A 141,154-nucleotide genomic window follows, 5' to 3' on the forward strand; every position below is an offset into this window, starting at 1 on the left:
GAGTTCAAGCCCCGCGTCGGGCTCTAGGCTGATGGCCCGGAGCCTGGAGCCTGTTTCCGATTCTGTGTCTCCCTCTCTCTCTGCCCCTCCCCCGTTCATGCTCTGTCTCTCTCTGTCCCAAAAATAAATAAACGTTGAAAAAAAAAAAATTAAAAAAAAAAAATAAATAAAAAGGGCACCATGACCACAGTCTGGAGAATTGATTATAAAGAAGGCATAAGAGTTAGAAGCAGGAAAACCAGCAGGTGAGAAGTGATAGTGGTGTGGACTAAGTTAATGGTAGAATTGGAGAATAGATGGCTCCAAGGGCATACATTTGAAGCTGGAAAGACTTGATGGTGGATTGAGTGAGTGGGAGTGAAGATCTGAGGTCAGGGTGAAATCATTGCCACAGGGCATGTTGGGAGTGTTGGTGTTGCATGAATACCAAAGGGACTTAGCCCCTTCTGCCTGCATGTTTTTTTTTACTGAAGTCTTTTTGTGCATTTGAAGCTTATTTACTGCCTCTGATTCTACAAGGTCTCTAAAGGTGAGTCGGTTAAGTGAGGAATAGGATTGAAATGATTGATGGCATTCTTTTTTTTTTTTTTTTTTTTTGAATGTTTATTTTTGAGACAGAGACAGAGACAGAGCATGAGCAGGGACGGGGCAGAGAGAGAGGGAGACAAAGAATCCAAAGCAGGCTCCAGGCTCTGAGCTGTCAGCACAGAGCCCGACACCGCCTGGTGCTGGAACTCACAAACTGCAAGATCCTGACCTGAGCCAATGTTGGATATTAGCGGACTGAGCCACCCAGGCACCCCTGATTGATACATTCTTATCTCAGCCCCGCTCCCATTGTCCTTAGCACGACTTTACTGAAATCTGACATTCCCATCTAGTTTCAAGAAGATTAACAGAAAACATGTTCCCTTCTTGAGTAACAGTGGTCATAGGAAAAAACAAAAACAAAAAACTTTAAGCTTCCCATGTTGTCCCTGTTGTCCTTCGACCCTAGCCAGCCCTTATCTCAGCCTCTAGGTTCTTGTTTCTCAACTGGTGCTGACAGCAGCTGCTTTTCAGTTAAAGTCAGGACCAGGCCTTGTGTTTTGTTGGACAATGAGGTTTTGCTTAGAATCAGGTTTAAACAGCATTTCTCCCCTAAAAATCAGAGACCTCCCCCTGCATGGTGTGTTGATGGGCCCCAGAGAAAGTGCTGTTGAACTTTATCTGCCAGGCTCCCGTGTTTGCCTTCTTCCTCTTATTCCCCTTTAAGCCAGGGTTGGCAAATTCCCTGGCAGGTTAGAGCAGAGTATGCTGGGTGACTAGTTCATATTAAGGTGGCTACCAGTGGCTACACTGAAAAGACTTATAGACTGGGAAGGCCCTTCTTTAAGGCATGTGATCTCAGTTCTTGCACCTTAGTGATGGATCCCCAGTCAAGCCTGCTTCAGGTAATGGAGCAATGAGTGAGTTTTACTTCATTGGCTGGAATCATTCACTGGTAAAATTCTTTCCTGCCAGTCTAATTTCAAACAAAAATTGAAGTTGATTGTGCGCTGCCTACCTCTTGGTCTGAGGACAACCAAGCTTCCCTTTAAGTAGTAATAACCTTTTTTTTTTTTTTTAAGTTTATTTATTTTGAGAGACAGAGAAAGAGAGAGAGAGAGAGAGAGAGTGTGTGTGTGTGTGTGTGTGTGTGTGCGTGTGTGCAAGCAGGGGCAGAGAGAAAGGGAGAGAGAGAATCCTAAGCAAGCTCCGTGCTCTCAGCTTGGAGTCTGATGTGTGATGTGGGGTTTGAACTCACCGTGAGATCATGACCTGAGCTGAAATCAAGAGTCAGACACTAGGGGCGCCTGGGTGGCTCAGTCGGTTGAGCGTCCGACTTCGGCTCAGGTCATGATCTCACAGTTCGTGGCTTCAAGCCCCGCATTTGGCTCTGTGCTGACAGCTCAGAGCCTGGAGCCTGTTTCAGATTCTGTGTCTCCCTCTCTCTCTCCGCCCCTCCCCCACTCGTGCTCTGTCTCTGTCTCAAAAATAAATAAACATTAAAAAAATTAAAAAAAAGAGCCAGACACTCAACCAATTGAGCTACCCAGGTGCCCCCGGATGTTTTGCCTATTTTTAAAATTGCCTATTTAAAAAATTTTAAATTGGGTTCGTTTTCATCCTTTTTTTTATTATTTATTTTGAGAGAGAGGAAGGAAGAGTGCATATGCACACACGCATGAGCGAGCAAAGGAGGGCAGAGGGAGAGGGAGAATCCCAAACAGGTTCCAACCTGTCAGCTCAGAGCCCCACTCAGGACTTTATCCTATAAACTGTGAGATCATGATCTGAGCTGAAATCAAGAGTCGGAAGCTTAACCAACTGAGCGACCCAGGTGCCCTTCATCTTGTGAGAATTCTTAGTATATTCTGAATACAAGTCCTTTATAGTTGCAGCTATTTCCTCCCCGTTTGTAGATTTTTATTTTTCATTCTCAGTAGTGTTTTTCTAAGTTCTTTTTTTATATATGTGTGTGTAGCTTTTTTTTTTTTTTAACTTTATATGTTTATTTTGAGAGAGAGTGTGGGTGACCGAGAAAGGGAGAGAGGGAATCCCAGGCAGGCTCTGTGCTGTCAGCACACAGCCCAGCACGGGGCTCGATCTCACAAATTGTGAGATCATGACCTGAGTCAAAACCAAGAATTGGACACTTAACTGAGCCACCCAGGTGCCCCTTTCTAAGTTCTTAATTATGATATAATCCAGCTAACAGCTGGACTGTTAACCATACTTTCCTTTAAAATTTTTCAGTCACGATTTTTGTATCCTATCTAATAAATCTTTGGCTTGCCCAAGGTCATAAACATTTTCTCCTGGTTTTTTACCGAAGTGTTATAGTTTTGGTTCTCACATTTAGCTCTATGATCCATTTTGAGTCAATTATGGTCTAAAGTAAGAGTCTGAGTTCATGTTTTGTACATGGATACCCACTGTTCCAAAGTCATTTGTTAAAGATTATCCTTTTCCTCATTAAGTTGCATAGGCAACCTTATTGAAAATTAATTGACCGTAAATGTAAGGGTTTATTTCTGGACTCTGGTTCCATTCATCTGTATGTTTATTATGCCAATACTTACATTGCCTTGATTACTGTAATTTTATACTAAGTTTCTAAATCAGGTAGTGTAAGTTCAACTTTTTTTTTTTCCCCTCTTTTGATTGTTTTTGGCTGTTCTGGGTCTTTTTCATTTCTGTATAAATTTTAGGATCAGCTTGTCAGTTTCTCCAGGAAAGCCTGCTGGGATTTTGATAGGAATTGCGTTTACTCCATAGATCAGTTTGGGAAGAATCGCCATCTTAACAATGCTGAGTCTTCCCGTTTATGAACATGTTATATGTCTCCATTTATTTAATTTTAAATATCTCTTGGCAGTGTTTTGTAGTTTTCAATGTACTTCTTTTGTTAAGTTTATTTAAAAAAAAATTTTTTTTAATGTTTATTTTTGAGAGGGAGAGAGACACCATGAGCAGGAGAGGGGCAGAGAAAGAGGGAGACAAAGAATCCGAAACAGGCTCAGGCTCTGAGCTGTCAGCACAGAGTCCGACATGGGCCAGAACTCATGAACTGTGAGCTTAAGACCTGAGCTGAAGTCAGACATTTAACTGACTGAGCCACCCAGGTGTCCTAAGTTTATTATTATATTTTTTAATATTCATTTATGTTGAGAGAGAGCACACACATGTGCATGCACAAGTTGGGGAGGGGCAGAGAGAGAGGGAGAGTGAATACCAAGCATGCTCCACGTTCAGCACAGAGCACAATGTGGGGCTGGATCTCATGACTGAGATCGTGACCTGAACCGAAATCAAGAGCTGGATGCTTAACTGAGTGAGCCACCCAGGCACCTGTTGTTAAGTTTATTCTTAAGGATTTTATTTTTTCTAATGCTATTGTGAATGGATGTGTTTCTTTTATTTCATTTTTTACTTGTTAGTATATAGAAGTAAATCAATTGTTGTATTTGATCTTGTATCCTATTATCTTACTAAATTTGCTTATTTAGAAGTTTTTTTTGTAGATTTCTTAGCATTTTCAATGTACAAGATTATGTTCCCTGCAAATAAGTATAGTTTTATTTCTTCCTTTGCAATCTACATATGCTTAATTTTTTTTTCTTGCCTTATTGCACTGGTTAGAATTTCCAATGCAGTGTTGACTAGAAATGAGGAAAGTAGGCATCCTTGTCTTATTCTCAATCTTAGTGGGAAAGCATCTAGTGTTTTACTATTAAGTGTGATATGAGCTGTTTCTGTGATCTTACGATGCCTCTATCAAATTTTGAATGTTTCCTTAGTTTTTGCAGCATAAGAGATAGTCTGGGCTCATCTGATGCTTTTCCTGTCCCAACTATTTTCCAAGGAGCTCTAGTTCCTTTGTTCTTTTTATTGACAAATGGTATGTAGTGATCAGGGTCTGGGCACTAAGTGAGTAACAATCACTTTTTAACTCTTCACCCAGTGTTTTCAGAAATCCCAACCATCTAGTTATATAAAAACTGCAAGGGTATATCCCAAAGCACTTTTTTTTTTTTTAAAGCTTATTTATTTTGAGAGAGAGGAGAGAGAGAATCCTAAGCAGGCTCCACACTGAGTGTGGAGTCCAACACGGGTCAAACTCACAAACTATGAGATCATGACGAGAGACAAAATTGAGAGTCAGAAGCTTAACTGGCTGAGCCACCCAGGCACCGCCCTCCCCCCACAAAAGCACTTTTCAATTGTTTTTTAGTGCCAAGTCACACCTGCAGGTGAAGAACCTAGTTACCAGTAATATAATAAATTGCACAGAAGTTTCCCAAATGACCAGACTACTATGTCTTTTTATAAAAGAACATTATTTGTACTAGCTGAAATTTTGCAGCGGAATACTTGCTGTGCTGCCTTCTCCATGTGTGTTTCCCCCTTCCGACCCCTCCCCCCTCCTTCATTGATACTTGAGAAAAGAGCTGAGGGAAGAAGGTTTGACCATACGGTGCCAGTAATGAGTATGATAACTGCCACCCACCCCTTGAATGTTTAGTGTGGACTGTGCTTTATGTGAATTTTCCAATTTGATCTCACTGCTACCCAGTGGGGGTTATGATACTTCTTCTCTTGTCTTTTCTCAAACATTCCAGCTGTGTGGTTTCAGCATTGAATGAATTCACTATTCATCAGGGCTCTGTTTGATGTGAGTTATGAAGGGATGGTAACTGCTGATCCAGCATGTCTGTGAGGGATCATAGTGCCCTGGAGACTCTTGGAATACTTCCCACAAGTAACATGTGGTTGCTTGGTGGTGTTTTGAAGGATTAGACAATACAGATGCCCATGAAGTAAACTGGAAAAATGTCCCCCTCCCTTCCCCTCCCTTGCCACATCCTTCATTCCACTCTTCTCCCCAAGATACTTACCATGATAGTTTAGTGTATATTCTTCCAGCCCTTTGTTTTTGCTTAAACACATTCAAATGTCCTGAGAGCTATTTCAAAGGGGCTTTTATTCCCAAGAACACGCTCCTCAGCTGATCTGCCCTAAACTAACCTTTCTTTTCAGCTGGGCATGTTCCTGTTTGGACCTTGACTGAGGAACTTAATCAGAAACAGGCTTGTTTGCTTCTAAACTTGAACGCTTCTGGCAATAGCATAGTGTTTGTATCCCCTGTTCACCCCTTGAGTTCTCCTATTCCCCAGGGATAATCTGTAGGAGCAAGAAAGGTGTAAGATTAGTAGCTCTGTGAAATGTGTTAGATTGTTCAAAATCTAACAGATGAGGTCAGTTTATTGGTTCCTAAAGTAAGTTCCTCACAAGCTCTTGGTTGGAGGGTCAACTAATGGCGGACCCTTGAGAGAGAGTAAGTATGAGTGCCTTTACTTGTCTTTAAGTAGTGGATATATATGTGGCTAAAAAAATTATGTAAATTGAATGAAAATAATGGGACTTGTGAATCCTTTTAATTTATATAATCACCAATTACTCTAAGTTTAGACTTGCTTGGGTTGGGTGTTCTTGTGTTTTGTTGTTATAGAAACAGACTCTCTTTCTTTTAATGTTTGTTTATTCTGAGAGAGAGCACACATATGAGAGCACACGAGGGACAGAGAGAGAGGGAGAGAGAATCCCAAGCAGGCTCTGATGCTGGGGGTGGGGGGTAGGGGGGGTAGTTTCATCTCAGGAACTGTGAGATCATGACCTGAGCCGAAAGCAAGAGTCGGATGCTTAGCCGACTGAGCCACCCAGGCGCCACCAGTTGGGCCTTTTTGAAACAAGGCTTTCATCAGTAGCCTTTGTGAGGCTTCCTACATATATAAATACCTTTTCTTCTTATTCTTGCCTTCGATGTCTCATCCTATAATGTTTCCTGGGAGATGGGCAGCGTGTTTCTGAGATTCTAAAGACACACATAGACACACCAGTGTGTATCATCACAGTGTGCTTAGGAATCTGAGGGAGTTGGGGCGGGGTGGGTGGTGTACATTGTGTCAGGAGCCCAGGGTATACTACAAGGGACAGGTTTTATGACCTCGTGGGAAAATGGCCTTCTGAGTATATGCTTTCTCTGGGGTCTGGGTACCAAGACATTATTTGTCCATCTAGGCTTTGACTTTATGGCAGAAACCACTATTGCAATGTGTTAGATTTTGAAACTATTTTCTCACTTCCTCTACTTTTTTTTTTTTTTAATGTTTTTATTTATTTTTGAGAGAGAGGGAGAGAGAGAACAAGCAGGGGAGGGGCAGAGAGAGAGAGGGAGACACAGAATCCGAAGCAGGCTCCAGGCTCCGAGCTGTCAGCACAGAGCCCGACGCGGGGCTTGAACTCACGAGCCACAAGATCCATGACCTGAGCCGAAGTTGGACGCTCAACTGACTGAGCCACCCAGGAGCCCCTCACTTCCTCTACTTCTTATATTTAGGCCTTCAAAGGCGTTTTTCTGTTTTTTGTTTTTTTTATGTTTATTTTGAGAGACAGAGTGGAGAAGGGGCAGAGAGAGAGGGAGACACAGAATCTGAAGCAGGCTCCAGGAGCTGTCAGCACAGAGCCTAATGCGGGGCTTAAACTCACAAACTGCGATATCATGACCTGAGCCAAAGTTGGCCATTTAACTGACTGAACTACCCTGGAGCCCCTGGAAGGTTTTTTAAAGTTTGTCGCTTCGCATTCCTATAGTCAGATAAAGTCATTCTTTGGTACTAGAGTGGCAGTGCTATTGAGGGTAGCATATGGAAAAGGTGACCCATGGCCAGGAGTCAGAGGTCCCTGGGACCCAGGTTGCCTGAATTTTCTAGCTAGGTCTCTACTTCCCCATCACATGGGGTTTTGATTTCATTAATGATCTCTGTAAAGAGAAAGAAGAAGGTTGCTTTTAGCAACCATTATTTCCTGGTCTAAACCAGACACTACTTCTGAACCAAAAACTATGATACCAGGTCAGAACATTTGTACGTGGTACTGTTATGAGTGATACTGTTTACTTCATGTTCTTGAAGCTACTCTGTGTAGGTTATCTGACATGCCAGATCGGTTTTGCTTGGCAGTTCCTGACACCGTCATCTTCGCCAACCCTGGTTATCTCTTACTAGCTCTGGAGCTGTTTCCCAGAAAGGGATGTACAGAACCATCTTCTCATCTGTTTGACCCCTGTGTCCAGATAATGTGTCCTTACAAAGACAGGTGGCTCGTTTCTGAGCTGCCATCCTACACATCATGGGGACTACGAGAGGAAACAAGGAGTGGGAAACAGCCATTGCAAAGACATAGGAGATCTGGAATCCTGTTAGAGGAGAACCCACTTTACTCTGGCGCTTGCCCAGCTGGCCTGCTTCACACTGTGCCTGGGAGCAGGCCACCCGCAGCCTCTGAAGAGGGCAGAAGTATATTCTTTGCTCCTTCTTCCTCATTCGGATTAGAAGTCAAGTCAGCCAGATGCCAGGCCACTTGGTTCAGTATTCCTGGCACTGAGGATTCATGTGACACGATGCAGAGAGGCAGACATTGCGTGGTGTGTGCAGAAGGGAGGAAGAAGGGTTCTCTTCACCCAGCCCTGAGGCAGCAGGCAGTGGGCCTCCATGGCTACAGGGGGAAAGTGGGATTGGCCATGGTTCTGAGACGAGCACATGCTTTTACAAGCTTCGTCCACGAAGGGGCTCAATATAAATGGTGGGAGAGTGTTTCCAACCTGGGTTTTCTCTTGAACCTGAAGCTTAAGGATAATTGAGGGGACAGGGAATGAGTGTGTGTTTCATTCCTGTTTAAGAGGCATTTAGAGTCAGACAAACTCTAGTTTTAATGTAGGCACCACTCATTATCGGTTGTTTAATTATAGAAGAGTTACTTAGCTTTTCTGATTTTCAGATTCATCACCAGTAAATTGAATATAAGGTTTTTGTGAGGATTAAATAAGATAATAGAGGTAAAATGCCTAGCACACTACCTGGCATTTGTTAGATGCCCAAATTAGTCTTCATCACTGCTAGCGTGTTCCCCTTCATTTACTGAACTTTTCCAGTGTATTCATTCATTCAGCAGAATATTGAGCACTTAACTATGTTCCAGACACAACTGAGGACATGGGCTAAAGGAAAACATGCTTGTCGCTTCTGGTCAGATGAGTGGTCCAGTAGACCGTCATTAAAGTTCAGCATAATAGAAACAGTGACGGTGGCATGCACACAGATAAGGCATCCTTTGCAAAGTGGAGAGTCCAGGAAGGCTCCCAGGAGAAGGGGATATTCAAGCTGATTACTTTTCAGTCTGGTGAAAAGAAGGAAAAGGCTCCAGGGAGTGGCACTTGCAAAGCCATGAAGGTCTAAGATAGTGCAGTGCCCATGAGGAGCCACAAGTGGGGCATTTTTCAGGCATACCAGTGACATTTCCTTAGCCCTTTTCTCCAGTCACTTTGGTGTGTCTGTCGGGTCGCATTGGTAGGGCAAGACGTGAGGATTATGTGAGTTGGGACTGTGAATCTGTTGAGTGTACACAACGCACACGTGTGTGGTCTTGTAAAGTCCACGGCAGGCTTTGATATTCCCTCGTGTCTACTTCTCTACCATAAGTGCACACTGTGTGATTGGCCCCGGCAGTATTTCCATAGTTTGGACTTGGTGGAGGTCCATTTTCTGTCTCCTTAATATGAGGCTGCTGGCATCAAAATCTAGTTTTAGAACTTAGGCTGTTTTTAGCCCACTGCCATTTTGAATGTTGGCAGTAATGAGTTGTGGTTTTTGTACTCTCTCTCCTTGAGAAAGAATTAACATAGGTCAGCCTTTGCAGGAAAAAAGGGCGATGTCATGTGGCTTCTGCAGGCTTTCTGTTGTTAGACAACACCAACAGTTCCTATAGATGTAGATAGGAATAGTGGGTCTTCCTTGGCCATTAGTCTCTTATCAAAATACAAGGATCTCTCCCCGTTGAAGTTTGTGTTTTAGAAGTAACTTGAGCCAAAAAATTCTCTGCTAATTCTTTCCCTCTTGCCATTGCAAAAACACTTCCTTGGTAAGGATGCCAGGATTCCATTCAGAATTATCCCAGATGAATGACTTCTTATAGAAGGGTCTTATTTTTTTCCCCTTTGGATGCTGTCATTTGTGAAAATTGGAGATTATTTTGTGACTTTGATTTAGAAAGTAAGTGACCATGCTTAACAGACTGTTTGGAACTGAGAGTTACTGGCTGGTTCAGAGGTTTTGCCTTAGAGGAAACATTGAATGAGGGAACGTCTGAGACAGGCCCTCCCTCCCTGAGATCCAATCCCCAACTGATACCTGGGGTTTGATGTAAGGAAAGCTCTCCTACTTCTTCCTCTATATTCTGCCCCCTGAACTCTCCTGTCCCACTGTGGCTGCTGGAAATGAGGTCACTTGAAGTAAAAATACCGTTGGTGTCCAGTTCCATTTTGTTTCTACTTTTTCCCACCAACAGCTGGCATGGGATTTAAGTCTATATAGTTGGCAAGACGCTTGAAGAGATGAAATCACTGTCTCAGCTTCTGAGCGAACTGCAGAGGTCAGCCCGGGAATTCTCTGCTTATATCTCAACTTGTCACATTTAACTATAAAATGCAGGCCATGCCAGGGGTGACTGAACGTTGGTCAGGGACTCCTAGATGTAAAATCTGTTTCTCAAGTGACCTTTGATCTTTCAGAATTGGTTGGTGAAGAGGAAGATATTGGCTGGTTTCTCTGCCACCCCCAGACTTGCCTTATTCCTTGCCACACTGGGGGTTAGGCGAGGGAAGGAAGCCACTCAGTGAAGTGGATGGTGACACAGAGAGATGTATTTTGCTTTGGAGAGAGAGGAAAGATGTCCCTGAGGGTGTGGGAACACGTGAGCAGACTCACTGGTGGAGTCTTAAAGTCCGTGTCCTTGATGAAGCCGGCTTTGATTGCATGAGGGTAGCAGGAAGACCACTGGAAGCACCCTAGGACTCTCGTGCTCTTCTCTCAGGGTTCTAAATGACAGCCACGGCCGGGTGCCCAGGAAGAACCGAAGGGGGGCTCTGTTGCCTGGTGTCTGTCCTTCTGGGACTGTGACGTTCCCTATGGCTTCTCTCCCCTTCAGGCTGACGGACTTCAAGGATGCAGCCGCTACTACTGGAGGTGTGTGGCACCTTTTCCGAGTTGGGCCATGAGGCCACATGGCCATGATGTGGGCCCCTCATGGCCTCAGCAGGAACAGAGCACTACAGCATTGGCCTCCGCCAGAGAAACGGCTTCAAGCAGAGTGGCCCCTCAGGCACAGTGCCCGCCCCGCCACCGGAGAAACCCTCCGAGGGCAAAGCCTGGGCTCAGGCCCATCAGCAGGTGAAGCCAATCTGGAAACTGGAGAGGAAGCACGTGGGGACACTTACAGCAGGGTTGGGCCCAGGTCTCTTGGGGGTCCCACCCCCGCCAGCATACTTCTTTTGCCCCAGCACTTTATGTAGCTCAGGGCGCACGGCCGTCATCGCAGGCCACAGCACCTCCTGTTACCTGCACACCCTCCCAGACCTGTTCGGCGGCACCCTCCTGTACCGCCGCTCCGGCTGCAGGCACAAACCGTACCAGCAACTGGAGTCTTTCTGCTTGCGCTCGAGCCTGCCCGGAAAAACACCTTTTTCTCTCCCTCAGAAGAGCCTCCCTGTCAGACTCACTGCCAACAAGGCCCCTTCTTACACAGTCTCCCCCATGGCTCAACCCATGGCATCCTCATCTACAGATCCATACCTCTCACTGGGAGCGGCTGGGGAAAATCCTTCGGGGAAGAGCCTGGCCTCTGCCATCTCAGGGAAGATCCCCTCTCCATTCTCCCCCTCCTCCCCCTCCTCCCCCTCCTCCCCCTCCTCCCCCTCCAAGCCCACGCTGAATAACAACTCCTTCATGCGGCCAAATAGCACTAAAGTGCCTTTATCGCAGGCCACAGAGGGCCTGAAGCCAGTATCCTCACCCAAGATCCATCTTGTCTCCTGGCATCATTCGGGGGGTACTGGAGACTGTGCAGTGCAGCCTATTGAACACAAGGTCCCCAAGAGTACCGGCACTGTCCTAGATGATGCCCCTGCCTCTAGCACCCTGTCTGCCCCCAGCTCCTTAGACATGTCCACCACCAGTGTTGCCTCTCCCCAGTATAACCGGAGTAACTTAACCACAAGAGCAGAGCCACATCCCTGTGGCCTGGATGGCGACTTTGTTTCTCAGGCTCTGACTAAGGAGGTTCGGTTCACTGAGGCCGTGAGGAAGTTGACTGCAAGAGGCTTTGAGAAGAAGCCAAGGCAAGGCTGCCAGTTTGAACAGTCTTGTTTCATGAACTCCAGCTTGCAGTGCGATCTCCTCAACAAGAACAGGCTGTGGAAACCTCCCTCAGTAGGCCAGCAGTTCCCTCAGGAGGATGCTGGAGCAAACAGCAGGATCCTCCCTAGAGCCCGGGACACATTGGAGTTGGACAGCACAGTCTTCTGTACCAAACGCATCAGCATTCACCTCCTTGCCTCACATGCCAATGCACTCAGCCACAGCCCTGCCTGTGGGTCTACGATCGACTCCCCACCACTGGGAGAAGACAAAACTCCCATTCTGCCTTCTCCCTCTCAGCCCCTTGGCGTAGCTGATGTGGCCACCCGTCTCTCTTCCATCCATCTGGGCCAGCTTGGGACGGAGGGGCCTAAGGAAGCCAGGGAGCTGGACTCACCTGCTAGGGACATCGGGTAAGTTGGGGGACGTTTTTGATTGATTTAGAGCAGGAGAATGTATACACCATAATTTAATGACACTGACCTTATGTCTTTGAAGGTGGTTTTATTTTTTGGCTGCCCTAGAATTTTGGTTTTCACTTTAGGGCAGAGGTTGGCAAACTAGACCAGTAGGTGGGCCAAATCTTGCCCACTGTCTGCTTTTATAAATAAAGCTTTATTGAAACACAGCCTTCCCCATTCATTAACTGCTGTGTATGGCTGCTTTCCTGTTACAATGGTAGGTTTGAGTAGTTGCAACAAACTGTATGGCCCACAAAACTGAAAAGATTTACTCTCTGGTCCTTTAGAGGAAGCGTTTGTTTTAGATTAAAACCAGGGAGAGTAATACCAAACATCTTGTGTTGGGGCCTATGACTTTTCTACTTAATTCCAAACCAGATCAGGCTCTTTGCCATTCCTGGTATGATAGCCATTAAAAAAAATTTTTTTTTAATGTTTGTTTATTTCTGAGACAGAGAGAGACAGAGCATGAGTGGGGGAGGGATAGAGAGAGAGGGAGACACAGAATCAGAAACAGGCTCCAGGCTCTGAGCTGTCAGCACATAGCCTGATGTGGGGCTCGAACTCACAAACCGTGAGATCATGACCTGAGCTGAAATCAGACGCTCAACCAACTGAGCCACCCACGCGCCCCAATGCAGCCATTTTAGAGTTAGGGTATACACATGCTTGGCTTCTTCTCTTGTGCTTTGTTACCTCTCTGGAATCTTGGTCTACCAAGTCCTTGTTCTGAATTCCCAGAAGTCTAGCGACCTTTGAAGTCAGTCACCAGGCATTCGTTGATGGTGTTTTTGTATGCAGAATTGTGTACTTACAGGGACTTCAGAGAAGATAGGAGACAGGGTAGCTCTCTACACCATAGGGGCTGTGGGCTTGAGGAACTGTGGCTAGACCTAAGCTCTGAGGGCAAGAGAAATGAGCAAGAGACAGCAGGTTGGTGAGTGGAGAGAAACACTGGGACATGATCAAGGAATGAGAATCTAACTGTGACCTGTTTTACTGACTGGGCTGGGGCATGATTCTTTCTTACAGTTCAGCTACACACCTCCAGGTAGACCTGGGTGAGGCTGAAGATCTAGAAGAAGAGCTGGTAGATGGTTTGGAAGACTGCTGCAGCCATGATGAGAATGAAGAAGAGGAGGGTAAAGGACCTTCTTACCTCCCACTGGGAAGTGGTCACCACCTGCAAGGGAAGGGGGCTGACAGCTGTATGCTGGCTCCTTGACTCCGTTTATCACCTACAGTAATCATTTGCTTCGTGGGTCTAAGGGTGGTAGTGGCTTCTGGGGAATGGGTTTCCTAGCCCTCCCATCCCACCAGTCTTGCTTTCTCTGTGCTGCTGCCCAGCTCACAAAAGGCCGTGCAAGGCAGGAGGGTGGTGTTCGTGGCTCTGCGGGAAGGCTGAGCCAACATGTCCAAGGAAGAGCTGCCTAGGCTTGGTGAGTTTGTATAGCAGCCTCTCCTAGTGGAACTTCTCTCTTTGCCCCCCCCAGGAGACTCAGAGTGCTCCTCATTCAGTGCTGTCTCCACCAGCGAGTCGGTAGCAGTGATCTCTAGGTGAGTATTATGTTGATCATTGGCAGAGGCTCATTTGCTGTCTCTTTAAGATTATAAGGAGAGGGGCGCCTGGGTGGCGCAGTCGGTTAAGCGTCCGACTTCAGCCAGGTCACGATCTCGCACTCCGTGAGTTCCAGCCCCGCGTCAGGCTCTGGGCTGATGGCTCAGAGCCTGGAGCCTGTTTCCGATTCTGTGTCTCCCTCTCTCTCTGCGCCTCCCCCATTCATGCTCTGTCTCTGTCCCAAAAATAAATAAATGTTGAAAAAAAAAATTAAAAAAAAAAAAGATTATAAGGAGATTAATTACCTACGTCATTAATGGCCCCGTTAACTGTAACTCATTTTTACCAGAGTTTTACATTTGCGATTTTAGTTTTCAAACAAGGACCAGAAGCATATTGTATCATTTAGGCTTAAAAATAGTACCATGTTTCTTAGCCTACAGTTTGGTCTTAATTTCCAAGAAATTGTTCAAGTAAAAAAATGATTTCAAGAAGTGCTTAGAAAATTGGGCCACCTGGGTGTCTTAGTCAAGTGTCTGACTCTTGATTTCAGCTCAGGTCATGATCTGATGGTCGTGGGATCAAGCCCCAAGTTTGGCTCATGGAGCCTGCTTAAGATTCTCTTTCTCCTGCCCCTCCCCCACTTGCACATGCGCATGCTCTCTTTCCCCCCCAAAAGGAAAAAAATCTTCTAGCTTAAATCTAGGTTATTTTATTGACTACCCTTGGTAGAGTCTGAGAAATATCCATGTCTAACCAGGGAACCAAAAAGTCAGTCTCTTCATGTAGGCTCTTCTTTTACAAAACAGGTTGTTGGAGGATGCTGCGTAACTGAGATGGGGAACCCAGGGGAAGGAAGGAACGCAGGACTGTGAGGAAGTTATTATAAATGAGGGCAGTCATTCTGCTGAAGGTCTTTCAAGGACTTGCTGGAGGGTCACATATGCTGCCTTTCTGGGTAGAAAGTTAACACCTTCAACATAACCTTACTTGTTCCCCTCACCACTTTCAACTTTGCCTTATTACATTGTTTTATTAAATATTATTTAAAAAATATTATAAAGAACCCCCCTGCCCCAAAGTACTAATTTCTTTTTTTTTTTTTTAATATTTATTTTTGAGAGAGACAGAGTGTGAGAGGGGGAGGGGCAGAGAAAGAGGGAAACACAATCCAAAGCAGGCTCTAGGCTCTGTCAACACAGAGCCCAGTGCAGGGCTCGAACTCACGAAATGGAAGATTGTGACCTTAGCCAAAGTCGGACACTTAACTGATCGAGCCACCCAGGCGCCCCTAGAGTGTTTTTCTTTTTAAAAATAACTTCTGGGGCGCCTGGGTGGCTCAGTTGGTTAAGCGTCTGACTTCGCCTTGGGTCGTGATCTTGCAGTTCAGGAGTTCGAGTTCCGCATCCGGCTCTGCGCTGACAGTTCAGAGCCTGGAGCCTGCTCCGGATTCTATGTCTTCCGCTCTCTCTGCCCCTCCCCTGCTCATGCACTCTCTCTCTGTCTCCCAAAAATAAACAAACATTAAAAAATTTTTTTTAGAAAAATAACTTCTACTGAAAATGTAAAAGGAACAAAATACAAGTATTGACAGTTGGTGTTTTGTTTTTCGTGTAAAATTTCTCTGCTAATTTTAATGAAAATCAAGCCACGTGTCAAGGCTAACATATACCTACCGTACAGAGCGCCCACACTCAGCTTGCTTTTGTCTGTGTCAGCTGTGCCTCAAATGAAGCAAAGAGGACAAGGAGCCTTCCATGCCTTGGTTGGTGCAGACCAGGCAGGCTGCAGCTCTGTGAGTGGGATGGTGGCAACGCCAGCACCAGTTTTGAAGCCCCAAACTAGCAAGGGGAGAGAACTGTTTGGAAAGAGAAGACACAGAACTAGAACTTTCTGTGAAAGTGGATAGAAATCCTGTCCTAGGTAACCCTGAGTCTAGTGTTACTCAAAGCCTAACTGGTCCTCCTTCCAGAAAAATAAAGCCACATCTGGATGTTGACTTGAGGACCTCTGCTCTCCATAAGAGGAGGATAATTGACTTGGAGTCCCACCTTTTCCGTACGTAAGGGTGACCTGGGTTTGTCTTCAGGCCTACTTTGAGACAGCTGCACAGCCTTTTACTTAAACTTTCTGAATCATATAGTATAAAATTCACAAAAACAGTTTGCTCATAATTTGTTCACTGGTTAATTTAACTTCTACAAGATGTACAGACCTTATCTATACAGGCTTAAAACATAGATTTTCAAACACATGGAGGTTGATGAATTCCAAACCACTTTGCATTTTAAGGATGACTAAAATCAGAAATACTTTGGGACTAGCTAAAATCATTTTTTCTGAATTGTGAGAGATTTATATATTTTATCTTATAGAAAAGTTGACAGTCATAGAAAGGTCATTGAAGACCCTGTCTCTGTTTCTCTACCTAGCAATAGTTAGTTTATTGCCTTTTCTGTTTCATATTCTTTTTTGAAGAATCACTTAATTTAATATTTTTTTAATGTCCATTTATTTATTTTGAGAGCAAGAGAGCGTGAGTGGGGGGAAGAGCAGAGAGAGGAGAAAGCGAGAATCCCAAGCAGGCTTTGCACTCTCAGTGTAGAGCCCAACATGGGGCCCAATCCCACAAACTACAAGACCATGACCTGAGCTGTAATCAAGAGACAGACACCCAACTGACTGAGCCACTCAGGTGCCACAAGAATCACTTAATTAAAAAAAAAAAAAAAATTGGGGGCGCCCAGGTGGCTCAGTCAGTTAAGTATCCAAGTTCAGCTCAGGTCATGGTCCATAGCTAGTGAGTTTGAACCCCACGTCAGGCTCTGTGCTGAGAGCTCACTTGCTAGCTCTCTCTCTCTTTCAAAAAAATGAATACATGTTAAAAAAATTTTTTTAATTTGTTTTTTAACGTGTATTTATTTTTGAGAGAGAGAGGCAGACTGCAAATGGGGGAGGAGCAGAGAGGGAAAGACACAATCGGAAGCAGGCTTCAGGCTCTGAGCTGTCAGCACAGAGCCTGATGTGGGGCTCGAGCCCACAAACTGCAAGATCATGACCTGAGCCGAAGACGGATGCTTAACTGATTGAGCCACCCAGGCTCTCCAAGAATCACTTAATTTTAGAGCTGGAGGTCATTAAGAGTCCAGTGTCTGTCTGTCTGTCTCTCTCTCTCTCTTTTTAATGTTTATTTATTTTTGAGAGAGGGAGAGACAGTAGAAGCAGGAGAGGAGCAGAAAGGGGGAGACACAGAATCTGAAGCAGGCTCCAGGCTCTGAGTTGTCAGCACAGAGCCCGACATGGGGCTCGAACCTGCAAAGTGTGAGATCATAACCTGAGCCGAAGTCGGATGCTTAACCTACTGAACCCCTCCAGTTTTTTTTTTTCAGATGTGAATATTGAGGACCAGAGAAGTAACTGTTGCAGCGGCATAGTTTACTGCTAGCTCAGAAGCCAGCCCTCTTGAGGAGGCAGCTAACAAAGATTTTCTACTTTTTTTTTTTTTTAATTCAACTTTTGATTTGGGGACAATTATAGATGCACATGCAGTTGTAAGAAATAATACAGAGAGATCCCCTGAACTCTTTACTTAGTTTTCCCCAGTGGTAATATTTGGCAAAGCTAGTACCATAGAGTACAATCAAGATATTAACCTTAGTGAAGATACAAGTATTTCCATCACTGCAGAAATCCCTCTTGTTGCCCTAATAGCCAAACCTCCCTCCCTTCTGTGCCTGTTTCCTCCTTAATGCTTGGCAACCACTAATTTGTTCTATAACTTTTTCACAAGTTGATTTCATCTTGATTTCATTAAGAGTATCATAAAAATAAGATGATTGCCATATGTAACTTTTTGGGATGGGCTTTTTTTTTTTTTTAACTCCGCATATTCTCTGCAGATTTATCCAGGTTGTTGCATGCATCAAGGTTGTTCATTCCTTTTTATTGCTGAGTAGTGTTCCATGGTGAGGATATGCCACAGTACATTTACCTGTTGAAGGATATTTATACTTGGGTCATTTCCAGTTTGGGCTGTTGGGAATAAAGCTGCTGTAAACCATCACATACATATATTTTTTAAATTATTTATTTTAAAAACGTTTATTTGTTGGGGCACCTGGGTTTTCAACAATCCTAAATTCTGATACTCAGTAAATTCAAAGCCTTTCAAGTAGACTGTTTTGGAAATGGGGAATTAAGAGTTGAGTTCAGTGACATTATTTCCTTGAGAATTAGTATTTAACGTGACCCAATAACATTCTTTAAAAATTCTTGATTTAAAACACTGAAGTGTTTTACATATAGTGCCGATTTCTGGTGTGCTGTAAAATAACAGGTAGAATGGCTGTTTAGAATCTAAAGATTAATCTTAAATAGTAATGTTTGTGGATCATACCAACTCAGCAGAGAGAGTAATAACTATTTTTTCCACTCCCAATGCTATTTAAAGAAATGGTCTGCGTGTGTCAGCTTGTACCCAATACATAGTTGAGGTGTTCATTTATTTGAGATCCCTTGAGATAGCCTTGGCTATCTTGGCTAGCCACTGTTGGAACAACAGTAGGGACTCAATAGCCCACTGCCCCAGATTCCCAGACCTGTGTTACCATACTGTTACATAAAAATCTGATACCACAAATCATTTCCAAAATGCAGAAGAGCATTAATTATCTGTGTATCTTCAGATTTAACCTACATATAAAATGTGCTAGAGGTATCACTCTTTTCTTTCTTTCACTTTTTTTTTCCTTTTTCTTTTTAAAACTCTGTTCCTCTTAGGTCTTTTCTGCTCTTCCTCCTTTTTAATTATTCTTATCAATTTTTTTCTCTCTTCTTTGTCTCTGTGTAGCATATTCCTCTTGCACGCACCCAGACCCATTACCTACTTGCAGAGCCACTCTTTTCAGGGGCTTCCCCTGCCTGTGACCTGTCACTAGAAATTTTGGAGCTGAATCACAGAAGGAAGTATTGGAAAATTTGGTCTTTAGGTGACATTTAATAGTGTAGCTTATGGGTTAGCCCTAGCGCTTTATGGATTACTATTTGCAAAATAATTACTGAGCACTTGTCTTTGTAGAATCACAATTTAAAAGACAGCGTCCCCAGGGCTCCTGGGTGGCTCAGTTGGTTAAGCATCTGACTCTTGATTTTGGCTCAGGTCATGATCTCACAGTTGGTGAGATCGAGACCTGCATTGGGCTGCATGCCTCAAGCACAGAGTCTGCTTGGGATTCTCTCTCTCTCTCTCTCTCTCTCTCTCTCTCTGCCCCTCTGCGTGTGCACTCTCTCACCTTCTCAAAATTAATAAACTTAAGAACAGCACCCCGAAAGAAAGTATATGTCATAGTAACAGCACTCCACGGTTGTGGACTTCCTTTTCTCTACCATATGTCTGTTTTTCATCCTAGGAGCTGTGCAGAGATTCTGACCAAACCCCTTTCCAATGAGAAAGTTGTCCGACCAGCTCTCATCTACAGTCTCTTTCCCAATGTGCCCCCTACCATCTATTTTGGAACCCGGGATGAGAGAGGTAAACATGGCCAAGTGGCTAAGTCCATAAGTACCCCCAGGAGAAGGATACTAGCAAAGTTAGGAGGAGGTGGCAATAAGGTAGCAAGGGTTTTCCAGAGTGGCTTTTTTTGGCGCTCGGTACCTCACCTGGTTCACCAGTCTGAAATGGGGAACTTTTCCTTGTCTGTCCTGAGCTGACCCTTGTCAGCCCCATAATCTCATGCCCCATTCTTGCCCTCTAGCCTTGTTTCTTCTCCCTTGCAACCTCCCTCCTTTCTGTGTTCCTCAACCCTGTGCAGCCCCCCTTACTCCACAAAGGACTTCTCCTTTGAAACTTTGGCCTGGAACAATACTTAGTGGCTTGTCTACCTAGGTGAAGTTGAGCAACAGTGCCACCTTTTTCCTCTTCTCATCCTGACTTGTGCTCTTCTTCACCCCCATCCCTTTTCCCCAGTGGAGAAACTTCCCTGGGAACAGAGGAAGCTGCTCCGGTGGAAGATGAGCACAGTGACCCCCAACATTGTCAAGCAGACCATTGGACGGTCCCACTTCAAAATCAGCAAAAGTGAGTCACCTGCCTTAATGCAAGCCTGTTCTTTGCTCCAACAGATGGTCTTAGGTAGGAGGAGAGCCCTAGTTACCCCCTGATATGTGGGGACCCTGTCCTGAAGTTTCCAACTTCAGAGGAAGACCTAGCTCTGAACTCCTTCTGGGCTGGAGCCTGTTCCTCAAAATTAGAAGACAAGGAGCCGTTGTTCTATTCCTGACCCCAGAGCCTCGTGTGGGACAGCTCCATGGCGACTCTCAGAAAACTGGGTCTGGGAGCTGTGCCCAGGCCCAGTGGTATTTCTGGGGCCTCTGAGCCTCTCCATCCCAAGGACTGAGCTGCTAACAGAACTGACTCCCTGATGTGCCCTCTGTAGGAAACGATGACTGGCTGGGCTGCTGGGGTCATCACATGAAGTCTCCTAGTTTCCGATCCATTCGGGAGCATCAGAAGGTAGGGGTCCTTTCTGGGGAACAGGCGGGAGGAGGTCAGTGTTGGGAACAAGGAAAGAGGGGGGTGGCCGTGGAGAAGCCAGGAAGGTGTCTAGAGGAGCAGAGGCAGTGCTGGAGGAGGGTGCGGTGGGACCCTCGCAGACCGCGCACCGCTAGCGGTGCAGGGGAGGTGTCCCAGGCAGTTGCAGACTGCCCGAGACACTTTTCCCTCTAATGTGTCTGGAGGTGCAGCACCTGTTTCCATTGATCATGTTTCTCCTGTAACTGCTGCGCGTCACCTCCACTCCCCCAAGCTGAATATGCATAAAGAGGGTGCTGGTCTAATGTTGAAACAAAGGAGTCCCTTGTGCCCAGACTTAATGAAGGCCATGTGCTTTCCTGTCTTTGTCCTACAGGCTGTCATGGCAAAAGACTTAAAACACCTTTTTCTTTGCACTTATCTGACTTAATCACTATTGTACGGTTGTTCGTGAACTATCCACTCCTTGAGAGCACTACATTTTGGTGTGTTTTGTGTGTGCTTTCGTCATCTTTTGGTACTTATGTAACTGAGTACTTACCATTAGATGGTGATGGTAAGATGGATCAAGGGCTCACGCTGTCATTTAAGGAAATTGGAACGGTACCATGAGTCTTGCTCTCTTCCTCGTGGCCTCACCAGGGCCATCCCCCTGCTCTCACCCTTTGTCCCTTCTGTAGCTAAACCACTTCCCAGGTTCATTCCAGATTGGGCGAAAGGACCGACTGTGGCGGAACCTGTCTCGCATGCAGAGCCGCTTTGGCAAGAAGGAGTTCAGCTTCTTCCCCCAGTCCTTCATCCTGCCTCAGGATGCCAAGCTCCTGCGCAAAGCTTGGGAGAGCAGCAGCCGCCAAAAGTGGATTGTTAAGCCGGTGAGTGGATCACAGTGGGTGGTAGGAAAAAATGGGGAACAGTGGTGTATTGGGCCAGGAGCACATCTCGTCTCCTTTCCACTTGATTTCTAGCCAGCGTCAGCTCGAGGCATCGGCATCCAGGTCATTCACAAGTGGAGTCAGCTCCCCAAGCGAAGGCCTCTCCTGGTGCAGAGGTGAGCCTGTCTCTAGCTCACATCTGGCTCCCCATTCTCCCATCTCCTCAACCTGGAGATTCCCTGTTTATAGTGTTCTTCTCTCCTGTGTCCTCCCAGCCAAAGACCTCCTTCACCAAATGTTTTAAGGTCTTTATCCCAGGGACTGTTCGCTGGCTTTTGCCATTTCATCCTGCGCCCTGTCTCATTGGTCATGTCCCTGAAGCTGGCCTTTCCTCGTGTAGGTATCTACACAAACCCTACCTCATCAGCGGCAGCAAGTTTGATCTGCGAATCTATGTTTACGTCACCTCCTACGATCCTCTGCGGATTTACCTCTTTTCAGATGGACTCGTCCGCTTCGCCAGTTGCAAGTATGTGGTAGTGGTGAGGCTGCATCCTGACTCCTCTGGGGGGTTTGTTTTCCTGAAAGAGAGGAAAAACTGGAGGATGCTGAGCAGGAAAAACACACTTTGGTAGTTTGGGTTAACAAGAGAGAAGGAGGAGGGTATTTGGAAAACCCAGTCTTCTTTTCCTTCCTTGTGTCTCCTTTTACATGGAACGCTTCATTTCTTTTTTTTCTTTTTTCTTTTTTTTTTTTTAATTTTAATGTTTTATTTTCAAGAGAGGGAGAGAGAGAGACAGAGCATGAGCAGGGGAGGGGCAGGCAGAGAGAGGGGATACAGAATCTGAAGCAGGCTCCAGGCTCCGAGCGGTCAGCACAGAGCCCAACGTGGGGCTTGCACTCACAAACTGAGATCATGACCTGAGCTGAAGTCAGATGCTTTACCGACGGAGCCACCCAGGCTCCCCATGGAATGCTTCATTTCTGACACTTCTGGTCATGAAATGCATTGGGGCTTTTTCTAAATCACATGAGGCAGTTCTCTGAGACACTGGCTGGGTACCTGCAATTTAACTCTTGCCACTGTCCAGCCCCCAGAGCATCCAGTCCCTAGAGCATCCAGTCCTCCAGGTTGGGGCTCATTCTCACAAGGTTGCCTCTTCCTCCTACTTCAGACGCCAGTTATAAGTCCATGTGCCACCTATGCATCTGACAACCGGTCTGCTATTAGTCAGAGGTTCCTGGGACCCCCTTCTCAGGTTCCATTAATTTGCCAGAGAAGCTTACCATAAAAGGAGATGGTAAAGTTTGATTATAGATTAATATCCAGACAAAGCAAGGTGCCAGAGGAGACAAGACACAGAGCTTCCCTGCCTCTCTGGATACCAATCTCCCAGCACGCCCCACGTGCTTACCCACCCAGAACCTGAACCCCTTACTTTTAGAATTTTTATGGAGGCTTCATCACATACACATCAGTTCTGTTTTTAGCCTTTCAGATCATCAGTTCTGTTTTTAGCCTTTCTCCCTCTTAAGAGAATGGGGGGCGGGGTCGAAGATTTCAAGCTTTGGTCTGTCTGGTGATCAGACCCTATCCAGGAACCCACCCAAAGTCGCCTCATTAGAACAAAAGACCCTTTTGTCGCCTAGGAAATTACAAGGGTTTCAGGAGCTATGTGTCAGGAGCTGGGGTCAAAGACCATATATGAGAACAAAAGATGCTTCTAGTGCTCTTATTACTGAGGAATTCTTAAGGGTTTTGGTAGCTCTGTGCCAGGAACCAGGGGCAGGGACACAGAGGTCAGTTTCTTATAAATCGTACTGTCACTTGGGGACTAGGAAATGAGAAAGTTCTCTACCTCATTGAATGTGGGTTGGGTCTTTCTGCAGGACCAAGGTGGGGATGAAGGAGAGGAGTCCCACATCCCTTGCCCTATACTTCTCTTCCACTTGGCTGTTCATCTGTATCCCTTGTCATCTCCTTTTATAAGAAACTAGTCAACATAAGTAAAAGTTTTCCTGAGTTTTGTGAGCTGCTCATGGTAAAAGAGCTGTGGTATTTTAGAAACCTTACTGGCAGATATACTTCTCAGACTCTTGTGCATCTGAAAAGATCTGTCCACTTGTCCTTTACCTCCTCAGGATTTGGGAAATGTTTGGACCTTTGTCTGCTTGCCATCTCTCTATCTTACCTCTGCCTTTTTCCTCACTCCCAGGTATTCCCCTTCCATGAAGAGCCTTGGCAACAAGTTCATGCACCTGACCAACTACAGTGTCAATAAGAAGAATGCCGAGTACCAGGCCAATGCAGATGAAACGGCCTGCCAGGGCCACAAATGGTACCCAGGCTGGGCCCCCATGAAGTGGAGGCCTAGAGGGGCACAAGGTTCTAGCCTTTGGGGAGGTTCAAGGGGATGGTGAGCGGAGTATTGATGTAAAGCCCAAAGGTTACTTAAACACTGGGCAGTTCAGAATTGGTCTGTTTGCATTTACGCTCCTTTCTTTCTTAATTGAAAACCTCAAAAGAAGAGATGTGGAGAAAACACCTTTGGACCTCTTACTCCTTTTTCTTTCTCTTTCCTTGATTACTCATTCATCGAATATAAACCCAAATACTACCCCCGTCCCACCCTTGCAGGGCACTAAAGGCCTTATGGAACTACCTGAGCCAGAAGGGAATCAATAGCGATGCCATCTGGGAGAAGATAAAGGATGTTGTTGTCAAAACCATCATCTCGTGAGTCACACTGCCACCCTGGGTGAAAGGCCTACCACTGGATCCCCTTTTCTTATGGGCCTCCACGCTGCTGTGTCCTAGACATTGACCACGCTGTGTGTCAGTTTCTGAGGACGGGCAGTAGGAGTGAGTGGATAGAGTTCTGCTCTTCTACTGAACTTCCTCTCCAGAAGCTGGCTCTGGATCAGAGGCGTCTCTTGGGAGCTGCTTTTCCTGGGTTACTTCTGTTCTCCCATCTCTGGGCAACTCCCCTGGCAGGGCGGCCTGTGTAGGGCCCTCTGGGAAGAGCTGGGCTGAATACTTGGTCTTCCCTGTGACCAGGTCAGAACCCTATGTGACCAGCCTGCTGAAGATGTACGTGCGGCGGCCCTATAGCTGCCACGAGCTCTTTGGTTTTGACATCATGCTGGATGAGAACCTCAAGCCCTGGGTCCTAGAGGTCAACATTTCCCCAAGGTAAGTGGGATTCTCAGGGCCCTGAGTAGAACTCTTCCTGTAGCTCCATGATCCTCTACCCCTTTGCCCCCCATGCCTTGCTGACTTTGGGAAGACCTCTCCTTCACTAGAATTTGTGTTTTCCCTTCATGGTCTGTTTTTCTCATTCACTCATTCTTTGCCATTATCTCAAGAGTCTTTGAGGATGGAGAGAGATTGTTAAAAGTTACTCTTTTCAACTTGATCCCTACTGCATGCTTTTGCCCTAGCGGATGAAGGTCATGGCCAGGAACCCCCCCTGAGTGAGGTTATTCACTATCTGTGGGGCAAGAAGTCCCCCATGATGATGCACATGAGTTGGGGAGGCAGTGAGTAAATGGGGCTAGCCCTAACTTGGGTGCATAACCAGAAACAGTTTTACTGCTCTTTGTACCCTTTCCCAAAGCCTCCACTCCAACTCTCCATTGGACATCAGCATCAAAGGCCAGATGATCCGTGACCTTCTGAACCTGGCAGGCTTTGTTCTGCCCAACACAGAGGATATGGTTTCCAGCTCCAGCAGCTCTAGCAGCTCCAGCACCAGGTCAGCCTCCCTGCTTGGCTGTGGCTTGCCTGGCAGCATGAACAGCCCCATGGTGACTGTGGGAAGGGATGATGTCTGGGCGCCCCCTCCTGATGGTCTCCTTTGCGACTCAGTCTGCCCCCACAGTCTATCCACACACCTTTCCCACGTCAGTGCCCCTCAAAAGCATGTCTGGTTATCTTGTTCCCAGCTCAGGAATCTCCAACAGGGTGTGGGGAATCAGCTTTGAACTCCTCACAGGCACATTGGAGGCCACAGCCTCCTTTTCCCAGGTGCCCCTCCCTCTACTCCTCCCCCTGGCTCCTGTGCTCTGACAAATCAATCAGTCATAGGACCTCAAAGTTGGAAGGATCCTTAAGGATCAGTGAATTGAGTCTCCCCCCTGCAATGTATATGGCTTCTCTCTGTCCTCCCATAGTATCCCCTCCTCCGCTCATTGGGATTCTTCCTCCTGAAGTTCCCCTCAGTCAGACCTCCCTGTTGTGACCTCACCCATCCATGAGAGCCTAGCTGAAGACAGAATCTTCATGAAGCCAGCCCTACATGGGCTTTCTCCACCATAGCCCCACACCACTTGGAACCACTCTTGAGGAAAGGGAGCTAGTATTTAGTTGGTACCTGCTGTGTGTAAGGAGAATCCTGTAACTTATCTCCACAACAACCCCATGAGGTTGATATTAAGTATCCTCAGTTTACAGATGAGGAAACTGAAAATCACTGGGGTTAAGTAGCCCACCCATGGTTATTCAGCTACAAAGTGGTAGAGCTGGGATTCCAATCCTGATTGGCTAGGAACAAAACTTGCTTTCCCCACCATGCCTTGCAGACTCCTGTTTGGCTCTGTGCTGTGGTTGTCATTTGACACCTGCCGTCTTGTGAGTATTTTGGAGGCTATCTTTGTGTCTCTCAGCAGTAATCATAGCAATGTGGATGAGGAAACTGTGGTTCAGGGAGGTCATGTGATTTGCCCAGGATAACACAGCCAGTAGGGCTGAGCTGGGTACTTAGGAAGTGTCCACCAAATGAAACTGAAGTATCCAACAATTATTTGGGGGGGGTGGTCCTCTTTTTTTTTTTTTTTAACTACTGAAATGCAACCTAATGAGGTACCTTATACTCTTTCAGTTTTCCATGGTAATTGATCTTTGGACGCCCAGACAGGGCATTGTGGTGTGATCTATTCAAGTAACAAATATTCCTCTAAACTTCTTTGTCTTCTCTTGAGAAGGGTGTGACTCCATCCAACAAACCACTTAACCTTGGTGCCCTAGTGAGTCCCCTGACCCTGACCAAGAGTATCTTCCTTCTCCAGTTAAGCTAAGGGTCCTGGGATGGACCCTCTCTCCTCATGTCTTCAGGATGTGAAGCTGCTGACCTTACCGTTTGCTTCTTTTCCATCCATTGCCTTAGCCTGCCCAGCTCCCCCAGGGACAAATGTCGAATGACCCCAGAACATTTCACTGCACAGAAGATGAAGAAAGCCTATTATCTGACCCAGAAAATTCCTGATCAGGTAGGAGATTACACACACACACACACACACACGCACACACACACACACACACACACACACACACACACCCCGAGTGCCAACAGAAACTTTCCTCAGTCAAATATTTGGGACCCTAAGGCGACCGGTTTTCCCTTTCCCTAGGACAGGGTTTCCTAACCCTGGTCCATGATCCCTTGGTGTGCAGAGATCTGCTGGTGTATGTGTCGTTCCAGGAGAGAGTTGATGGCCTCTATCACATGGTCAAGAACCACTGCTCTTAGCAAAATGCTATACTAGCCATCCCTTGTTGTCAGAGCCATAGATCCTTTGGGTTTCTTTCCTTGAGGTGCGTTGAGCCCCTAGGAGGGTTGATATCTTCTCAGCAGATGAGGGAGCCAAATATGACAGTAGCAGACAAAAGGCTGCTACCAAATCAGAGTTGTTGGATTCTGCTCCTGACTCCAGCCAGCAAACCTCTTAAAGAGGCTCCCCTACCTGGACCAATGGTGTCTTCCCCAGACAGCAAAGCTCAGTAGGCTTGGGAATAGACGAGTTCCAGAGATGACCCACTAGTCGGCCTTGGTGCTGCCTTGGGAGTCCTGGAGCCTAGGACCTCAGAACTGTGCTCACTGTCCCCAGCTTCTGGATTCTCTGCCTCCAGCTCACACTCTCTGTCACGCCCTCTTCCTCTCTGTTCTTTGGGCCTTAGGACTTTTATGCGTCTGTGCTGGATGTCCTGACACCAGATGATGTTCGGATTCTGGTTGAGATGGAAGATGAGTTTTCTCGCCGCGGTCAATTTGAACGAATTTTTCCTTCTCGAATCTCCTCTCGCTATCTCCGCTTTTTTGAGCAGCCACGATATTTCAACATTCTCACCACCCAGTGGGAACAGAAGTACCATGGCAACAAGCTCAAAGGTGATGTGTCCTCCCTACCCACAGGAGGCCATGTTTAGTGAGTGATTAAATCTCAGTAGACCAAGAAATGGGCCTCCCTGGCAAGAATTGACCAGTTGAATCCACCCTCTTAAGTCCCACCCCTGCTAATCTTGTCCTAGGAGTAGATCTGCTTCGGAGTTGGTGCTACAAAGGGTTCCACACAGGAGTTGTCTCTGATTCTGCTCCAATGGTGAGTGACACCGTTGCGGGGGAGGGGACAAATTCAGTCAGTCCCTCACTCCACCTGAAGAGTGCAGCGAGAGTTGGATGGAGATCCAGACCTTCTCACTTCTCCCCTAGGCCTTGTCTCTGTGTCTCATGACTCTTCCCTTCCAAGGGAGTAATGGCCTCCGGGACTCCCTGGATGCCTTTCTTTCAAGGGCCAAGAGTGCTTTGTAGCGTCAACTTCTTGCCTGAATCTGGAAAGAACAGAGATTTTTGTCCCAGATGGGCCCGTGCTTGAATGGTAGGGAAGAGGAGAGCCCCATGGTCACTCAGTGCTCCATAGAGCTGGGAAAGAGTCCCAAGACCCCAAACACTCCCTCCTGACTTCTGCCTAGCCCTTTTGACCTCACTGCTTCCTTTGCTTTTAGTGGTCTCTCCCAACATCACTTCTGACTGTCCCAAAGGGTGATGTGGCGCTCAGTGCTTTCAACAAATCAGAGACTGGCAAGCTGGGGTGAGTGCTGTCTGAGCAAGGGAATGGTGTTGGATGTGAGTTCAAGGAGTTTTCTTCTTCCTCCCTTCCCAGATTATGAGAAGATCAGCATTCTCCAACTGGGGGTTGGTGGGATATGCAGCCACATATGGGATATGCGTATCACAATGGGCAGCCAGTGTCCTCTGCCTGGTGACTCCCCTTCTGCCCAGCAAAGCTGAGCTGGAGCATGGGGTTACCTGCAGACACAGCCCCTCTTAGCCGTGCTCACTAGCTGTGGGCTCCTTGAGCCTTCCTTCTCTCACACATTCGTGTCTGCACCAAGCTCTCTAGCCTTCAGATAAAGAAGGTGTATTTTACGGTTACTTATATCTTCGTATAATCATGGTCTGTAGCGCCATAGTGTTGTGAATGTCTGGTCCAGACTCTAAAGACAAATCGTAGGCTGAAGTCTCAGCCACATAGCCATCTCTTTCTTTTCCCACCTGCTTCTTCAGAAAACACAGCTTCTCTGAGGGAAGCATACCACTCTCTGAAGATGGGACCATGCCCAAGCCCAAGAAGACCCAAGCTGGCCATTCTTCTCTTTCCAGAAAACCCAGTTCTTCCAGGGACAGTGAGGATACCAGCAAAGAGCCCAGCCTCTCCACCCAGATGTTGCCTCTGATCAAGTACTCTGGGCAGACTTTGAGACTCTCTGCTTCCCCCACCTCCCAGTCAACCGGTGACTCACTCCTGGCTGCTGTGAGCCCATGACTGGCCTCTCTCCATTAGTCCCTGCCTAGGAGCACCGGTGTTAGCTACCTCATGGGAATTGGCTGGCTGGCCAGCCAGCCTGAGCCCCGGCCCCTTCCTCAAAGTATTTTTTTGAAGTGGTTGAATTGCAGAGATGGGTATCTGAAGGGCTGGAGGGGTGGTGGGAATGGGGAGAAGGTGAGGAAGGTTCACTGGCTGGTACCTCATATCCCAGCAGAGAAGCCACTGATGGCCACTCAGCCTTATAAAGCAGGGTTTGGTTTCTAACTTCAGAGAGCCACGTGTGGTTTGTGTGAGGCCTTGGTGCTGTGAATGAGTTACAGCTCTGGAGGAAAAAACACATCGAACATATTTGGGCCTGAAGTCCTTTGCCTGTAATTGAGGAGGTCCCTCCGAAGGTCCTTATCTCTTCAGGTCTCCCCACCACCCTCTTCCCCACACTGTGCCCCGAGGAGCCACTTTGAGAAACCTTCTGACCTCCTCAGTAGACAAGCAGGGAGAGGCCATACGTGATGAACCCATTTCCTGTCATCCTAGTCTTTAGGGGCTTCATATTTCCTTTCATATACCCACCAGCCAATAGCCCTGAGTCTGTTCTGACTTCACATCACTACCTGTTCAACCTTCTAGACTTCTTTCTCATGAATGTTAGCTCTTCGCTGTGAGGTGAGAGGTCTTGAGCTTTGTGAATTTCCTGTGGCCCCAGTGAAGGAGCCCAGGTAATCCCAGTTGCTGTTGTCTGTGTCTACACATCAAAAGACACAACCCAGGGGCAGGGCGGAAGGAGCTGCGATTTCCCCACAACACACAGGAAGTTGTGGGTTCTTACCTCCTTCACTGATTAGCGGGGTCTAGCTCACAGGCCACCAGGGGAGCAGAGTCTGGGGGCATGGCCGGTGGGTTGCAGGAGCAGTCACCATTGTAAAATGGCCTTCTAGTCAGACCGCTGATGAAACTCTTGTACTCTTCACTGAATCTACCTCCCTCCCCAAGACTCCGTAAACAGCGAGTGTTCAATAAACGTTGACTGAGCGAACTGTGAGTACAAAGAACACAGACACCTGAACCAGAAGTTCTCCTCTCTGTGCTGGGGCCCAGTGATGCCCAGGGGAAGCACCCGGTGGGATAGTGGATCAGAAAGGTGGTTTTCACTTGAACTATGGTTTCTCCTCAACTCAACCCAGCACTTGCTGGTAGCTGCTCACTCCTTCCTGGGCCCTATGGTCTCTTCACTTCAGTTGTCTAGCAGCTGTGCCCAACATGAATCCACCTGGCCCCAGGCTCTTTGCCTTTATTCTCTCTGAATTTCATAAAGATGATTACCCTGCTTCGTGGCTTCTGGAGTTCTAAGTGGTGAGTTGGGATGGAGCCATGGAAAAGTCACTGAGAGGCCTGACTGGGTTCAAGGCCATGCAGTAGATGGCTGCGCTGGTCAGTCTGAAGGCCATGTTGACAATTGTGAAGAAAGCTTTGTGACAAAGTCCTGAGATATTACCTGCTGCTCAGTAGCAAGGACTTCAAAGTCAGGCCCAGCAGGAGAGGCCCTGGCGGTCCTTAAATCTGTTCTGATAGAATTGAAGCCAGCTCTGTCCTGTGCCACCTTAGTGTGGTACTCCACTGCATTGTCAAAACCTTGTGATGAGGGCAGTCAGCAGCCTTCCTAAGAAAACTGGCCACCTGCGTAAGTACTTTTGTGGTGGCTGGTCTGGTGCAAGGGCTTGGCTGTGGAGGCATGGCTGAGCTGGTTTATTCTTTGGAAACTAGCTTCAGTTCTGTGGCCTGCCAGCTGAGAATCCCCAGAAGGCATAACCAGTGCACTGACATCCCTGTAACTGGAGAGGGGACCAGCATTGCAGCATCATGGGATAAGGAGTGGGAGGGGAGCTTACTAAGTTAAATAGGTAATGAAAATAAGTGTCCGTAATAGTTTAAAACGTGTTTATGCATACATTATTTTTTTTTAATGTTTTTACTTTTGAGGGAGAGAGAGAAAGCATGAGTGGGGGAGAGGCCAAGAGAGAGGGAGACACAGAATCTGAAGCCAGCTCCCGGCTCTGAGCTGTCAGCACGGAGCCCAATGCAGAGCTCCAACTCATGAACAGTAAGATCATGACCGAACCAAAGTCGGATGCTTAACTGACTGAGCCACACAGGGACCCTTATACATACATTATTTTTAGTTTCCATCCTATTACAATCTCTGAAGGTGTGGTGTTTTGCCACATGGGACAAAGGAATGGGGATTATAATCCCCCTTCACCCTTGAGAGAAAAAAATCTTGCTTAAGCATTCAGCATACATGTTTAGCAATGAACACCTGTGTTAAGGCATTCAGCTCAATAAGGACTTGGGGAGAAGTAAGGTTTGTTGAAAGCTTAAATCTGGAGGTGTAGGATAAATGTCAGAACATGTCCGCTGTTTTTTTTAAATTGATAACAGTCCCTGTTTGGAGACGGAATGGAATGTTCCGGAGTCAAGAAATGAAGTACAAGATATTTCTGGATCAGTGGAGTAGGGATTTGGGGTGGGGGCATAGAAGGTAGTCACTATTCCTGTTTACTTCAGATTCACTCAGGATTGATCAGAAACTGATTTAGAATGAATACCAATGAAGAATAGTGGTGTTGTGATAGGAAGAGAGCATGCACCTTGTAATCTGACCTTGGGTTCTTTTTTTTTTTTTTTTTTTCTTTATTTTTGAGAGGGAGCACGAGCAGGGGAGGGGCAGAGAGAGAATACCAAGCAGGCTATGCACTGTCAGCACGAGCCCATTGCAGGGCTCAAACTCATGAACTGTGAGATCATGACCTGAGCTGAAATTGAGTTGGACACTTAACCGACTGAGCTATCCAGGCGCCCCTGACATTGGGTTCTAATTTCAGTTCTGCTGTGTGACCTTGGGCATGTCATCTAACTTTTTAAAGTCAGGGTTTTTTTAATAATTTTTTTAATGTTTTTTTTTTTACATTTATTTTTGAGAGAGGGAGCACAAGTGGGGGAGGGGCAGAGAGGGAGACAGAATCCTAAGCAGGCTCCAGGCTCTGATCTGTCAGCACAGAGCCCAATGCGGGGCTCGAACCCACAAACCGTGAGATTATGACCTGAGCCGAAGCCAGATGCTTCACTTCAGCCCGCTTCAGATTCTGTGTCTCCCTCTCTCTGCCCCTCCCCACTCACGTACTGTCTCTCAAAAATAAACATTAGAAAATAAATAATATGAAAATAATACCTACATTAAGCATTACAAATATGTGAAGTTTTCAGTCCTATCCCAAGAGAAACTAATTAAAAAGGGACAGCAAAGGGTGCCTGGGTGGCTCAGTTGGTTAAGCGTCCATCTCTTGATCTCAGCTCAGGTCTTGATCTCAGCATCATGAGTTCAAAGCCCCACGTTGGCCTTTGCCCTGGGCATGAAGCCTATTTTTAGAAAGAGCAAGGGAGCAATGGGGACCTGGTGGGTGGAAAGGGGGAGGAGCAGGGTACAGAGAGTAGGAGACCTTGAACTGGAGCCAAAGAGCAGGTGCACCAACCCAACAGCTGTGCCAAGAGACTGTTGTTACAGGTGCATTCTTCTGCTTTTATGCTATTTACTTGTTGATGGTGATTGTCCCTGTCATGATAGCCTAACAACACACTCAGTTGCCCTCTGGGGCCATCCAGCACTGGGCCAGTGGAGGCAGGGGATAATCTGGCACATGGTATTGCCATGCCCCTCTCAGCTGAATTAGTTGTACAACAAAGGTGGTCACCACAGACAACTGGGGGACCTCCCCTCCTTGTTTCCTTTAGAATTGTCCTTTAAGAGTTTTAAGATTTAGCTGTGTACTTACTGGGTGAATCCCCCAACTGCTTTGAGCCTTAGAAACATTGGCAGTTTCAGAGATGTATAGCTGAGGGACCTCCATTTCATGCCACTTGTGATTCTGATCCAGCCTCTCAAGCCTTGGCCTTTTAGACAACCCTCTCCACCATAGAGTTTGCACCTTCATTAATGTCCAGGGATCAACAGATGCTCTTTTTAAAAATTTTTTTTAATGTTCTTATTTACTTTTGAAGGAGAGAGAGAGCATGAGTGGGGGAGGAGCAGAGAGAGAGGGAGACACAGAATTCGAAGCAGTCTCCAGGCTCTAAGCTGTCAGCACAGAGTCCGATGGGGGGCTTGAACCCACAAACTGTGAGATCACGACCTGAGCCGAAGCCAGACGCTCAACCGTCTGAGCCACCCAAGCACCCCGATAGATGCTCTTTTGACATGACCTTTCATCAGTTTTGGAGCAATGAAAGCTGCAAGCGATCTTACATTGCTCTTGACAGATTTCTCACGTAAATGAAAGAATACAAGAAGGATCAATAGTTGTTTTCTAAACCCATTTGTGCCTTTATTATAATGGACTAGGACACAATGCTAGGGACTAATTTTGAAAAGATACAAGTTTCAATCAGTGAAGTGAGGAGACCAAAGCATACCTCATATAGTAGTTACGAGGTTTAAATGAGGGGAAAATGTATGTAAAACACTTGGCAAAGTGATAACATATATAGTGCAGATTTCAAATGGATTCTAGGGGCACCTGGGTAGCTCAGTTGAGTGTCTGACTTTGGCTCAGGTCATGATCTTGCTATTCATGAGTTCGGGCCCCACATCAGGCTTGCTGCTCTCAGTGGAGAGCCTGGATCTCTGTCCCTTCCCTGCTTGCACTTTCTCTCTCAAATATAAACATTAAAAAATAATAAAATGGATTCTAAAATAACACCACCAAAAAAATTCCTTCCATAAAGTAATAGTAATCTAGCATGTTACTATTTTAATATTTTACAATACTATTACAATAGTGTGTGTCTGTTACAAAACTGATTAAAATATACTTTTGATTCTATCCATGGGATACCAAACCTGATTATTTAATCAAGATAATTAGCTTGGAAAGATTGGACCCCCTAACATTAGTTGTCAGGGAAGTACATTTAAAACTGGAATGATGGAGATTCAGATTTGTGTATATGCTTGAATGAGGGCGAAGCTACCATCTGTAGATTATGACTGAATCTCAAAGCAGAATTCTGTCAAGGCCAAATGATAGAGCAGTGTGTGGCTGGGCCTCCATTCACCCATTCTCCCAGGTGCCTGCTACAGGGGCACACTGGGCGGCATCCTGAGTGAGAGCCGCTCCTCCTGAGACACGGATGCATCTGGAAAGGGAGCCGAGTCCTAGCACGCAAGACACATTTGTGGAGAACCTGGTGTTAAGCTGTTTGTAGAGCACTTCCTTCTGGGTCTGGGTTGCTACGTAACAGAGCAGTTCCCTCACTGGGGTCTAAGGGGTTGGGGCGGGGGGGAGGGGGCAAAACAAAAGAAAACCAAAAGAAGAGACAAACTATAAGGATGCCCAATTTCAAAGCAGGATGGCTCAAAGGAAAAAGCTTGCAAATCCCACGTGTCAGTGAGGATGTGCAGCAAGTGGAACATGCATTGTTGGTGGGAGTGCAGAATGGTCCATTAGAAACCAGCTTGGTAGTTTCTTGTAAAATGAAACGTACCCCTAACATATCACCCAGCAATTCACTCCTGCATGCAAATGTTCATAGCAGCTTTATTCATAATAGCAAACACTTGGAAACAACCCAAATATCCAACAACTACTGAAAGAACAAACTGTGATGTATCTACTCAATACGACTTAGGGATAAACTGATACATGCACCAATGTGGATGAATCACGAGAGCCTTGTACTCAAGCCAAAAACAAAGGACTTGGTACTTTGTGATTCCACTTACATAACATTCTAGAAAACATTCTAGAAAAGGCAAATAAATTGCAGTAACAGCGTATCAGTGGTTGCCAGAGACTGTAGATGAGGGAGGGGATTGACTGTTTAGGGGCACGTTGGAAATATTCTGTGTCTTGATTGTGGTAGTGGTTACATGACTGTACATTTGTTGAAAGTAGTCAAATTCTACACTTCAGATAGGTGAGCTGTGTAGTATGTAAGTAAATAAAGCTAACTTTTTAAAAAGAACAAGGCAGGGGCGCCTGGGTGGCGCAGTCGGTTAAGCGTCCGACTTCAGCCAGGTCACGATCTCGCGGTCCGTGAGTTGGAGCCCCGCGTCGGGCTCTGGGCTGATGGCTCAGAGCCTGGAGCCTGCTTCCGATTCTGTGTCTCCCTCTCTCTCTGCCCCTCCCCCGTTCGTGCTCTGTCTCTCTCTGTCCCAAATAAATAAATAAACGTTGAAAAAAAAATTTTTTTTAAAGAACAAGGCAAAGATACCATTTCCTGATGCATATGCAAATTAAAGGGACAATGAGATAAAACTAGAATAATTAAAATTTAAAAGGCAATCAAGGGGCACCTGGGTGGCTTAGTTAAGGTTCTGACTTTGGCTTAGGTCAAGATCTCATGGTTCATGGGTTCAAGCCCCACCTCAGGCTCTGTGCTGACAACTCAGAGTCTGGAGCCTGCTTCCGGTTCTGTGTCTCCCTCTCTCTCTGCCCCTCCTCCACTAGTGTTCTCTCTCTGTCTTTCAAAAATAAATGTTAAAAAAATTAAAAGGCTGGCACAAAAACAGACCCATAGACCAATGGAATAGAATAGAAACCCCAGAACTAGACCCACAAACGTATGGCCAACTCATCTTTGACAAAGCAGGAAAGAACATCCAATGGAAAAAAGACAGTCTCTTTAACAAATGGTGCTGGGAGAACTGGACAGCAACATGCAGAAGGTTGAAACTAGACCACTTTCTCACACCATTCACAAAAATAAACTCAAAATGGATAAAGGACCTGAATGTGAGACAGGAAACCATCAAAACCTTAGAGGAGCAAGCAGGAAAAGACCTCTCTGACCTCAGCCGTAGCAATCTCTTACTCGACACATCCCCAAAGGCAAGGGAATTAAAAGCAAAAGTGAATTACTGGGACCTTATGAAGATAAAAAGCTTCTGCACAGCAAAGGAAACAACCAACAAAACTAAAAGGCAACCAACGGAATGGGAAAAGATATTTGCAAATGACATATCGGACAAAGGGCTAGTATCCAAAATCTATAAAGAGCTCACCAAACTCCACACCCGAAAAACAAATAACCCAGTGAAGAAATGGGCAGAAAACATGAATAGACACTTCTCTAAAGAAGACATCCGGATGGCCAACAGGCACATGAAAAGATGTTCAGCATCGCTCCTTATCAGGGAAATACAAATCAAAACCACACGCAGGTATCACCTCACGCCAGTCAGAGTGGCCAAAATGAACAAATCAGGAGACTATAGATGCTGGAGAGGATGTGGAGAAACGGGAACCCTCTTGCACTGTTGGTGGGAATGCAAATTGGTGCAGCCGCTCTGGAAAGCAGTGTGGAGGTTCCTCAGAAAATTAAAAATAGACCTACCCTATGACCCAGCAATAGCACTGCTAGGAATTTATCCAAGGGATACAGGAGTACTGATGCATAGGGGCACTTGTACCCCAATGTTCATAGCAGCACACTCAACAATAGCCAAATTATGGAAAGAGCCTAAATGTCCATCAACTGATGAATGGATAAAGAAATTGTGGTTTATATACACAATGGAATACTACGTGGCAATGAGAAAAAATGAAATATGGCCTTTTGTAGCAACGTGGATGGAACTGGAGAGTGTGATGCTAAGTGAAATAAGCCATACAGAGAAAGACAGATACCATATGGTTTCACTCTTATGTGGATCCTGAGAAACTTAACAGGAACCCATGGGGGAGGGGAAGGAAAAAAAAAAAAGAGGTTAGAGTGGGAGAGAGCCAAAGCATAAGAGACTGTTAAAAACTGAGAACAAACTGAGGGTTGATGGGGGGTGGGAGGGAGGAGAGTGTGGGTGATGGGTATTGAGGAGGGCACCTTTTGGGATGATCACTGGGTGTTGTATGGAAACCAATTTGACAATAAATTTCATATATTAAAAAAAATGAAAAAAAATTAAAAGGCAATCAAGAACAAATGTTGGAGAGGTGCTACAACTGGGGCTTTCACATACGGAGTGTAAAATGGTGCGACCATGTTGGAACACCAGCAGTTACTTGTGAGTTAACATTTATCTATTTATGAGTCCGCAATCCCACCCCTAGATAGTCCTCCTCCCAATAAAATAAGATGCCCAACAAAAATGGTTTTTGTTTTTAACTTTTTAAAATATTTATTTTTGAGAGAGAGACAGAGCATGAGCAGGGGAGAGGCAGAGAGGGAGACACAGAATCTGAAGCAGTCTCCAGGCTCAGAGCTGCCATAGCCCGACGTGGGACTGGAACTCATGAACCGTGAGCTCAAAACCTGAGCCAAAGTCGGATGCTTAACTGACTGAGCCACCCAGGCACCCTGCCCACCAAAAATGTTTATTGCAGCCTCATTCATAATAACAGAGTTGGAAACAACCCAACTCAATAGAAGATCAGATAAAATGGTCTGAAATACTACTACTCAGCAATAAAAAGAAACAAAACTAATCTATTCAACAACATGGATGAATCTCAAAAAAATTATGTTGAGTAAAAGAAGGCGATGCAAAAGAGTACATGATGTATAACTCTACTTTGGTGGAGTTCAACAACAGAGGAAAATAACCTCTGGGGATTAAAATCTGAACAATGTTGGGGTGCCTGGGTGGCTCAGTTAAGCATCTGACTTCTGACCTCAGCTCAAGTCTTGATCTCAGGATTGTGAGTTTGACCCCCACATTGGGCTTCATGCCCGGCATGGAGCCTACTTAAAAAAATTTTTTTTTTGGAAAAAAAAAAATCTGAACAATGTTTCCTTCTGGGAGTCAATAGTGTAGTAAGGGGCACTAGGGAACTTTCTGGAGTGATAGTAATGCTCTATTCTTGAGGGGGGTGTTGTTTACATAGGTAATGTCAAGTTGTGCACTTAAGACCTGTGCGTTAATTTTTTTTAGTTTACTTATTTTCAGAGAAAGATAAAGCACGAGTCTGGGAGCAGCAGAGAGAGAGAGAGAGAAAATCCCAATCAGGCGCCACACTGTCAGTGCAGAGCCTGATGTGGGGGCTCGAACCCACAAACCGTGAGATCATGACCTGAGCCCAAGTCAGTTGCTTAACTGACTGAGCCACCCAGGTGCCCCTACCCTGTGCATTAATTTTAAGATAGCACTTTTAAGAAATTGAGGTGACACTGAAACAACATAAAATTAAGCATTTTAAAATGAACAATTCAGTAGCATTTAATATATTCACAATGTTGTATAACGACCACCACTATCTAGTTCCAAAACATTTTCCTCAAACTAAGAGGAAACCCCAGCACCCCTACCTCCAACCCCCACTTTCTGCTTGCTAGTTCTATAGTTTATCTATTGTGGATATTTAATATAAATGGAATCATACAATTTGTGACCTTTTGTGTCTGTTTTCTTTCACTTTGTATATATTCAAGGTTCATCCACTTTGTAGCATGTATCAGTACATCATTCCTTTTTATGGCTGAATAATATTCCAGTGCATGTATATGTAGGGTCACAACCCTCTCGGGAGTTCCTGGTGTAGTCTGAAACCACTCCCCATAGGCAGAGGGCAGGGACAGACTGAGGAAAGAGGCAGGCCACTCTGTGTTGGTAGGTGGCAATTTTAATAATAGCAAAGGGAACTTTAATACGAGGCTTATCTTGGTTGGCTGCAAGATGAATGGATCCCCACACCTGCCCACCAAATCTTAAAAGCTTATAAAGAGGCCCTAACTGGGCTCAGCCACTTATACCAGGCAGGTGTTTTCAGCATCAAATCACCATCTCAAGGTTCTGTCCTTGGAGCAGTCTCTGGGAGCAGAAAGGCAAGCGACTGGGGAGGGAGGGAAGAGCTTCCAAGGGCTTAGGTCCAGCTCACAGGTCAGTGAGTGGTCCTGTCTTTTTTTAATCAGTCTTCTAGCAGTATATACCACAATTTATTTATCCATTCATCCGTTGATGGGCATTGGATGGTTTCTATTTCTGGGCTATTGTGAATAGTGCGATTGTGAACATGTGTGTATATGTATTTGTTTGCCTGTTTTCAATTCTTTTGGATATCGTATTAGTTTGCTAGGGCTGCTGTGACAAAGCACCACAACTTGGGTGGCTAGAACAATAGAAATACATTGTCTCATGGTTCTGGAGGCTTGAAGCCTGAGATCAAGCTGTCTCTAGAGTTTGTTCTTTCTGAGGATGTGAGGGAAAATGTGTTCCATGCCTCTCTCCTAGCTTCTGGTGGTTTGCTGACAATCTTTGCCATTCCTTGGCTTGTAGACATATCACCCCAATCTCTGCCCTCATGTCCACATGGCATTATCCCTGTGTGCATATCTGTGTCTAAATTTCTCCTTTCCATAAGGACACCAGATTGGAATAGGGGCTCACCCTATTCTAGTATAATTTCAACGAGTTACATCCTTCAATGACCCTATCCCCAAATAAGATCACAGTATGAGGCACTGAGGGTCAGGATTCAATATATTAATCTGGGGGCATACAATTCAATGCATCAGAAGTATATACCTGGGAGTGGAGTTCCTGGCTCAGATCAGCTACTGATAATGCTGTGACAATGACAGGATCAGTCTCGGTATGCAGCTCTCTAGAATAATTATGATAGTCCTTGAGTGCATGATATATTTAAAATTTGAAAGATAGTCCAATTGAAACCAGACGTCCCAAATCTGAATGTTCTTTGGCAGAGGAATACAAATTTTAGACATCTCTCTTGTTGGGAAACTAATTCAGAACCAGGATCCATGGGCTTGGTAAGTACAGCCATCTCAGCAATCATATCTGAGACTATAGCTGATACAAATATCACTGATTCTGTTGCCTCTGTCAGACAGGAAAAGTCTCAAATCCCTAGAGATGAAAGAATTTTTTTCTGCATTCCCTCTCTAGCCTAGACAAATCGCCCTTCTTATGGGTTGTGATATTAAAAGATGAAGTCTTTGACATTGAAAATCTCATCATGATGTATTTCAGAAGAGAAATAAATCATAGTTCCTGGAGGAGGTATTCTAGACATTTTGTTAATTTGTGTACTTCTCTCCTTATAATGGATGCTTAAGCCAAACAAATTAGTGAGTGTCCCTTATGATTCAGGCATTGTTCTTGGTGTAGACACACATGTGCGTGCACACACACACACACACACACACACACACACACACACACACTAAAAACTTCTTTCAATATTGATATTATTATCTCTTTTTTAGATAAGAAGAATGGGGTTCGGAGAGTTTAGATGACTTGGCCAAGGTTATTGAATGAATTAAGGAATGCATGTACCACCCAGTTTCCTAGTACTTTGTAGCAGTTACCAACCTCAGAAATCAATGGGAAGATCTAGGCTGAAGGAAGGATGGCCTGTGAAGCCAAAAAAGAGTCAAAAAATGTTAGAAGATTGACAAATGTGACAGTGAATTAATCATACGATCAAAGGTGCCCTAACTGTTCAAAAAGTAATAATTAAATGATTTATAAATGATGTTTAGTATGTTTTTGCCCCATATAGTGTTATACATTTTCATCTACTGAAAATGATGAAATAGTATATGGCCATATAAAAACTTCTGCCAGTTGTCAAAAGGAGTTTCCAGCACCATTATTCTAATATCTATGGCACATTCCCAAACTGTGGGTTTGGAAATGGAGGTTTGGTTTTCTTCTTTACCTTTCCTTTCCTTTTCTTTTGTCTCAAGATTTACTTTACTCATACTACTCTAAATTAAGTGGCCTGTGTTTAGAATGAAATGACCTGCATTTACACTAACAGATCTCCTAGTGATTACATACGCTAAACGTTACCTCACTGTATACCTCAGAGATGCAGCTGTAAAAAAAAAAAAAAAAAAAAAAAAAAAAAAAGACCTCATAAAATGGAATCGAGAAGTTCAAACTGCAAATTACATTGTATTTTATTTCTATGAGAAGTCAAATTCAAGACCAGTGCTATATCCCTCATAGTGAACAACCAGTAGCTAATTAATTCTACAGAGACACTTGTAGTGTCATTAAAGAGTTTTGCCAACTCTCACCTGTCACCTATCTTTTTTTTTAAGTTTATTTAATCTGAGAGAGAGCATGAACAGGGGAGGGGCAGAGAGAGAATCCCAACCAGGCTCTGTGCTGATGGCCTGGTGGGACTTGATGATGTGGGACTTGAACTCCTGAACCATGAGATCATGACCTGAGCTGAAACCAAGAGTCAGACACTTAACTGACTGAGCCACCCAGGCGCCTCCCCCACTGCCATCTGTCACCTTTCTTGACAAAAAACCCTCCCCTAATATTGCAGATGGTAAACCAACTCCTCAGTATGAAAGAAAACATATGTTTGGAGTCATGAACAGTTTTTAAGAGAGACAGCAATAACATTTTCTAATTTAAAATCTACATGATTGTTTTGAGACAAGATGAAGTAAAAGGGATTGGATTTATACTTCCCCCAGGAAACAACTAAAAAAATTGGACAAAATATGAAACAATGATTTTCGGACCCTGGACAACAGGCAGCATAGGACCTGAGAGATGGGAAACAAAGCATGTGACCTTGTGTTTGCCCCAGCTTACTGCCTGGAGAGAGTTTCTAGGCCAAAACTCAGGGAGTTGGAGGCCAGGGGGAGCTTCTTAGAGCCCCTGAGTTGGAGAAGGGGAACTAGGAGTTGGGGAGACCAGGAATTCATAGGCAGATTCTCAAAGAAGAGAGCTCCACCCAGAGAAGGGACAGGGAAAGTGTTCAGGAGATCTACAGAGGAACCTTTTCTGTCTTCAGCTGAATTCTGACCAGCGCATGCTTGAGAAAACACCACCCACACCTGAGGGGAAACCCACCTAAGGGAACAGTCCTCAGAACTCATATAGGGACAGGAATAGATTATGGTCCCCCCAAATAGATTGGGTCCCCCAATAATTCACGGGACATCAGATTGAACATTCAGAGGTATATAGCCTCAATAATGGGGAAAAATTAGTCCTAGACTAAAGTCTGTTCTAATCCCACCTAACAATTTAAATCTTTAAAAAATATTTTTTTAATGTTTATTTCTTTATTTTGAGAGAGAGACAGAGTGTGAGCGGAGGAGGGACAGAGAGAAAAACACAGAATCCTAAACAGGCTCCAGGCCCTGAGCTTTCAGCACAGAGCCTGATGCAGGGCTTGAACCCATAAACCGTGAGATCATGACCTGAGCGAAAGTCGGACGCTTAACTGACTGAGCCACTCAGGCCTAACGGAATTTAAAATCCACAGGGTTGAAATAATTTATTTCCCATCTTTGGAGACGGTTGTCTTTCCATCTGGCCCCTCGATAAATATTTTGTAAAGTCGAATAGAGATTTTTACTTTGTCCAGATTTCAGCATCCGACTCCCCAGTTAAACAAGTGCAAAGGAAGACATGGGTGAGAACATCACAGAAGTAGAATGAGGTGTATCAGTAAATGTATCGAGGGGTCAGAATATCCTGTCCCCTTCAAGGTCCTTCTAGCTGGACTAAGAAAAAATTGAGGAGCGCCGGGGTGGCTCAGTCAGTTAAGCATCCAACTTTGGCTCAGGTCATGATCTCACGGTTCCTGAGTTTAAGCCCTGTGTCGGGCTCTGTGCTGACAGCTCAGAGCCTGGAGCCTGCTTCCGATTCTGTGTTTCCCTCTCTCTTTCTCTGCCCCTCCCCTGCTCATGCTCTGTCTCTCTGTCTCTCGCTGTCTCTCAAAAATAAATAAACATTTAAAAAAAAAGAAAAAAAATTGACATGAGACAAATTAACAGAGAAAATAAAATTTAAGAGTATATGTACAAGGAATCCAAACAGACATGGAAATTCTGACGTCAGGCAAAATGAGGGATATATGTCATCCTGAACTAAGGAGAAGCGGGTAGGGATCTGGGACTTCAGAGGGAAGGAATGCACATCACAGGGTGATAACAAGAGCAGGTGTTTGGTAGCTGTTTTCCCTGCCATACAGATGGGTCACTCAGATAGAATTTATCTGGTAATAACCATTGTTTTGGGAAAGATCCCCAATTTAAATTCTTCTGAGTAGTTAAGGGAGGGGCGAAACTTTTATTGAGCCCACAGGGCTTTAATTGCCCTCAGCTTGAAATCTTCATGCCAAAGCGGCCCATCTTGGGGCGGCCTGCCCTGGGCCCCTACACATTCCATTTCTAGATTTTCTCCTCTATCTTGCTCGTGTCCCATTTAGCAGCAGGTGAATCCAACTCTCTGGGTAAAACTATAAAATCTAATGTCCCCATCAGTGCTTAGAACATGTGATGACAAAACTCTTTTTCGTAGCGCCTTGGAGGTGGTAAGCAGCTTTAGGATGAAACTGAACATGTCCTTCCAAGCTGCTGGCTGCCAGAGACTCATTGACGTGGATGATGACCGGAAACTTTATACCTCTTACGAGAAGTGTACGGCCGCTGAGTAAGGGACATTCCTGCTACAGACCTAGGAGGACTGGAGAAAGAAAGTGCAGATCTGTTCAGGGCTATGCTGTGGATGCCAACCTCAGTGTTCTCAACTTGGTCATCGTGAAAAATGGGGAGAAGGATATTCCTGGACTCACGGATGCTCCTGTGCCTTGTTGCCTGGGGCCCAAAAGAGCTAGAAGAATCCGCAAACTTCTCAGTCTCTTTAAAGAAGATGATGTCTGCCAGTGTGTTGTGATGGGGCTCTTAAACAAAGAAGGTAAGAAACCTAGAACCAAGGCGCCCAAGATTCAGCGTCTTGTTACTCCACGTAACCTCCAAGGCAAATGTCGGCGTATTGCTCAGAAGACACAGAGTTCTAAGAAAAATAAGAAAAATAAGTTCTAAGAAAAAATAAGAAGACACTAAACTTTTGGCCAAGAGCATGAAGGAGGTCAAAGGAAAGCGCCAGGAACAGGTTGCCAAGAAACAGAGGCTGCCCTTTCTGAGAGCTTCTACCTCTGAGTCCAGGCAACAATGAGATTTTCTGGGCGCCTTGGTGGCTCAGTCGGTTGAGCATCTGACCCTTGATTTCGGCTCAGGTCATGATCCCAGAGTCGTGGGATCTAGGCCCACTTGGGCTCCATGCTGAGTGTGGAGTCTGCTTGGGAATCTTTCTCTCCCTCTCCCCCTCTCCCCAGCTCTCTCTCTCTCTCCAAATATAAAAAACAAAATAAAAAAAAAGAGAGATTTTCTGGGATCCCTGGGTGGCGTAGTTGGTTGGGTGTCCGACTTTGGTTCAGGTCATGATCTCGCAGTTCACGAGTTCAAGTCCCATGTCAGGCTCTATGCTGACAGCTCAGAGCCTGAAGCCTGCTTTGGATTCTGTGTCTCCTTCTCTTTCTGCCTGCCTCCCCCTCCCCCTCCTGCCTTGCTCATGCTCTGTCTCCCTCTCTCTCTCAAAAATAAATAAACATTAAAAAAATGAGATTTTCTAAGAGTAACAAATAAGATCAGACATCAAATCTCAAAAAAAAAAAAAAAAAAGAGCATGTGCTAGCAATACTGGAAACTGTTTAGCCCCTCATTTTGAACAGACAATGTACCTATTGTTTGGTAGCATTACTGCATCTGTTGCATCCACACGACTCCTGAAACAGAATGCTACAGGCAACAGTGACAGTCACAACAAAGTTTATTATAATGAGAGGCAAGGCCGACGGATCGGGACCAACACTCTTGATAAGAGTGTGGCTCTGAACAGCCAGGGTACAGAGTTTTTAAAGCCGATCACATCGTTTTATCATTACCTGGGAACAGAACAGAGAAACAGTTCCCAGATGAGTTAGAAACAGTTGCCACATGAGTCAGAAACAGTTATCAAATGAGGTGATTATTTTAGACTTTCTGCCGCTAAGTTGCAACCAGTGGATCTCCTTGATCTTGTCTCTGATGCTCTTTTTTTGAGCTTTTGTTTCCTTCATTGGTAAAGCCAGATTCACAAGAGTATGAAGTATGATTTACAAGAGTAAAAGCAAGGCTGTTATCTTTTGATCTTCAGTGTCAGAACAAAGTTGTTATTTTTCTTTTTCTTTTTTTTCAACGTTTATTTATTTTTGGGACAGAGAGAGACAGAGCATGAACGGGGGAGGGGCAGAGAGAGAGGGAGACACAGAATCGGAAACAGGCTCCAGGCTCTGAGCCATCAGCCCAGAGCCTGACGCGGGGCTCGAAATCCCGGACCGCGAGATCGTGACCTGGCTGAAGTCGGACGCTTAACCGACTGCGCCACCCAGGCGCCCCGCAAAGTTGTTATTTTTCAAGCTGAGCGTTAGCCCTACACTACAATTTAACCCTTACACATCCTTGTTATACAAGTATCCATCCACACAATATCATTCAGGCATCGCACCTCTCCAGGGACTATGCTGGTGATTCTGCCACCCAATACATTCGCTCCCCAGTTTAATGGCACTATTCTCTGAAGCTTGGTTCCGAGAAACTCAGTAATGTTAGAATTGTAAGTTAGTCTTCCAAGGTTGGTCCCATAAGCCTTTTGTTGAAATTGTGGGTTTGTGGGTTTGAAAATGGAAGTTGGTCCTTTGGTTTTCTTCTTTTTTTTTTAACTTTGTTTACTGAGAGAGAGAAAGAGAGAGAAGAGACAAGAGAGGGAAAGAGAATCCCAAGCAGGCTCCATACTGTCAGTGCTGAGCCTGATGCGAGTCTTGAACTCATGAACTGTGAGATCATGACCTGAGCCAAAATCAAGAGTCAGACACTTAACTGACTGAGCCACCCAGCCGTCCCCTTTGGTTTTATTCTTAACCTCTCATTTACTCTAGTGAGTACACTTTGTCATGGGTCCAGCCAAACCTTCTACTATCCTTCAAACTCTCTACATAGCCTCTAACAAGCTTCTAGATTGAGGAATCTTGGAGGGGGCGGGGTACAAATTATATGCACAGCTAGGGGCATGGACACAGAATCCAGCTTTCCTCTCTGGAATGCCATGCCTAATTTCCCACCTAACTCCTACCTATTTCAGCCCTGGGCTGGTCTGGGTCTCCTGCTATCTGTCTCTTTTTCCTTTCCTTCTTTCTCTCCTCTTCCTCCCTCTCTAATTTTTTATGGTGGTAAAATATATATAACATAAAATTTGCCATTTTAGCCATTTTAAATGTACAACCCAGTAGCGTTAATTACACGTGCCTTGTTACACAACCATTATCACTGCCTACTCCAAATATTTCATCACCCCAAACAGATGGCTAGTGTGGGAGGCTGTTTTTTCCAAAGCTGACTGCAACAATATCTCTGAAAACACGTGTAATCTACAACTGGCCTCACCATTCTTCTGTTAGGAATCCGGGTCTGATTTCCCGCCTCTTGGATCTAGGAGAGCATGTTACTGCTCTGGCTGAAGAGTATGGCAGAAGGGATGCTGTATCCCTTTTGAAGCTGGGTAATAAAAGATGACGCAGCTTCTGCCTTCTTTGGAACACTCCTGCTTGCAGCGCTTAGCTGTCATGTAGTAAATCCTACTCCCTCGAAGCTGCTGTACTTTGCAGAAGCCAAGCCACACAGAAAAGCCATGTGAGGACGCTCTGGACAACAGTTCTTGTCTCTGAGCCATCAGGCACTTCCAGATTCTTCCAGTCCCTTGGCCTTTGAATCTTTCAGACTGAGGTTTCAGACATCATAGATGAACAGAAACAAGTCATTCCCGCTGTGCCTGCTCCAGATTCCTGGCTCACAGAATCTGTACGCATAATGCAGTGAAGGTTGTTTTAAGTTGCTAATTCTTTGGACAGTTTGTTATGCAGCCATAGCAGAAGTCTAATACAAATTACTGGTTTTAATGCATAATTAGAACACGTTAGCTCCATTCACTCCTTCCTGCTTTTTGCATTATTGTTGTGATTTAGATTACGTATAGCCAGTCACGCAGATGGCCAAAATATATTTCTCATATAAATTTGATCTTCATCCATGGTTCCTGGCTCACAGCTTTCAAGACCCTAGGAATTTCCTGAAAGAGACAGAATGACTGGGGGAGGGGCAGAGAGGGAGAGAGACAGAATCTGAAGCAGGCTCCAGGCTCTAAGCTGTCAGCACAGAGCTCCATGCAGGGCTCAAACTCGTGAACAGTGAGATCATGACCTGAGCCAAAGTCGGATGCTTAACTGACTGAGCCACCCAGGTGCCCCTATAAGGTGACTTTTGGAAAGCACCTAAGAATGTGGGCTGGTTGCCAGGGGAACCAACAGTGAGCAGAGGGATGGAACTTTCAGTCCCTCCCCCTGATTTCCAGGGAGGGGAAAGGGACTGGAGGTTGGATCAATCACCAACAGCTAATGATCTAATCAACATGCCTCTGTAATGAAGCCTCCAATAAAAAACCCAAAGGATAGGGTTTGGAAAGCTTCCAGTTTGGGGAGCCAGAACGCTTCCACATGTCACGGTGCTGGGCCCAAACTCCATGGGGACAGAAGTGCTTTTGTTCTGGGTATTGTCCTATGTTTCTCTTCATCTGGCTGTTGATTTATCTTCTTTTAAATTATTATTTTTTCTTTTTTTATTACGGTATATTATTGTAATTGTTTTTTTTCTTTTTTCTTTCTTTTTAAAAAAATTTTTTAAATGTTTCTATTTATTTTTGAGACAGAGAGAGACAGAGCATGAGCAGGGGAGGGGCAAAGAGAGGGGGAGACACAGAATCCGAAGCGAGCTCCAGGCTCTGAGCTGTCAGCACAGAGCCCGACGCAGGGCTTGAACCCACAAACTGTGAGATCATGACCTGAGCCGAAGTCGGACGCTCAACCGACAGCCACCCAGGCGCCCCTCTTTTAAATTATTTTTAATAAACTAATAATTCAGTGAGTAATTGGGTTTCCTGAGTTTTGTGAACTGCTCTAGCAAATTAAAGCCCAAAACCTAGGACCGTCTGCATTATAGCTAGTCGGTCAGAAGTACAGATAACAACCTGCACTTGTTGTGACTGGCATCTGAAGACCAGTCATGGGAACCTCCAATCTGTAGCTGGGTGGTCAGAAGCACAGGTAACAACCTGGGCTTGCAATTCGCATCTGTAGGGGTGGGGGGCACTCTTGTGGGACTTGGCACATAACCTGTGGAATCTGATGTGGATGTGAACAGTGTCAGAACTGAGTTGAATTGTAGGACAGCCAGCTGGTGTCCAAGCATCACTTGGTGGTGTGGCCTCTCCACCCCAACAGACACGTTGGAATTGCGTGAGCAGAACCCCTTATTTAAAGTTGCATTTTAATTCTACTATATATTGCAAGACTCCTGAAAGCAACACTTGGCTTTCTGGAGGCTTTCCTTCTTAGATTTTCAGTCTCTCACTTTGCAGCCCTAGGCTTTGACAAATGTCCTGAGAGAGTAATGCTGTGTGCTGGAAATCCCCCATGAGTTCTGCCAACATTTTTTTCTAGTTTCTCTCCCCCATGAGTGGTTCTTCTTGAAATGAAAGCCTGGACTTTCAACATCCTGCCTGTTTCCAGAATTTCCAAATGCTCCCAGTATAAAAATACCTGTAGTGATCTTCTTCCTCAGTGTCTTCATCCCTCTCGACCTGCTACTCAAAATGTGGTCTGTGGGCCAGGAGCTTGTTAGAAATGGAGAATTCAAGCCCTATCCCAGGCCTCCTGAATCAATACTTTCTCTCCATTTGTTAAAAGAAATAAACGAAGCTTTGGTTAATGATTAAACAGGACACTCTGGTATATTATAATAATGATAATTAATTGAGTGATGAACTTATATTATCTTCCATTCTTACAACAGCCCTGTAAATTAAGTATGTTTTATTCTTTTTATTAAAGAATTTTAGAAAAATTTATTTATTTATTTATTTATTTATTTATTTTTTTCAACGTTTATTTATTTTTGGGACAGAGAGAGACAGAGCATGAACGGGGGAGGGGCAGAGAGAGAGGGAGACACAGAATCAGAAACAGGCTCCAGGCTCCGAGCCATCAGCCCAGAGCCCGACGCGGGGCTCGAACTCACGGACCGCGAGATCGTGACCTGGCTGAAGTCGGACGCTTAACCGACTGCGCCACCCAGGCGCCCCTATTTATTTATTTTGAGAGAGAGAGAGAGAGAGAGTGCAAGCAGGGGAAGGGCAGAGAGAGAGAGAGAGTGAGAGAGAGAGAGAATCCCAAGCAGGCTCTGCATCATCAGCGAGGAGCATGATGCCAGGGCTGAACTCGCGAACTGTGGGATCATGACCTGAGCTGGACTCAAGAGTTGGACACCTAACTGACCGAACCACCCCGGCACCCCAGGTAGGTTTTATTCTTATTTAATTGTGGAGAACTGAGGCTTACTCAAGGGGTTATATATAATTTGCTCAAAGTCTCATAGCTAGTAAGTAACATAATTGTAAAGAAATTATAAAGAAATTAATTTTTGGAGTTGTATTATATTATATTTATTATATTATAATTATGTTTATAATTATCAAGAAATTGATTTAAAAAGTTAAGACAACATACAGAAAAAGTATAAAGAATGAAAGTCACATGTAATTCACCACCGTTATTAATTTTGGTATGCATCTTTCCAATTGTGTGTGTTTGTGAGAGAGAGAGAGAGAGAGAGAGACAGATGAATTGTTGAAATGGTTTTGTGACTTGTTGTTTCTTAACGAAACATCGTGAGCATTTTCATACCACCTTGCTCTTTTCACTATATCTGGCTGCCTCTTGTTTCAATAAGTTCTTTTGTGTCAGGATAGGGAGCCGCATTCATGTGTCAGAGAACAGCGGCACTCCTGGTCACTCCCTTTTCATCGAGGGGCCCTCTCCCATCAAGGAAGCAGTGGCTGGCGTGTTTTATCTCATTCTTTTTAGGGAAAGACCCACACAGCAGGGAAGAAAATAGTCATTTATTTGTTTGCGAAATTTCAAGGTCAGACATATGATGAAATATTTAGGAAAAACGTATTTGCTTACTGACCGCCAGCCAGAATTTCCTGCTCTGAAGAGCCTAAGATGTACCTTAGGTGGCAGATGGGGAGACAATGACGAGGAGGTTTAGCAAAAGGAAGTCAGTCGAGAGCATTGCAGAGAGCAAGATGGAGTCACTCATGTCAAACAGTGGCCTGTGTCAAGCAATGACGCAAGCAGCTAAGAGCGTCACAGCAAAGACCAGCACCGGGGGGATGCCACACTCAGAACTGACAACCAGCAGGAACAGAGGAGGTCTGCAAAGGCCCGAGACAGATGAAATCCCTTTAGAAAGGGAGGATGTTTGAAGCAAACTATCAGAATCTGGACACTGACCCCTCTGGGTCTGACCACTTCAAAAAGGCAGCTGCCACTGAAGGCTTTGGCCGGTGGATCCCCAAACAGAACAGAGACCCTTCACTGCTTGAACAGCATAAGCACTTACTAGTGCCAGGAGCTGACCAGGAGCGGATTGAGGCCTTATCCCAACTGGGGATCAGACTACCTTCACTTTTGGTTCATTAACTTCCTACCCCTGTTCGATCTTGTTTGTTGTGTGACTTGTAGGAGGTGCCCTGCTCTGTGTGACTTCTAGGAAGCCACGTTAAACATGTGAAATGTCATTGTGTTTGGAATCCCGAAGCTGCTTTATAGTGACGCTAACTCTGCTTTATGACTGAATGAAATGGACCTGTGGAAAGACACAACTTCACAGTGTGCTCACGACAAGCATTCACAATCACTGTGGCTCCCAGCTTTGGAATTCCGGACTCTGATTTTTACTAGCTGTGTGACTTGGGCAGATTATTTTTAATCTCACCCCTCTGCTTTCTCAAATACTAGGAGAATAATATAAACCTCAGTGTTGATGCAGGAATCAAGTGAATTAATATTAGGAAAGTCTCAGAAGAGTGCTTGGCACAGAATAAGCCCTCAAATGTTAATTCTCCCTCCTTCTCCCTTTCCCTTCTTCCTCTCTTCTTCCTCCTTCTTCTAGGCTAATGTGTGTCTCTGTGTCCTGTACTTCTCCTCTGCCAATGATTTTGAGAATCAGAGATCAGAAAAGACCTGTACCAGCTTCCAGAAGGGAAGTCCCAGAGATTCCCTCATGCCCAATATGAGGACATCTGAGATATGTAGGCAGATGGGCCTGAGATGACCTCAAAGTTCGTGCCCTGAGTTCAGGAAGAGTCAGATGCTTCCAGGAGCCCATGAAGGATGCAGAGGCAGGAGAGAGTTGTGTGTGTGCAGTGATGGGTGGGGGGCAGGGGAAGGGTGAGACCCTTTGGTCACGAATAGGGTTGGAGTGTGCAGTCAGGCAGAAATGAGGGCATTTCAGTATGAGCCAATAGCAACTGAAGACCAGGTTGGAATCTTCACATGTGTTGGGCACAATGTAATTCCCTAAAATTAGACCCAACCACAGTATTGCACCTGCAATTCTGACACAAACTAGCGGGAGTTAGTGTTGCCTTTACAGGTTAAGGGAACAGTCCCCAACAAGACTGCCCTCACTTCAGATTCCACCTGCAAGTTGGGGGGTCCCCAAGCCCCCTATGCTTTTGACCAACTGGCTGCAGTTTCAGGGATTCCCACACCCTTATGAGGCTTGATAATTCACAAGGATAACTTACAGAACTTGGGAAAGTTCTATCCTTAAAATTACAGTTTTATTAAAAAGCATCTGAAAGAGGACCAGACAAAAGAAGAGACCAATAGGAGGATCTTGAGCAATGGAGCTTCCATGTCCTCTCTTCTTGGAATCAGGAGGTGTCGCCGTTCTAGAATATTCCTGCATTTGACAACCAGGAAACTCAACTGGGCTTTGGCATCTGGGGTTTTTATTGGCATTTTGTTACATAGGCAGGATCTAACATATGGGCAAGCTCTCTGGCATGACTACTCCCCATCCTGAAACTATCTAGGGATCTGCTGCCACACTCCTATCCCTCATGTAATTCCAACAGCTTGGAGGCTCCAGCTCGGGACTCGGGGACAAAGACCAGACAAGTTCTGTATTACACAGCAGCAAGCGTCCCTAAATTTGCGCAAGATAACTTTCTGATACAAAATGGAATTCCAAATAAGAGCATGTCAGCCTCAGAAGGCCAGCATATATCCTTGGGGCAATTTCTAGAGACCTCAGGAGGCAGCGCCGGTTGGGATAATGGTGAGCTGCTCCCCCCACAAAGGCTCGAGTCACAAGGACTGGAGGACACTGTTTGCTCCAGGCAGATAATTATGTGGGGCCAGGCAAGGGGTCCTACCTTCCTATGGGCCATCACCCAGCCTCTGGTTATCAGGATAATAGTGAGCTCCTCTCCACCTCCCAATTTCTGCAGTAGAAATGTTCATACAACTTCGTCCTTCCTCTCTCCCCTCACATCTAGTGGAAAGAGCATTGAACTCAGTGCCCAATTCCTGGGTTCAAAGTCCAGTTCTGCCACTGACCTTTCTTTACCTCTCTGAACTTTAGTTTTCCTTTTTTTTTTTTTTTTTTTAAATGTTTACTTATTTATTTTGAGAGAGAGAGGAAGAGTGCGATCAGGGGAGGGGCAGAGAAAGAGGGAGACACAGGATCAGAAGCAGGCTCCAGGTTCTGAGCTGTCAGCACAGAGCCAGACATGGGGCTCGAACTCACAAACCATGAGATCATGACCTAAGCTGAAGCCTGACTTTCAATGGACTGAGCCACCCAGGTGCCCCTGAACTTTAGTTTTTCTTCCCTGGAGAAGGAGAATAATGACCTTTAACTATTCAAGGAGACTGTGGTATTCAAATAAACAGCTGTGAGTAGGCAGGTTTTTTTTCTTTTTTAAGTTTATTTATTTATTTTGAGAGAGAGAGAGAGAGAGAGAGAGAGAGAGAGAGAGAATCCCAAGTAGGCCTCTCAGTGTCAGCACAGAGCCCAATGTGAGGCTTGAACTCACAAATGGTGAGATCCTGACCTGGGTCAAAATCAAGAGTCAGACACTTAACCAACTGAGCCACCCAGGTGTCCCATGTCAGTAGTCTTTTTAAAAAGAGGCAGTATATGGGAATGCAAGATGGTTCAGCCACTCTGGAAAACACTAGGGAGGTTCCTCAAAAAACTAAAAATAGAACTACCCTACGACCCAGCAATTGCACTACTAGGCATTTATCCAAGGGATACAGGTTTGTTTCGAAGGGACACATGCACCCCCATGTTTATAGCAGCACTGTCGACAATAGCCAAAGTATGGAAAGAGCCGAAATATCCATCGATGGATGAATGGATAAAGAAGATGTGGTATATATATACAATGGAGTATTACTCGGCAATCAAAAAGAATGCAATCTTGCCATTTGCAATGACGTGGATGGAACTGGAGGGTATTATGCTAAGTGAAATTAGTCAGTCAGAGAAAGACAAAAATCATATGACTTCACTCATATGACTTCACTCATAATATAAAAACAGGGAGGGGGACAAAACATAAGAGACTCATAAATATGGAGAACAAACTGAGGGTTACTGGAAGGGTTGTGGGAGGGGGGATGGGCTAAATAGATAAGGGGCTTTAAGGAATCTACTCCTGAAATGAGTGTTGCACCATATGCTAACTAATTTGGATGTAAATTTAAAAAAATAAAAAATAAAATAAAATAAAAAGAGGCAGTATAGGGGTGCCTGGGTGGCTGAGTCGGTTAAGCGTCTGACTTCAGCTCAGGTCATGATCTCACAGTTGGCAAGTTCAAGCCCAGCGTTAGGCTGACAGCTCAGAGCCTGGAGCCTGCTTCAGATTCTGTGTCTCCCTCTCTCTCTGCCTCTCCCCCGCTCATTCTACCTCTCTCCCTCTTTCTCTCTCTCTCTCTCTCAAAAATAAATACTTTTAAAAAAGAGGCAGTATATCAGTTGTCTCAGGCTGCTATTATAAAGTACCACAGACAGGGTGGCTTGACCAGCAGACATTTATTTTCTCACAGTTCTGGAGGCCAGAAGTCTGAGATCGAGGTGTCTGCGGGGTTGGTGTTTTCCTAAGACCTCTCTCTTTTTGGCTTGTAGACATCCTCCTCAGGTGTCTTCACTTGGTTTCCTCTGTGTGTGTGTCTGTGTCCAAATCTCCCCATAAGGTCCTGTGAGTTTAGGGGCCATTCAACCTCGTCTCACCTCGATCACCTCTTCAAAGGCCCTATCTCCAAATATAGTCACGTTCTGAGGTGCTGGGGGTTAAGACTTCAGCACGTGGATTTGGGGGGTCGACGATTCAGTCCATCACAAGCAGTATTTCAAATGGGACTGCATTAGCTCAGGAACAGGCAGAGAGAAGACTGGGGCATAAAGCAGGGGGTGAAAACCAGCACACACACAGATTTTGTTTGCACTGATTAATTTGTTTATTAAAGCTGTAGGAGGTTTTCATATAAAAATTCAGATTTTGGGGGCTTCTCTTCTAAAATCTAAGAGTTCCAGGGGCGCTTGGGTGGCTCAGTTGGTTAAGCGTCTGACTAGGCTCAGGTCATGATCTCACAGTTCATGAGTTCCAGCCCTGTGTCGAGCTCTGTGCTGAGAGCTGGGAGCCCGGAGCCTGCTTCAGATTCTGTGTCTTCCTCTCTCTGTGCCCCTCCCCTGCTCACACTCTGTCTCTCTATCTCTCTCTCTCTCAAAAATAAACATTAAAAAAAAATAAAAAATAAAATAAAATCTAAGAGTTCTAGCCACACCAGGCCTGTATTCCCACATGGAAACACTTGGCTGAAGCTGGGTGGTAGCTGCCCTGGGGCTGAATCCTGTAGTTGCCCCAATTCCCAGCACACCCCCCACCCCCTCATTGCCTATTCTGATCCCCAGCCTGGTCCGTTTCACCTAAAGTTGTTATGGCTTTTGGCCTCTGGGATGAAGAACAGAGAAATAGAAATAGATTCAAATGCATACTAGAAATGAATAAAAAATGTGGTATTTCAAACCTATGGGGATACATTGTGTGGAAGAATTGACCATGCCATCCCATCCCCAATCGGAGGATAATTTTTTAATGTTTATTTATTTTGAGAGAGAGAGAGAGAGAGAGAGAGAGAGAGAGAGAGAGAGAGAGAGATACAGAGCATGAGTGGGGGAGGGACAGAGAGAGAGGGAACCACAGAATCCGAAGAAAGTTCCAGGCTCTGAGCTGTCAGCACAGAGCCTGATGTGGGTCTTGAACCCACAGACCATGAGATCATGACCTGAGCTGAAGCTGGATGCTCAACCGACTGAGACACCCAGGCGCCCCATTTGGAGGACAATTGTTTTTGTTGTTGTTGTTGTTTTTTTTTTTCCAACGTTTATTTTATTTTTGGGACAGAGAGAGACAGAGCATGAACGGGGGAGGGGCAGAGAGAGAGGGAGACACAGAATCGGAAACAGGCTCCAGGCTCTGAGCCATCAGCCCAGAGCCCGACGCGGGGCTCGAACTCAGGGACCGCGAGATCCTGACCTGGCTGAAGTCGGGCGCTTAACCGACTGCGCCACCCAGGCGCCCCTGGAGGACAATTGTTGACTTGAGTTTAAGGCAAGTGCTTTTCGCCAGGTGTCAGAGAGTGCAGTCATTAAGAGCTAGTGTAGAGCTTCTGTGATGCCAGTAGTTCTCCCAGACCCCAAGAAAGGCAGGAGAGAAACCAGTTGCTTTGTTCTTCAGCAAAATAATTGATGCTCACTCACTCTATTTAATTTAAAAGGAAATATTTTTGCTTCAATACGGTTTAGGCTGCACAAATTACAAAAGTAATTTGTCTAGAGTGAGATGCTTACTTTTACAGGTCAGCTGGTAGAGGAACCATGTCAGCAACCCTGGCGCCATGTTCGCTGGTGGGAATATTGTGAATAAAATAGGAACTGGAGGTTCTTCCTTCATCATCGGCCAAGAGCTGGGTGCCCACCCACCCTGTGCCTCTGGGACCATTGGTTGAAACTCAGGGTTGGATGAAACTACCAAACTAAGGCTCAGAACCTTTTCTGAAGAAAAGAATCCAGGCTCCTTGGGGAAGAGGTGGGGTTTTCCCAAGGAAGGGAAAGTAGAGTTTCTCCACTTCAAGACTTGAAGAAGAGAATGCAAGAGGGACAATGAACAAACCAGAGCTGCAGAACCCAGTTAGAAAGCTGTGGAAGAAGCATCTGAAGCACAGGGTCATGAAGGTCTAGGGCACCAGCTGCCTACCTTCGGGCAACTTGAAGGAGAACGTTGGGTTCTCCTATGTAGGGATTCCCCTCTGAAAATGTGCTGTATGGTGTTGGGAACACTAAAGAGGCAGAGTGGCGTGATATGAATGCGTATGTCCCTTCCCATATCCTCCTGGCCTCCAGTGAGGATGGAGGGTAACCTTGGGTAAACTGTAGCTCTGAGCTGCAGGTGGTAATTGTAATATCAGAGGATGATCCAGAGACAGCTCCTGAAAGCTACATGGCACCAAAGGAATGTTCTGGAGTGAAATGGAAGATCAAATCTGCTAAGTCTTATAATTTAAAGGATGCTGCTCCCCCCAGATAGGAGATGGGGGCACCCCCAGCAAATTCCTGAGCTATTATTTAATAAATGATGTTGGAATAATTAGATGTTATTTAATTTAATAACAGTGGGATAATTAGATATGTTAACACCCCAGGTCAAACCGGAAACAAAAATTAATTTCAGATGGATTGACTTGCTAATTGTGAAAAAAAAAAATACAGCATGTAAAAAACAAAGCTATTAAATATAAGGTAAAGTATATGAAAGTTTTTCCCCCTAACAATCTTGGGATAGTCCCAAGCAAGATTTGACACCAAAAAGTCATTAAAGGAAAAATTGCCAGACTGGACCACACAGAAATGAACAAAAGATATCTTAAATACAGCCAAGATATAGGGAACAGATGACCAGGAGAAAATACTTGTAGTATATATAACAGAGAAAGGTTAATCTCCCGAAATAGGAAAAGAAGACCAACAAACTAATAAGAAAGAAACAACAACAACAACAACAACAGGAAAAAGATGAAAGGATATAATTAAGGGCTTCATAGAAGAAATAGAACGGGTCCATAAGAATATGCATTTTTATGTCAATACTGCCCAAAGCAATCTATATATTCAATGCAATACCTATCAAAATAACACCAGCATTCTTCACAGAGCTAGAACAAACAATCCTAAAATTTGTATGGAACCAGAAAAGACCCCATATATCTGACGCAACCTTGAAAAAGAAAACCAAAGCTGGAGGCATCACAATCCCGGACTTCAAGCTGTATTACAAAGCTGTAATCATCAAGACAGTATGGTACTGGCACAAGAACAGACGCTCAGATCAATGGAACAGAATAGAAAACCCAGAAATGGACCCATGAACATATGGCCAACTAATCTTTGACAAAGCAGGAAAGAATATCCGATGGAATAAAGACAGTCTCTTCAGCAAGTGGTGCTGGGAAAACTGGACAGTGACATGCAGAAAAATGAACCTGGACCACTTTCTTACACCATACACAAAAATAAACTCAAAATGGATGAAAGACTTAAACGTAAGAGAGGAAGCCATCAAAATCCTCAAGTAGAAAGTGGGCAAAAACCTCTTTTACCTCGGCCGCAGCAACTTCTTACTTAACATGTCTCCAGAGGCAAGGGACACAAAAGCAAAAATGAACTATTGGGACTTCATCAAAATAAAAAGCTTCTGGGGTGCTTGGGTGGCTCAGTCGGTTGAGCGTCTGACTTCGGCTCAGGTCATGAGCTCACAGCTCGTGAGTTCGAGCCCCATCTCGGGCTCTGTGCTGACAGCTTGGAGCCTGGAGCCTGATTTGGATTCTGTGTCTCCCTCTCTCTCTGCCCCTAACCCACTCGCATCCTGTCTCTGTCTCAAAAATAAATAAACATTAAAAAAATAAAAATAAATAAAAATATTCTGCACAGTGAAGGAAACAATCAGCAAAACTAAAAGGCAACCGATGGAATGGGAGAAGATATTTGCAAACGACATACCAGACAAAGGGTTAGTATCCAAAATCTATAAAGAACTTAGGAAACTCAACACCCAAAAAACAAATAATCCAGTGAAGAAATGGACAAAAGACATGAATAAACACTTTTCCAAAGAAGACATCAAGATGGTCAGCTGACACATGAAAAAATGCTCAGCATCACTCATCATCAGGGAAATACAAATCAAAACCACGATGAGATACCACCTCACACTTGTCAGAGTGGCTAACATGAACAACTCAGGCAACAACAGATGTTGGCGAGGATGCGGAGAAAGAGGATCTCTTTTGTGTTGTTGGTGGGAATACAAACTGGTGCAGCCACTCTGGAAACCAGTATGGAGGGTCCTCAAAAAATCAAAAATAGAACTACCCTATGACCCAGCAATTGCATTATTAGGTATTTATCCAAGGGATACAGGTGTGCTGTTTCAAAGGGGCACATGCACCCCAGTGTTTATAGCAGCCCTATCAACAATATCCAAAGTATGGAAAGAGCCCGAATGCCCATCAACAAATGAATGGATAAAGATGTGGTATATATATATACAATGGATAATTACTTGGCAGTCAAAAAGAATGAAATCTTATCATTTGCAACTATGTGGATGGAACTAGAAGGTATTATGCTAAGAGAAATTAGTCAGAGAAAGACAAATATCTTATGACTTCACTCATATGAGTACTTTAAGATACAAACAGATGAACACAAGGAAAGGGAAGCAAAAATAATATAAAAACAGGGAGGGGGACAAAACATAAGAGACTCTTAAATATGGAGAACAAACAGAGGGTTGCTGGAGGGGTTGTGGGAGGGAGAGATGGGTTAAATGAGTAAAGGGCATTAAGGAATCTACTCCTAAAATCATTGTTGCACTATATGCTAACTTGGATGAAATTTAAAAATAAATAAATAAATTATAAAAAATGAAATGAAATAAAGTAAAAAAAAATTTAAGGGGTGCCTGGTGGCTCAGTCCATTAAGATACCCCACCACCGATTCTTGATTTTGGCTCAGGTCATGATCTCACAGTTCATGGGATCAAGCCCCAAGTCAGGCTCTGTGCTGACATCTCTTCTACTTGTTCTCTTGCTCTCTCTCAAAATAAAACACTAGAATGAATAAATAAATACATAAATACATAAATAAATAAATAACATTTTTTAAAGTTTATTTATTTATTGAGGAGCGGAGGGACAGAAAGAGAGACACAGAGAGAGAATCCCAAGCAGGCTCCGCCCTCACCGTGGAGCCCTGCGTGGGGCTCAATCTCATATACCTTGAGATCACGACCTAAGCCGAAATCAAGAATCAGTGGTGAGGTGCCTGAGTCAGGCTCTGTGCTGACAGATCAGAGCCTGGAGCCTGCTTTGGATTCTGTGTCTCCCTTTCTCTGCCCTCCCCAGCTCGTGCTATGTCTCTCTCTCTCTCCCCGTCAAAAATAAATAAACATTAAAAAGAATTCAATGGGCAGATTTAACGGTAGGTTAGACACAGCTGAATAGAGAATTAATGAGCTAGAAGAGAAAAAAGGATTTAAAAAATGCAGAAAAGTGGGTAAAAGACAGGAAGGATCAGTCAGAAGGTCTAACATATGTATAATCTGAAGTCCTAGGAGAGAAATGGAAAAACAGATTAGGGTAGAAGAAATGTTTGAACAGATAATGTCAGAAAAACTCCCAAACTGATGAAAGATTTTCAGTCGCAGATTGAAGAAACTGTCCCCTAAAGGGATAAATAAAAATAAATCCACATGTAGCCACCTTAGCTGACCCTCTAATTGTTGCCCCTTTGAACCTAATGTGCCCTTTCTCCTTCTGGCTCTTTATATTAAAAAAAAAAAAAACACCAAAAAAAAAAAAAAAAAAAAAAAAAAAAAAAACCAGTTCTTCCAGTGTTCTTAGAACAAGCCTTACCATCCTGCTGGTTCTCTCACTAATGGGTTGCATAATCTTTGATCTGTGTTTATTTTATATTTGTACAAGCCATGTTTTTAACGTTTTGAAATAGAAGTAACTTTTCAATATACTTTGAATATATGTGAAAAAAAGGATTCATGAAACAATAATCTTTCTTATTGGCAGTATTTTCTATACTGCTTTATTCTTTTTTATCTTATTAAAAAAATAATTCTGTAAATCTGGGCTCAACCTGCACTTTGAAAAACGCTGCCTAGGCAGATTTAGGAGTGTGTGTGCGCGCGTTGGGGGCTGGGGGGGGGGGGGGGTGGGTAGAATTGCATTAACAACCCCTTAATATTTAAATTTGTTTGCCAGTTTGGCTTTCACCCTCCAGGAATCAGATGACCTTGGATTTGGGACGGGTTTTCTTTTCTTTCTTTCTTTTCTTCTCTTTTCTCTAGTGGCTGGGCGCTCGGACAACCAGCGGGCGCATAGGAAAAGCCAGTGGCCGGTTTAATCTCAGCAGCCTGTTCCAGCTCCCGGGGAAGGGAGGACAGCTGGGGCGATGGCGCCCTGGGGTGGCCAACCCGCAGGTCAGACGACGGCCAGTCTCACTCACTGGGTGGGGCTTCCGAGAACTTTGTTCTACTGCGAACCAAAGTACCGTCCAGAGAACTTCAAGTTCTCGCTGAGAGTCCGCGAGAGAGCAAGGTGGGGAGTCGCGGCATTGGCGGCCACAGTCGGGGCTCGGGCGGTCTCCGTATATCCCCCGGGACAGCCTCCGCGGCGGCGTGGGCCGGCCCCTCCCCCGGGCCTCAGGCTCACGGCTGGAGGAGGTGGCTTCTGTGCGTCGGTTAGGTCCTGTTGGAGAGGCTCAGGACCGCGAGGGAAAGTGAGCGGTAAGGGGCCTGGCCAGCCTGCGCCCGGCCTACCCGGCGGCTGGCGCCTTGACCCCGCCCCCTTGGGATAGATCTCTGAGCGGGTTCCAGGCGCTCTTCGCTCGCGGTCCAAAGACGCGGGCGGCGCGGGCCATGGATCGCGTGGCTGCGTTGAGGGGCGCGAGGCTGCGGTGGGCGCTGCTGGGGACGCGGGTGGCCCTCCCTGGCCTTTGCCCGCACGGGGCCAGAGCCAAGGCCGCGATCCCCGCCGCCGTCTCGGCCACCGCCGAAACTCCTGGAAACGGGCCTGGCGACCGGAGGCTGCGGACCCTGGAGGAGATTCCGGGGCCGGGGCAGCTGCGCAGTTTCTTCCAGCTGTTAGTGCAAGGCTACGTTCTGCACTTACACAAGCTCCAGGTAACCGAGCAGGGGCGGGGCGGGGCGGGGGGGGGGGCCCCGCCCCGGGGGGGGGGGGGTGAGCACAAGGATAAAGAAGCTGGAGATGGGGACACGTTGGACCAAAAGTGAAGGACACGAGAATTTAGCTCAGGACCGACTGGAGCTATGGTCATAGACTGGAAATCTGTAGGGATTATGTGCGAAGGGTAGACAGAACCCTGTGAACCGAAATGAATAGGTCCCGGAGTGGTATGAATCAGGAGGGCACCAGGAGACCAGGTTTGGAATGAACAGGGGTAGGGGTGCCTGGGTGGCTCAGAGAGTTAAGCACCTGACTTCAGCTCAGGTCATGACCCCTGGGTTCGTGGGTGTGAATCCCTTGCTGGGCTCTGTACTGACAGCTGGGAGCCTGGAGACTGCTTTGGATTCAGTGTCTCCCTCTCTCTCTGCCCCTCCCCTGCTTGCACTCTGCCTCTCTCTCTCTCTTAAAAATAAACATTAATTTTTTTTTTTTTTAAATAAAATGAACAGGGGTTGAGAGAGGAGAGAACTGTCTTGGTAACATTACTTGGTAATGTAAGGGTATAAGCTGCCAGATGTGGCACAACGACTGTTTACTTGTGTGGTGATGTTGGCGACCACAGACTTCTTCCAAAGGAAATGGATTCTGGAGGATTATGGTCGTCAAGCAATTCGCAGGATAGATTTTTCCACAGAGAGAAAAATGTCACTTCTCGAGTGAAAGCAAAATCATAGACATTAAGGAAAAGGAACATTTGTTTAAATTAAGGAATCCAGTAAGAAGAGTTTATTCAGTGAAATGCACATGGAGGCAGATAACCCACTCTGGATGGACAGAGATGGGAAAACCCGATGTTGGCTAAGTTGGAAGAGTTTTAGGAAATGAACTGAAGAGATTCACCTCAGATCTGTCTTCCTAATGACTATGAAAAAATATAAACATGTCCACTCTGCTCCAGGCACGTTTCCAAGTGCTGGGATTCATTGAGAGGTGACCAGTGCCCTCAGTGCTGAGCTGGAAGCTTATACCCTAGGGTTTATATGCTCCTTTGGGGGAAGAGGGAGAGAGGGAAGTGAACAGATCAATAAACAGCTAATTTGAGGCAGAGAACTTGAGTGCCCTGAGAGGAGAAGCCTGCCCAGGGTTGGGGATTGGGTGGCACCTTTGATTCATTTATTTGCTCTCTAGGCACATGTGTGGTCATCAGTGATTGGCAGGAAGAGTGGGCAGGCCTTTGACCGGGCTGGTGAACGGGCTGGTTACCATGTCCCTGTGCTGGGCAGTAGTCAGAAACTCAGAAGAGCTCTGGGCACTGGGGATAGGACAGGTCTTTGAGGAGGGCCATGAAGGTCAGACAAAGGGCCCTGGTTCCTCCGAGGGGCCATGGTGGGCTCTTGAGCAGGCACGGGGTGAAGATGGCCTCTAGGGGGCACTGTCGAGGTTATGGTGTGTGCAGTAGGATGGATTAGACAGGATTGGTAGAGAGGGTCTCTGGGGACAAAGGATCGGGTGTGGCAGTATCTGAGGCACCCTCCAGACAAAGCTGGACAGGGAGTTGAAGATGAGGGTGAAAATGGCTATGAGGGCTTGAAGTGCTTGAAGTGCTTAGCTCTTGTTTCTTAGATTTGGTGGGCAGGTCACAAGACACATAGAGCTGGTTAAAAACATCATTCCTTCTGGGCTGAGCTTTAAGATACCAAGTAAGCTGAGAAACCAGAGTTCTGTAAACTTTTCCTGCTTGATTTAACCTCTAGAAATAGGAGAGGCCCAGTGAATGCCCCAAGGGTGGCGACTAAGGATTCCTCCTCATTTCATAGGGAGAGTTTACTGGAAGGTTTTGCTGAGGATTATCTCTAGAGCAGTAACTACCAAAGAAATTCTAGACCACCCTAGGAGGTGGAGGAGGAAGAGAAGAAAGCCAGGAATGTGTAGCCTTTTATTATTATTTCTTTTTTTTAGTGTTTATTTATTTTTGAGAGAGAGAGAGAGAGCGGGAGAGACACAGAATCCGAAGGGAGGATTCTCCCAGGGCTCTAACTCACAAACTGGGAGATCGTGACCTGAGCCGGAAGTAGGATGCTTAACTGACTAAGCCATCCAGGCGCCCCAGGAATGTGTAGCCTTTTAAAGGAGCAGCCAGGGCTAGGATTTTGGAGAGTCCCCTGGCTCCTGCCCTGTATCCCAGAGATCTGGAGTCACATGAACCTTCCCAGGGCACTGGTGGAAATTATACTAGCCCTTCCCACTACATGTGACTGGTGTGAGTTAATAAAGAGTGAAAGCCTGCGCATCTATAAAACCCTGTTAATACCCCTATTGAGAAGGAGGATACATTTCAGTGACCTACTTTGTATCATTTCAGATTTGTTTGGTTGCCTCTCACAGTGGCTTAAACGATAAAGTAGCTTTATTGGTTCATATAACCAAAAAGTCTAATAGTTGGATGCCCTACAGCTATATAGCCTGGTCTAGAGATTGATGAGATCATCAAAGCTATAGTTTTGCTTTTCTGCAGTTCTCTTGGCTCTGCTGCCTTGCAAAAGTTAGTTGACTGGCCTGGGTTAATTGCCTGTCTCTGAACCCATCATAGTGGCCATTGACATACTCTAATTAGCTTAGACACATGTAGGCTCACCTCTAAAGCTGGGGTTGGGGTCCCTCCCACCTCAACCAGGTGAGTGCTGCACAAAGCAGAGCAGTTGAAGTTGATATAAAGGCAGCTGACCATAATATCCCCTCGGCACCCTCGACTGTCTGGTCGAAACTGCATATCACACACAAAAATAATAAAGTCAGCTCAGGAGAGCATTGTAGGACTTAAGGGAGTGGAGTAGGGACTGGGACATGTGAAAATCCTTCTAGTCCATAAATGCAGTTCCCTTCTCTTTCTTAAAGAAAATAATATCAAGAGTGCTAGAAAAATGAAATGTAAACGTATGTTAAATTTGTATGTAAACTTATGTTAAGTTGATGTCTTTCAAAGATGGGGACCCAGAGACTGGTGAGATCAGTCATCTATTCTGTAGCTCTTATTGAAGACTGCCTTCATGTGCCCCACTTTGCCTTGTGCCCATAATTGTCATTTCATGTGTCATGTTTCTCTCTCTCTCTCTCTCTCTCTCTCTCTCTCTCTTTTTATTTATTTATTTTTGAGATAGAGTGAGCGGAGTAGGGGCAGAGAGGAAAGGAGAGAGAGAATCGCAAGCAGGCTCCACACTATCAGCCCAGAACCTGACATGAGGTTCAAACTCATGAAGTGTGGGATCATGACCTGAGCTGAAATCAAGAGTCAGATGCTTAACTGACTGAGCAACTCAGGTGCCCCTCTCTTTTTTTATAGTTACAATTTTTTTCTTTTCTTTTTTTAAAAAGTTTATTTATTTTAATTAATTTAGAGAGCATGAGCAGCGGAGGGGCAGAGAGAGAGGGAGAGAGAGAATCCCAAGCAGGCTCCACACTGTCAACTCGGAGTCCAGTGAGGGGCTCTAATCCATGAACTGTGAGATCATGACCTGAGCTGAGATCAGGAGTCAGACGCTTAACCGACTGAGCCACCCAGGTACCCCTCTTGTGGTAACTCTTAAGATCTCTCTTAGAGACTCTTAAATACAGAGGACAAACTGAGGGTTGCTGAAGGAGGGGGTGGAGGGTGGATTAAATGGGGGATGGGAATTAAGGTGAGTATTTTTCAGGATGAGCACTGGGTGTCATATGTAAGAGACGAATGACTGGATTCTACTCCTGAAGCCAAAACGACACTGTATGTTAACTAAATTGAAAATAAATTAATAATAAAAAAAAAAGAAAGTGAAAAGACAGTCCATAGAATGGGAGGAAATATTTGCAAATCATATATCTGATAAAGAACTTAGGTCCAGAATACATAAGAACTTATACAGTTCAATAATAAAATAACTAACTCAATTTTTTAAATGAAAGCAGTATTGGAATAGGCATTTCTCCAAAGAAGGTATATAAATGGCTTAAAAGCACATGGAAAAAGGATCTATATCATTAGCCACTAGAGGGATGCAAATAATAACCGGAAGAGGGGTGCCTGGGTGGCTCAGTCGAGCATCCAACTTCAGCTCAGGTCATGATCTTGCTACTACCAGTGCAGAACCCACTTCGGATCCTCTCTCTCTCCCATTCTCTCTGCCCCTCCCTCACCCTCAAAAATAAATTTTAAAAACATAAAAAAGAGATCTACTCTCTTAGGAACTTTTATTTTATTTATTTATTTATTTATTTATTTTTTACGTTTATTTATTTTTTTGGGACAGAGAGAGACAGAGCATGAACAGGGGAGGGGCAGAGAGAGAGGCAGACACAGAATCAGAAACAGGCTCCAGGCTCTGAGCCATCAGCCCAGAGCCCGACGCGGGGCTCGAACTCACGGACCGCGAGATCGTGACCTGGCTGAAGTCGGACGCTTAACCGACTGCGCCACCCAGGCGCCCCTCTTAGGAACTTTTAAATATACAATAGTGTACTAATAGTTATAGCCACCATGCTGAACATTACATCCCCGGGACTCACTTATTTTCTGTCTGCACTTTTTGTCTTTTGACCCCCTTCACCCATTTTCCCTACTCCCACCCGCCTCCTCTGGCAACCACCGATCTGTTCTCTATATCTATGAGTTCGGTTTGGGTTTGTTTTGTTTTTAGATTTCACATCGAAGAGAAGGATCAGTCAAAATTTGTCTTTCTCTGATTTATTTCACTTAACATAATGCCCTCAGGGTCAATCCATGTTGTCCTAAGTGGCAAGATTTCCTTCTTTTGTGTGGCTGAATAATGTTCCACTGCATATATACCACAATTTCTTTTTTCTTAATTAAAAATTTTTTTAATGTTTATTTTTGAGAGAGAGACAGACAGCCTGAGAGAGAGAGGGGCAGAGAGAGAGGGAGACACAAAATCCAAAGCAGGCTCCAGGCTCTGAGCTGTCAGTACAGAGCCCGATGTGGGGCTCGAACCCACGAACCCATGACCTGAGCCGAAGTCCGACACTTAACCCACTGAGCCACCCAGGCGCCCCTATAGTACAATTTATCAATTCATTCATCAGTGGACACTTAGGTTGATTCCAGGTCTTGGCTATTGTAAATAATGCTGCAGCGAACTTGGGGGTGCTTATATCTTTTTGAGTTAGTGTTTTTGTTTTCTTTAAATAAATACCCACAGTAGAATTGCTGGATCATAGGGTAGTTTTGTTTTTGTTTGTTTTGCATAAACAAATTTTTGTTTGTTTTATTTTTTAAAAAATATTTTTATTTATTTTTGAGAGAGAGAGAGGAGAGAGAGAGAGAGCAAGCAGGGGAGGGCAGGGAGAGGAAGACACAGAATCGGAAGCAGGCTCCAGGCTCTGAGCTGTCAGCACAGAGCCAAACGTGGGGCTCGAACTCGTGAACCGTGAGATCATGACCTGGGCCAAAGTCAGATGTTCAATCGACTGAGCCACCCAGCTGCCCCAAGAGTAGTTTTATTTGTAATTTTTTGAGGAACCTCCACACTGTTTCCCACGGTGGCTGCACCAGTTTGCATTCCCACTGAGAGTGCACAAAGGTACCCTTTTCTCCACATCCTCACCAACACTTGTTGTTTCTTATTCTTTTGATGTCCATCTTAACAGGTATGAGGTGATATCTCATTGTGGTTTTGATTTGCATTTCCCTGATGATTTTTGATGTTGGGCATCTTTTCACGTACCTGTTGGCCACTTGTATGTTTTCTGTGGAAAAATATCTATATGGATTTTCTGCCCATTTTTTAGTCAGATTGTTTTCATGGATATTTTCTATTGCCTTTTTAGTTTCTATTTATTTCCACCCTGATCTTTGTTATTTTCTCCTTTCTATTAACTTTGGGGTTAGTTTGTTATTCCTTTCCTAGTTTCTTGAGGTGTAAAGTTAGGTTGCTTACCTGAGATCTTTCTTGTTTCATAATGTAGGCATTTATCACTCCGAACTTCTCTCTTAGAATTACTTTTGCTGCACTCCATAAATTATGGCTTTTACCACTCTTCCCCCCCCCCCCCCCCCGCCCTTTCCCTGAAGCCTGCAATCCCGCTCTCCACTGATATCAGCATCAAAGGCCAGATGACCTGGGACCTTCTGAACGTGGCAGGCTTTGTTCTGCCCAATGCAGAAGACATATCGTTTCCAGCTCTGGCAGCTCCGGCACCAGGTCAGCCTCCCTGCTTGGCTGTGGCTTGGCTGGCAGCATGAACAGCCCCATGGCGACTGTGGGAAGGGATGGTGTCTGGGCGCCCCCTCCTGCTTGGTGTTTTTTCAGCTCAGTCTTATGCATGTACCGCTGCTGCGTCAGTGTCCCTAAAGCATGTTTGGTTCCCCTGCTCAGGAATCTCCACAGGACCTGGGGAATCAGCATTGAACTCCTCACAGGGATGTTCAAGGCCCCAGCCTCCTTTTCCCAGGCACCCCTTCTCCCTTTCCGTTTTGATATGTTGTATTTTCCATTTTCATTTGTCTTTAGATATTTTTTTGATTTTCTCTTCTGATCTCTTCTTTGACCCACGATTATTCAGTAGCATGTTGTTTAATCTCCACATATTTATGAATTTTCCAGGTTTTTCTTTTTTTGTAATTGATTTCTAGTTTCATACCACTGTGGTGAGAAAAGATCCTCCATACGATTTTACTCTTCTTAAATTTGTTAAGACTTGTTTTGTGGCCTATCATGTGATCTAGCCTGGAGAATGTTTCATGTTCACTTGAGAAGAATGTGTATCCTGCTGCATTTGGATGGAATGTTCTGTATATATCTCTTAAGTCCATCCGGTCTATTGTGTCACTTAAGGCCAATATTTCCTTATTGATTTTCTGTCTCGGTGGTCTGTCCATTGATGAAAGTGGGGTATCAATTTCCACTACTGTTACTGTATTGCTCCCTGGTTCTCCCTTTAGATCTGTTAATATTTGCTTTATATATTTAGATGGCACATGTTTCATGCCATCACCTGTTTATATGGCTTAGAGGCTGGGCTGGTAAGTTCTGAGGGCTGGGCCTGTGTCTTTCCCACCTCCGTGCCCTCCAGTGTCAGATACAGTCCTTGGTACAGGGAAGGTTCTTAGTAATGTTTGATAAAAAAATAAATAAATAAATAAATGTCATGTACCAGCCAAAGGGCTGTGAGTGGTACCAAGCAGTGGTTCCATCAGGTGGTAAACTTTGTGAGACTCTCCTTAGCTCTTTGGTCTGGGTTGTTTGACATAAGATCGAGTGAAAAGACAGTAAGGGCGGTGGGCAGACTGAGTAAGCCTCACCATTCAGGTCTCAACTTTTCGAGTTCAGAAACTATATTTTATCAGCAAATTGAACATGGGCAGACTATTAGGGACTGACCAACATTGGCCAAACCCACAGAAACAAATTGTGGACTGGAGTGCCCACGGTTTATTTACTGAAGAAGTCAGCCCTCTCGGGAATCATAATACTCCATCACATAGAAACCCCCTATTCTAATGATCTATTGCTGCATAACAAGCTATCCCAAAATATAATGGCTTAAAACAACATTTTGGTACACTCATGATTTTGTGGGTCAGGAATTTGGGCAGTGCACATCAGAAGTGACTTATCTCAGCTTCCCAAGGGAGCAGGGCTTCAGTTTGAATGGCTGGATATGGCTGGGATGGCTCGAGTGGGGCCATGTTTCTGTTCAGAAGCTAAATTTGTTTCCATGGCTTCCTCAGTGTTTCCCCATGTCACATCTCCTGGGACTGGAATTTCCAAGATGGCTTCTTCAGTTGCATGTTTGGTGCCTGGCCTGGTTTGACCAGATCAGCTAAGCATCTCTCTCTCTTTCCATGTGGCTAGTTTGGGCTTCCTTACACCAAGGTGGTCTCTGGATGATCAGACTTCTTATGGGGCCCTGGCTTTCCCCAAAGTGAATGTTCCAAGGGAAAGAAAGTGGGAGTTGCCGGTTTCTTAAGGCCTGGGCCTGAAACCCGGAGCAGCATCATTTCTACTGTATTCTACCCATCAGAGCAGGTACAGAGCCCACCTAGATTCTAGAGGAGAAGATGTAGACCTCACCTCTTAATGGGAAGGATGTCAAAGAATCTGTGGCCGTTTTTAATCCACTGCCCGCTCTTCCTAGGATCCAGGTACCTAGGGAGAAAAAGTAGTACCTACATTAGTGGACTGCTTGGTATGCAGAGACCCCAGAACTAAAGGAGTGGAATTGTACGGAAGGAAATTTCATCTAGGCCTTGGAGAAACCTGGTTGAATGTGCTTCTCTGGTGCCTGTCCATTAGATTAAGTATCTCTCTCTTGAAAGATAAATGCTGCCAAATTCTCGCTGTTTGACTTCCCTCTTCTGGGTTTTGTAACGACCCCTCCCATTCTGTTAACACATTCTTTCTTCAGTTTGGCTAATGCCATTGATTAGATGGATTTTCTGTCCCAGTACTCATGTTACCATCCAGCCCTTCGGAGATTGTCCTCTAGTTACCTTTTTTTGGCTTTCAGTCTCATCTGGAAGACATTATCGTAGTCCTTGAGACTATGGCAAAATTGGATGTACTGCCTTTAAGCCTCAGGGTTGGGAACTGAAACCGGGTATTAAGGTCAAAAGTGTGAATCATACCACCTTAGCAACTGCACTGTTAGAATTTTTATCTTACAGATAAAATTCTGTGGTCAAAGAGAGTACCGAATATTCAAAGTAGCAGGATTTATGATTGGGAAAGATTAGAATGACTTACATGTCCCGTTAAGGGTCTAATTGATTATAGTGTCTTCATCTGGTGGAATTTATGCAACCACCAAAAAGAACAGGGACAGCTCTATGGGTATTAATGTAATTGCTTGCTAAGAGATGGGAAGAAAGTGAGACCCAAAATGGTATTATATGCCATCATCTGTGGATGAAGGGGGAATGTGAGATATACATGCATATATGTGTTTAGTAGGTGCATGAAATATCTCTGGGAGGACACACAAGGAATCGGCAATAATGATTGCCTCTGTGTGATGGTTTCTTGGCGTCTGAAGATGAGAGTTAGGAGGAAGTCTTATCTTTTATTGCAGGACTGCTCTGGACCTCCACCAGGTTTTCTCTGGCATCACCCTGCCCAGGCACAGTTTGCCAACTTTTGGGTCCTTTTGTTTACTTTTTCACTGTTTTGAATTTTAACAGTGTGCATGTGTGTATTACCTATTAATTTTTTTTTAAAAACCACGAGAGCCAAAGAATGGAAAGCAGGAGATAAATGCAAGGCTGACCAAGTGCTTCCTGGTCTCGCATGATATTTTGAGGTCTTCCAATGGCCTTTTCTCTTGTACCCTTGTTTGGTTCTGGGTCCTTGCTTTCGATTTCCACCTGTCTGCCTACATCTTCTTTCTAGTTCTGCGTCACCTGCTGATCGTGCAGTCCTTGTTCTTTGAACGCCCTCATTGTTTCACCTAAGACTCGTCCAGTTTGTGGGCAGAGTGCCCTCAACATACTGCGGTTTTCCTCTGGGTGTGTGAGGGGTGTAAGTGGGGGGTGAGCAGTGTATCTATTTCCCTGACGGCCTCTCTGAGGGTGTCCCAGGCAATGCTTTTTCATGGATCACCCTGTATCCTCAGCCCGTTGTTTCTCTACGAGTGCAAAATCAGAGGGAAATTCTTACTGTCCTATGGTCTGGTACATGTCTTAGTAACTTATGACAGTTCTGTCTTCTTGCATAAAACCAGACATTTTTATGATGATTGAAGTAAGGGCTACACGCATGCACAACATTTTTTTTGCGGCTTTGTTTGTAAAATCAAAAATTCAGAAACCTGTTAAATACCCATAAGCAGGATAAATAAATTGTGATATAGTCATACAATGGAACAATATACAACAGTCATAATAAATGCACAAGCTCTTAATGTATCAATAAAGAACTCAAAAACAAGGTTGAAGGACACCTGGGTGGCTCAGTCGGTTAAGTGTCTGATTCTTAATCTCAGCTCAGGTCTTGGTCTCAGGATCGTGAGTTCGAGCCCCGCCTTGGGCTCTGCACTGGGCATGAAGCCTACTTAAAAAATAAACAAAAAACCAAAAGTCCCAAAACAGCAAGGTTGAGTATAGAATGATAGGTACAGTAGAATACTATTTCTGTAAATTAAAAACCACACAAAAATACTATAAGCTATCACTGGACACCTATATATACAATAAAATTATATAAACGTTGACAGAAAGGATACATTTCCGATTCAGGATAGTGGTTGTCCTGGGGAGGGAGGGCAAAGGGAAGGACAAGAAGGGAACTTGGAAATATTTTCCTTTTGGAAAAAGATTTGAAGCAAATATGACAAATATTAACAGTTCTCTTCATTTGAGTGCGTGGGTGCATGTGCATTTATAATGTTATTTTCTTTAACTCTCCACATTAAAATATTCATAATAACAAATAAAGTAATCCTGCTCACCCTAAGTCCAAATAGTGCCCCTGGGCTGGTCTGATCTTGGAGGAGATCATTCAAGGCAAGGTTGAGAGCTAGGAGAACCTGGGAATGCTGTTAATTATTTAGCACCTTCTGTCTCCCGGAAATGTGAATTCCACTTGTGTGAGGGGGTTGGGGCTAAATTCTCCATGAGGCTTTGACAGCACTGAGACATGACGGTCCCAGCAGGGTTCCTCTTCACCTTTGACCCTGAGTGGGCCTTCTTTCTGACCATCTGCCAGTGTAGGCAAAGGAGTGGCCCGTGCCTAGAGTTACCTCTCTCCCTCTGTTTATCCAACTGATGGCCTGCCAACTTTTAGGGGCAGGTTTAGTGACACTGGCAAAACAGTACGTGAGGTTTGTGAGTTTACTTTTGTCCTTGGCGCTATTTACTTGCTGTTTGAGTGTTTGTTGTATTTTTTGTTTGTTTTGTTTTTTGTTTTTAGTTTTTGCCTTGCTGAGAGCCTCCCTAAGGAGTCTACCAGTCACTAAACTAAACAGGCCACTAAGTAGGAAAACAGAACCTTGCAATGCGGTATCACTTTTTTCCAGGGGAGATTTTATTTTATTTTTTTTATTTTTTATTTTTTTAATTTTTTTTTTCAACGTTTATTTATTTTCTTTGGGACAGAGAGAGACAGAGCATGAACGGGGGAGGGGCAGAGAGAGAGGGAGACACAGAATCAGAAACAGGCTCCAGGCTCTGAGCCATCAGTCAGAGCCCGACGCGGGGCTCGAACTCACGGACCGCGAGATCGTGACCTGGCTGAAGTCGGACGCCCAACCGACTGCGCCACCCAGGCGCCCCATCCAGGGGAGATTTTAGTGTTTTGTTTTGTTTTTTTTCTTATAACAGCTTTTTTGAGATATAATCGCATGCCATAGAATCCACCCTGATGAACAACTAAACGGCTTTTAGTATATTCGCAGACTTGTGCAACCATTACCACATCAATTTTCAAATGTTTTCGTTGCCCCGGAAGGAAACCTCGTGCTCTTTAGCACCGCCGGGGCCTCATTCCCTCATCAGCCCCTGGCAGCCATTAATCTGTCCTCTTCCTCTGTGGATTTGCCTGTTCTGGATACTTTCTATAAATGGGCTCATTGAATACGTGCTCTACTGTGAAAAGCTTCCTCCAGTTAGCATGACGTCTTCACGGTTCATCCATGTTGTAGCACGTGAGCATCAGTACTTTGTTCCTTTTTATGGCTGACTGATATTCCACGGTGGGGATATGCCACAATGTGTTCCTCTACTCCTCGGTTGAGGGAGGTTTGTGTAGTTTCTGCTTTTCGGCTCAGTGTTGCTTTCGAGTTTTCAAGGTGCCCACAGCTGTCAAAGGTAAGCATAGCGGACATGAGTTAGAGTGGTGAAAACAGGTTTTATTCAGTAGTGGCTGTCAGGAGGGGAAGGAGATAAACTCCATTCTGGTGTGGGCAGGGGTGACTATGTCTTTTAAAAGAGGGAGAGAGTGGGGAGCAGGATGGCAGGCCCTTGAGCAGAGTCAGGGAAATGAAAAATTACAAAAGGCAGGAAGGGGGGCAGCTGGTCCAATGTGAAACTCATATGGTTAGTTAACTGGTGCTTCTCAGCAGGACTTCTATACTTCCTCAGAGACTGGACAGGGACCTTATCTTTAGGTGTCAGCCAGAACAAACAGGAAGTTCTTTAGAGTGCAAGCAGGGGAGGGACAGAGAGAGAGGGAGACACAGAATCCGAGCAGGCTTCAAGCTCTGGGCTGTCAGTACAGAGCCCGATGCAGGGCTGGAACTCACAAACTGTGAGATCGTGACCTGAGCCAAAAGCAGACGTTTCACCGACTGAGCCACTCAGGCACCCCTCACGGCGGCACTTTAAGGGGCCTTTGTCCTCGGAATGAAGGTCATCCTATGGAGGCTACTCTGAGCTGTTAGAAACTATGTCCATGAGTTCAAGTCTTTCTAGGCCCCAGCCAAGGCCCAGTTAAGAAGAGGGCTGGGAAGAGCCTGAGCAGAATCTGGTAAGGAGAGAATCTCTATCACAACCTTTTAAACATCTGAAAGCTATGGCACTTTGCAACAACAAAAAACGAGTCTGTTTACCGCATATTGCATAGAATTTCAGTTTTCCATCCCCCACCCCTGAGCCTGTCTGCACACCCCAGGTTACCAGCCTTTGCCTTGAGGTGGGTTAGTACGTTTTAGGCATTATATCTGTGAATTGGTAATTGCCATTATGGCCTGCCTTGGGTTATTCACCTTAACATGTGTGTAGCCACAGGGCACCTCTTTGAGATCAACTACTAATAGAATTCTCTTATTTGACTGATGAGGAAATGTCAAGCAAGAAAAGGCAAAGCCAAGGCTGGACTGATTTAATCAGCAAAGATACAACAAGCCACTGTTAGATTTAGACATTTTATTGCTAAATAGTGAAAGGAAGAGTAAGGCAAAGGTGCCGGCTCCCCAGGAACCTTGTCCCGCACATTCAAAAAGACGACACTGAAACTTTTCCCACCAGATGAGTGCAGCGTGAGTTATGGGGTATCCCGTTGCTGAGGCGTTCCTTCTAGACTGCAGCCAAAGGGTTTTATGTTCTGCAGCTCTTGTCTGAGTGGGGGTGGGCAGAAACCCCACACTTCATCGGAACCTGGGAGGTGATGAGAAATTGTTTCATGACAACCTCCCTAGTGAGATAGGGAGATGAGTGGGTGCGGGCCTTATTGCAACTCCTCACAGAACGCTCTTCCATGTCCCAGGAAGATGACAAAGTGTTCTGCCAAAACTTATAAGCTATGGCTCAAGTCTCTGTGTGCATAGATAGGTACGGGGCTGCTCCACCGTTCAACCCCGACCCTTCACATATCCCAGAATTTGCAGGGATGTAAATACCCCATCAGATAAATATTCCAGTTCTACTGACGGGAGCGCCTACCAAATCTGTCTTTGGCAGTATTGGATGAGAGTCACCACAACCGTGACTCCCTGTAGGTTGATTAGGCCTGTTTGGAGTATATACTGCAGCCAGGCGCCCCATCCAAGGGCAACCGGAGTTGCAACCACGCACACCCCACTTCAGCCAGCCCCGCGGAAGTGCCGGGCATTACGGTTGCCTATTACCACCCGTGCTGAAGGGTTTGGAGCAGCCTGTGACAAATGAACAAGAGGCCAACAGTAACAGGATGAAGCTAAAGAGACCAGATCAGTGTCCAGAAGGTTAATCTTGTCCTGTTATCTTTATTGGAGGCTGACCATTTCTGAAATCACTGGCCCTTGGGAGGTTTCTTTTTTAAATTTTTTTTTTCAACGTTTATTTTATTTTTGGGACAGAGAGAGACAGAGCATGAATGGGGGAGGAGCAGAGAGAGAGGGAGACACAGAATCGGAAACAGGCTCCAGGCTCTGGGCCATCAGCCCAGAGCCTGATGCGGGGCTCGAACTCACGGACTGCGAGATCGTGACCTGGCTGAAGTCGGACGCTTAACCGACTGCTAGGGAGGTTTCTAAGAGTTTTTAGATTGAGATTCTATTTGGCCAGCAGTCAAGTTGAGGGCGGTGGTGGTCTGAGTTAACTTGGCCACATGTCAGTTAGATGCCACCTTGTCTGTAGATAGGGGCTGAGAGAGAGAGAGAGAGAGAGAGAGAGATTAATAGTCCCTCCCTGCTACCTCCAACTTCCTGGGGATGACCCCTTATCTCCCACAAGCCAGAGGTATTCCTCTCCCCACAGCCATGTGTACAATGTGACAACCTCCTAGCAGTCCCTTCACTTTTTTGTCCCAATCCTCCTGTGTGTCCTAACCCTCACATGAGCCCTGCTCTCTCCTGAGGTGCCTCAGTGATTTCTTCCTTGTATACCTCCTACCATTCTAGAACATCTCCCATCCCCACATCGGGGCCATCTTGGGAGCTGAAACCTCATATTCGTGGCCATTACCGTCCATATCTATTACTGCCCAAGAGCGGCAAGCAGAAGTGATGGCGAAAGAAGCACCAGGTTAGGATAGCTTACTCCATGACTCTTCTCGCTACTTGCAAAGTAGCTGTTAGTTTTCCAAGGGGGTAGGTGTGGGAAGAAAAATGGGGGAATGAGAAGAGTTAATTATGCGGCTCGGGTCTCTTACAGCCTATCTCGGGCCTCTTCCTGGCTCTCCAATCTCACAATGAAGAATTCTGTTGAAATGGCAGATACCCTCCTGGTGAATTGTCACATAGATATTCCAAACTGACTTTCTTAGGTGTGTCATCCACTGGGAGCTGAGGCTGGGTTATCCAGTTATCTTTTTCAGTTTCTCCTTTAAGAGTCCACTCCACGTTTCAGTGGCACTGTCTTCCTGGGGATGATACGAGGCATGGAAGGTTCAGTGAATGTTCCACGCAGCTGCCACTGCTGGGTCCTTTTTACTTCAAGTGGGAACCATTGTTTGAATGGATGCCCTTGGGAAACCAAATGTATAGCACTGTCCATCGAAGGGTCTTTGAATAGTGTGCCCCTCGTGCTGTGGAGATGGAGACGGTAGTGTCATACATTGAAGAGGTGTCTGCTACAATCGATGTCCGATGGTACCCTCAAGAGGATGGTAGGGGACCTGTATAGTCTGTTTGGTAGGACAGGCCAGGTCCAGTACCCCTCACTATGAGCCCCCAAATTTCTTTTACCACTGGAATGTCTAGCTGGCGGTCTGGGCATATTTGCCACCTTCTTTGGCTTCACATACTGCGGTCACTGTGCCTTGTTTGGGGGCTCCCGTGGATGGAGTACCATGCGCTGTGCAGCAGTCTGTCTGGATGGCTACGGTCCTTACATTTGTATCACAGGTCTCCTCAGCTTGCTGATTTCACCCATGTTGATCCAAGGAAACCTTTGCCACGGGCATCCCTCCGGGTCATGAACAGAGGGTATGGGTCTTGTGTGATCTGCTGCCATGATGATCATTGCCAAAGAGGCTGAGACTTGTTCATCCAGGCCTTCCACTGCCAGGCATCAGCCCACATGCTCATGAGTCAGTGAAAATGTAACAGGGTGTATTTGGGGAGGTCTTTTCCAGAGCAAGTAGCACAGCTCACAACAGCGAGCGTTCTCCTTTCCATGCATAGTTTTAGACAATTTTCTTTGGGGGGTATATGGCAGCATCTCCCCAGGACACCCCATGGCCCCCAACTGAGCTGATCTATCCATGAACCAGGCCCAGGCATTGTCAGTAACTTCATTGAAGGTAAGCCCCCAAGAAATCTGAGGTGTTGGCATAGACCCTGCATCTGAGTCAACACATCTAGAGGGCGACTAACCACTTAATGGCTGGTGTGCTATTTTCTGGATGTACTGCAGCCACATAATCAGGGATGCTTGTCAGGCAGTACCCACTTGATGTTCTCGTTTCCCACGGGACATCAGGTAGAACAGCACTTTGCCGTGTCCGTCTCAGTGTGCATTAGCGCTCAATATGAAGCCAGTAATTGTCTCTCAGTTGGGGTATTCTGGGTGGTGAGGTCAGGCAAGTGCCATGTCCAAAACCCTAAGGAACCATTGCCCAGTGGCCACATAATTTTACCACTGGTCTCAGTCTGTGTAATGTCAGTCACTGACACGTGTAGCTCACATGTCTCATGAGGGCTGACTGGCCGCAGTGGAAGAGCAGTTTGTACTGTTGGATTGTCTATCTATCTACCGATCTATCGATCTATCCATCTATCTTAGTAATCTCTACGCCCAAAGTTGCACCTCTTCCAACTGAACCAGCCAGACACCCCTGGATTGTTTCCTTAAGCATGTTTGTCTGTACTAGTTCTTTGATCAAGACAGTGATCTTCCTTTCCACCCCTTCCCTTTCCTTGGAATCCCATACTACTTTACTGATACCGCGTGACTGAACCCAGAGAACAAGGTGGACTCCTGGTGGTCCACTCAACCCACTACTGCTGCTCTAATCATGGTGTTTCCCCACCGAAAACATCCCTTACAGTTTAGAGAAATATTACATGTATTTAACACATTTATTCCCACAATACATTCAGTATATCTTTGACGAACTGATGACCAGGGAGTATTTTATCTGTAGCCACAGCCACCTGTCTAATGGAAACAGTTTTCCTTTCCTTAGTAATACAGACGGGTAAGGAACAACCACGGAATGTTTTTAAACATTTTATGGGGCCCTCTCCCTTTTTTCTCGAAAAACCAACACAACTTGGGGCACCTGGATGGTTCAGTCGGTTAAGCATCCAACTTTGGCTCCGGTCATGATCTCAAATTCTGTGTCTCCCTCTCTCTCTGCCCCTCCCCTGCTTATGCACGCTCTCTCTCAAAAATAAATAAACATTTAAAAATAATAAAATAATAAAATAAAATATAAAGTAAAATAAAATAAAATAAAAACCAACACAACTCATCAGGGCTCTCGGGGACCATGGTCAAGAACTCCTGTCCCCTTGTCACTAAATACATCAACCAGGCTTGTTACTGCCTACCAGGATCCTATTGCACACTTTGCTAGTTGGCCCGTGGGGTCTCACGGTCTTTTTCCTAAAAGGATGCCATGACCTTATCAGCTTTGGTGAAGAGAGTTAAAAAACCCCATGTAGTCAATCTGTCAGGAGCAGTGGGGTGACACCCTTGATAGTATGGTTCCTTCTGTAGGTGCAACTTTCATATCAGGAATATACTGCTTTTTAGGTGGTAAAAGACAGCAGTTTTTTCTTTGACTGCCAGGGGGATTACACCCTGTCACCTACCAACGTTGTTTCCAAAACTACTTGGCAAGCTGACTCTGAATCTTACTCATCACTCCTACTGGGACCTTCAACTTGCCAACCAACAAGACATGGTTATACAATGAAAAGTTTGGACCTCAGAGGAATTTTCCTAACAGTCTAGGAACGCTGTCAGTGAAACAGTTTGAAACCCATCATACATTTTGTATGTAGGAGGAGTTGGCTCATGGGTCTCTCACTCAGAATCACAGAATCACTTTCCCTTTTGTTTTGTCTTTGCTGTCCCACACTTTACAGAAACACAGACCAAAGGGTTTAACACAGGCACTTCAGGAGGTGGGTAGTGGCTGGAAGGTCAGGGATTCCAGGGGGCAGGGGACAAGGGGCGGCATGGGGGTGGGGGGCACCTCCACTGGAAAGACAGCTTTGCATTTGCTTTCAATTTTCAGTGGCCATTTACTGACAGAGTTGGATATAGGACTGTGGGAAGACCGCTGCTCCTCGGCCCTGCCTGCCTTACCTCTCCTACCCTGCTTGGTCCATGCCATCCGCTGGTGGGAGGACCCTTCTCTGCCCCCCAACACACACTTAGGTCAGAGCACATGCTACTAGATCATGGGTTCTACTTTATCTCTGAACCTCACCATGTGGTCCCAGTTCTCTAAAAGGCCATTATAACTTTACCAGCACCATATTGGGAACCAAAAGTATCAAGTTCACATGTTAGACAAGGCAAAGCCAAGACATAACAGATTTTTCTGGAAAAGATACAGCGGGCCACATTTAGATTTAAACAGTTTATTACTTACATAGAGAGGGACAGGGTGCCTGGGTGGCTCAGTTGGATAAACGTTGGACTTCAGCTCGGGTCATGATCTCATGGCTTGTGAGTTCAAGCCCCGTGTTGGGCTCTGTGCTGACAGCTCAGAGCCTGGAGCCCGCTTTGGATTCTGTGTCTCTGTCTCTCTCTGTCCTCCACCCTCACACTCTGTCTCTCTCTCTCTAAAATAAACATTAAAAAAAAGAGAGAGAGACAGTGAAAAGAAGAATCAGCCAAAAGTGCCAGCTCGCCGAGATCCCTGTCCCACACATGCAAAAGGACAGCCCCGAAACAAAAGGGGCCGGATGATTGCAGTGTGAGTTGTGGGATGTGTTGAGGTGCCCCTTCTAGACTGCAGCTAGGTGGTTTTATATTCTGCAGCTCTTTTCTGAGGGGGATAGGGCAGAAAGCACACACCTCATCTAAACCCAGAGGAGAATCTGTTGGTCTCCTGACAGCCTCCTAGGGGACACAGGGAGTCAAGTGCTAGGTAGCTTTGTGGTGGCTCCTTGTAGGATTTCTGTCCTCTCATGTCCTGGGGTGGGTGGTGTCACAGGGCATTGAACTCTGAAGACTCAGAGAAGACTGGGTTCAAGCCTCCGTGTATATGAGTACAAGCAGAGTCTCACAGTCGGGAGGGTGCCATGGTGGAGCTATCCCCCAACAAAGTGACAAAGCCCATTAGTGTTGGGGCTGGAACTAGAACAAAATCTCCTGCCAAGCAGTCCCTGACCCTTCAACTGATACTGCCAGCTGTGGATGAGATAAAAACACATGACAATGAACAGGCACTTTTTTCCTGCAAAAATTTCTCTTGTTTTTTTGGAAAAATCACATAAATATGAGTTATGTGCTAATAGTTTTTGACTACGTACCACCTGTAAGAGAAAATGTCATTTCAGTGTGGCTGAAGTAATTTGCAGAATATTAAACATTATTCTGCATATATAAATATGTGTTTGTTGTAGAGAAATCAGAAAGTATACAGACACAAAAAGAAGAAAATCCAAATCTCCCATAATTCCCAAACCCTGCACATATCACAGTGCCTTGTACACATAGGTGCTTCATAAACATTTGTGAAACAAGTACATAAATACACACATAATCTTAGTGGTAAGTAAGCATTATCCTTGTTTGCTAATCCTTGGTGAATAGGTTTCTACATTTTCCTCCATGTGTCATCAGTATATGTATGTATGTATACGTATATATATGCATATATATGTGTGTATATATATATATTTTTTAATGAAACTATACCATATACTCTTTTGTAGCTGCCCTTTATTAAAAATAAATGTGCATACCTTTTAGGGTCCCTGGGTGGCTCAGTCAGTTAAGTGTCCGACTCTTGATTTTGGCTCAGGTCATGATCTCACAGTTCATGAGAACCAACTTCTCTCTCTCTCTCTCAAAAATAAAATAAATAAATAAACTTAAAAAAATAAACAAATGGGGGTGCCCGGGTGGCTCAGTCAGTTAAGCGTCTAACTTCTGTTCAGGTCATGATCTCATGGTTCATGAGTTCGAGCTCCGCGTCGGGCTCAGTGCTGACAGCTCAGAACCTGGAGCCTGCTTCAGATTCTGTGTCTCCCTCTCCCTCTGCCCCTCCCCTGCTTGAGCTCTGCCTCTCTGTCTCTCTCAAAAATAAATAAACATTAAACAAAAAACCACTCAAGTATTTGAAAATAAATTAATTAATAAATATGCATACCTTTCTATATCAACAAGTACACCTATAGCAGTTTTAAATGGCTGACTAGTGTTCTTTTGTATGGCTTCACCAGAATTTGCTGAACTTTATTGTTATATATTTAGATTTTTTTATGTGTAAAAGCTTTGATATATCTATCACTAAATATCATGCCCATCTTTAGAATAAACCCCTAAAATGGAATTATTGGGTAAAAGATTTTGTTCTGGGCTTTGACATGTATTGCCTGCCAAATTGCCCTCTAAGAAAGTTGTGAACACAGTAGTTTTGCATAACAGAGGGCATTCTCAGAGACTGCCCCTGTGTTCTTCCCTGAACAGTTAAACAGACCAGCAAATACCCCTCAAAGCTTGATCCCTAGTCCTGGGTTAGGAGTTAACAGTGGAAAAGAAAGGTTGGTCTGGTTCTCTTTCCTCCTTGATCTACAGTTGAGAAAAATTTTGGAACCAAAGAACTGACTCAAGTGGACATTCCTCAGCCTCTTTCCGTTCTTTCTTTTCTGAGGGGCTATTTTTTGTTCACATCAGGTTCTCGCTGAGGCTCTGGAGGTTTTAAATACCAGAAACTTCTAGGCTTTTTTTTTTTTTTTTTTTGGTGGGGGGAGGGAATTCACATAATACAATTCATCATTTTAAAGTGTACCATTCAGTGGCATTTAGTGTATTTTGAATGTTATGAAATCACTAATTCTAATTTCAAAACTTTTTCTTTTTTTTTTTTTTTCAACGTTTATTTATTTTTGGGACAGAGAGAGACAGAGCATGAACGGGCGAGGGGCAGAGAGAGAGGGAGACACAGAATCGGAAACAGGCTCCAGGCTCCGAGCCGTCAGCCCAGAGCCCGACGCGGGGCTCGAACTCACGGACCGCGAGATCGTGACCTGGCTGAAGTCGGACGCTTAACCGACTGCGCCACCCAGGCGCCCCTCAAAACTTTTTCAATACCCTAGAAAAACACCCTGTCACCAGTTAATCTCTCCTTTTTGCTCTGTCCTGCTGCCCCTCAGTAATTGTTAATCTGCTTTCTGTCTCTATGGATTTGCCTATCCAGATAAATCATATAAAAAGGACCATACAGTATATGACCTTTTGTGTCTGGCTTCTTTGACTTAGCACATGTTTTTAAGGTTCATCCAAGTTATAGCATGTATCATACTTTGTTCCTTTTTATGGATGAATAATATTCCATTTCATGTGTAGACCACAATTTGCTTATCTGTTCATCAATTGATGACATTTGGGTTGTTTGCACCTTTCAGTTATTATGAATAATGCTGCTATAAATATTAGTGTAAAAGTTTCTGTGTGGCATGTTTTCATTTCTCTTGGGCATACACTTAGTAGTGGAATTGCTGAATCATATGGTAATTCAGTGTTTAATTTTTTGGGGACCTGCCAAATGGTTTTCTGTAGCATCTGTACTATTTTTATAATTCCATCAGCAATGTACAAGGGTTTCAGTTTCTCCACATGCTTACCAACAACTTGTTATTTTCTGTTTTTTGGATTAAGGCCATCCTACTGGGTATGAAATGGTATCTGATTGTGGTGTTGATTTGCATTTCCTTGATGACCAATGATGTTGAACATCTTTTCATGTGCTTATTGGCCACTTGTATTCTCCTTTGGAGAAATGTTAAGTCCTTTGACCATTTTAAAACTGAGCTGCCTTCTTGTTGTTGAGTTTTTTAAGACCTCTTATATATTCTGGATATTAAACTCTCATCAGATGTATGATTTGCAAATATTTTCTCCCATTCTATAGATTGTCTTTTCACGTTCTCGGTAATATCCTATGATGTACAAGATTTTAAATTTTTTATGAAGTCTTATTTATTTTTTCTTTTATTGTTCATGCTTTTAGTGTCAAATTTAAGAATCCATTGCCAAATCCAAGGTCATGAAGATTTGCCTCTATGTTTTGTTCTAAGAGTTTTATGGTTTTAGGTCTTGTATTTAGGTTGCTGATCCATTTTGAGTTAATTTTTGTATATGGAGTGAGGTAGGAGTCCAACATAATTCTTTTGCACTTGGATATCTAGTCGTTCCAGCATCATTTGTCGATGAGACTGTTCTTTCCCCACATTGAATGGTCTTGGCACTCTTTACAAAAATCAATTCACCATAGATGGTGGACTCTCAATTCTTGTCCATTGGCCTAAATATGTATGTATCCTTATGCTACTGCCACAGTGTTTTGATTATTGTAGTTTTGTAGTAAGTTTCAAAATTAGGAAGTATAACTCTTCCAACTTTGTTTTTCTTTTTCAATATTTTTGGCTATTCAGGGCCTTTTGCAGTTCCGTATGAATTTGAGGATTGATTTTTTCCATTTCTGCAGAAAAGGTCATTGGCATTTTGGTGAAGATTGGATTGCATCTGTAGACCACTTTGGGGATTACTGCCATTTTAACAATATTAAATCTCCATATCCATGAACATGGGCTATCTTTCCATTTATTTAGTTCTTTGGTTTCCTTCAGCAATGTTTTGTAGTTTTCAATGTACAAGTGTTTCACTTCCTTGGCTATATTTATTTTTGAGTATTCTATTCTTTTAGATGCTTGTATTAGTTTTCTCTGGCTGCTGTAACAAAATATGACAGACTGGCTGTCTTAAACAATATAAATTTATTGTCTTTAACTTCTGGAGGCTGGAAGTCTGAGATCAGGGTGCCAGTAGGTTGATTTCTGGTGACAGCTTTCTTCCTGGCTTGTAGACAGCCACCTTTTCCCTGTGTCCTCGCATGGCCTTTTCTTGGTGTGTACTTGCAGAGAGAGAGAGAGAGAATGCTCTCTGATGTCTCTTCTTATGAGGACACTAATCCTATTGGATCAGGGACTCACTCTTATTTAATCTTAATTACTCATTTAGTCTTACTTACTTCCTTAGAGGCCCCATCTCTAAATACAGCCACACTGGGGGACTAGGGCTTCATATGAATTTTGGGGAAACACAAACATTCAGTCCAAAACAGATCCAATTCTAAATGGGATTATTTTCTTAATTTCCTTTTTGGATTATTTTTCCAGGCTTTTACAACTAATTCCCACTCCTTTGGAGCCACTGTTACTGGTTTCTTGTGAATCTCCTTCTCCGCCTCGCTTCTGTCTGTCACTGTTTGTCTCTCATATTCTTCGTGTTGTCTGCAACTTTTTTCTCCACCTGATTCATTGACATCTGCTAAATATTGTCTAAAATGTGTGTAGTGGTATGCCAAGGCAACATGGGAGGTAGTTAAGAAGTATGGGGGCGCCTGGGTGGCTCAGTCTGTTAAGCGGCTGACTTCAGCTCAGGTCACGATCTCACGGTCCGTGAGTTCGAGCCCCGCACCAGGCTCTGTGCTGACAGCTCAGAGCCTGGAGCCTGTTTCAGATTCTGTGTCTCCCTCTCTCTCTAGCCCTCCCCCGTTTATGCTCTGTCTCTCTCTGCTTTTCAAAAATGAATAAATGTTAAAAAAAAAAAAAAGAAGACTGCAATTATAAGAAGTATGACATCATTCCTGACCTAGAAGATTTTCAATTTAGTTGAAGAGACAAGACTTAACTAGGGAGCAACTTATAAGCATATGTAATCAAATTCTCAACTGTGTGGCTCATACACTGAGATGTAAACTCTCTAAGGGTAGCTGTTCCTGCTGTGCACACAGCTGTATCCCCAGGCCCTAGATAAGTATAGGAGGAACAGGATATGACTCAATAAATAAATGTTGAGTGAATTCATCACTCCCCCCTTTGGAGTCTCACTTGGTGGAAGCTACCCCTCCCATTCATCCTGGAAGATGATCCCTAGGGGACTCTGTTCTGCAAAGTGGCACTTGGACAGGATCTATCTGAGAACGTTGGGGCTCTCTAACTGGCTCAGGTTACGGCCTAATGGTAGGTTCACAGACATAGCACACTCTTTCAGCAAGTATTATGGTGTCTTTCTAAAATAAGTTCCTACATAAATAGATCCTTGTTCAGTTCCACCGAGTAAACTGAGAAGAGGAATATGAAGGAAGAGGAAAGAAAGCATGGCCTATGCAAAGGGGGAAATGCCTCAGAAACTTCCAAGCTGACAGCCAGGAAGAGGTGCCAGAGGCTTTGGATTCCAGAGAAGAAGCTGGTCCCCAAGTAAATGGTTGTTGATCTAGTCTTCTAAAATATGACTTTTTTTTTTTTCTGATTCTAAGATCATGGTAGAAAATCTGGAAAAAAAAAAATCACAGTATAAAGAAGAAAGTAACCTATCTATAAACCATGACTCAGAGATTACCAGTATCTGCATTTTAAAAAAATGTTTATTTATCTATCTATCTATCTATTTATTTATTTATTTATTTTGAGAGAGAGAGAGAGAGAGAAAGAGCACAGAGGAAGGACAAAGAAAGAGGGAGAGAGAGAAAATCCCAGACAGGCTCCACACTGTCACTGCAGAGCCCCATGTGGGGCTTGAACTCAAAAACTGGGGAGATCATGACCTGAGCCAAAACTAAGAGTTGGATGCTTAACTGACTGAGCCATCCAGGCGCCCCACCTCTATTTGCATTTTTATAAAACTGTAACATGTAATTGTATTTGAACTTAACACAAAGAGAAAAAACCCAAACTGTAGATAAGTATTTCTTCAAAATGAGGTATTGTTTCTTAAGAAGAGTCCTCTAAAATTAAAGCATTAAGACTCATATTAAAAGGTTGGGGTTACAAAACAAAACAACAACAACAACAACAACAACAACAACAACAACAACAACAAGGTTGGGGTTATTGTGGAGGTTTTCGACCAACAACAACAACAACAACAACAACAAGGTTGGGGTTATTGTGGAGGTTTTCGACCTGGGGTGATTTTGCCTCCCTGGGGACATTTTGGCAATGTCTGGAGATGTTTTTGGTTGTTACAGCTTTGAGGGCAGGGAGATGCTAGTGGGTGAAAGCCAAGGATAATGCTAAACATCCTAAAATGCACAGGACAGTCCACCACAACAAAGAATCATCCAGCCCCAAATGTCAATAGTGCCGTGAGGAACCCTGGTTTATTGCATAGTTACGTTGGTTTTAAATAGTATATATTTTTACTTATTATTTTTTATTAAAAAATTTTAATGTTTGTTTATTTGTTATTTATTTATTTATTTATTTATTTATTTATTTATTGAGAGAGAGAGAGAGAGAGCGCACAGGTGGAGCAGCAGAGAGAGAGGGAGACACAGAATCCGAAGCAGGTACCAGGCTCTGAGCTGTCAGCACACAGGTCTCGAACCCACAAACTATGAAATCATGACCTGAGCCAAAATCTAACGCTTAACTGACTGCGCCACCCAGGTGCCCCAATAGTATGTATTTTTAAAGGGCCTAAGTTTGTTTGTAGTTCGATGGAGCAAGTGGTTGAGAACCATCTAGGTGGTCTGAGTTTGAATTCAGACTCTTCTACTTCCCAGTAAAGTGACCTTGGGCAACCTCTTTGGGCCTAAGTTTCCTCTTTTATGAAATTGTGGTAATGTTACACCCCCCTCATACAGCGGTAGTGAGGACTGAATTTCTAGCGTAAGTGTTTGGAATAGCGTCTGTTTTATGCTAAGCTCCATGGAAATATTTACTATTATTATCATTATTATTATGTGATTAATATCTTTTTTAAAGTTTATTTTTGAGAGAGAGAGAGAAAGTGTGTGCACAAGTGGGGGAAGGGCAGAGAAAGAGGGAGAGTGAGAATCCCAAGCAGTCTCCGTGCTGTCCGTGCAGAGCCCCGTCACAGGGCTCGATCTCATGAACCATGAGATCATGACCTGAGCCAAGATCAAGAATTGGATGCTTAACCGACTGAGCCACCCAGGCACCTCTGTCATTAATATCTTAAATAAACCAACTGGAATCACAAATTAAAACTTACGTTTAAGATAATTCTCCTAAAGAATTCAGTAGAGAAAAACAGACATATAAGTACTTTTACAAAATGGAACCTTATAAATCTAAGGAGTATATACATGAATTGAGAGGTTTGATCAGCCTTTCCCGCTTTCTGGAATTACCTGATCAGTGGCAGATGACTAATTGTTTTGCAAGACACTTTCTTTTTTTCCCTTTAGATTAAAAATACTTGAATTCATAGGGTACCTGGGTGGCTCAGTTGGTTGAATGTCCAACTCTTGATTTTGGCTCATGATACCAGAGTCATGTGTTTGAGCCCTGAGTCAGGCCCCACACTGTGGAGCTTGCTCAAGATTCTCTCTCTCCCTCTGCCTCTCTCCCCCACTCACGCTTTCTTTCTTTCTCTCTCTAAAATAAAAAAAAAAATCAAAATTTTGAATTCATTCTCATAGTTCAAAGCTCAAAACGATATGACAGGATATACATTGTGCAATCTTGCCTCTCACTGCTGTCCCCTCCACCTGCCCCATTGGTAGTCACTTTAATTAGTTTCTGATGTGACCCAATATTTCTTTATAAAAGCAAGTGCAAATGCTGTATATTCTAATTTAGCCCCCCTTTCTTAGACAGAAGATATCATACTTTTCCATTTAACAATCTACTTTGGTTATGTATATTTCTTTTCCATTTAACAATCTACCTTGGTTATGTATATTTCTGTATTACAATCCAACTTTTCATATTACTACACAAGGAGCTGATTCATCCTTTTTTAAGGTGACATAGTATTCCATTATGTAGACTTCCCATACTTTGTTTATAAATGTATTTGTAATTTCTATAAATGTTAGCAAATTGTCCTCCATGTAGGTTTGTGTAATTTTAGACTCCCACCAGCAATGTACAAATATGCCTGTTTCTCTCCAGGAATCCCTGTAGTTTACACACAATCATCTGTTCAAAATCATACCACGCTGGTAGGCATTACTGGGAAGTGAAAGTGGAAACAAAACTAAACAGATGTCGGCGGGGGTTGTCAAGGCTGTATTCCTAGGAACTGACAGAATCAGCTGTTAGTTCGGGGTGGATTCTGGGCAACTGGGTAATATATTGAGGGCAATTAGGTCGCATTGGTCCTAGGAGAATCTAGTTTTTAACACCAATAGTAAAACAGTAAGAAACCACTATGTTTCAAATTCTTTAAGTTTGTGGGTGTTAACTTAGCCAGTAAATTTAGTGTCAGTGTTTGTGGATTCTTTTTAAGTTTTACCTCCAAAACTCGAAGTATACTTATTTCCCCCTCATTTCCGGCACCTATAAAAACATTACACCAATGCCAGTTTCACAGATGTAATGGGTATCGATTGTCAAGTGCTTTAGAAATTCTAAGATAAAATAGTTGATCATTATTTTACTGAGCAGCTAATAACTTTTTTGTTAAAAATAAATTCATACCACATACCTTACTTCATATTTTAATCTTGACTTTCTTTCTCAGCTTCTTGTTTTTCCTGGAGTTTCTACTGTGTTTCTTTTTTCTCACTGAATACATGAGGTCTTTATCTTTATCTCATTGAAAGCAAGCTGCAGTAGATTTAAATGCTTCTTTGAAGAAGCCAGAAGCCATAAGTATTCTATTATACCTCACTAAAGGGTTCAGTTTCTCTAAAACCTTGGACCCCATATGTTTATACCTCAAAACATACCCCCGTTTACCACATCCCATGTTTCTAAAATCTCGCTTCTCCAAGGACCTCAATTCTCCCAGTTCTGCCAGATACTCATTGCTCTGAATATTCTAACTCCTGTGTGCTCATTTTTTTCCCAGTTTCAGAACCACAGGCCATCCTAGTGCCTACCTCCTTTAAAATTTGCTTTCGTCCATCCCACTTGCTCTGGTGTTATTATCAGATACTCCCCCATCCCATCTCCTCTCTAGTAAATGCCTACCTGGATGGGCCATGGTTATTCAGCTTTCATTGACCCCCACAGATGCTGAACAAGACCAAGTATGGTCCAATGTGGGTAACCCGCCTAGGGCCTCAGATGCATGTGAACCTGGCCAGTGCCCCACTCCTGGAGCAAGTGATGCGGCAAGAGAACAAGTACCCAGTACGGAACGACATGGAACTATGGAAGGAGCACCGGGACCAACAGGGCCTGGCTTATGGGCCCTTCACCACGTGAGCTGGGGCCTAAAGGGACTGGTACAAGGCCTCAGAGGGCCAGGCCCAAGGGCAATGGCATTGGGAAGCCAGGGGATGATGGCAGGGTAGGCTCTCCCTTCATCCTCTGAGCCTGATACTCAGTCTAGAAAGCAGTGGTTGGGATGGGCTGAAGCCCAGCGGCCATTCATTGTCTTTTCCACTAATGTATTTTATGACTTTGGACAAATGAATAATTTCTCCTTCCTTGGCCGTACGTTTCTCATATGTAAAATGGGAAGTTTGGGGTAGAATGCCTCCAAGCTCTCTCTAGGACCTTTCCAGCTCCATTATTCTACATTATGGTTGAAGATATCACAACTTGAACCATAATCTATGTGTAATTGAAAAAACATTGTCACCATATTAATTAGGAAGGCTGAATTTGACTTTAAAAATATTTCCTAAATTATGTATTATAGGTTTCTTGTTGCACAACAACACAGGTGCTCTCCATACATAGAAACAGATGTGGGTTTCAGCCTTGAAGTTACACCCAGAAAAGTTAAGATTATTTTGGCAGTGACAAATTCGAGGACGGGCTGAATATGTTATATACGCATATGCCAGTTGAAGTAAACAATCGAGAATCATTGGCGATGAACGATTCCCAGTGTCACAGGTTGTAACTGGGTATATTACAGGGTTTTTTAAAATCGTTTTTTATTTTAATTCCAGTACAGTTAACATACAGTGTTATATTAGTTTCAGGGGTACAAATAGTGCTTCTACAATTCTATACATTACTCAGTGCTCACCATGATAAATGTAATCTTTAATCCCCATCACCTCTTTCACCCTGTGACAGGTTTCTTTTTGCTATGGTATGTTAACAGAGCTCCAAAGTAATGAACGACTTTTATTTTCCCTAGTTGCTTGACATCTCATGCTTTCGACATTTCTTAAGAGACGAGAGTTGATCCTGGCGGTGGTTGTGGTAATGGCACCAAGGATAGTAGCTAACTATGTGTTTGTGACATGCCAGGTATCAGGCTAGTCTCTTTACATTTATTATCTCACCTTATCCTCACAACAAGCCCATGAAGTAGATAGTATTATAATCCCCATTTTACAGATGAAGAAACCGAAGCCTAGAGAGGTTTTACATCGCTTGCCACTGGCGAACGAGATCTCTCTGATTCTGGAATTCAAGAAATTAATGCCTTGATACTTTTGGAAAGGAAGCGAACTGGTGAGAGGGTGCATTTCATCTGCCTTTGATGCCCATACGTCCATTCTCCCATCACATGTGGTTTTTTTCCACCCCTTTTTCCTGGTTCCTTCACAGGTAGACAGTTTTAGAACTTCCAACAATTACTGAGCCCTTTGCTCGAAGTTCTGGGAAGAGAACAGAGAAAGCCTATGTTTCAAGAGCTCTTTAACTTGATGTCTGACCCCGAGGGCAAGATTTGGGTCTTAGGTTTTCTCCAGGTCAGGCCACCACTGGAATTGGTGGCTCAGGATCTAGAATTGGAGCCGGATGTTATGTGCACCCCTTTGTCACCTGTTTTTAATTTTTTACTCTAAAGCCAGTTTCCTAGTTATATTGTACCATATACATGTATTTTAAAGCTATTTTACTAACCAATGATAAGCTCTTTTTTGTTTTAGCATATATGTGTGCATAAGTTCATAAATATATATATTTTTACATCTCATTCTATGAAACATTGTCTTCCCAAGAAATATTTTATTTTATTTTTTTAAATCAACGTTTATTTATTTTTGGGACAGAGAGAGACAGAGCATGAACGGAAGAGGGGCAGAGAGAGAGGGAGACACAGAATCGGAAACAGGCTCCAGGCTCTGAGCCATCAGCCCAGAGCCCGACGCGGGGCTCGAACTCACGGACCGCGAGATGGTGACCTGGCTGAAGTCGGACGCTTAACCGACTGCGCCACCCAGGCGCCCCCCCAAGAAATATTTTAACAACCGCAAAAATGTTCTAAGTTCCACAAATCTGATCGCTACCATTGGGAGAATTTTTTACTCTCAGAGAAACCCTACAGCCTGAAGTTCCAATACATGAGTCTACTCTGGCTTTCATTTCTTTGTCAGCAACACTTTTAGTTGATCTTTTTGCAGGGTCTCCCAACATAATAAAGAAAACTCCTGGGGTTTCAGGTTCATTTAAATAAATAATTTTCTAAAATTAAAAAAATAAACCCCGATTCTTGCCATAAGCCTTTTTAGTGTCTATCTTTTTAAAATACCATATTGGTTTTTAAAATTCAAAAGTAATACTTACTGTAAGATTTCCAATGATGAAATATTGTCTGCCTACCACCCACTCCCATCCCATTCTTCCAAGTAATCCTGACAGTTTGGTGGGTCTTTCTTCTCTACTCTATGTGGAAACATGTGGATACACATACAGATATTTAGGATTTCCTTTCCTCCTCGTAAAATTGGACCATATTGTACTTATTACTCTGCAACTAGCTTTTAAAAACTTGGCCCATACCCAGCTTGCTTAGGAGAGGTAACAGGTTTGGGGGACAGCTGTGGGTGGGGACAGTTCCTGAGCATGAAGCCCCGCTGTGGGAAGCATGGTCCCACCCTCGTGAGCATCCCTGTCTAACCAGGATGGGGACACAACCCCCTACTGGATGCCCGTAGCAGGAGGGGCTGGGGCACCCGCCTGGTGGGTCTCCCTGTCCCTTAGACCCACTGAGTCAAGCAGAGCATGAAGGTCCAGAATCTGAGCATCCCAGGAACCCTCATTTGTTCCTCCTTTCTTCCTCATCCACCACACAGAGGACTGGAACCATCGGAGTTCCTCCTCATTTCACATACAGAAGATTCTGGAGTTGTAGCATCCTAAGATAGTCAGAGTCGACATTCCTTAAGCATTCGCTATGTGCCAGGCTCTGATCTAAGCACTGTAGTTGTCCAAACAACCCTACTAAGATAGGCACGCTTATTATTCCCTTTTTATGGAAGGAGAAACTGAGGCACGGAGGCGTTAAGTCACCTGCCTAAGGTCACTCAGCCAGTAATCATCAGACCTGTGACTTGACCCCAGGGAGTCTGGCTCCAGATGCCCATCTTGACTACTCCCACGATGGTATAGTGAGATTCTGAAGTTTTGTGATTCCAAGATTCTGTCATTTGAAATTCAGTGATTCTGTAATTCTAAGTCTAGGAGTCTGAGATTTTCCTAGACCCTGTTGAGGTCTTGGGGCAGGGGGAAGACCCCATCTAATCTAACCTCCATCAGCTGCTTACAAGTGTGCGGTTCCTCCATCCTCCACAGGGAAGGACACCACTGGTACCAGCTACGCCAAGCTCTGAACCAGCGGATGCTGAAGCCCAGTGAGGCTGCGCTCTACACCGATGCTCTGAATGAGGTGATTGACGACTTCCTGGCCCACCTGAACCATCTTTTGGCAGAGAGTGCCTCAGGGGACCACGTGTCTGACATGGCTCACCATTTCTACTACTTTGCCTTGGAAGGTACCCTTGTGGGGACAGGGGCTGGGGCGGGCAGGGGCCAGAGGCAGGTCGTGTTCCCTCTCCTCAAGCCCCCTGGATTCTGGGTGCCATGACACTACCTCTTGTGATGGCCTTTGTGCACTGCCAGCTATTTGCTACATCCTGTTTGAGAAACGTATTGGCTGCCTGGAGCGACCCATCCGCCAGGACACCGTGGCCTTCGTCAGATCTGTCGGGCTCATGTTCCAGAACTCACTCTATGTCACCTTCCTCCCCAAGTGGAGCCGTTCCTTGCTGCCTTTCTGGAAGCGATATCTGGATGGCTGGAACACCATCTTCTCTTTCGGTGAGGAGGCCAGGGACGGAGGTTGTGGGGTGGGTTCCAGGGTCTGTGCGTCAGCAGTCTGTCCCAGGACTCCCTACCTCATGCTTCCAGCCGTCAGAGTGGCTCTTGGTCCTGGGAGATCATGGCTTTTGACCTTGTCCTCCTCTGTTCTCCATTGTCTCTGTAGGGAAGAAGCTGATTGATCAGAAACTCAAGGAGATAGAGACCCAGCTGCAGAAAAGTGGGCCAGATGAAGTGCAGATATCTGGCTACCTGCACTTCCTGCTCACCAGAGGACAGCTCAGTGCTCATGAGGTCATGGGCAGCCTGCCCGAGCTGCTCCTGGCTGGCGTAGACACGGTGCGTGAGGGGGGCCAGCAAGGAGACCGGGGGCTCCCAGCTCCTGTCCTGAACCAATTCCCCATTACCCTCATCTGAGCCTGACCTTCGTTCCTCCAGGTACCTGCTTCTCTTTCTATGTCACAGATGTAGAGCTAGAAGGAAAACAGGGAGGTCCTTCAACCCGGCAGAGGTGGGCAGGAAATGGTTCTTTTTCGTTTGTTTTTTATTTATTATTTTTATTTGAGAGAGAGAGAGCCTGCATGTGAGCAGTGGAGAGGGAGAGAGAGAGAGACAGAGAGAGAGAGAATCTTAAGCAGGCTCCACACACAGCACAGAGCCTGATGTGGGGCTTGATCCCGCAACTCTGGGATCATAACTTGAGCAGAAATCAAGAGTCGAACGCCCAACTCGACTGAGCGATCCAGGCGCTCTGGGAATGGTTCTTTTGTAAGAGGTATCCCATGGCCTCCTGGAGCCTCTCTTGGCCAGCTAGGAAGTCACATCTCACATCTATTTGAGATGCAATTTAAGCAGAGAGCTCGACCACAAGCGCCTTCTTGGTCAGACTCTGCATTCCTTTTGTCACGTGGGGTTGCCCTCTGTTACGGTTTCCTTGTTGTTAGAACGTGATTCTCCATCGTATGGGTCCTCATCCTGCCGTGGAGTCACATGGAGGGTCCCCATGAGCCCCTGTGTCTGTTTCTGCCATGCTCGCGGCAAATTCATTTTTCTGCGCATGCTCACTCACACTCCCCCCACTACCTAACTAGCCTTTTTCCTAGAAATCCCTCCTCACTTTATCTCTCCCTCTGCCTCCCAGACATCCAACACAATGACGTGGGCCCTGTACCATCTTTCAAAGAACCCAGAGATCCAGGCTGCCTTGCATAAGGAAGTGGTGGGCGTGGTACCCCCCGGGCACGTGCCCAAGTACAAGGACTTAGCACACATGCCCCTGCTCAAAGCTGTGCTTAAGGAGACCCTGCGGTAGGTTGCGGTTCCCAGGAGCACAGGGTCTGTGCAGAGGAGGACTCAGAGACAGGAGTCGGAAGTGGGGGCTGCTGGGCTGGCGCTAGGGCCAGGGGTGAGATGGGAAGAAGGGCCTGGGGCACCAGAGGCGAACCTGTGCTTTCTTTTCCCTGCAGCCTTTACCCCGTGGTCCCCACGAACTCCCGGGTCATCACGGAAAAGGAAATCGAAGTCGGTGGCTTCCTCTTCCCCAAGAACGTGAGTGGGGCTGAAGAGCTGGGGCTCCCAGGGCTGCCCTGCGGCCCTAAGCTGATGGGCTGCCCCTTCTCGCTCCGCAGACCCAGTTTGTGTTCTGTCACTATGTGGTGTCCCGTGACCCTGACATCTTCCCTGAGCCAGAGAGCTTCTGGCCCTACCGCTGGCTGAAGAAGAGCCAGCCTGCTACCCCTGGGGTCCAGCATCCATTTGGCTCTGTGCCCTTTGGCTATGGGGTCCGGGCTTGCCTGGGTCGCAGGATTGCGGAACTGGAGATGCAGTTGCTGCTGTCAAGGGTGAGTGGGGGAGAGGCTGGAGGGCGGAGTGGGCCAGGGAGGGCTGATGGAGGCCGTGGGGAGGAGCGGAAGGGCAGCACAGGGAGGGAGCGTGTAGCGGAGGGCAGGGGACGGAGATCGCGGATCCTAAGGCCCATGTGTGTTTTACCTCCCAGCTGATCCAGCAGTATGAGGTGGTCCTGGCCCCCGAGACGGGGGAGGTGAGGAGCGTGGCCCGCATCGTCCTGGTTCCCAATAAGAAGGTGGGCCTGCGTTTCCTGCAGAGACAGTGCTGAGCTGGGCCCGGGCCTTCCTGGAGCAGCCCCCTTCTCTCTCTCTCTCTCTCTCTCTGGCACAGTAATTTCTGGCCACTGCTGTGTCTCAGACGAGAGGCTCCCAGACGCCAGCGGTCCAAGACAGTGTACTTTCTGTAGAACCCTGAGCTTTGGCCACTTTTATAATTTTGAACGTTTCCTTCTCAGATAAAAGGCCACTTCTCTCCCCCCCCCCCCCCGCCCCGCTGGCAGTCACATGGCTATCTTTGGAAAAAATATAGAATAAAGGGACTTTTATTGATAATTGGAGACCTTTGTCATTCTTTTTGATGACCCAGCATCTGACCCCCTTTTTGTGTGTGGGGAACACAGTGTCCCCACTTAAGGATCTTGTGGGAAGTGGAGCCATCTCCCTCCATGGAAAATGAGAACACCTGTGTTTTCCTGGACCTCGCACAGAGGCCTTGGCTTCACGCGCTGTTGGCCAAGGCCCTGCCCGAGAAGGATCTGCAGAACAATCCTCCGGGCACCAAGAGGGGCACCGTCTTTTGAACAGAAGTGCTTTGATAGGGGTAATGAGGTGCCACAAACATGGATGAAGGCACGCTAGGCTGGATCTCCAGGAATGACTCCTGGGACGGCCCTGGGGCACTCAGCCTGGGATGTGTCACACTGGCCGCCCTCGGGAGGACGAGTGCTGGGAAGCTATCGCTACAACCGCAGGCCCTATGCTACTCCGCGTCTCCCGGGTCAGGGCTGGTGGGGGTGGGTGGGGGATGGGGAGGTGGGCAGTAGCCTCCCCGCCCCCACTCCTGGCCCCCATGACCGCCGCCTCGCTCCCACCTTCCGTGTGCCTCACATACAACCGAGAGGCTGGAGCTCGAGCTGCAAGAGAACACGGGGATGGTAGTTTTTAGTTTTCCAGCCTCTTCCGTGCAGGAAGCCAACCAGAGGGAAAGCAGGTTGACACAGAGACTCGGGAGTACCGGGGGCTGGAGAAGGCAATGAGGCCCAGCCCCAGTTGTAAATTCCTGCTGGGTCATAGAAAACTAAAATCAAATCTCTTCTGTTTGTGAGGATAAAGAAAGTCATATCATTGCCCTTATTAAAATCCTTCAGAGGCTTCCCTCAGGCATGAAGCAAAGTCCAAAGTCCTTATCATGGCTTAGAAGACTCTGGCACCCTGCCCGCCACCCCCACTCCCTGCCCAGACACCCTTTCCACAGCTGAACCTCGGCTCCTTGTATTTGCCTAGCACTTTATGCTCTTTCTGGCCTCAATATTTGGTTCTTCGTGTCCCCTCTTCTTGGAACAGTCTCTTCACCAACTGCCACGTCATCCCAGAGAACTTGCCCTTCCTTAGGGCTCAGCTCAAATGTCACTGCCTTTGAAAAGCCTCCCCTGACCTCTCTGGGGGGAGCACAAGCACTTCCTCTGTGCTCTCCCCACCTCCCCACCCACGTGAGAGAACTGAGCGCTCAACCTGTTCACCTTGTTGGAGACCCCACGGTCTCCCCCACCAGCTGTGCACCCACCAGAGGGCACAAACCAAGTTCCTTTCAGTTTGGAGCCCAGTGAGCAACTCTGTGTCTAGCACCTAGGAGGCGATTAAAAAATGTTAAATGAGAAGAGGCTGGGATGGTAGGCAGGGGAAGGAAGAAGAGGGGAGGATACAGAGCTTTCTGTATGGAGCGATCTGGAGAGAACTGGGAGGAATTCCTGACTCTGAGGGCATAGCTGTCCACTACCTGTACAGGGATCCACCTGTGAGCGGTCCCTATAAATGCAGAGAATGGGGGCCGGGCTCGGGGCAGGGGGTGGGGTGCGAGATTTCTGTCACCAGGTCACTCAGCAACTTCTGCCTTTTCCAGTGTCTGCTCCTTCAGACCACGGTGGGGCTGGGGTCTCAAGGACTCTGAGCTGCCCACATAAGTCACAGGGAAGTGTTGTCACAGTGAGGCTCCCCGATTATCCACCCTGACCTGACTGCGAGGAAAGAACAATAGGAATTAGGATAATTACGGATAAGTGGACATTAATTCAGCACAGGAGATACGCTCTTGACCAAAAACAATGTGCACATCTCATTACTCCCTTTCCAGCTAATTTGAACTTGTTGGATCCAATTAGAATCCATATTTTTGGGTAAGACTTTAAGGAATCAGCTTGTCTTCTTCTTCTTCTTCTTCTTCTTCTTCTTCTTCTTAATGTTTATTTATTTTTGAGAGAGAGAGACACAGAGAGAGAGACAGAGAGGGAATGAATCCCAAGCAGGCTCCATGCCGTAAGCACAGATCTCATGGATCGTGAGATCGTGACTTGAGCTGAAATCAAGTCAGGTGCTTAACTGGCCGAGCCATGCAGGTGCCCCTTGACATCAGCTTGTCTTCTTAAACATTTATGCAGCACTCCCAGGAGTAAAAATAGACCGAGTACCCAATATTTTCTGGCTGTCTACATGCTCGTGTTCTACAGATGTTTTAGCTCTTGATGTATCTTGGCTCATTAATATTAGTTCAGTTCTAGCTCATTATTTGTGATTCCAGATGTAAGGTGCACGTCCAATACAAATTCTGACAGTTGTCGTCAGGGGATGGACATAACGTAACCCTGTGCTGAATTCTTCTGTATTTGCACATGTTTGTAAGGCTAGCGAGAATGCCAGCAAATCGTGTATCTTCTACCTTGTGCCCCTGGTTTCAGCCAGCTCTTCTTGTAGATCTTGGTCATAACAAATAATATAGATGCCATAGGGCGACAGACGATTTTCCTAATTATGGAAATGAGGCGCCTGTATTGCTCAGCAAGCTATCGTGCCCATCACCTGTTATGCATCGCAAGCCTCTAGTTTCTACAAAAAAATACAGTTGCCCTGGTCGCACCCTCCAAGTCAGGAAATGAGCATCTCTCTAGGAACGGAACCTTGGAATTACCATCTTATAAAGCTCCCCTGGGGATCCTGTGGCACAGCCAGGGTTGATAACTGCTGAGGTGATGTGAGATGATGAGAGAGGTGGATGAGGGTCCGGCCTGGAGGTCACAGAACCTCGGAGGGGCCTCGGGGGTCAGGGCAGGAGTCGGGGGCATGGAGGCAACAATGCCTGCACCATCTGGCCAGCCCCGGGTTCCTAGGTATGAACAGAGGAGCCAGCAGAGTGGCTGGCCTTCATACTTTTATTCAGAGTTGGGGCGGGAGTAGTCCCCATGGCAACCCTTTGCCTCTTTTCTAGCAGCCATGATGCGGGAGGGCTGTCAGGAACTGAGGGTTGGGGAGAAGGGCCCAAGGGGTAACTGTTGGGTCCTCAGGATGGTGGGCCCAGGAGGTTGGAGACCTATCTACTCTTGGGGGGGGGAGCAGGAGGGGGAGAGAGTGATTTCCTCAGGCTGCCCTTTCCACCGAACGCCTGGGCTGACCTGACGGTCTGCTCACGCAGAGCAACCTGGGACACCACCTCAAAGGACTGACCCTGCTACACATTCCCTACAGTCGGCTGCAGCAGGAGGCAGCCTGCCCCAGGCTCCCCAAGGTTGTCACTTGAGACAGGCCCAGAGAAGCACCCCCATCCTCCCACTTGAGCCCAAGGCCCAGGACCTTCCCAGGCAGGGCCAGAGCAGAACCAGCACTGACCCATGGGTTATGGCAAAGTCGGAAACAGAAGCTGAGTGTCTGTGAGAAAATGCCTTCATTTACTGCCTGACTCATCAAGCACAAATGTCTCCACTCTGTTGCTCTGTGAGGTAAATGTGGTGGGATCATATTTTAGAAATATTAACCTCTCCTCTCCCCACTGGATAGCAGACAGCGTCCACTGCCACAGGGGAGGGATGGCATAACCGAAGCCTGGCCTTGGCTTTGGAATTTCCAAAGCCTGACCCTCAAGGCAGGTGGCAAGAACTCAAGACACATGCAGTGGACTGGGAAGAATGGATGACGGGGTAGAGAAAAAGGCCCCACTGGTGAAGATTCCATAGGTTGGTGGGGGGTGGGGAGGCAAAGAGACTGTAGACATTTCTGGGGCCCCTGAGAAGGGAGCTGTGTCTGAAGGGAGGAGGTGAATATGATAAATACCCCAGAGAGGTTTGGAAATGATAAGGAGATGATAAGAAGAGCCCTGTGCCCTATGTTTCTAGGGTAGGGGCTAAACACACACACACACACACACACACACACACACACACAGCAAAACTCAGCGCAGAACAGATCACTTGCTGTCCACCTGAGCAGATGTGCTTGGGACCACACAGCGTCCTGAAGCCCAGAGGGGTGCAGGTCCAGAAGCTAGAATGTCTTCCTGCCCCAAGAGAAGGCAGGCCCAAGGAGGCTTTGTGGTAAGGACTGAGGGAGCACCTAGCAGGGTCCATGCCCGCCAGTGGCCGACCAAGTGAGAGAGAGATGGGAATGGGAATATTTTAGCAGGTTCTGACAAGTGTGGTTGATGGTAAGTGAGGAACAAAGTCTTCCACTACTCAAAGCCTCCCCTTCTCACCGAATTTAACCCCAGGAAAAGGTGGTGGGTGAACCCCAAACGGAGATTAATTTCTACCACCTGGTGAAATGGGGTCCATAGTAGGAATTACGTTCAGTGTTTAAAAAAAAAAAAGTTGTCTCTAGCAGATTAGAGTTTGTGGACTGAGTTGCACTTACTCTGTCATTAACTAATTAACATCTTCTTTATGGTTTTGTTATAAATAAAAAATGAAAAAAGAAACTAACACTCTATGCACAAAAGCAAGGCCAGTGGTAGCGTTTGTCAATTACAGATTGTCCCTCGCGTCTTTGAATTCAGAAAGCACAGGGCTCTTGCTGCAAGTTCAGGCCAAACGACTAGCATTTTCGGAGTGAAGCTTATACAATTTAAGTGCACGGGTTGGTTGTTCTTTTTCTTTTTGTTCTCTCAGTGCTCATCCTCAGTGATCCAAACACAGGCTGTCACTGGGGACTGAGAACACTGTTTGCTGGTGCTCGGGATGAGAATGGAGGGAGGACCCCACTCAACAGGCTCTCCACATGGAGAGCTGTTTCAATGCTGGGAGGGAAGCTGTTTCATGCTGTTTCAATGCTGGGAGGGAAGAAGGGCAGTGGCCAAGTTGTGGGGAGCCACCCTTAGTAGTGTGGAAGAATAGCAGGGCCTCCCAGGTAGTCCAGAAGCTGAGGAATCCAGAGCCCCTGAATACACCCAACTGGCTGAGGGCTCGCCGCTCCACTGGGGCCAGTGGGGGGAAAGTGATATGGGTAGGCATGGAGCAGGCAGCCCTGGGGTAATCTCAGTGCTTCTGGTTCATAGATCTCCAGGCTCGACTCAGCTGTTCTTAATTTCATCATCCCATGGAGGACTGGGAATTCCTGAGGGCTTCTGGGAGCACAGGCAGGGCAAGGGCAATGACAGAGGGCTGGTGAAGCCTGTGAGGAAAAGAGAAGACAAGACAGTGACTACGTGGGCAGGAGAGGTTGCGATTCCGTAGGGGAACCTCGTCTTGCCATCCACTGCCAAGCAGGTGGAATCTGAGCCAGCCCCTAGCCAACACGGTACCAGGAAGGAGTCTGAGATCATGTCGGATTTACTGAGATGATTACTTAGATAGAAGCCCCCTCCTTTCAGCCGTAGTTCTGACTGAGCGTGGAAATTCCATTCAACAAAGGTTTATTAACTTGCTTCCTTCCAGTGGGATTCCCAGCAGGTGGGAGCTGAGTTGCGAGAAGGCAGGTCAAACTCCCCAGAGCATCTGAAATCACATCACTGCCCTTGCCTTGACCCCAGCCCCTGTCCACCCCTCTTGTGACTACCCTCATGACCTCAGTGGAGAATGGGACAGAGTGGGGGCCCCACGGGGAGTCCTGATACTTGTAGTTTTCATGGGGCTGCTCAGCAGTGAGCTGGGCACCCCCATCCTCAGGGGGCCTCAGGCTGAGATCTGAGAGCCTAGGAAGACCAATGGGCTGGTGCTGAGGCTGATGGCCCAGGGCAGAGCCTACCTGGACCACAGCCAAACCAGCAAACTGGGGTGGGGAAAGATGGAGACCGTGTTCCCTGGCTCCCTTCGTTGGCTTCTGCGTGTGGAAGACGGCCTGGGAGTGAGGACTCAGATATTCTCAGGCACCGAGGGCATCGATGCCAGCAGGGCTGAGCACCAGTGCCTGAAGGATGTCGGAGAGGGACACCACGCCCAGGAGATGCTGGGTCTCGTCCACTAGCACCAGCCGGTGTACCTGCGGGTCCACAGAGGATCAGTGAGAGGTTCGAGCCATGCAGCTATGGTAACCAACGAGATTGTCACCAAGACTCAGGGGCAACGACGTAAGTGGGGGAGCCGAAAAGTATCTCCTAGAAACCAGTTAGAAGTAGCTCTGACCACGCTGGGGTGATCAGCTGTCTGTGGCCCTTAGCAGGACCAGTTGCAGACCAGTGTGGACAGATCTCCAGTTGCAGGATCAGTTGCAGACCAGTGTGGACACTGAGAGCTTGAAATGGCCATAAAATGGGAGGACAGGGCAGGTGTCCGGTGTCCAAGGACAGCTGCAGCTGCTCATGGGGACTGGGCCATACGTGCTGGGGGCATGTATGAAGGGGCACGAGGTACCTGCTCCCGGGCAATCCGGTCGATGACTTCCCCCAAGCTCTCATGGGGCTGGCAGGAAAGGACTCCTTCCAGACACAGTGTCCTCTGCTTCAGGGCTTCGCCCACACTCATGTCCAGGTGGTTGTAGGTTTGCTGGGCAGCCAGGTGCTGAGGCAGGGAGGCAAGTGCCATGTCAGTCAGCCCCTTAACCAGGCTCCGCCTATCCACTTGCCCTCTACACACCTCTAAAGGTCCTTCCGGGCTACAGATACCCCTCCATCGGTTCTCACAGCCACAGCCTCCCGGTTCCCTATTCCCGCACCCCAGTTCCCTATTCCCGCAGACACTTACAATCACATCGAAGCGGGAGTAGAGGCCCACGACTTGTCCTGCAGGGGTGGTGGGGGGCCAGGTGGTGAGAGAAAAGGAAGAGGTTCATGTCAGAACCAGCATGCTGTGCAAGGGCCGGAGGCAGGCTTTCAGAGTTACTGGACATCTCCCTGTCCTCCCCAGGCTGCAGGCTTTTTTTTTTTTTTTTTTAGGTTATTTATTTATTTTGAGAGAGACAGAGAGGGAGTGCAAGCAGGGGAGGGGCAGAGAGAGAGGGGGACAGAGGATCTGATGCGAGCTCTGTGCTGACAGCAGAGAGCCTGACACGGGGCTCAAACCCACGAACCGGGAGATCATGACCTGAGCCGAAGTCAGCTTAACTGGTGGAGCTACCCAGGCGCCCCCTGGCTTTAAAACAGGCATCAGGGGGCCACTACCTAAACCCACAGATCACACAGCATCACAGCCAGAGAGGAGACGCCTGAAATCATGCCTCCCAATGTGATGCAATTCGACTACACAGTGTCACCTCTGAAATATCCTAGCCTCAAATGGATAGCCTGAATCCGATCAAGCCTTTAGATCTAATTTCCAGTTTACAGGAAACTCAGGAATAGAGGAACAATACTGAGGCCATCCGTAGAAAGCAAAGAGACATCTGGATGGGGGGACATTCTATAGGACCACTGACCCAGGATTGTCATTATAGTGCTATGAAAATTAAGTGAGGAAGGAACTGTTCTGGATTAAAGAAACTAAAGACAAAAGAAGCATTGTAAAGCATGGACCTTAACTGGATCCTGGTTTGTACAAACCACCTGTAAAAAAGATATTCTCAGGGAAGGCGAGGAAATGAGAATTAGATTCAGATATTCGATGATATTAGTAAGTTATTCTGGTTTTGTTAGGTGATATAGGACATATACTGATTTTAAGAGATGTAGACTAAAGGGTTAAGGATAAAATAACATGATCTCTGTCATTTAAATCACTTTAGCAAAAAATAGGGGAAAAAAAAAAAAAACCCTGGTTATGGCAACATGTTAACAATAGTTAATCCAGGTGACGGATATGTGGCTTTCATTATACAGTGTGTCCTACCATTTTCATACATTTGCAATTCTTCATAATGAAAAATAAATCAAAACATTTCTTGGGACACCTGGGTGGCTCAGTCAGTTAAGCGTCCGACTTTGGCTCAGAGCACGATCTCGCCGTTCGTGGGTTCGAGCCCCGCGTTGCGTTCTGTGCTGACAGCTCAGAGCCTGGAGCCTGCTTCAGGGTCTGTGTCTCCCTCTCTCTCTCTCTGCCCCTCCCCTGCTTGTGCTCTGTCTCTGTCTCTCAAAAAACGAATAAACATTCAAAACACAAAAACAAATAAAAAAACATTTTTTGGTATCTAGCTTCATTACAGCAATTTTGACTTTGAAACAGTTTACAGCCACAGTTCAACCAAAGAAATGATCATGTAGTCCCTCTAATCCCTCTCTTCAAGGCAAGAAGGTGAGGTCTGGCTGGATCCCATGGCCCATTTTAGGGTGAATTCCCATGAAAAACCTCATCTTCGGTTTCCTCTTACCATGCTTCTTAACTGCACATAATCTTTTCAAACCATCCTGTGAAGTCAGAGGATGGGTGTTATTAAGATTCCCATTTCACAAATGAGGAAACTGAGGCACAGAGAGGCTAAGTAAGGGTCCAAGATTTAAGCAGGCAGACTTCGAACTCCACCCTGGGTCCCGAGCAGACGCCCACAGACCCCTGCCTGCCACGGCTCCACCCCAGCCAGCCCCACTTCTGGGTGCAGGTACCAGCTTCGTTGACCACAGGCAGCGCAGACACGCGCCGGTCCACAAAGATGTCCAGGGCCGTCAGGATGGGCGCCGTGTCCAGCACCACGGCCAAGTCTCGGAATGTGCCGATGCCCAGATCTTGGATGGTGCGGGAGAGGAAGGAGGGCTGGGGCAGCAGGGAGCCCTGGGTGGGTTGGGGACAGGTGGCAGTCAAGGTGGAGCAGCCCCCAGAGTGCTCCCAGCGGCTCCCTCCCCGGTCTGCTGGGCCAATGACTTCTCAGCCCCTCGGGTCACCCTGAGGCTGTGCCCAGGCTCACAAAGATGTGCAGGAACTTGAGCAGTCGCTTGTGTGTGAGGATGTGGAGCACGGCGCCTGAGACCGGGTCCAGGACCGGCAGACGGTGGATCCGGTTCTTGATGAGGGTGTAGACGGCTTCGAACAGGCTGCAGAGGTGGGAGCAGTGGGTCTGGGGGAGACACAACCCCCACCCCAGCCCCTGCAGAAGGACAGCATGTCCAGACTGCCTTGTCTGCCACGGGATGAGCCCCTGAGGTCAGAACTGAGGGGCTGACCTGGAAGGGGACTGCTCAGGCAAGGAAGCTCAGGTGGGTGGCTGGGGACGCTTACCTGCTGCTGGGAGAAATGGAGACCAGAGGCTTGAAGCAGCCTTGAAGGTAGATCTCTGTAGGAAAAAGCCAAAGTCAGGCCTGAGGAGCTGGCCACCCTGCCTCACTGGGCAGCCCCTCTGTCTTTCTCCCTCAGGCCCTCTGGGCTCCCTCTCACCCTTCCCCTGCGCCCTTCAAGAAATCCCCACTGCCCATCCTCCACCTCGGGTCCTTGGCCCCATGCTCACCCACACACCCTCAGCCCCTTCCAGGTCCCTTCCGCCAGCTCACCTCTCCAGGTCTCAATCTTATGTTCTTCAATCTCATAGATCTGGACCTAGACACGTTGACAGGACTCCGGAAGTCAGACACGGGCCCCTCGGGCACCAGGCTCCCTGAGCCACCCTCCGCCCCAGCCCAGATGGGAGCCCCTGGGGTCCCCAGCCCACTCCTCACCAGCGGGGACCTGTAATAGCGATGCAGCACCAAGATGAAGTCTGTGATGGTCAGCATCCCTGCGGGGTTAGGGGGGAAGGGCAGGGGGTCAGCCTGGGGCCTCGTGGTGGGAGGCAGGTTGAGGGGTCAGACCCCCTTCCGGGCTCTGCCAGAGTCCTAGGTCTGAGACAGCTGTGGGAACTGTGGACAGAGGGAAGCGGGGCAGCCCCTCCCCCGCCTTTTGTGCTTCCCCTGTAATTTCTCTCCCCGCCCCCGCTGCACCCTTTCCTAGTCTCCTAATTCCTTCCTCTCCCTTTCCTCTTTTCTTATCTAGCACCTATGACACGGGACCATGGGTGAGTAGAGCTGGAGTGGTCAGCTGGTCAAACCTCCTCCACTCATGGGGTCTCCCAGCTGGCCACCACGAGGCCGGGATCGGATGTCCCCCACGCCAGCCCCCGGCTTGGCTCACGCCAAGGGTCTGCCCGAACCCGTGGCGTGTCGGAGCTCAGCCCCGGAATCCCCTCGAAGATCTCTCTCTTCCCTCTGCCTCCCAGCCCCTCCTCACCCACGAAGCTCTGCTTCTTGCTGTCCCACAGCGGTGCCGCCCGGATGCCGTTGGCCACTAGGGCAAAGAAGGCCTTCTTGATCTGAGGGCCAGAGAGAACACCGAGGGGTGAGTCTCTCACTGCCCATCACTGGTACCCTGTCCCAACCAGGGTCCTCCCCCGGGGCCTTCTCCCGAGATCTCCTCTGCATGAGCTTGACTGCCCGTCCTAGGCCATGGCACACACTGGCACGCTCTTTGCCAGGCACAATTGCTGCAGAGATGAGGCTGCTGGTGGCCGGAGGCACTGTGGTGACGCCTTCACCTGGCACATCAGGGTGTGACAAACTCACTCGGGGTTTCTACTCGGGTGCTACATGCGTACAGTCACACACAGTATAGTTTTCGCTAATCTACGTGCTGGAGGTACGCTTATTCGCGTAGCATCTACAAAATAGATTTCTCTAAATAAATTTGACGTTGACTCATTTGGCTTCACCCTAAGTAATACTATCGCCGTGCTTCTGGAAACACTGCTCCGCTATACGTGATGGTAAAAGTGGAAGCAGGCGTTCTATAGCTTAGCCCAAGGGAAGAGCAGGGGCTAGAACCCATCCTATTTTTCTCTTACTGAGAGCTCCCTGCTGTTTGTCCTAAGCCAGCCTGCAAGGTCTTCCCCATACTTAGGGGTTCACAAAGTGCTCCCACTTGACCCGGGTTATTCCAGGAGTCCTCTGAAACTTGGAGGGCAAAGCAGGCATTTCCTGTCCCCATTTTATGTCATTTTTTACTTTTATTTATTTATTTTTTTAGTAATCTCTACACCCAACACGGGGCTCAAACTTATGACCCCAAGATCAAGAGCTGTATACTCTTCTGACTGAACCAGCCAGGGGCCCCCATTCCCATTTTAGAGATGAGAGCGGTGACTGATGCCAAAGCCTACACATACTCAATGGCAGAGCTGGGATGACAACTGGGGAGTAGGGGTCCTCCCCAGCACTGGTCTCCATGGTGCTAAGAAGGAGCTCTGGAAAGGGACTCGCGGGGGGGGGCCCTGGAGCGGGTGAGTGGAGGCTACAGCCCCATGAGAACAGAGGTGGGGCAGAGCCACGGCCTCACCTCCAGCGTGGTGTCGAAGATGACCAGCTTGGAACTGGTTGCCATGGCGTCGTAGCAGGTGTGCTCCTGCATGAAGTGCATGTAGATCTGGGCCCCCGGCTTCTGCAGTTCGTCGTCCCAGCCCAGCCTGGGTAACAGGGCCCGTGGGGACGGGCACAGGGCAGGCCTCTCTTCCACCAGGCCGAGCTCATACCCCCACGATGCTGTGGCCGGGAACCCTATGTCCAGCTCCAGCTCATCTGTGCTGGAGCCAGCGGCCGAGGCTTCGTGGTTAGGGGGGAAGATGTCCCACTCTGTTGGTGGGGCGTCCACTTTGGCCAAAGGAGCAGCCTGGGACACGTGTGTGGCCTTGGGGAACGTGGCCTCCAGTCCGGCGTACTCAGCAGGTGGCTTGGCCTGGGGATCTGTTGGTGGGGAGAGGACAGTAAATCCGTCTTCTAGAGACCTTTCTCATCCGCTGGCTCTGTTCATCCTCACAGCAGCCTTGGGAAGCCTGGGTGCTGTGGCCCCATTTTGCAGGTGAGAAAGCTGAGTCTCAGAGTCACACAAGACAGTGGCTCTGTCCTGAGTTGGCCGTGCCAGGCCCCTGGCTCTGCTGTGCAGGTGACTTTTCCCATGTGAAGAGACAGACTACAAGATGAGGGCTGGGGCCAACTCTGTGCTCTGGAAGGATCCAGAGCTGAGCCCCAGCCCCAGGCTCCGGGATGTCCCACTGCCCCCGCTCCCATCTCCCCAGAACTGGCCTTGGCCTCACCTTCCCCCAGACCCGGCAGCTCCCCTTCCGCCACAGCCTCCTGCCTTGTCCACCTGGAGGCCTTGGCCCCCTGTTTCTCATGGCTTCTTTCTGAGCCTGCGGTCATGGCCGGCGATGGCCATGAAGTGTTCTCTCCTTGTTCTAGACAGCTCATCTCTGGAAGGGGGAATGGGGCCTGTTTGGTTAATGGGGAGTAACACAACAAAATCAATTAAAATGTTATTAATAATAATACTTCACATTTGCAAGCTTCCCAAGGGTTCTCCTCCAATATATTTCTCACTCAAACCTCATAGCAATCTTATAAGGGAGATGTTATTATCATCCTTATTTTACTAAAGCGGGACCTGAGATCAGAGAGGTGGGGCAATTCACCACAATTCACACAGCTATTTACTAAGTGCTAACAGAACTAGGTTCGGAGTCTTCCGACTCTAGATTCCCCCTACTTCCTCTGAAAGAGGAAAGAGGGGGTGAGGAAAAAAAGAAACAGAGGAACAAAGAAGGAAAAGGAGAGACAGAGAGAAAAGCCAGGCTAGCAGAGTGGAGACTGGGGGCCCAGAGAGGAGGGAGACAAACGAAGTAGGAGGAGAGGCTACGCCCTTGAGAAGGCAGCCCCGCCTACCTTGACGCTCAGGTCCCCCAAGGCTGCTCCAGGATGGGTTCTGTGAGGAGAAGAATGTCTGAAGGGGTGGGGAAACGCCCTGCATCCCCGGACCCATGGGTAGCTTCCTTTCCCACCACGTGTGCGCGTGCAAGCACGCACACGCATGCACGCACAGGTGCACCCCCGCAAACACACCCATACACCAACACTTAGACACACTCGGAAAAACACATCCAACCATTCCCAGGCATGCAGGGCACCACATACGTCGCTGACACAAAGAACACACACACGCGCGCGCACACGTGTTCACAGGCACCCACAGGCTCATGCGCACACGCACACACACTCATTCACACTCGTTCACAGGGTGTGGTGTGCTCGCAATCCCCTGGCCTCGGCTGCCCCAACTCCCGTCCCCCGGGACCCCTGTACCCGGCGCAGTGCGTGCTCCATGCGGCCAACCCCGGACCAACCGAGAGCAAGTGCGCAACACAGGCTGGGCAGCACTATTCTGGGCCCGGCCCCTGGCGCCCTGCCCTCCCCGGATCGGTTTCTCTCTGATTGGGTGTCAGGCAGCGGGAGGGAGGGCTCCTCGGGCTCAGCTGCTCTCGCCCAGCCGCCTGGGGCAGGGTGGGGAGGGAAGGGGCGCACCTGGAATCTGGAGGCCTGGGCCCGGGCTCCCTCCTGGGTCTCCAAGGACAAGCCCGAAGGACTTTGCGATGGAGGGAGGTGGCTTGGAGCGCTGCGGGGGCGCCAGGTGGGAGGAAGTGGGCTCTCAGAGTCCTGGGTTCCTTCTCATCGTTGTCAGGCGCCAAAGGAGGGAAAATGGACGCAGGTAGAGCTTGACTGTCTTCCTTGTACACACTTCAGTCGTGGGAGGTGCTGAAGTTAGAAAAGGCAAGTTGGAGCCAGCAGGGAGGCTGGGGACAAGGGGTTTGTGGGCGGTCGCGGGAGAGCGGGCATTGTATGCCCAAATGTCCTCATTTGAGTCCCAGGAGCCTGTCCCTCTCTCTGCTGGGGGAGCTGGAGTGGGATGGGCGGGGCAGGTGGGGAGCTAGAATCACCGTGAAGGTGTGCGGTGGGCTGGAGGGCCCAGAGTGAGAGACCTCTGTTTCTACCAGTGGTTTGGAGGTGGGTCCCAGTGTGTGGGAGCCCCCGTCCCAACATCCCTCTGTGCCCGCTGTCCCTACATCTCCTGGTGCCAACAGGATCCCAGCCCGGCTCTGGTGGCTGCCCACCCCCCTTCCTTGGCATTCCTGGGGCCTGAGTCAGCGTCCAAATCGGGAATGCTGACCCAGCTGCCCTAGCTCCCCTCTCTCTGCCCCTCCTTCCAGCCTCTTCCATCCCAGTCTCTGGCCCTGGAGTGGACACTCAGTAATGGGTTACTGGATTTTTTGCTGAATGTATTGAACACATTTCTCATCACCCCTCAAAGCCCCTGCACTGCCTACAGGGAGGGTGGAAGAGAACAGATCGGGGAAGGGACTCTGCCTTTCCATGTGTCTTACGTAGTACCAGGGGTGAGCACAGCTCTTCTTCGGCGGGATGTTCTTGTCTTGTCCCAGCTGATGGAACGTCTAAGGTACAGCTAGTGGGACACTTCACCTGGTGGAAAGGTCAAGTGGACCATCTTTGGAGATATGTGATGTGTCTACCTCCCCCACCCTTAAGCTCTGGGCCACCTTCACAAGCAGGCCAGATACAGAACAGGTGCAGCTCACACCACTGCCTTCTCCTGCCATACTCCATTCTCCCCTCTGCCTCGGGCCTGTTCCACCTGCAGGGCCAGTAGGAGCGCCTCTTCTTCAAGAAAGTCTTTCCTGGGGGGTTTGGGGGGCTCGGTTGGTTAAGTATCTGACTCTTGATTTCTGCTCAGGTCATGATCTCATGGTTTGTTAGTTCAAGCTCTGCATAAGGCTCCCCGCTGACAGTGAGGAGCCTACTTGGGATTCTCCCTCTCCCCTCCCCCTTTCTGCCCCCACCTCAAAATAAATAAATAAGCTTAAAAATGGTTAAAAAAAAGAAAAGTCTTCCCTGATGGCATCATTGTCCCTTGCACTGGTGCCCTTATAGCTCAGGATCTGTGTGCATATCTCAGTGTGCACGGAGCGGACATTTACGTAACTATTCACGTGTGAATATCCTTTATCTCCAAGTAAACAGTGGGCACTTTGATGACCAAAATATGTTGGCTGCGTGTCATGGAAGGCGTGTTTTATGGTCAGACGGACCTGATTAAAATTCACACTCTGCTGTTAGTTTGCCACATGACCTTAAAAAGCACTGCTTGTTTTCTCCGAGGCTGATTCTACCGATGTAAAATAAGGATGGAAACATTCTGGGGCAAACTGCCAGTCGCCTCCCAATATCTATTTTTCTCTTCTTATTTTAGTAGTAGAATCACTTGAATTTCAGCTGAAGCGGCTGCGTATAATAAATACTCAGATTCCCAATCTTCTAATCGAAGCCAAATGAGGCCTTGTGACTAAATTTGACCAAAGGGATGTGAGTGGAGGGGATTTGGGCAACTTCCAGGTCAGGCCTTCAACAAAAGAGGGGTGGGTTCTCCTTTTCCTTTTCCCCTTCTGCTGGCTGGAATGCTCCTGCGATGGCAGGAGCTAGAGCAGCTATCTTGCACCCAAAATGGAAGATGCTTGTTAAGGGTTTCAAAGTCACCCTACCAGCTGTAGACCGTCTTACAGACTATGATATGAGAGAGAAATAAATTTTCCTATTTAAGTCATTTTTAAGTCGTGTCTTTGGTAAAGCAACCAAAGAGGCATCCTAAGGAATGCAGAATTTGGCGTCTGTAAGTGGCACTGCTCTAACAGTCTAAAACAAGTGGCGTTGGTTTAAAGACTGGGGAGCAGATAGCAAAGAAAAGTATTGTTTGCTGGTAAGGTGGTGACCATTGTTATGTGACAGCAAACCCTGTGGTGTGGCAGTCATCTGTAATGCTTTGGAAGGTCAATCACGTGCTAACAGAGCCTATAAGTCACAGAAACGGGATGGAAACAAGACTGTTGGTGAGTATTGGCAGTTGTTGACTATTGTCAGCGAAGACCTACAAGAGGGATGAGCTCAGGCTAGTTGTAAGTGGTGGTTCGGAGGAGGCAGACTTAACAAAGGTTGTGCCGGGAGTTCCAAACCTCTCTCAAGCACTCTGTTCAGCAAACAGTGGGAGCTGGCCTCGTAGGCAGAACAAGGGAGGCCCTCTTTACAGCCAGACATCTTTTTTTCAGATGACTTCAAGAGAGCCACCAGCAGTTTGAGAGAGAATAGAAAGTATACCATAGAAATTGTGTCTCTATGAGAGCATTGGCTGTGGTTACTCAAATGTGGAACCAGTCAGAAGGCTTTTAAGATTTCGAGGCTGTTGCATTGGCCGAGAAACGATAAGTTTGGTCACCAAAAGCTGGTTTGACCGCCCCCCCCCGCCGTGACCCCCAGCCCCCCTCAGACCTGCGCCAGCAGGAAGAGGTCTGTGGAAGCTGTAAGGTCTGCAGAGACATGTTTTCCAGTGCAGCCGTGGAGGGTGCTGTGTAAGGGAGAACTTCCCAGGATGCAGCACCAGAGGCCACACAGGACAAGAGAAAGGGGAGGTCTTCTCAGCAGAACGAGTGGCAGCCAGTTGCATTGCCCAAGAACTTACTCCTCTGTGGGGGGAGCTGCTTTGCAATTCCAGCCCAACTAGATTTGGTAATTGATAAGATCCGGGGACTCCTGTTCTGAGGGGATGTTTTAATTGGGTTTATCCTGTTCCTCCTCCGCTGTTGTCTGTGGGGAGTGGGAGGAGCAGATTACTTGCCTTTTAGTTTACAAGTCACGGGACCATGGGATCCCATCCACGCCTCATTTTTCGGAGCTGGTGTGGTGCCCGGATGCCTCCCTTCGAAGGCTGCTGAATGTGTTCTCTGCTCAGGGTGGCCAGATGGTGGGCTCTGGCAGAGCAATATCTATTCTCTCCTTCTTTTTCCTCTATGAGTGATCCCCACAATTTTAGCTAAGTGTAACGTTATATTTCCCAGCTTCCTTTGCAGATAGTATGGCCGCGTTACAAAGCTTGGCTAGGGGATCTGAGCATCAGCATTGTATGCAAACTTTCAGAATGACCTTAGAAAGAAGGGGCAGATTTTCTCCTTCCTATTGACTGGAATTCTGATAAGAAGGTCAGAGCTGGAGCAGCTATTTGAACCCCATGGTGGAAGATGCAGGTTGGAAATGGTAGAACCTCTCCCATCCCCGTGCGACCTTCCTCTGGACTGTTAGGTTATAAAAAGAAATTAACTTCCGTCTTGCTTAAACCACTGACATGTCAAACCTTTGCTACAGCAACCAAACCTCTCCTCTCCCTAGCTAATGCATTACACTGCAGGATCAGGGTAGGGTTAGAAATTCCAATATATATAATGATCCTTCACAATTACGCAGCAAACCACATTGGGTGCAGTATCTCTTGTAATCGCTCGCAACCCTGTGTGGTAAATATTATTATGTATTTTTACTTAAGTGGTAAATATTTAATATCTATGAATGTTGTTATATACTCCTTATTAAAATTCTACAGATGAGAGGGGCTGCTGGGTGGCTTAGCCGGTTGAGCATCCAAATTTGGCTCAGGTTGTGATCTCATGGTTCGTGGGTTCGAGCCCCTGTGTCAGGCTCTCTGCTGTTGTCATGGAGCCCGCTTCGGATCCTCTGTCTCCCTCTCTCTCTCTCTCTCTTCCTCCCCTGCTCATGCTCTGTCTCTGTCTCTCTCTCTCTCTCTCAAAAATAAATAAACATTAAAAGAAAGAAAGTTTTTACAAAAAAATTTACAGATGGGGAAAATTGAGACATAAGGAGGTTAACTTGATCGAAACCTCAAAGCAGGTGAGATGGAGCTGAGAGTCAAAGTCAAAACCAGCGTTTCTGGGCTCTGGCCCCACACTCTTAAGCACCAAGTTTACTGTAAATGAAGCACAAGCCTGTCATGTAATAGATGCTCAGTAAGTGGTTACTATAATTATTGCCTCGCCACCTGCTTTCAGTCCCCCTAGACCTCTGGCTACAAGGCTCTGAAGGCAGGCAGGCACGGGACGCTCTGACCGTCACCATGGGATGGTGTCATCAAGGATGGCACGGAGGAGGGCTTCAGCTGGGGCAGACCCAGCACTGCTCAACACTACAACCCTAGCGATCTTCCAGTTGAAAAAAAAAAAAAAAGAGCTCCCTGCCCTGCCTTGCCCTGACCCTGCCCTTTGCCTCTCAGAGCTCCCACACCTGCTCCTGTGGCCAGGCGAGCCCTACCCATTATCATTGGCAGGACGAATCAGCAGAAGATACTGGCTTTGGCTGGGAAATAAATACTCCTTGGATGTTTGCTTTTAGTCTCTGGTCATGGTATCATATTTCTTGAAACCCTATTTCTTGGTTCGCTCTCAAAACTGGGTGTAATAAGGACTTGCACCCTGACCCTAGGGTGAATTTGGCTGCCATATCTGGATAGCTGATTTGCCTGGGACATGGGGTCGGGATCCTGTTTAAGCGTTATTTTTATATCAGAGGGAGAAAAACAGCTTGAGGAAGCCAAGGGGAGTAGCCTGATGAATTACAAATGGGGTCCGCTGTGCCAGAGTGGTTGGGAGGCTGTGAGAGCACCCTTCATGTCCGTCATCCAAGTGTTCCGGCTCTCGTCCTGTCTGTATGTGGCTGAAATCTATGTCAATGTTCCAGAGACCTAGTGAGAACCAGCACCTAGTTAATGCAGTTTATTCTGCCTCAAAGGCCTCATTGCTGAGCTTTTTTTCTGTGAGCTGTTGGAGACTGAAGTGGACAGATGGTGCTTTTGTCCACTCAGTATCCACTTACCCCTCTTTTGGCAACCCCCCAAGTTCTCCTTCAGGGAACCACAATTTCTCCGATCTCAAAACACATGGTTTGCAGAGGGGCTTAACTGTGAGCTCCAGGAGGTATACCTCTGATTCAAACTTGGCCAATCAGCACATCACATTCCCCTAGCCACAGCGAAAGAAGCGTTGACCGAACTAGTTCCGATACGGGTGAATCTTGGGACTTTTGTTAGAGTGAATAGGAGCACTTTCCCACTGGATTTGGAGCTGTGAGGATGTGAATGTGAAGATTTTGCTACCACGCAGACTATAACTGCCTGAGAATGAAGGGAAAATGAAGGGCGAAAGAACCGTGACATGATGAGAAAGACCAAGTCCTCCCGATAATTACTGAACCCCTGGATCAAGCTATACCTGAAGACCTACAATTGGGTTTTTCAGTTACGTTAACCAGTAGAATCTTTTTTTTTGAGGCAGTTTAAATTGAGCCTTCTGTTACCTGTAGCTGAAAGATTTCTGATACCAGAGTTAACAAAGAAACAATATCTCTATAGTTTCAAAGGCTTCTGGGGATGATCTTCAGTCACTGAACTTTCCCAAGAAAAACTGCACATTTGAAAAAGCTATTAGAGCAAATCAATAGGGTAAAAAGGTACTTGGAGAAAATACAGTGAAGGAAGAATTGGAATGGGACAGGTTAATGATTAGTGAAAGAAGGTTTCCTACAAAAGGTGAGTTTGGATACAGAAATAATAATGGTAACAACAGCAACTATTTACTGAGCCCTAACTATGTGTTTGACACCAGGCTAAGCAGTTTACACATGTGGCAGAACAATATGTTGAAATAGTAGCCCAATCGAGGGGTGCTTTCTTCTACTCTGTAGCCCTTTTCTCCCTCAAACATGGAGTTTCCTTATTTATTGCTTCAGGGAATAAATGATACAGTGCAAAGAAAAGCATCCTCTGGCTTTTAAGTTTCAAAAATGAAGTCTTCTGGGAGGAAAGGAAATACCGTTGGCTTAAACAAAAGATTTGGGAGTTTTGGCAGGCTAACTTACTCAGAAAATATATCCCACTAAAAGCAACTAAAATTGCTGGATAAAATATAAAGGGCATCTTCCTAAAAGCCCTGAAAAGACAAGATAGTAAAGAACTTCCTAGGCTCAACTGAAAGGAAAATGGGCACACAACAGAGTTAGTGAAAAGAGACGTGGCTCTGCTCTAGGGCATCTGACAATTCTAGCAAGAGCCATCCATGTAATGGGGGCCCAGGACGCACACAAGCTGGGAGTATGAAAAATTGGGATCTATAAAAAAAACTGGGATCTCAAAGGACCACACCCTCAGAGTAAGTGTAATCCAGAAGCAAACTAGCTCTTACAGAAATATACAGACAAGGGTTTCCTCATCTGAGTGGTTCAGAGAGTGTCAAACCTTGAACTTGGTTTAAGGTGGTACTAAATAAGTCATGACTCCAGCTGCCTGGAGGAAGCAAACACAAATGCCCTCTGGACAAAGCTTCTTCAAAGCAACAAATGATTCCAACAATATCCAGCACATAGTTGAAAATAACGAGACACGGTAAGAATTGTGAGTAAGAGCCAGCAGAAAAGACAGAGCAGGAATAAACCCATAAAAATTTCAGAAACTGGAATTATCAGACACATCATGTTTTGACAACATGCTTATTACGTTTAATGAAATACGAGACCGTTTGAAAAAGTACGGAGCAAATAGGAAACTAAGAAAAACAGCATAATGGATTCTCTTGTTTTTGTTTTTGTGGGTTTTTTTTTCATTCAGAAAATGCTTATTTATTTTGAGAGAGAGAGGGAGGGAGGGTCAGAGGGAGAAGGAGAGGGAGAATCCCAAGTAGGCTCAACACCATCAGCACAGAGCCCCATGTGGGGCTCAAACTCACGAACTGTGAGATTATGACCTGAGCTGAAATCAAGAGCCAGGCACCCAACCCACTGAGCCACCCAGGCACCCTTCATTTTTTTTAAGATTGGATTTTTAAGTAATCTCTGCACCCAACATGGGGCTCGAACTCGCAACCCTGAGATCAAAAGTCGCATGCTCTATCAGCTGAGCCAGCCAGGTGCTCCCAGACTTTTTGAAAAGGCAAACAGAACTTCTGGAAATGAAAAAGACATAAGTGAAAGTAAAAAATAAATGAACTTAACAACAGATTAAGTGCAGCTGAAGAGAAAACTGAATGTAAGATCAAAAGATGTTGCCTAGAGTATAATAATACAGAAAGTGAAAAAAAACTAAAATGCATATGAAAGAGAGTAAGAAACATAGAGGTTAAAGCAGAAAAGCGCATTTAAATGGAGTCTCAGAAGGAGAGTGGAGAGAGAAAGGGGTACAAGTGCTATTTGAAGAGATTGCTTGATGTGTTCTGGAACTGATATATAATAACAATCCCCAGATTCAAGAAGCCTATGCATCCCCAGGAGGATACATGAAAGAAACTCACACATAGAAACATCATAGTGAAAATCGCAGAAAACCAAAGGCAAAAAAAAAAAAAAAAAAAAGATTACAATTGAGCCTTGAACACATGGGGTGAGGGGCTTTGACTTCCTGTGCAGTTGAAAATCCGAGTGTAACTTTTGACTGCTCCAAAAGTTAACTAATACCCTCCTGTTGACTGGAAGCCTTACCAATAACACAAACAGCCAATTAACACATATTTTGTATGTTATTTTTATTATATAGTTTTTTAAAATGTTTATTTATTTTTGAGAGAGAGTGTGAGAGAGGAAGGGGCAGAGAGAGAGGGAGACACAGAATCCAAAGCAGGCTCCAGGCTCTGACTTGTCAGTGCAGAGCCTGACGCCGGGCTTGAACTCATGAACTGTGAGATCATGACCTGAGCTGAAGTTGGATGCTCAACCGACTGAGCCACCTGGGCGCCCCTTAATATATACTGTATCCTTACAATAATACCCAAATTTTCTTAATTTTTTCAATATTTCTATGCTATGTGGTTTGTGAGTTTTTTCAAATTGCCATAAATCTCCAAAAAATTTTCCAATATATCTATTGAAAAAAATTCACAAATAATCAAACCCACACAGTTCAAACCTATGTTGTTCAAGGGTCAAATATACTTTCTTTTTTTTTTTAACTTGTTTTATTTTTTATTTTTTATAAATTTACATCCAAATTAGTTAGCATATAGTGCAACAATGATTTCAGGAGTAGATTCCTTAGTGCCCCTTATCCATTTAGCCCATTCCCCTCCCACAACCCCTCCAGTAATCCTGTTTGTTCTCCATATTTAAGAGTCTCTTATGTTTTGTCCCCCTCCCTGTTTTTATATTATTTTTGTTTCCCTTCCCTATGTTCATCTGTTTTGTCTCTTAACGTCCTCATATGAGTGAAGTCATATGATATTTGTCTTTCTCTGACTAATTTCACTTAGCATAATACCCTCCAGTTCCACCCACGTAGTTGCAAATGGCAAGATTTCATTCTTTTTGATTGCTGAGTAATATTCCATTGTGTATATATATATATATATATATATATATATACCACATCTTCTTTATCCATTCATCCATTGATGGACATTTGGGCTCTTTCCATACTTTGGCTGTTGTTGATAGTGCTGCTATAAACATTGGGGTGCATGTGTCCCCTCAAAACAGCACACCTGTATCCCTTGGATAAATGCCTAGTAGTGCAATTGCTGGGTCGTAGGGTAGTTCTATTTTTAGTTTTTTGAGGAAACTCCATACTTTTTTCCAGAGTGGCTGTACCAGCTTGCATTCCCACAAATATACTTTCAAGGAAATAACAGTCTAATACCTAACTTCTCAATATAAAGTGGAAACCCAGACGACGGTAGAATATCTTCAGTGTGCTGAAAGAAACTTCCAACTTACAATGTTACACAAAAAGAAAATTTACAAAGAAAATGAAAAATGTCTTGTATGACGGACAAAAACAGGGGGCTCATCACCTCAGTAAAGGAAATTTTTAGGGAACATGTGTCAGAAAGAAAATGATCCTACAGAGTAGATCTGAGACTTCATAAGGTATAAACATCAAGGAAAGTGGTAAAAATGTAGATAAATGTAAATTAATCATAACTGCAAAAAAAAGAGAGAGAGAGAGAGAGAGAGAGAGAGAGAGAAAGGGATAAGGATTATAATGTCCTGTGGGGTTAGAATTAAAAGTGGTGAAAAATGGAGTACCTGAAACATTTGAAAATCCTTGTATTATCTGGGAAGAGGAAATGTTTGGGGTTTTGATTAGCTTTAGATTTTGATATATTAATCATGAATGCTTTAATGTCTATAAAAACAATACAAATATGATTAATAAGTAAAAGAAGAAGAAACTGAAAGATTGGGAGAGAGAGAGAAAGAAAAGAAACAAAAAACAGAGAGAGAGAGAGAGGGAGAGAAAAGAAACAACAGAACAGGCAGGACAAACAGAAAGCACAAAACATTTAGGAGAATAAATATAAATAAGAGTGAGACTTTCCTGGCCCCAAGAGGAGACAGAGATGTCTTGATTTGGCAGGAAGACAAGAATCATATGGGAAACAAGGGTGAGCAGAGGTGGGCTCTTTAGGAAGGAGAGCTCTGCCCTCTACACCCTCACCCCCATTTGGTTTTTTGGGATCTGAGAGCAGATGTGGTCTGTGCCTCCCGAGAGAATCCAGAGTAGAAAGGGATACATGGTGTATGTGGGGACACAGGACCTTACAGTGCTCCCCCAGACCCAGCACAGTAAAGGGGCGGCAAAATGATCCTACCACCCAAGAGCAATGCAGGAGGGGACCAAGCTTTTGAAAATTATATAACATTTCCTATGACCCAGCATAGCATCCACACAGCAAGAATGTTTATTGTGTGCCCAAGAGTGGGACAGAAGTTGAGAGAGAGAGAGAGAGAGAGAGAGAGAGAGAGAGAGAGAGAGAGAGATTGCTGTTGGGAATGAGGGACAGCACAACAGTGACCTGTCCACCCCACCAACTAAGGACCAGATGGCTTTGATGGGTGCCTCAGTGGATGCTGGGTGGAAAGATGATGTCTGGGGACCAAGTACCTATTCTCACACCCCAAAGCTCAGCCTTTACAGAAGTGCATGGGAATTTAGACACAACCCCAGGGGAGCTGAGGAGACTCTGATTTAATTGAGATTAAATGTCTCAGAGGGTAAGCTGTATCAGTCGGGATGGTTTCAGACACAAGTAATAGAAAACTCAATTCAAGTTGGTTTAAACAAGATGGAGACTTATTGATTCACTTAACAATTTTATTGATTCTGGTTGATTTAATCCAATGGCTCTGAAATATTTTTCTTTTGATTCTCTTACCTCTCCTTTCCTCTGGTGCCAGCTGTAGGTATTAAGGGAATGGAAGCAATTCTGGGTCCTTTATCCATGGCCGACAACATCCAGAAGAAAAGACAACATTTTTCATTTTTTCCTGTCCTTTCTTCTAAGAGAGGGAAACATCTTCCAAAAGCCCTTGGAAAACTTGTTTCTTTTTTTTTTTTAATGTTTATTTATTTATTTATCTTTGAGAGAGAGTTGGGGGGCAGAGAGAGAGAGGAAGACAGAGTATCCCAAGCAGGCTCTGCTCTGTCAGCACAGAACCCCCTGTGGGGCTCGAACTCACAAACTGTGAGATCATGACCTGAGCTGAAATCAAGAATAGGACGCTTGGGGCGCCTGGGTGGCGCAGTCGGTTAAGCGTCCGACTTCAGCCAGGTCACGATCTCGCGGTCCGTGAGTTCGAGCCCCGCGTCAGGCTCTGGGCTGATGGCTCAGAGCCTGGAGCCTGTTTCCGATTCTGTGTCTCCCTCTCTCTCTGCCCCTCCCCCGTTCATGCTCTGTCTCTCTCTGTCCCAAAAATAAATAAACGTTAAAAAAATTTTTTTAAAAAAAAAAAATAAAAAAAGAATAGGACGCTTAACCAACGGACCCACCCAGGTGCCCCTGTTTGTTTCTCATTAGCCCAAGCTGAGCCATGTGCGCATTCCAGAACCAGTCTCCATCATTGACAGAATAGATTTGACTGAGATTAATCAGGGGTCATCCTCAACTGAAGTCAATTCTCCCAGTTGCATGGCTAGCCCAAACGAGGAGGAATAGAATGGCTATTACAGAACCACCAGAACCACAGTCTTCCCCTGCAGCTGCCCAATAAGCATATACATACTTCAGGCCATGTTACAGGCCACTTCAGACATCCCTGTGTCTAAATGACATGCACTCGTGCCCTTCTGAAATAGTACCACCTACACTTCATCTAGTTATGTATCCAGTGGCAAATCCAGGATCTCCGGGAGACGTGCAGACCTCTCCATCACATCAGTAATGTGCACCTAGATGTAAAAGAAAATGGGTAGGGGGATGAAGTGACCACTTCTGGTTGTGTGAGCTTGGAAAACTCTGACTCTGGTGCCCTCATGTATTAAATGAGAATAATAATGTCTGCTATGCAGGTTGTGAGGCTGGTTTAAATTGAAATCGTGACAAAAATAAACCAAGGAGAGCTGTGTATATTTATATCCCAGCTGCTGATCTGATCCATAATAAAGGTGTCACGTTTGCAGCTAATGTGCCAAAGTTCTGCAGCTCAAAGTGATCGCCTTTTGATTAGCAAAAAAAAAAAAAAAAAAAAAAAAAAATCTCTGCTCTTTTCCCCTGGGACTAACCCTCTTCCTTACCAATTCCTTCTAGGAGGTTGAACACGTTCTGCACATTGTGAGATCCGTTATGCTGGGCTGCAGTCTCACTGCCATGCTGCCCTCTGCACTTGGCATCCTTCTCTTTGTTGACTGAGGCCACCCTACTGTCCACACCACTGCCTGTGCCATTTCCTTATTGCTCTGACCACAGACCTCTGTGGCTTCTGTCCCTCTCTTTGGCCAACAGAACCTTTCCATCTACTTCTTCAGATTAGCTATTTCAAAACCCAAGCTGCTGGCCTCAAGTAATACCCTTCATTCCCTTGCACCACAGCTTCCCCATTTTCAGAATCTCAGAGTGTGGAGGGGGATATGGATGATGGTCATGTGTAGCCTCACTTCCCGCCTGGATTCACAGCATCCTCCAACATCTTGACCCTACTGCCCTCTCCCAGATTTCTTTCACACAGTAATTTATCTTGGGGACCTATTAATGATCTCATTCTCTCTTTCGTTTCCTCCCTCAGTGTTATGTTCTTCATAAAATCCCAGTCCAACAACTGTACATGTTTAAATAACAATAATAAGCCAGGTTCAAGTTCTCTCCTACATAGTCCCTGAGTAGTATGCACACTTGAATGGGTATCTTTCCTAAAATGCCCTGGTTTACCTAGAGGCCACAGAGAACCTTTGAGAAGAGTCTGGGTCTCAATAGAGCTCCTGCTCTGCCCAGCCAAGAAATGTTACCACACTAGCCGTGTGACTATCAGCAAATCACTTGCTTTCTTTGAGGCTTGATTTCCACATCCCTGTAATGACTAAAGCAGGGCTGAAAGGGGAATATATAGCAAAAGTATTTTGCAGAGTATTTTTGCAGAAAAGGGGGAAGGAAAAAGATGGGAAACATATTTTAGTAATAGAAAGATATCCGGGACACATTGCTAAATGGAAAAAGCAAGATGCAATCATGTACATAATAATATGTACTACCTTTTGTATATGAAAGAGGGATTAGACTATACATTTATGTGCTTGATTCTGCACAAAGAAACACTAGTAGGATTACATGAAACAACAAAAGTGGTCATCCAAAAATAATACATTAAATGGATCACACGTCATGATCAAGTGGAATTTACCCAAGGATGCAAGAATGGTTCAACATCCACAAATGAGGCAATGACATAAATCACATTAACAAAATGAAGGATAGAAATCACATGATCATTTTAGTAGATGCAGAAAAACCACTTGACAAAATTCAACATCCATTTATGATAAAAATTCTCAACAAAGCTGGTATGGAGAGAGTATACATTAACATAATAGAGGCCATATGTGACAAGTCCACAACAAACATACTCAGTAGTGAAAAGCTAAAAAAAACCTTTTCTTCAAAGATCAGGAACAAGACAAGAATGCCTCTCTCACCTGCTTTACTCGACATAGTATTGGAAGTCTTGCCAGAGCAATTAGACAAGAAGAAGAAATAAAAGCCTTCCAAACTGGAAAGGAAGAAGTATAACTGTCACTATTTGCAGATGACATGATACTATATAGAGAAGACCCTAAAGACATCATCAAAAAACCATTAGAACTAATAAATGCATTCAGTAACATTGCAGTATACCGAATCAATACACAAAAATCTGTTGTATTTCTATACACTAATAATAAGCTATCAGAAAGAGAGATTAAGAAAACAATCTCATTTACAACTGCATACAAAAGAATAAAATACTTAGAAATAAATTTAAACCAAGAAGGTGAAGGACCTGTATACTGAAAACTAATGATATTAATGAAAGAAATTGAAGAGACATATATAAGTAGAAAGATATCCATATTCGTGGATTGGGAGAATCAATATTGCTAAATTGTCTATACTACTCTAAAAGTCTACAGATTCAATGAAATATCTATCAAAACCCTAATGGCCTTTCTTACAGAAATAGAACAAATAACCTTAAATTTTGTATGAAATCACAAAAGATCCTAAACAGCCAAAGCAATTGAGAAGTAAAGCTGGAGGCAACACACTACCTGATTCCAAACAATATTACAAAACCACAGTAACTAAATCAGTTTGGTATTGGTATAAAAACAGACATGTATATCCATGGAACAAACCAGAAAGCCCAGAAATAAACTCACATATATAGGGTCAAGAAATTTACAAAAAAGGAGCCAGGAATGTACAATGGAGAAAGAACAGTGTCTTCAACAAACGGTGTAGGGAAAAGTGGAGAGCCACATGCAAAAGAACGAAAATGGACCCCTGTTTCACACCATACATAGAAATTAAAGTGGATTACAGATTTGAATGTTAGATCTGAAATCATAAAGATCCTAGAAGAAAACAGGTGGTAAGCTCTTTGACATGGGTCTTGGTGATGATTTTTTTTTTTTGATTTTTTTTTTTTTTTTTTACTGTCAAGTTAGCTAACATAGAGTATAGTCTTGGCTTCAGGAGTAGATTCCCGTGATTCATCACTTACTTACAACACCCAGTGCTCATCCCAAAAAGTGCCCTCCTCAATGCCTATCACCCATTTAACCCACCCTCTAACTCCCCACCCCATCAATCCTCAGCTTGTTCTCTGCATTTAAGAGTCTCTTATGGTTTTCCTCCCTTTCTGTTTGTATCTTATTTTTCCTTCCCTTCCCCTGTGGTCATCTGTTAAGTTTCTCGAGTTCCACAGATGAGTGAAAACATATGATATCTGTCTTTCTCTGACTTACTTCATTTAGCATAATACCCTCCAGTTCCATCCACATCGTCGCAAATGGCAAGATTTCATTCGTTTTCATTGGTGATTTTTTTTATCCTGACATCAAAAGCAAAAGCAAAAATAAGTAAGTGGGACTAAAGTAAATTCAAACTCTTCTGCACAGCAAAGGAAACCGTCAACGAAATAAAAGGCAACCTAACAAATGGGAGAAAATGTTTGCAAACTATATATCCAATAAGGTGCTGATGTCTAAAATATATAAAGAATTCACGCAGCTCAATAACAAAAATACAATCAAATTTTTAAAAATGGGCAGGAGATCTGAATGGACATTTTTCCAAAGAAGATATACAGATGGCCAACATGAAAAGATGCTCAGTATCACTAATCATCAGAGAAATGCAAATCGAAACCACAATGAGAGATCACCTCACACCTGTTAGAATAGCTATCATCAAAAACACAAGAAATAACAAGTGTTGGTGAGGTTGCGGAGAAAAAGAACCTTTGTGCACTGTTGGTGGGAATGTAAATTGGTGCTGTCACTATGGACAACACTATGGAGTCAAAAGTGAAATTACCCAGGCCGCCTGGTTGGCTCAGTCGGTCAAGCATCTGACTTCGGCTCTGGTTATGTTCTCATGGTTCATGGGTTCAAGCCCGGCATCAGGCTCTATGCTTTGTATTCTGTGTGTGTCTCTCTCTTTGCCCCTCCCCCACTCACTCCCTGTCTTTCTTTCTCAAAAATAAACAATAAGACATTAAAAAAATGTTTTAATGGAATTACCCTATGATCCAGCAATCACACTTCTGGGTATTTCTCTGAAGAAAACAAAAACACTCACTCAAAAAAGATATGTATCCCCATGTTCAATGCAACATTATTCACAATGGTCAAGATGTGGAAACAACTTAAGTGTCTGTCGATGGATAAACAGATAAAGAAATGTGGTATTTACATAAATGGAATATTATTCGGTCTTTGAAAAATGAATTCTTGCCATTTACAACAATATGGATGGACTCTGGGGGCACTGTGCTACGTGACATAAGTCAGACAGAGAAAAAACAAATACCATATAACCTCTTTTATATGTGGAATCTAAAACAAACCAGAACCAAATTCACAGATACAGAGAACAGATCGGTGCCTGCCAGAGACGGGGCTGGGGTGGGACAAATGGGTGAAGGGGGGTCAAAAGGTAAAAAAGAAAAGTGGTTGCCTATGGGATTTGGCAGATGATGGGCAGGGAGATGGGGTAGATGAGAACAGGGTGGGAATAAGATTTCTCCATGCATACTTTGTTATATTGTCCTGGTTTTTTGAACCTTATGTCACCCATTCAAAATAAGAAATTTTTTTTCTTTTCAAATTTTTGTTTAAATTCCGGTTAGTTAACATACAGTGTAATATTAGTTTCAGCAAAACATTTTTGTCTTAAAAAATGAAAAGCATAAAAATAAAAAGATACAAAGCTGGCCCATAATCTTACCATCAGAGAATCCCTGTTGAGGTTAAAAAAAACCCAACAATACACACAATCCACTATGTTTGAGAATTCCCAGTTTTATATACAGAGGTATAAAATTGAAAAGTAAAGCTCCCTTTTCCTGTTTTCCCAAAGGTAGCCCCTGTGAACAGTTCCTTGGGTTTCTTTCCAGAAGTTTACCCATTTATAGAATTTATCCTGGCATACTGTTTCTTGTCTGCTTCGTGAACCGTATGTCTTGACCCCTTGTATTTCTTGACCGTATGTCTTGACCCCTGCGCCTTGTATTTTATGGTATTTGCTGTAATATAGATAATTATTTTCCTACTGATGGACATTTTAGGTTGTTTCTAGTTGTTTCTCCCCCCCCCCCCCCCATACGAGTAATGTGCTAATGAGCTGTCTTGTTTAAACTCTTGAGGGTGCCTCGATGGCTCAGTCGGTTGAGCACAAACCCTTGATTTCCGCTCAGGTGATGATCCCAGGATTATGGGGTCCATCCCCGACTCTGGTTCTGCACTGAGCAGAGCATGGAGCCTGCTTAAGATATTCTCTCTCTCTCTCTCTCTCTCTCTCTCTCTTCCTCTGCCCCTCTCCCCTGCTTGCATGCTCTTTCTCTCTCTAAAACAAAACAAAAATCCTGAGATGGCAAATACATTTTGAACTTAGATGAAGCAAGAATGATGAATTTTGAATCTTCTGTAGAATACAATACTTTCCCATGATGCGGCATTACTTTTCTCCAAATATTTAACAATATTTGTGTCAGGAGAGGGGTTGGGAAGAGATCTCCAAACCCCACCCAACAACAGAGGCCGTCAAGGGAGGGTTGTGCTGGAATGGAAAGTTGCCTTTTTTTTTTTTTTTAAGTTATTTATTTATTTATTTTGAGAGAGGGAGAGAGAGAGAGCACCAGTGCGAGCGGGGGTGGGGCAGAGAGAGAGGGAGAGAGAGAATCCCAAGCGGGCTCCCAGCTGTCAGCACAGAGTGCTGGATGCGGGGCTTGAGCCCACGAACCTGGAGATCAGGACTTGAGCGGAAATCAAGAGTCAGAGGCTTAACCCGCTCAGCTGAGCCACCCAGGCGCCCAGGAATGTTGCTTTTGAATGCCAGCTGTTTGGTCTCTAATTGCCGTTAGTCCAGAACCAGACTGGGACACTGCTCTCCCTGTTCTTACCCAGAGCTCTTTCTTCTGAGGAGCCTGCCCTCTAGTCAGTCTCTTGGGTACCCCAATTCCCGATCGAAGCTTGCACGTTTCCCGTCTCACTATGGCTCTTTCGGCCCTCTACTGGATGGTGCGAAGGGAGCCTCGAATCTGCGCTTCAGGGTCTGGCGCCCTCTGCTGGCATAGAGGATTCACCACAATTGGCAAAGGACGGTCAAACGTGCACCTTGGCTTAGAGCTCATTCATTCCCAGCCCCCATTGTCATATGGGGAAACCGAAGCAGCAAGTGGGGAGGCGATTGGCTCAAGGACACAAAGCAAACCAGCTCCTAGGACCAGAACTTATGCCTCCTGGCCCATCTTCCAGCACTGTTTCCAGCACACCGTTGTTGGAAGGAATGAAGACATAGGAGATGCCAGACTGGACTCCAAGACTGGGAGAGTCCACCGGCCACACATCCCTGGCAGCTCTAAGGAACTCTCATCAGGGGAGGGAACCCTCTGCTCAGCTTGCCCTCCGCTGTGTTCTGAGGCAGTGACCCTCCTGCCCTCTCTGGGACATGTCATTATTCCCCCTCAAAGCACGGAGTAGATTTAATAAAGCTCTAAGTATACACTGTGCTTCCCCGTACACCATTATTTGTAGGCCCTTTCGTGGATTTTGCCATATCCACAGATCACCTAGACTATACTTTTACTTAGTACTTTTCTTTAAATTGCCTCATCTTAGGGGCGCCTGGGTGGCGCAGTCGGTTAAGCGTCCGACTTCAGCCGGGTCACGATCTCGCGGTCCGGGAGTTCGAGCCCCGCGTCAGGCTCTGGGCTGATGGCTCAGAGCCTGGAGCCTGTTTCCGATTCTGTGTCTCCCTCTCTCTCTGCCCCTCCCCCGTTCATGCTCTGTCTCTCTCTGTCCCAAAAATAAATAAACGTTGGAAAAAAAATTTTTTTTAAAAAATAAATTGCCTCATCTTAAACTTAAAAGGACATACATCACCCTTCCTGCGGATGACGATCCATAGATACCTCTGGTTCCCTAGGAATTGTCTTCGAGTCTTTGCTGTCTTCATTTACTGCAAGAAGGCCTGATCCTCAACCTGAATTCTTTATTTAGAAAGTAACCATTAGGGGCACCTGGGTGGCTCAGTCGGTTGAGTGTCCGGCTTCGGCTCAGGTCACGATCTCACTGTTTGTGAGTTCGAGCCCTGTATCGGGCTCTCTGCTGTCAGCGCGGAGCCTGCTTCAGATCCTCAGTCTCTCTCTGCCCCTCCCGTGCTTGCACGCTCTCTCTTTCCCAAAAATAAATAAATACATAAACAAACAAGTTAGTTTTTAAAAATAAAAAAATAATAAAAACCATTACTAGCGAGTGAATGAGAGCTCGGTTTATTTCAGGTACTGACGTCTGTGTCTTCACTATATTATTGAATCCTCATTACATCTCTATGGGGTGGGTATTCTTTTTAAGAAAACTTTTTGATGTTTATTTTTTTATTTTTGAAAGAGAGAGAGAGAGCAGGGGAGGGGCAGAGAGAGAGAGAGAGGGAGAGAGACAGAACCCAAAGCAAGCTCCAGGCTCTGAGCACAGAGCCCCACGCAGGGCTCGAACTCACAGACCGTGAGATCACAACCTCAGCCGAGGTCAGACGCTTAACCGACTGAGCCACCCATGTGCTCCAGTGGGTATTCTTATCTCAGGGGAAGGTGAGGCACAGGCAGGATCATTAGTTGCCCAACAGCTGGCAGATGGCTGAGCTGAATTTGATCACACTCTTTCTAAAGCCAACCGATGTGACCTTGTTGTCTTTTGAAATTAAAAGTAAAATGATGCAAAGCTATAGTGAAGAGATGATGACAGGAGGGACTCCGAATGCAGGGGAGGCAGACAGAGGACATGAGAGGGCAGTGGGCGGGGCCATGTTGTGACTGGGCAAAGTATGGTATCCTGGCTTATAGGCATAGGGGGCATCAGAGGACCTGTGTGGTGTAAATCCAAGGGGGTGGGGGCAAAGGGAGGAGATGCAAGCTAAGAGGGGCATTCCAGGTTCTATCTTCCTGATGTCCTGGGGAATGCCATTGACACTGTTAGATATCCTGTGGCCCCTTCTGATCACTTACGGGTCGTTCAGTAACATTTTCTCCATGGGAACCCCTTTCAATGGGCAACAGTGCTGGGCAGCGGTGGGCTGGGTGGAAACAGGCGGCGGTAAGGTGCAGCAGAAGCACAATCTGGACTCCCACCTCTACCACTCGATGGCTATGACCTTGGCCTCAGTTTCCCCATCTGCCGAATGTCCCCCTAGTAAGCACAGAGATGCACCACCCAGGTTCCCTTTCACAGAAGGAGCTGCTGCCCACCCATGAGGAGTGGGGTCAACAGACAGTGTCTGGCTGTCAGCTCCTTCAGGGTCAGCTGCAGAGAACATACTCTTCCTTTCCCGGGGCTGCGTGCATATCTGGTGACCGAGTGAGATAGGAGTATCAGGGCCTGGCCATTTCAAGCCACGAGGGACACTCTAGTGGCAAAACTCCCTCCAGAGCAGGCAGTGCCTGTGCTGATGGAGGCTTAGCTGAGTCTCATCACAGCCCCACTTCTCCCTCTGCCCAATCCTGCTTCGGCCTCCTTCCTTTTCAAAAACACCCTTTGCGTCCCAAAAGCCATCTTGGCATCTGGAGGACCCAATCTGTGACATACCTATTTTACATGCCCAGGACAAAGGAGGACATGATGCTAGGTTTGATGAAATGATGCTAGATATGAATCCAAATCCAGGACCTCCTTCCTGGCCAGTCCTAGATCCATTTTGGGTAGAGGCATGGAAGGCAGTAGGGAGGTCGGGCTGTGAGGTTCAGTGCCAGCCTCAAGGCATGATCTGGCCCTTATGGAATCAGGGCAAATGACTTAAAAGACATAAGGGCTGAAGGGAATCAAGGGAAGCTTCTTGAAAGAATGGCACTGAGGAAGATGGCTGGTATTTCAGGCATGACATCATTTTCGTTTAGTGGCTCCACAGACATTTACTGAACATATATTATATACAAGATCCTGTGCTAGCAGGTGGAAAATTTGGGGGGAAAGCTTCAGGGAAGGTCTCTGACCTTGATTGTCCCAAGGGGCATTCCCCAGCCCCATGAGCTTTGGACATCTTCCTAACTAGTTCCCTCCTTATTTCTTTTTATTGAATAGCTGAAAGTCTCTATAAGAAAAAAAAAAAGTTTCTGTGGTGCCTGGCATGGCTCAGTCAGTTAAGTATCCAACTCTTGGTTTTGGTTCAGGCCATGACCTCATGGTTTCATGAGTTCAAGCCCCACGTTGGGCTCTGAGCTGACAGCGCGGAGCCTGCCTGGGATTCTCTGTCTCTCCCCACCCCCCCTCTCTCTCTCTCCCTCTCTCCCTGCCCCTGCCCCTCCCCCACTCATGCAATCTCTCAAAATAAACTTAAAACAACAAAAACAAAAACTGAAAACAAGCTTCCACCAGAGAGCCAATACGTAAGCGAAATAACTCAAAATGCTTCTTCACCGTTGAATAAAATCAACTAATTATAAGACTTTTAAATTCTCTTCTGATCCTTTTGGCTGTGTGAATCGTTTCTACTTTGTAGTCTTTGTAAATGAAAATAACAGTTCGGGTGCTCTTTTGGTAATTCAGCATTATTTCGTAGAGACCGTTTCTTGTGTCAATGACATGAACATTTTTGTCAGTTTAATGCCTGAACAATATTGTATAGTGTGGCCAACATACCCCACGGCTAGCTAGGCATTGCATAAGCCTTGGGGTCTCCACTAACATGGAAAAGGCAGTTGTTTTCCCAAGCATAGTTTCTTTGTTTTTCTCTTAAGTAACCTACACTGGGTATTAGTCCCCGGTGACATCACACAAGGGATATGATCAGCATTGAAGCATGCTCTCCAGAAAACTGGGAAATTATATCTTCGAAAGTTTTATTGTTAACAGGTTGGTGTTCTTCCTGGAGAGAGAGACACAGAATCCAAAGCAGGCTCCAGGCTCCGAGCTGTCAGCACAGAGCCCGACGCAGGGCTCGAACTCACAGACCGCGAGATCATGACCTGGGCCGAAGTCGGACGCCCAACCGACTGAGCCACCCAGGCGCCCCTCTGGTTTGCGTTTTTAATCTGCATGTCTCTACTACACAGACCTTCCAGAAAGCATTTGCTCCTGAGGGACAGTGTGTTATCTTGCCAGGAGGTGGCGCTGTGACCCTGTCCTTAGGCGCCGTGGTATTAGTGGTCGGCAGGGGAGTGGGCTGTGTGCATGCATCAGCAGAGAGGATGTTAAGAAAACCCCTGGTCTCCCCTGGAGCCCCAGTTCCCCACCTGAGTTCAGAGACCTGGTTTTTGGTGAGGCGGTGACACCACACGTGCTGGGGCTGCTATGCCCGGCCCTGCAGTGTACCTTCCGTGCTTTCAAGGTTCAAAAGAACCCAAGTTTATGAAGGGTTCACTGCAGGCCAGATAGTTCACACCCTGCAAAACCAAACAAAAACAAACCAAAACAAAAAACACCTCATAAGCAAGTGGAGGAAAAATATACAGACAAAATCAACTCTAAGTGCTGTGCTTCCTATAAAAAAGGTTCAAAGTGCTATGAGTTAATGAGAATTGGAGAGGCCACCTTCCACAGTGTGTGGATAGGTGTGTGGGATCCGGGAGGAAAGGCACAGCTGGGCCTGCTGGGGCGGGGAGGCGGGGGGAGCCGAGTGTGGAAGAGGCCGGGGTTTGGGGCCTGACCAAGAGCCACAGTAAGCCTGGAGCTGTGGTGGAGACGAAAAGGAAGGTGAGGCAGGGAGCCCACAAAGAGACAAACCGTGGTGGGACCTGAATGCCAAGCTAAGGAGTCCGGACTTGATTCGGGAGGTGAAGTTATGCAGGTTTTTACAGCAAGAAAATGGCGAGGTCGTATTTGTGCTTTGGCAAAATCAGCCTGAGGTTGAGCTGATTCAGTGGTTTTCCTTCCGTGTTCTATGGACACATTTTCCTCCTCATCTCACTGACAGTTCAGAAATGGTTGCCACCATTGCCCCCTTCCCTCATCTGGAGGTGCTCTTTCCTCGGCTTCCATGAAACCATGGTGCTTTTCCCTCTTACATTCTGGAGGCCCTCCTCATTCTCCTCTGCAGCCTCTTCCCCCTTCATCTGGCCATTAAACACTCACGGGGGCTCCTCTCCCTCTGTATTGTCTCCTGGGAGATCCTGGCCCTGTGCTTGGCTTAATTACACCCTGCACCAGGATGACTCAGCCCAGGCCTCCCCTCTGAGCTCCAGAGCCATATATCCAACTGCCTACTCCCGACAGGGAATGTTTTGGAAGCATCTTTAATCCAGGTCCCAAACTCCCACCCAGCCTTGCCTAATGCTGGCCTTCTTCCGGTGTTCCTTAGCTGAGCGGACCCACCACCATTCATCCGGCCAGGCCAGGGAAACATCTCAGAGGCACCCTTGACGCCTCCCTCTTCCTCGTCCCCTTTTCCAGCTTCTCCCCAAGCCCACTTGACCCTACTTTCTTGACACTGACCAGAACTGTCCACTCTTTTTATCACCCCTGCCATTTACCCTGGCTTTTCCCCCAGGCCACTGCAGGGCCCCCGAGCTGGCCTTCTGACTTCTGCTCGGGCTCCCCTGCCATCCCCCCTCCACACCACGACCATCTCTTCAAAATGTAGAACTGGCCATGCCACTCACTGTCCCGGGGAAATCTCTACAGTGGCTTCCTGCAAAGGCCCAAGGGAGTGGTTTTCTTCTTCGCCCTTTCTTTTCTTAAGCCCTTAACCCTGTTAAGATCATGAATACAGAAAAGAGCATAGAACAAATGTACAATTGAACACCCTGAAACCAACTGCCATGAAGGGAGGCAGAAGGTTGCCAGACATCCCATTCCGTGTGCTCCTCAAAGTAGAACCACCACCTCCCCCCACCCCTGAGCAACTACCTAGCCTGACTTCTATGGTAAGCATTTACTTATTTCTGTCATCTGACCACGTGTCACTAACTACTGTAGTTCAACTTTGCCTGTTTGGCTTTTTGTTTATATGTTAGTTCTCCTTTAATCTAGAGACCACCCCCCCCCAATCTCTTTTTCTTCCCTCTTGCAATGTATTTGTCTTGTAGAATTCCCATTGCGTTTAAAATTAGAAAAACATTCCCTTCCATGCCTGTAAGGCTTTACTTGGTTTGATCCCCCTAAATCTCTCTAGCTTCATCTCCCACCAGGCTGCTTTTCACTCTCTTTCAACCCATGCCAACCTTGATTCAGTGCCCCCACGCCTTCTCCATCCCCCTGCATCCCTCCTTCCCTGACTTGGCCAATCCCCACCACCAGAGCCTCACAGCCCTTCCCTACTCCTCAACAACACAGGTCAAGGTTGCGTTTTTCCATTTGTTTGTAAGATGATATGATTAATGACCACGAGCTCCTTGAGGTCTGCTTTTCTTCACCATTGTTTCTCCGCTACATAGCTGGGTGCCTGGCACCTAGTAGGTGTTCAATTAAAAATGGGCTGGCTGCTGCCCAGGGATAGCCAGCAGATACCAGCACGATTAGGAGAGACACCGAGACTGAAACGTCCTGATTCCCTCAGAGGTGGGACCTGAAGCAGTGTGGAGAGGGGGTGTCTCCTGGAGGAGAATGGAGAGGAGGGTGGAGGCTCCCCTCAGAATACCTGAGGCCATGCCAGGGTCTTTCTGCCCACTCCCAGGCCCTAATGCAGGAGCCAGGTCTGGACTGGGATGGCCGGAGAGGCTCCTGGGTCTGACCACTCCCACCCGGGGCCACTGGGGCTGAGCTAAGTGGAAACAAATGTTCCCTGGCTTTTCCCAGCCCAGTCCTGGTGGGCGAGCAGCCCCTCCCTCTCAGCCCCTGCTCCCCTTCCCCTCCTCAGAGCCCCTTCCCAACCCCCTCCAGTTCCTTCTCCCTTTGACTGATGGGGTGATTGAAAGGTTGGGGCATAGGTAAGGGTGAGAGATACGGAAGATGTGGGGGCAGGTGGGCCCTGCGGGGAACTGGAGCCTGGGGTCACCTTGGACAAAGGCCCAGAGGGGGGTCTCAGGAAACTAGGTCTGCAAGGCAGGGATTCAAAGAGCTAATGCTGGGAATCCGGGATCCAAGCTCCCACCCTGGGCTGGAAAGTCGCACCATCCTGACTTCAGGTGGGCTGGGAAAGCTGGGGTAGGGCCATGTGGGGGTTCGGAAGGGAGAAGAAAGTGACCCTTTTTATTTCCGCTTCCCTCCATCTCTCTAGAGAGGAGGACTAGCCTTTCCCCTCTATGTTCTCCAGGGACCTAGACACCCAGGGCCCTTAGGAATTCTCAAGTCCTGTCACCACCCTAAAGGAATGGCAGTTGGGTCCCCTTGCTGGGGAAGAGGGAGGGCGATGCAGAGGGAGGGAGAGAGGGAGGTCCCTGGGAGGGGAAGGGTCACAGGCCCAAATTCCTGGGCTCCTGCAGCTTCAGTCATTCTGAGAAACAAAGAAGCAGAGAAAGTGATTTAGAGACAGACACAAATGGAAACCAAATTCTGGAGATGGGAGAGACACACGGAAAAGACACACGGAAAGATGGGGAGAGAGGATCTAACAGACAGAGAGCTCTGCTTTCCCTGCAGCGACTCTGATGTTATCTGTCTCCAGCTGCCTCTCTCCCCCTCCCCAGTCCCCACCCCTGCCCCTCCTCCCGCTCCCACTCCGCAGCCAGACATCCTCGTGCTCCCTCCGCCTCTCTCTTTTGCATCAGGGCCTGCATGTAGAGTTAAAAGGTTTTCAGGACTGAAGGCAGAGCCACGGAGGAAGAGGTGGAGGGGGCCCAGTGCCCAGAGGACCGGCAGAGGGGGATCAGAGAGGCACCACCCCCCTCCATGCTGCCCCCTTCTGGGCTGCCGTGTTCCCATTCCAGACTCCTGTGAACGTTCCTCCACATTCATGCGTGTGCAGAGGTGGGGGAGGGGCGAGGGGGAGATGGGGTTGCATGTGCATGTAATCTCCGGAGAGGCAGGCATGTGTCTCCGTCTGAGTCAGCCCATCTGTGTGTCCATCTGTACCTGTAAGTGAAAGTTATCCAACACTGTCGAAGGGAATCAAGGGTGTTCTTTGGTGTCTGTGGGTTATCTGGACGCCTGTGCCCAGCTGTGGGTATGTGCGAGTGTGCACGTGTGTGTGCATGCATCTTGATCTGTCTTTGTGTACTTCCGTCTCTATCCCCAGCCCTGCTCCATGAAGTTTTCTAAGCTAATCGTGGGGGACTGAAGCCTCAGGAGCATTTGAACTCATCTCTCTAAAGGTTCGGAGGCCATAAGGGCATTTGCTCTGGTTCTGCCCATATGCCAGCCAACCCCTAGAGGGGGGTGCAGAGAAGGCAAAAGAGAGTGAGCCGAGACACAGTTGCCCTGGGAGCCGAGGATTGCCCGTCGCAGACTCCAGCAGACCCCTTCTCTGCCCCAGTGCTTTTGCAGGCACTACTGGGCCAATAGATTCTGCAATGGGACTCTGGGTGGGGGGGTTGCGGGGAGATGAGGGCTTAGGGAATCCAGGGATGGCCAAATATTCTGTACGATCTGGCCAGAGAGAGTGCTGCAGGAGGGGTGGGGCGATCTGTGTGTGTTTGTAGGAAAGGTGGGGGGTGGGGGCAGAAAGGCCGCCTGCGCCTGCGGGGGAGAAGGCTTCTTGGCAAACGCCCCAGTTTCCTGCGCTGATCCCTGCTCCCTGCCACTGCTCCCAATTCTGTTGTTTCAATAACATCATTTTTATCCACCCCACAGAGAGACTGTGTCTTAGGAGAGGGAGGCAAGGGGCAGGGCTAGGACATGAGGGGGTGGTAATGGAAAGAGGCTGGGGTCTGGAGACAGCAGGGACTAGATTTGGGGCGCTCCCTCCTCAGGCAGAGGCAGGGCGGTCCCAGAGCCCTGGTCCCCTGATGACAAAGACAAATACATTAAAATTCTTGCCTCGGAGAAGAATGCAGGATAGGGAGAGCATTTCATAATCTGCAATAACAGTAGCTGGGTGGGGGCAGGGGTGGGTAGGGGACTTAGAACCCAGGCAGTGATTCCCAGGGGTCTGGTCACTGGCCACCTGCAGCCTTTAGGAACCCTCAAAGCTCTCCAGATGCCTGTTGAGCACCATCTGGCCTGAGTGTGTGCCCAATCTGGGTATGTCTTTGAGTATGTAGTGTCCACAGTTGGCATTGCCCTGGAAAAACAGCAACTGTGTACAAAATTAATAGGTGCAGGGGCCATGGGCGGCAGCTGGATGCTATTAAAGGCTAGAATGGGAGGGGGCAACATTTGGGCCTTGTGCCCCTCACTCTCTCTCCCTCAGCCACTAGGGGCCCTACCTCTTCTCTAGAGTGCCCCAGCCACCACCACCACCCGCCCCCCCCCCCACCAAAATTCTCTGTACCCAGTACAGGGAATGAGATTGACACAGCTTGGACACCACAGCCATGGAGTTGGGTTCACAGCAAACCTAAGGAAGCAAAACTTCCCTTTGCGCCTAGGGCAATGTTTCTCCATTTCGGTTCTCCACTGGCTCCTCTGACCTTCCCCAGATCTGCCTCCTCTCCTGGGTTAGGCATCTATGGTCTTCTGTCGCATCCCCTTAGTCCTTCAGCTTCGTCTCTATCCACTTGTCCTCACTCTCTTGGGGACTCAATCTTGCCTTGTCTCTGCTCACCAAGGATGTTTATCTCTTTAGGCGGTGGCTTCCCTCCCTCCCAGAGTTCAGGTGCTATCTCCATCCTAAAAGACCAGGAGCTTTCCTCGGAGTGCCTGAAGTTTCTACCACTAGGGAGACCACACCGCCCCCCCCAACGGTTGATGCCACTCTAGCTGGTGGTGACAGGGAGACTGGCCCTTGCTGAGGAATGTCCTGCACCACCTGTCCTTCGGCACTCCTGGGGCACGCGGGGGCGGAGCAGGGACTGCAGCCACAGCCAGTACGCTAGGCTTGATGAATGGAGCTGTCCCTCCTCCCCACGGAGCCTTTGATCCCCCACCACCACCACCTGGGGGGGGGGTGGCAGGGGCATCAAAGACATTTTTGTGGCATTAGAGAATCAGATAAACGCCATCTCACCTGCAGCTGGCTCTTCCACCCCTTCTGGCCCGGGCCAAGTTGGGGAAGCCACGAGAGGCAGGCACCCGCGGACACGCGAGGCCCGGCTGCCCTGAGTTCTGCCTCCACTAATCTCTCGCAAGACTGCAACCTCAGCTCTATCTCTCGCTTACACTTGCGAGCGCTTGAGCGCAGGCCATCAAGAGGTTCCTCTTGCTGTCTAATCTCCCCTTCGCAGCCCTCCACCCCCCCTCCCCGAAAGCGGGCTCGAAGAGGCGGGGTGGCTGGGGGAGCGAGAGCGGAGGCCTGGGGCTTCCTCCTTTCCTGGGGAAAGGCTGAGAAAGGGGCGTGCGGCGCGGAGGCGGGGCCGGTAAGGGGTGACCCCTCCAGAGTCCGCCCGGCAGACGGTAGAGTTCGACACCCCTTCCCGGAGCACCCAGCGCCCCAGGCAGACTTCCTCTCCCGGCCCCCTCTCCAGCATCTCCCTCCGAACCACCGCCCCCACCCCCCCAACTCCCTCATTCCTGGGAAGTTTTCTCTCTTTACAGTCAACAAACCTGTCAAACGTCTCCCTTCCAGCCCGTCCCCCATTCCCCAGCTCCTCTTCACCCCCCCCCCCTTACCCCTCTCCACCCTACTTCCCCGCCCCTCGTTGCCCCCGACTCTGGGAGGCGGCGGGGTCTCCCAGTCCGAGAGAGGCAAAGCGAAGGGGCGAGGCAGGCGGGTCCCGCAGCCACCGGCGCGCTCGGGCCCCGCCCCGGGACCTCGCACCCGCCCTCCGCGGAGCTCCGCGCCTCCAGCCCCGGGGCGCACGGCTCCCTCCCGAGAGTCCCGCCGCCTGACTGTCGCAACTGCCACCCCACGGCCCCCCTGGCCCCCGCCCCCGACCGGGCCCAGCTCCCCTCCCACCCCCGCCCCCGGCTCTGATTTCTTCTCCCGAGCGAGCTCGGCGGGAGACACAGGCGCTGGCTGCCCCGTCCGCTCTCCGCCTCCGCCGCGCCCTCCTCGCCCGCGATGGGCCCCCCCGCCGCCGCCGGAGCCATCGCCTCCCGGCCGCCGCCGCCGCCGTAGCCGCGCTCGCCCTGAAGCCCGCGCCGCCGCGCGCACCGGCTGGCCCCGCAGCCTCGCCCCCTGACCGCACCGGCCCGCGGTAGAGCGCTCACGATGCTGCCGCCCGCGCCCTCCCTCCTCGGGCTGCTGCTGCTGCTGCTCCTGTGTCCCGCGCACGTCGGCGGACTGTGGTGGTGAGTGTTGTGTCGGGCTGGCTGTCCCCGTGTGGCTCCTGAAGCTCAAGGGTGGGGACTTCGGGACTGACTGGCGGGGAGGGGTGGCGGGTGGCTCAGAAACGCGGTCCCGCTGCCTCTGGGCAGTACCTGCGAGCGAGCGGGAACCCAGCCCTAGGGCAGCTGGGGAGGTGCCGGGAGGTGCGTGCCGCTCTCCTGCCAGACACCGCCTGGGCCACTTCTAAACTGCCACTCAGATGTTCCTAAACCCACACCCCTCACATTCTATTCTATTTCCTCCTACCTGGTGCTACACACCCTCCCCACTCTCTTTCAACCCCCTCCGGTTATGCGCTCAATCCAGGTCCTCAAGGAACTGGCACGCGGGTAGGAAAGAGCTACCGGGTAGACAGCGGGAGGATCTGCAGTGAGAGATCCAAAGAAAAGAGTGTGTGAGGAGGGCCCTGGATTTAGGGGAGGAGGACTGGATTTGTGGGAAAGAGAAGAACAAGGTGGTAAGCCACAAAGCAGGGAAGGTCCAACAGCTGTCTCTTCCCCGCCTTACTTTGCTCAACAACCCACCAGCTTCTCGCTGAGAAGCTGAGTGCTACTTCAAAGTGGTAGTGGCGGGGAAAAAACGTAAAGGGAAACTGAGTCAGGACCGCGGTTTTCTCTACATCCTTCCCCCAGAGCAAAGAAGAGGAGGAAAGACAGGAAAGGGACCTAGGCTCCGACCCTTCCAGATGTGGGGGGTCAGAAATGAAAAAAATGCAGCTCGGGAGGTACTGAGAATCGTGAAGGGTCGTGGTGGAAGAGAGGGAGGCCTGGCCAGCCAGGAGATGGGGACGTCTTCCCAGACCTGGCCTCCAGACCGGGCCCTAGCTAGAGCAGACACCTACGCAGCTAAGGTCGCGGGAACTTTGAGCCTTGGGGATGGACAGCAACTGGAAAGGTGGGTGCCGGGTCGAGACCTCTCAGAGATCCGGATCCCGGAGACTTTCTTTTCCTTCCTAGTCTCTCTGGAGCTGCAAAGACCCGCCTGGAATAGATCAGAGTTTAAAGAGGAGGGACTTGGACAATACTGCTGATGCGTCAGCCAATCCTAAGAAAGCAGGGTCTGGTCTATTTGCATAGGGCCATGTCATTGGCTGGATTCCCTATCCTCCGCTCCTCTTCCACCCTCCCCCCCCCCCCATTTGGATGGAGGGGTGGGGCAGGCAGATCCTTCTCCCCCCGGGAGAGCTGGATGCCCACACAGGGAGCTGCTGGCTGCTATCCCTCTTCCGTGATGCGGGAGAGATGTCCCTTGGGGGTGTCAGTGAGGGAGCAAATCGAGGATGACCCAGGTCCCGGCCAGGGAACATGCGTCCTTCGATCCTGGTTTGCTATAATGCTGTGTCAGTTTTGAAATAGACCTGAGATCTAATCTCGGCCGACAATAAGTCTGTGACCTTGGGCAACTCACTTCTCCCTGCGCCTCAACGTCTCAACTTTAAAACTGGGAAACAGTCTCCCTACCTGGTAAGCTAGATAGGAGGATTAGATGGGAGGATCTACAAAATGATCTGACACTGGGAGGTGCTCCATCCATAAGTGTAAGTCTCCTCCTCCACGCTGCGGGTTTTCCAGGCTAGAGTTTGTAGGGGTGAAAAGGATTAATTTAAATTTAAAATTCCAAGAGTCCCAAGCAAAACTTTGTAAAAGAATCTCTGTCTTGTTTCCCAGACACACATTTCTAATTTTGCCCTTTCTCAAGGTATGGGGTCAGAGGTCTCTCCCAGATGGTAGCCGCCCTCCCTCCTCTCCTTTTCCATTTATCCAGCTCATTGTCATCTTTCCAGTTAGAACAGCACATCTTCCACGACACTGTCTTTTTGTCTTTCCTCCCTTGCCTTCTGTGTGTTCCTACTGCACCCCATGCATGGGACAACCATGCCAGTTACTGCGTTTTACTGACAACCGTCCCCTCTGTGGTCTCTCTTCCCTGCTCCGGGAAGTCAGAGCCTTTGTCTTTGGGCCCTGGAGGCTAAAGGTGCTGGGGAAGTATTGTGGAATGTTGCTGAAGTGGTTGCTTCACCTTCCTGGGGCTTGTATTGTGGGGGTTCTTTTGTTCAAGAGGGGCTGGTGGGTGGGTGACAAGCCAGAGGGAGAGAGGTCTGGTCCCTTGGAGACTGACCCTGAAGCTGGGAAGCAGGGAGTGGGGGTGGAGGTGAGGAGGGCAGGTGTAGGAGAACACAGGGGCCTTCATGGCTGCAGCTGCAGAGCAAGCTGGGTGAAGAGTGAGAGGCTGGGGTGATAAGGTGTCCAGCAACTGCCTCGCTCAGATGCTTCCCACAGAGAACCTGCCTCTCCCACCTGCACTGGCCCCCTCACTCTCCTCTGTTTCTGACACTTCATTCCTTTGGTCTGAGCCCAGATTCCTTTCTTGGGATCTTTGACTCTACTTGCTGACACTCTTGTCCTCACCCCATCCTACCATTGCTCTCTGAGATCAGGCTTGGGCTGGTGGGCTGGACCCAGCATCCCTGGTGGCCTAAGGCTCCCGTCACTCTTTGCCCACCCCCCACCCCCACACTGCCCTTTACCCCAGCTTCACTTAGGCTAGTAACTTTATCAGGCTAGGGGCTTCCAGGTCATTCTTTGACCTGCTGGCTGGCCCTCTTTTCCCTGCTTCTCAGAGAATGCTAGCCTGGCTGGGGCTCTAGCAGTAGGCAGGGAAGCAGCAGCTCTGCACACCATCCTGACATGCTAATAGCCTCCAGGGTGGGAACAGAGAGGACCCCAGGAACGCTGAGTGACTGGATTGTCCTGATTAGGAAAGGAGGCTCCTGTAGGGGAATGATCCAGGGCCTGGAATAGGCTCAGGTACCTGGCTCCAGGTTCCAGAGAAGTCTCCCTTCCGCTTCCTTTCCCCCTCCCCCTCATTCCCCCTCCATGCAATGCATGCTTTCTAAACTCTGCCTCCGGCCTCTCTGTCTGTCTCTCTCCCATCTGTAACCATATCTTTGTAAATCACAGAATCCCAGATTCCAGGACATTGGCCAGGCTCTCTTGAGGTCATCTTGTCCAGCCCACTGCCTGCAGGCCATCCAGCATGTGCCCTGGCCCCGACAGATCCCATTTTGAGACCGAGGCAGAGAGAGAAAGTCTGTGGCTTCCTGGTCACCAGTGCCCACCCCACCAGCCTGTCTCTGAGCCCCTCCCACCCTCCCCCAGGAAGTTCTCCTCAATGTCTGACCCATCTTTATTTATGCTCTCAATCAGTGCATGTGGAAAATAGCTCACTCTCACAGAATAGATCAAATCAATCTCCCTTCTCTCTTCCTCTTTCCTCTTTCTGTTTTATATTTTCTATGAAAGAAACCAACCCTCCCCCCTTGTTCCACTAGCAAAAATACCACCCAGTCTCACTCCCTTCCCCCATCTCATCTTGCCTTTCTCCGCTCCCCCCCTCCCCCTCCCCCATTATGGAAAGGAAACAGGAACCAGAGGCCTAGGACAACCTCATCTCTGGCCCCACAGGGAGTCAGGGAAAGGACCCAGGCTTCTTCATGACACCCAGGTTTTCCAGCTGGGATCCCCCCTCCACCCCAGGCTGGGCTTGGCCATCCTCCTCCATCCTGTCTTTATCTGACCCTTTGTGGGCAGTCCTATTCCTGGCCCCCACCAAGCTCCCGGCGGGGTGGGAACTGGGGTGGGGTGGCCACCCAGTACCCCCCTCCAGGCCTCCCGCCTTGGCAGCTTCCCCTGGAGGGAGACAATGGGGCTGTGAGCAGAAAAGGGCAGGGGCAAAAGGAGGCTGGCTCTATCTGGGCCAGAGCATGCCCCAAGCCCACCAGAGCCCTGGCACTGTGACATTTCCTGGAGGGGGGGGCAGCCCCCTCCTGCCCCGTTCTCATCGGAAGCCAGGAGTTGGTGGGGGGAGGTCAGTGGGAAGTTTGATCACCAGGGCCCAGCGAGGGGGATTCCAGAATGTGTACTTTGATGGAGAAATGCAGCTGTGGAGGAGATGAGGCGAGGGCGGGGTGGGGAAGCCGGGGCCGGGGTCAGACTGGCAGCAGCAGGGCGCCTGGCCAGCCGAGCCGGAGGCGCTAGGGAACACAGAAGCCTGTCCCTAGGGACTGGGCAGAGCGCCCTCTAGCCTATGTCTTCCTTCCTGCCGGAGGCGGGGTGGGGCAAGACCTTGGGTGCTTCCCCTGATCCACCTGAGGAGGAGCTGAGGGAGGGAAAAGGTCGCTGGGAGGGAGCTCCGGTTTTCCACCTGGCCTCCAAAGCTGGTTCCTCCAGCTCGAAGCCCTCCATTTAAGCCAGAAATTAGAAATTAGATCTAGAGAGGACTTGGAGATCATCTAGGCCAATCATTTCACTTATGGTTAGAAGTCCAGCAAAGTCCAGGAACTGGAGGGGACTTGCCTCAGGCCATCCAGAATGCAGGCAGTGAGCACTAGGGCTGGGAGTCTACCTCCTGCCGAGTACCTCATCCCTGCGTGCAGTGAGGGGTGGGGGGGGTGCGGTCAGGAAAGGGGTACAGGGCCTTCCACAGGCCCTTTCTGCTCCCCACCCCCACCTTCACATGGGTGCTCCCCACCTCACTATGGGAGAGCAGAAGACACATGACAGATTCTCCTCAGAGAATCCAGTGTGTGTTGCGGGGGGGGGGGGGGCGGTCAATGTGTCCACTCCTTTGCCTCCCACAGCCCTGACCAGTAGGAAGGCCTCTTGACTGGTGACGTTCATCAGGGAAGGGAAAGCCCCTGCCTCTTCCAAGAGCCATGAGAAGGAGAGCAGCGTGAGGAGG

At 46.8% G+C, this 141,154-nt stretch overlaps 4 protein-coding genes and 2 long non-coding RNA genes across 14 annotated transcripts in view; 4 read left to right on the top strand and 2 right to left on the bottom strand.

Moving 5' to 3' along the window:
• The window catches only part of TTLL4 (tubulin tyrosine ligase like 4), a 38,197-nt gene extending 8,074 nt beyond the window's left edge, over positions 1-30,123 (top strand). The window contains exons 2-19 of one of the 3 annotated variants that reach the window (XM_040476279.1): positions 10,567-12,187; positions 13,268-13,377; positions 13,729-13,792; positions 19,202-19,323; positions 19,759-19,869; positions 20,228-20,304; positions 21,003-21,194; positions 21,288-21,370; positions 21,595-21,723; positions 23,411-23,533; positions 23,833-23,931; positions 24,253-24,387; positions 24,782-24,949; positions 26,360-26,462; positions 27,151-27,361; positions 27,502-27,572; positions 27,976-28,061; positions 28,538-30,123. In XM_040476279.1, the coding sequence (XP_040332213.1) occupies positions 10,665-12,187; positions 13,268-13,377; positions 13,729-13,792; positions 19,202-19,323; positions 19,759-19,869; positions 20,228-20,304; positions 21,003-21,194; positions 21,288-21,370; positions 21,595-21,723; positions 23,411-23,533; positions 23,833-23,931; positions 24,253-24,387; positions 24,782-24,949; positions 26,360-26,462; positions 27,151-27,361; positions 27,502-27,572; positions 27,976-28,061; positions 28,538-28,796 (3,666 nt within the window). In that variant the 5' untranslated portion in view covers positions 10,567-10,664 and the 3' untranslated portion in view covers positions 28,797-30,123. Of the gene's footprint in view, positions 1-10,566; positions 12,188-13,267; positions 13,378-13,728; positions 13,793-19,201; positions 19,324-19,758; positions 19,870-20,227; positions 20,305-21,002; positions 21,195-21,287; positions 21,371-21,594; positions 21,724-23,410; positions 23,534-23,832; positions 23,932-24,252; positions 24,388-24,781; positions 24,950-25,775; positions 25,825-26,359; positions 26,463-27,150; positions 27,362-27,501; positions 27,573-27,975; positions 28,062-28,537 lie in introns of those variants that run through there. The other 2 variants (XM_040476280.1, XM_040476282.1) reach the window with 2 other exon arrangements.
• A 29,907-nt stretch (positions 30,124-60,030) lies between these two features.
• CYP27A1 (cytochrome P450 family 27 subfamily A member 1) lies at positions 60,031-94,749 on the top strand. 3 transcript variants are annotated; one of them, XM_040476285.1, is made up of 9 exons: positions 60,031-60,245; positions 88,353-88,543; positions 91,821-92,020; positions 92,148-92,345; positions 92,512-92,684; positions 93,487-93,653; positions 93,812-93,893; positions 93,974-94,186; positions 94,342-94,749. In XM_040476285.1, exons 2-9 carry the CDS (start codon positions 88,353-88,355, stop codon positions 94,459-94,461), a joined length of 1,344 nt encoding a protein of 447 aa, XP_040332219.1. In that variant the 5' UTR covers positions 60,031-60,245; the 3' UTR covers positions 94,462-94,749. The 3 variants fall into 3 exon arrangements, with proteins under 3 accessions (XP_040332219.1, XP_040332217.1, XP_040332218.1); XM_040476283.1 differs by lacking the exon at positions 60,031-60,245 and adding an exon at positions 60,269-60,829; XM_040476284.1 differs by lacking the exon at positions 60,031-60,245 and adding an exon at positions 66,930-67,024.
• On the bottom strand, positions 61,735-89,100 carry LOC121031079 (uncharacterized). Its single transcript, XR_005790542.1, has 4 exons — positions 89,007-89,100; positions 79,959-79,964; positions 66,434-66,448; positions 61,735-61,744 (listed from the first exon to the last, which is right to left on the bottom strand). It is a non-coding gene; the product is annotated as an uncharacterized LOC121031079 (long non-coding RNA).
• LOC121031078 (uncharacterized) lies at positions 73,083-77,433 on the top strand. The gene is made up of 2 exons (XR_005790541.1): positions 73,083-74,541; positions 74,761-77,433. It is a non-coding gene; the product is annotated as an uncharacterized LOC121031078 (long non-coding RNA).
• Positions 94,750-100,507: 5,758 nt separating the features above from the next.
• Positions 100,508-108,355, bottom strand: PRKAG3 (protein kinase AMP-activated non-catalytic subunit gamma 3). Of its 5 annotated transcripts, XM_040476289.1 has the most exons (14): positions 108,260-108,328; positions 107,847-108,077; positions 107,211-107,250; positions 106,586-106,741; positions 105,832-106,235; positions 104,731-104,812; positions 104,184-104,242; positions 104,019-104,064; positions 103,750-103,804; positions 103,439-103,565; positions 103,140-103,305; positions 101,350-101,387; positions 101,020-101,166; positions 100,508-100,648 (listed from the first exon to the last, which is right to left on the bottom strand). In XM_040476289.1, exons 4-14 carry the CDS (start codon positions 106,737-106,739, stop codon positions 100,532-100,534), a joined length of 1,395 nt encoding a protein of 464 aa, XP_040332223.1. In that variant the 5' UTR covers positions 106,740-106,741; positions 107,211-107,250; positions 107,847-108,077; positions 108,260-108,328; the 3' UTR covers positions 100,508-100,531. The 5 variants fall into 5 exon arrangements, with proteins under 5 accessions (XP_040332223.1, XP_040332221.1, XP_040332224.1 ...); XM_040476287.1 differs by having other exon boundaries at positions 107,847-108,355; XM_040476290.1 differs by having other exon boundaries at positions 106,586-106,760; positions 107,847-108,355.
• Positions 108,356-136,205: 27,850 nt separating this feature from the next.
• Positions 136,206-141,154, top strand: part of WNT6 (Wnt family member 6) — a 13,311-nt gene continuing 8,362 nt past the window's right edge. Inside the window, exon 1 of the mRNA XM_040476292.1 lies at positions 136,206-136,377. Coding sequence (XP_040332226.1) covers positions 136,298-136,377 — 80 coding nt within the window. The 5' untranslated portion in view covers positions 136,206-136,297. The remainder of the gene's footprint in view (positions 136,378-141,154) is intronic.

Source organism: Herpailurus yagouaroundi, unplaced genomic scaffold (genome assembly GCF_014898765.1).
Source record: "Herpailurus yagouaroundi ecotype Mexico unplaced genomic scaffold, PumYag 140, whole genome shotgun sequence".
Taxonomy (NCBI): Eukaryota; Metazoa; Chordata; class Mammalia; order Carnivora; family Felidae; genus Herpailurus; species Herpailurus yagouaroundi.

Bases quoted from the DNA above. Each gene is read 5' to 3' on its own strand.
- PRKAG3 (XM_040476286.1), bottom strand. From the start codon at position 107,648: ATGGAGCACGCACTGCGCCGG. The intron at 103,566-103,749 runs GTAAGCGTCCCC...CCACCTCTGCAG, and splicing joins TCCATTTCTCCCAGCAGCAG to CCTGTTCGAAGCCGTCTACA. The intron at 101,388-103,139 runs GTACCTGCACCC...CCACCCCTGCAG, and splicing joins GCCTGTGGTCAACGAAGCTG to GACAAGTCGTGGGCCTCTAC.
- CYP27A1 (XM_040476283.1), top strand. From the start codon at position 60,566: ATGGATCGCGTGGCTGCGTTGAGGGGCGCGAGGCTGCGGTGGGCGCTG. The intron at 92,346-92,511 runs GTGAGGAGGCCA...TTGTCTCTGTAG, and splicing joins GAACACCATCTTCTCTTTCG to GGAAGAAGCTGATTGATCAG. The intron at 94,187-94,341 runs GTGAGTGGGGGA...TTTACCTCCCAG, and splicing joins TGCAGTTGCTGCTGTCAAGG to CTGATCCAGCAGTATGAGGT.